The sequence below is a fragment of the Lampris incognitus genome, chromosome 12 (assembly GCF_029633865.1).
Source record: "Lampris incognitus isolate fLamInc1 chromosome 12, fLamInc1.hap2, whole genome shotgun sequence".
In the NCBI taxonomy this organism is placed as follows: Eukaryota; Metazoa; Chordata; class Actinopteri; order Lampriformes; family Lampridae; genus Lampris; species Lampris incognitus.
The window spans coordinates 55866518-56010696 of NC_079222.1; the positions used below are offsets into that span (position 1 = coordinate 55866518).

Sequence of the window (144179 nt, forward strand, 5' to 3'; positions counted from 1 at the left end):
TCTGTCTCCTATAAAAACTAGTATATGACATAATTTGTCCCCTAATGTAGACCTTAAAGATCTCCCAACGGGGCCGCTCTGGTGGCCGAGCGGAATAAACCGCCGTTCTTGCAATCCGCTCGCCATGTGGCTGGGAGGTTCATATCCCAGACTCAAAGCCAGAGCGTGCGGAGGGTAAGGCATTCATATTGGGTGTGGATCGGTGTAGTGTTCGGGGACTCGTCGTTCTCCAGCGACACCTCTGGCCCATCCAGGCGCCTGCAGCCAAGCAACCGAAAGCATTCTCCCTGCGTCTTCTTTGCGGTCTGAGGGTAATGCATGATGTGAGGCTTTAGCGTGTAAAATAGCGAGAGCAGCCGACACGAGTTTGAAGGAAGCTGGTGTTAGGACTATCTCCTTCCTGTGGAAACGTGAGCCAGGTTATTCGTCAAGAGTTCCGGCCATATGCCATTGGGTTAATCGGTGGGATAAGGGGAAAAACTAGAAGAAAAAAGGATCTCCCAAAGAAGAGATGGTGAGACACCAGATGTCCCATTCGTGGCTCAAAAAAGATCAATTTGAGCGGTCAGAAATGAGACAACTTTGTGATCAGACAAGCGTGGATTAAAACACCAGGGTTCTCCACCTACTGCTAAACCTAGTCAGAGGGGCGTGGTCTGATATGACAATAGACTTGTGAGAACATGAATGAAGAGGGTACGAGTTTATTGTCTGGGAAAAAGTAATCAATGTGGGTGTAAGCATGATAGACAGGGGAAAACACGTATACTCCCTACTACCTTTGGGGTTGGTTTAAAAAAAACGCCAGGGGTCTGGCACAGAAAATTCATGAAGAAAAGCTTTAATAACTTTAGAATTCTAGATTTAGATGGATTGCTAGGTTTAATGGAGGACTGATCTAAAGGACCCAAACAACAGTTAAAAATTGTGTGTTTTTTGTGTGGGCTGGTGGTCTTCTCTCTTGGTAGCCCGCTACCGCTAATCTCTGTACCGGACCTAGTGAATTTACTTAACATAGAAACTGAATACACCTGTGATTGGACTACGACACTTTAGAGAACCCCAGATTTAGCTACTGTAGATAGTAAACCCAGGATCAGCAGCATAGATCTCCTACCACAAGGGGAAGGTTATACACAGGTTACACCTACATCAAGTTTATTCATGGTCAACATAGTATTTGAAATGTAAAAAAACAAAAACAAAAAACGTATCACTCTACAATTCATTGTTACCGAGTGAGTCATAAAAGCATTAAAGTACACATTAAAGTACAGCTTGTTAAAAACTACATTAGACAGTATGCAGTTCAATATTGATATTACAGATTTTTAGAACAAGAATTTGTTCAGCATGTGGTCAGTCTTTAAATTCCTTTATGTAAGTGTTGGAGTTAGTTGGTGCCAGGGTGAAAGTATTTACAACTTTGTAGATAACGAGTGTACCATTATTCCATCTGTGTGCAAATATCGGTCTTTCAACTTGGAACCATCAGTATTGTGGGAGAGTTTAAGTCTGGAATACTGTAAGTCTGGAATACTGTCTTGGCTGTGTTGTCAACGCTCCAAGAGGCAATGAAAGAGACGACGTTTGGATGTAAAACCCCTAGACAAAGACAAAGGCAGTGACACTAGGGCTGACAATGAATAGTCCAAATTCGGACGTCTGCCTTGCGAAATCTTGCGAGAGCCTTGGCCGATGCACTGAATACGCTGCATGGCGGACACGAGTCCCACATCGTCACTGTCATTGGTTGAACATGAAACGAGTGAATAATTCAACAACCGCCATGTGGTAGAGATGGCAGAGAGTTCACACCAGCTCGGCCGCAGAAAGAGCGGTTTCCACTCTGAACAATCTGAAACGCCCCGTTTGGAAACAGTCGGGCTTTTGGTCAGAAAACGGAAAAACTGTGGAGCCTCGCGATAAAGTCGTATGCAAGCTATGTAAACTACAGTAAGTTACAGCTATTCTACCATTCCACCACTCGTCCTTTACATCCAGACTTAAAACTCATCTTTTTGCTTTGGCCTACAGTTAGTTGTCTTTGAGTGCTTCACAACCTGTACTGCATGGTGGGTTGGTTTCTGTCTCAGTGAATTTACCGACCACAGTTCTGCTGACCAGATAAACCCAGCCACTGAGGACGCACAAGCCAGTGCATTCTTAGTGCCGGTCCCAAGCCCGGACAAATGGGGAGGGTTGCGTCAGGAAGGGCATCCGGTGTAAAATCTTTGCCAAATCAGATATGCGGATCATAAATAAAATTTCCATACCGGATCGGTCGAGGCCCAGGTTACCAACGACCGCCACCGGTACTGTTTAACCAGCAGGGTACCGGTGGAAACTATGCTACTGTTGGGCGAAGGAGAAGGAGAGGGGGAAGGCATGTCCAGAGGCAGCTGGAGAGGAGGAAAGGTAGGCGAGTAGAGGTGAGAGTCGGAAGTTTGAATATTGTCACTATGACTGGTAAAGGGAGAGAGCTGGCTGATATGATGGAAAGAAGAAAGGTAGGCATACTGTGTGTGCAAGAGACCAGGTGGAAGGGGAGTAAGGCCAGGAGTATTGGAGGTGGGTTCAAACTCTTCTACCATGGTGCGAATGGGAGGAGAAATGAGGTAGGGGTAATTCTGAAGGAAGACTATGTCAAGAGTGTGCTGGAGGTGAAGAGAGTGTCAGACAGAGTGATGGGTATGAAGCTGGAAATTGAAGGTGTATTGCTGAATGTTATCAGCGCATATGCCCGCAAGTTGGGTGTGAGATTGAAGAGAAAGAAGAATTCTGGAGAGAGTTGGACGACGTGGTAGAGAGGGTACCCAAGGAGGAGAGAGTGGTGATTGGAGCAGACTTCAATGGACATGTTGGTGAAGGGAACAGAGGTGACGAGGAGGTGATGGGAAGGTATGGAGTCAAGGAGAGAAATGTGGAAGGACAGCTGGTGGTCGGTTTTGCGAAAAGAATGGAAATGGCTGTGGTGGATACATATTTCAAGAAGAGGGAGAAACACAGGGTGACGTACAAGAGTGGAGGAAAGTGCACACAGGTGGACTATATCTTATGTAGAAGACGCGATCTAAAAGGGATTGGAGACTCCAAGGTGGTGACAGGGTAGAACGTTGCTAGGCAGCATCGGATGGTGGTCTGTAAGGATGACTTTGGAGACCAAGAAGCGAGTGAAGGCAGAGCCGAAGATCAAATGGTGGAAGTTAAAGAAGGAAGACTGTTGTGTGGAGTTCAGGCAGGAGTTAAGACAGACACTGGGTGGTAGTGAAGAGTTGCCGGGTGGCTGGACAACCACTGCAGAAATAGTGAGGGAGACAGCTAGGAAGGTACTTGGTGTGTCATCAGGACAGAGGAAGGAAGACAAGGAGACTTGGTGGTGGAATGAGGAAGTACAGCAAGGTATACAGAGGAAGAGGTTGGCAAAGAAGAAGTGGGATAGTCAGAGAGATGAAGAAAGTAGACAGTAGTACAAGGAGATGCAGCGTAAAGCGAAGAGAGAGGTGAAAAAGGCAAAGGAAAAGGCATATGGTGAGTTGTATGACAGGTTAGACACTAAGGAAAGAGAAAAGGACTTGTACCGATCGGCTAGACATGGGACTGAGCTACAAAGGATGTGCAGCAAGTTAGGATGATCAAGGATAGAGATGGAAATGTGCTGACAAGCGAGGAGAGTGTGCTGAGAAGGTGGAAGGAGTACTTTGAGGGGCTGATGAATGAAGAAAATGAGAGAGAGAGAAGTTTGGATGATGTAGGGATAGTGAATCAGGAAGTTCAGTGGATTAGCAAGGAGGAGGTGAGGGCAGCTATGAAGAGGATGAAGAGTGGGAAGGCAGATGGTCCTGATGACATACGAGACATGGATATGTTTAGGATAGATGGCAGTGGGGTTTTTAACTAGATTGTTTAACACAATCTTGGAAAGTGAGAGGATGCCTGAGGAGTGGAGAAGAAGCATACTGGTACCGATATTCAAGAACAAGGGTGATGTGCAGAACTGTAGCAACCACAGAGGTATAAAGTTGATCAGCCACAGCATGAAGATATGGGAAAGAGTAATAGAAGCTAGGTTAAGAGGAGAGGTGATGATTAGCGAGCAGCAGTATGGTTTCATGCCACGAAAGAGCACCACAGATGTGATGTTTGCTTTGAGAATGTTGATGGAGAAGTATAGAGAAGGCCAGAAAGAGTTGCATTACGTCTTTGTAGATTTAGAGAAAGCATACGACAGGGTGCCGAGAGAGGTGTGGTATTATGAGGAAGTCGGGAGTTGCAGAGAAGTATGTAGGAGTGGTGCAGGATATGTATGAGGTAAGTGTGACAATGGTGAGGTGTGCGGTTGGAATGACAGATGGGTTCAAGGTGGAGTGGGATTACATCAAGGATCGGCTCTGAGCCCTTTCTTGTTTGCAATGGTGATGGACAGGTTGACAGATGAGATCAGGCAGGAGTCTCCATGGACGATGATGTTCTCGGATGACATTGTGATCTGTAGCGAGAGTAGGGTGCAGGTTGAGGAGAGCCTGGAGAGGTGGAGGTATGCACTGGAGAGAAGAGGAATGAAAGTCAGTAGGGGCAAGATGGAATACCTATGCGTGAATGAGAGGGAGGACAGTGGAATGGTCAGGATGCAAGGAATGGAGGTGACGAAGGCATATGAGTTTAAATACTTGGGGTCAACTGTCCAAAGTAACAGGGAGTGCAGGAGAGAGGTGAAGAAGAGAGTGCAGGCAGGGTGGAGTGGGTGGAGAAGAGTGTCAGGAGTGATTTGTGACAGAAGGGTACTAGCAAGAGTTAAATGGAAGGTTTACAAGATGGTTGTGAGACCAGCTATGTTATATGGTTTGGAGACAGTGGCACTGATGAAAAGACAGGAGGTGGAGCTGGAGGTGACAGAGTTGAAGATGCTAACGAAGAAGGACAGGATTAGGAACGATTATATTAGAGGGACCACTCAGGTTGGACGGTTTGGAGACAAAGCACGACAGACAAGATTGACATTTGTGGAGGAGAGATGCTGGGTATATTGGGAGAAGGATGCTGAATATGGAGCAGCCAGGAAAGAGGAAAAGAGGAAGGCCAAAGAGGAGGTTTATGGATGTGGTGAGGGAAGACATGCAGGTGGCTGGTGTAACAGAGGAAGACGCAGAAGACAGGAAGAAATGGAAACGGATGATCCGCTGTGGCGACCCCTAATGGGAGCAGCCAAAAGTAGTAGTAGTTGTAGCAGTTCTGCTGACCAGATTATAGAGTATAGAGTATAGATTATAGATTATAGACTAGTGTAAACTGTTCTCTTCTCTCACGTCTTTTCTCTCTGAATGATATCTTCTCCTTTCTCCTCTTCTGTGTGTGTGAATGGTATGATGTGAGTCTCCCCTATGTGCACCAGCTGTCTGTCCTCCTCCCAGGTCTCCATGGTGATGGTGGTCCCCCGCCTGGACACTGTTTGGCATCCCCCTCATCACATTTTCTCTTTAAAAATCTTACAAATCCATATTTTTTTTTATCCTGTTTCAATGTTGTATCCTTCTCTCACTAAGACGTGTGACTGTTTTTTTTAACTTGGTGATGGTGGTCACGTGGCTCGGCCCTGGGCTGTTCTGCTGACATCTGGACACTGCTTGGCATCCTCCTCAACATGTTCTTCATATAGTTTTTAATTCCATCATCATCCTCTTTCAGTGCTGTATTTTGTAAATTGTGTAAACACAACATCATGTCATGTTGTGCGCCTTGGGAGAGGTCCTCCTCTGGTGCTCTCCCTGAGCTTTCTTCCTGTTGCTTATCCCTGTTAAAGGGTTGTTAGGGAGTTGTTCCTTATCAGATGTGAGTGTGCTGTAAAGCCCCCCGAGGCACAAGTATAATTTGTGATATTGGGCTGTAAAAATAAAACTGACTTGACTAGTGACCTGAGGGCACATGACGTTTTACGGTATAGGACATTATTTTATTTGTTTATTTTGTAATGTGTAGGTAAGTAGATCTTTAGTTGAAATAAATATACCTGTACAAGTACTTATGTCTCTCGTTGTGTTGGTTTGCCCTCTTATGGACATAATGCGCAAAAATATATTCAAATGGGTTCGAACCTATGTTTTTTCAGAAGGGATAACCGAAGGTGATTTTTGGCCAATTTTGACAGCCCCAGTAAACATCACAATGTAAACACTGCCCTGGTAATGTTCTTTGTAGAATATAAAAAAGTCAGTTAAAACAACATGATTGACAAGATATTTTCTTGTTGCTCAACTAAAATACACGATCAAACTCAGTCTGGCTTGTGGTAGCTGGATTTCTGTTATGATTAGGCTGCTGCTGGGGCATATGTCCTCTCCGTCGGGGTGGGGCCAGGTATTCAAACATGGAAGTATTGTGGGCAGAGAGCATGTTCTTAAGATCAGATGGCATGGGGTCAGACCAAAAGAAATCATGATTGAGTGCATCATCGCTGTCTGTGCGCTGTGCTGGGTCTAGAACCAGCAGCTTGTCAATTAGGTCGAGGGCGTAAGGGTCTTTAACATAGGCTTTGAGCCTATCCTTGACTTTCCTCTTCTGGCCTTTAGGTAGTTCCATTTTCTGATAGAGCTCATATTTCATGTCCACACCAGGCCACACCTGAAACACAGAAATACAGGTTTTGTCCAGTTAAGAAGGGAAACAAACAGGCTGTAAATGCCTTGATGTAAATGTGTCAATAACCCTGGTGTAGAACCCCAGAAAAGTTGAATTGGTTCATCTGGACACAAGGTTTAGTGGGAGCATTTCATCACTCATCTAAGTGACTTCGTCAGTCTCAACTGACTGCAGGTGTCCCCACTCTTATGAACAATACACAATGACCAAAACGGGAGATCTAACATCGGTTTCATATGCAAACTGTCGTGTCCATTTATTACAATGGCCATGTGTCCTGCTCACATGCCCCTTTTCCACCAACAGGGATCGGGTTCAGTGCTGGTTAGCAAACCTTTTTTTGAACGGTTCAGAGCATTTCCACCAAAAATAAATTGGTTCCAACCCAAAAAGTTAGTTCCGAACCGGCACCAAAAAATAGCAGGTTCTTCAGCGCAAACCATGATGACATCAATGGGCGCATGACATTCCAGAGGAAAAGAGAGGAGAGAATTGCGAAATCGGTAGACAACAAGGGTGCGCAGTGGTCAGCTGAGGAAACTCAGTGTTTGGTTGTTATGTGGGCATCTTCCAAGTTTCAGGAAAAACGAGTAAGCTGTATGGCGAATTAGTAGAAGAGATGGCCAAGAATGGGCTCACTCGAATGCAAGAACAAATGATCAACAAGTTAACAAAACTTCAGAAAGACTACCGAGACGATAAAAAAAGAGTTGTCCAAAAGTGGTGCTGGACAACGTAATACAAAAACCCCAATTCCAGTTGTGTAAAATATGAATAAAAACAGAATACAATGATTTACAAATCCTTTTCGACGTATATTCAATTGAATACACTGCAAAGAAAATATATTTAATGTTCAAACTGATAAACTTTATTGTTTTTTGCAAATATTCACTCATTTTGAATTTGATGCCTGCAACACGTTCCAAAGAGGCTGGGACAGGGGCAACAAAAGACTGGGAAAGCTGAGGAATGCTCAAAAAACACCTGTTTGGAACATTCCACAGGTGAACAGGTTAATTGGAAACAGGTGAGTGTCATGACTGGGTATAAAAGGAGCATCCCCGAAAGGCTCAGTCGTTCACAAGCAAGGATGGGGTGAGGTTCACCACTTTGTGAACAACTGCGTGAGCAAATAGTCCCAACAGTTTAAGAACAACGTTTCTCAACGTACAATTGCAGGGAATTTAGGGATTTCCTCATCTACAGCCCATAATATCATCAAAAGATTCAGAGAATTTGGAGAAATCTCTGCACGTAAGCGGCAAGGCCGAAAACCAACACTGAATGCCCGTGACCTTCAATCCCTCAGGCGGCACTGCATTAAAAACAGACATCATTCTGTAAAGGATATTACCACGTGGGCTCAGGAACACTTGGGAAAACCATCGTCAGTTAACACAGTTCGTTGCTACATCTACAAATGCAAGTTAAAACTCTCCCATGCAAAGCGAAAGCCATATATCAACAACACCCAGAAACGGGTGCTTCTCTGGGCCCGAGCTCATCTGAGATGGACTGACGCAAAGTGGAAAACTGTGCTGTGGTCTGACGAGTTCACATTTCAAATTGTTTTTGGAAATCATGGACGTCGTGTCCTCCGGGCTAAAGAGGTAAAGGACCATCCAGATTGTTATCAGCGCAAAGTTCAAAAGCCAGCATCTGTGATGGTATGGGGGTGTGTTAGTGCCCATGGCATGGGTAGCTTGCACATCTGTGAAGGCACCATTAATGCTAAAAGGTACATACAGGTTTTGGAGCAACATATGCTGCCATCCAAGTGACGTCTTTTTCAGGGACGTCCCTGCTTATTTCAGCAAGACAATGCCAAGCCCGATTCTGCACGTGTTACAACAGCGTGGCTTCGTAGTAAAAGAGTGCGGGTACTGGACTGGACTGTCTGCAGTCCAGACCTGTCTCCCATTGAAAATGTGTGGCGCATTATGAAGCGCAAAATACGACAACAGAGACCCCGGACTGTTGAGCAACTGAAGTTGTACATCAAGCAAGAATGGGAAAGAATTCCACCTACAAAGCTTCAATAATTAGTGTCCTCAGTTCCAAAACGCTTATTGAGTGTTGTTAAAAGGAAAGGTGATGTAACACAGTGGTGAATATGCCCCTGTCCCAGCTTTTTTGGAACATGTTGCAGGCGTCAAATTCAAAATGAGTGAATATTTGAAAAAAAACAATAAAGTTCATCAGTTTGAACAATATCTTGTGTAGTGTATTTAATTGACTATAGGTCGAAAAGGATTTGCAAATCATTGTATTCTGTTTTATTTACATTTTACACAACGTCCCAACTTCATTGGAATTGGGGTTTGTAATATGATGCCATATTATTGCTAGCTAGTGGGTTTCAGTGGGATGTACAGTGCATCCGAAAATTATTCACACCCCTTCACTTTCCCCACATTTTGTTATGTTACAGCCTTATTCCAAAATGGATTAAATTCCTTTTTTTTCTCATCAATCTACAATTAATACCCCATAATGACAAAGTGAAAAAGGTTTTGTAGAAATTTTTGCAAATTTATTAAAAATAAAAAACTGAAATATTGCATGTACATAAGTATTCACACCCTTTGCTATGACACTCAAATTTGAGCTCAGGTTCATCCTGTTTCCACTGATCATCCTTGAGATGTTTCTACATCTTGATTGGAGTCCACCTCTAGTAAATTCAACTGATTGGACATGATTTGGAAAGGCACACACCTGTCTATACAAGGTCCCACTGTTGACAGTGCATGTCAGAGCAGAAACCAAGGCATGAAGTCAAAGGAATTGTCTGTGGACCTCCGAGACAGGATTGGATCGAGGCACAGATCTGGAGAAGGGTACAAAAAAATGTCTACAGCTTTGAAGGTCCCGAAGAGCACAGTGGTCTCCATCATTCATAAATGGAAGAAGTTTGGATCCACCCGGACTCTTCCTAGAGCTGGCCGCCGAGCCAAACTGAGCAATCAGGGGAGAAGGGCCTTGGTCAGGGAGGTGACCAAGAACCCGATGGTCACACTGACAGAGCTCCAGCGTTCGTCTGTGGAGATGGGAGAACCTTCAAGAAGGACAAACATCTCTGCAGCACTCCACCAATCAGGCCTTTATGGTAGAGTGGCCAGACGGAAGCCTCTGCTCAGTAAAAGGCACATGACAGCCCGCTTGGAGTTTGCCAGAAAGCACCTAAAGGACTCTCAGACCATGAGAAACAAGATTCTCTGGTCTGATGAAACCAAGATTGAACTCTTTGGCCTGAATGCTAAACGTCACGTCTGGAGGAAACCAGGAATCTCTTATCAACTTGCTAATACCATCCCTACAGTGAAGCATGGTGGTCGCAGCATCATGCTGTGGGGATGTTTTTCAGCGGTGGGAACTGGGAGACTAGTCAGGATCGAGGGAAAGCTGAATGGAGTAAAGTACAGAGAGATCCTTGATGAAAACCTGCTCCAGAGCGCTCAGGACCTCAGACTGGGGCGAAGGTTTACCTTTCAACACAACAACGACCCTAAGCACACAGCAAAGACAACGAAGGAGTGGCTTCGGGACAAGTCTGTGAATGTCCTTGAGTGGCCCAGCCAGAGCCCAGACTTGAACCCCATTGAACATCTCTGGAAAGACCTGAAAATAGCTGTGCAGCGACACTCCCCATCTAACCTTATAGAGCTTGAGAGGCTCTGCAGAGAAGAATGGGAGAAATACCCCAAATATAGGTGTACCAAGATTGTAGTTTCATACCCAAGAAGACTTGAGGCTGTAATCGCTGCCAGGGGTGCCTAAACCAAGTACTGAGTAAAGGGTGTGAATACTTATGTACATGCAATATTTCAGTTTTTTATTTTTAATAAATTTGCAAAAAATTCTACAAAACCTTTTTCGCTTTGTCATTATGGGGTATTGTATGTAGATTGATGAGAAAAAAAGTAATTTAATCCATTTTGGAATAAGGCTGTAACATAACAAAATGTGGGGAAAGTGAAAGGGTGTGAATACTTTCCGGATGCACTGTAGCTAATGTTTACATCCGGTGTGCAACACACAAAGTACCCCGTTGATGATGTACAATGGTTCCGCTAAAAACTGGTCGAAACGTGGGTCCATTCGCCACACAACACCAAGGTTCTCCGAATCCTGAACAGAACCAGTGCCAGAACCAGAGCTACTTTGGTGGAAAAGGGGCTACAGAGGACTGGGGGATAGCTGAAATCACAGCACTGTAAGATGGTGACAGATGTACTATTAGCTGGACTCCTCAGTTCAGGGATGGTCTACCTCTAAACATAGATGGCCTATTGACTCCTATTCAAACCAGTGTTCTGCCCTTTCAAGCATGTAAGTAATTAAGTAAGTAAGTAAGAAAGGGTTTATTTATATAGCATCTTTTAAAACAAAGTTACCAAGTGCTGCACAAGATACAGATACAGAAAAAATAAACAACATACACATAGTTTTTGGATAGAAAAGTAAAAATTACAGCCCCATTATAGGGATAGCGAGTTGGTAGAGATGGGTTTTGAGAAGTTTTTAAAGCTGTTTACAGACTCAGCTGATCTAAGAGGGGGGACTGTTCCAGAGGGACGGGGCCCTTACGGCAAAAGCAGTCACCCTTGGACTTACAGAGGGAGCGGGGTATAAATAAGAGACCCTGGTCAGTAGATCTGAGCAGCCTAGAGGTGGGGTAAGGATGCAAAAGTTCAGAAATGTATAAAGGGGCAGGACCATGTGTGTCCTACCACTGTTAGTTTAACGTGAGTAATTCAAGCATCTTTCCCTTTCTTTTGATCCAGCTCATGGGTTTGGCTCGCCACTCCAGGACCAACAACTGCACTCCTCTCCAACAGAAACAGGCCGGGCTGAAGAATCCAAGGATGTTGTAGAATCCCACAATCAACAGAAAACAGCAAAAGACCTGACCTTGTGCCCACAAAGCCAGGAAAATAATCACTACATAGTTCAAATACAAATAAAATTGCCACTCCACCTTTATCAACTTGTCATGTTTTTTTTGAATGGCATTTCTATGGCAATTCAACACAACACATTGCATAGCCTTAGCTGTAGCTCAAACTAGCAACAGGTAACTTTAATCACAGTATGGCTGATAAAATATCTTAACATTAGCTCACAGTAGAATTAGCCCCTATAATCACACGTTGTAACGCTGTGTATTTGGACCCAATTGCAGAGAGGAGGCAGAGGCAGTTGGTACAGTACAAAGTCTCTTTACTGGACTTCAACAAAACACATACTAACAGAAGACTACTGCCAAACAGGGCAGGCAATAATGCAAACTTGAATAAACATACAATACCAAACTAAGCTAAACACCCTCTCACACAGAGGAGGCAGATGAGGGTTCGGGATAAAAGAGCTTCCGCAGACCGACGTGAAGCCTCTCCAAGACTCGACCGAGAAAGTCTGCAAAACACACAGTTAAATAGTCCCCAGCACAGGTGCACAACATCACAGGCCAATCAAGGGGATTGGGCGTAGGTGCGCAGGAACTGGCCAGCCAATCGGAGACAGGGGAGGTGAGTGAAGCCGAGCAATCCGGGTCATTCAGGCACACGGGCGCACGTGAATTAAAGCACCAATCAGGGGATGGGAGAGCCCAGATCACAGACCATGACAGCACCCCCTTCTCAAGGGACGGATTCCAGATGTCCCAAAACCAAAGGACCCAGAGTACCCAGCAGGACAGAACGAGGGGGCCAGGGGAAGGATGAATGGGGCCAGGGATCTCAGGCGGGCGGCGCGAGGGCTGGGACCAATCGGGAGGGCGACCAGGACGCAGGAGGCAGAGCAGCTCCGGTGGAGAGGCAGATAGATGACGCTGACAGTACCGTCATGGCTGGAGGGCCGCTGGGCAAACGGACTTTGGAGGCAGTGGGACGGCCGTGGGGCAAACAGACCTCAGAGGCGGTGAGACGGCCGCTCGGGACCAGATCTCAGAGGTGGCGGGACGGCCGCTCGGGAACCAGACCTCGGAGGCGGCTGGGCGGCTGCTCGGGAAACAGACCTTGTAGGCGGCGTTGGCAGCCGCTCAGAGGCGGCGAGGCGGCCGCTCGGTAAACAGACCTTGGACACGGCGTGCTAGCCACTCGGGAAATAGACCTCGGAGGTGGCATGGCAGCCGCTCGGGAAATAGACCTCGGAGGCGGTATGGCAGCCGCTCAGGGAGCAGGCCCAGCAGCCGCTCATGGAGCAGGCTTCGGAGGTGGCCCGGCAGCCACTCGGGGGTCAGGCTTCGGAGGCGCCCCGGGGACACTGAGCAGCTGAAACTCGGGGACGCTGGGCAGCTGAGACTCGGGGATGCTGGGAAGCTGAGACTCGGAGACGCTGGGCAGCTGAGGCTAGGGGACACTGGGCAGCTGAGGTTGACAGGTTGGCTGAGATGGCCGGCTGAACAGGAACCTAAAGAAGGAGTCGGCCGATGTGGCCGGCGACTGGTAGTCAGACAGGATGTTGGCCGGCTGTTGAGGAACATGGGAATGGCGGAGACTCTGGGGACCTCCCCTGACCAGGTGGGTTCCCCAGAGTGGGTCCAGGGCTGAAGCCGGCTCGGTACCACCCCTCGATTGGTGGTTTACCGGCTAGTAGGCAGGCTGGCGGCTAGCGGGTTCAGTGCCCACAGACCGGGAGACAGGCTGTAGCTGCTTGAGAGCGGTGGTGAGGATGGTGATGGCAGCCATCATCGGCTGCTGTTGAGCCTGGACCTGCTGCAGCTGGGAGCGATCCGCTGTCAGCTGCTGAAGCATGGGGTTGATCTCTCCAACAAAACTGGAGATGGAGTGGACGCTCACCTCCAGTGACCGCAGCTTGGTGTGCCATTCACCCATAATTGCACCTTGGTTTCAAGGTGCAGTTATGGGTTCACCTGCAGGTGCACCTCCCCCCAATCAAGGAGATTGGGTGCAGGTGCGCAGCAACCGGCCAGCCAATCAGAGACAGGGGAGGTGAGTGAAGCCGAGCAATCCGGGTCATTCAGGCACACGGGCGCAGGTAAATTAAAGCACCAATCAAGGGATGGGAGAGCCCAGATCACAGACCATGACACATGTTGCCTTTACCCAATGCTGCATCACAACTGGCGTAATTCCAACAAATTAATAGAGATGGCTAACGCTAACGTGGCAAACGCTAGCGTTGTCTAATGCTTACGAGGCTAACGCTAACATGGCTAACGTTTTCACATGACGTCACCAAGGTTTAACAGTTAATTAGCTCCACATTTCCATTACAGCAAGGTGAAAATGCTACACTAGCATCTCAGTCAAACTCACCAAGACTTTTCCTTCAGCAAATAGCAGCAGGATTGTAACTATCACAGGTCTTTTTGGGGTCAGTGAATTGGTTGGGGGGATATTTTCCTGTACAATAAATGTCAGAATTCTAGAAAGCTAAGGTAAATCACCACTAGTAGGCAACCACATATTTTACTTACACGTGGCTACTAATACACGTCTGTCTGATAGCTGTCCAGGTCAGAAAAGGATGTAATGTGTCTCAACACATCCTTATCAAGTACATCAGCGTACATTTAGATAGATGTGGGTATCGTCAATAAAGTTAACTATGAAATATTTTCAAAGCCAAGTCTACCAACCACCTTCCCACAGTTTTAAATATTTTTTCACCCATCATTTCTGCTAATAGTGTCACTATTAGTTATCTCAGGTTATTTTCCCAACAACCATCTCTTATTATATGACACACAATACTCACTTTGTCCTGGTTTACCCTATTTTTTCTTCCTTTCAGAGTTAAGCGGTCACTCTATATCATCGCAGTTTACTTCCAATATTATTTCTTATATTAACCAACTATTTTGCATTTAAAGGGTTCTAGTAACCGGGGATTACATTTGGTTTCCCTGATTAACAAGTCACGGCAATCCTCCTCGAACTTAATGTTATACACTATATTTTTCTGTTTGTGCCAGGGAACCCGACCCTTGGGGTGGACCAATTTCTGGCGCAACATGTTTTGGGGTTTGAAAGCAACTGAGATGTGGTGTTAAGAAAACACATGTCTCAACTCTTCCGACACTCCTACCACATACGGTATCACCACTCGTTTTTGCTCAGGCAGTGGGTGTCCTTTTCCTCTCTTCTATCAGCTGGTGCACTGTTTGGGCGTCTTCCTGGCTTTGTCAAATGCCCAGTGAGGATAACTGCACTTACCCGGCAAATGATCACAGCAATTTGGTTATGAAAACAGTGTTAGAGCACCGGTTTTGGTTGTTATGCAACTTAACGTTATACACTATATTGCATTTATAAGGTTGGGGATACTACCTGCAGTCAGCTGAGACCGACAAAGCAGTCAGCTGAGACTGACCAAGTCACTTAGATGAGTAAAGAAACGTTCCTCCCACTACACCTTGTGTCCAGATGAATTGACACAACTTTTGTGGAAACTAGCTGTAAATGTTGGTCACACTACTGTTTCACCAGGAAAGTAATTCAAATGTGTTACATGTGTTTCCAATATAATTTTGTTGTACCTCAGCAGTGATGGATCCACAAAGTTGGCTGATAAGCGTAAGCTGGTGCTGCTCAGTGTTCCCTTGCATAATGGGACTTCTGGTCCACATCTCCGCCATGATGCAGCCTGCACCCCAAAGGTCAATTGGGGGTCCATAGTCTCGTTCACCTACCAAAAGACAGTCATAATTAGAGCATTAGTAAAGTTTTTGGTTGCAAGCCAAGATTTCTCACAAGTTAACGCTCTACACCCAACCATAGAACCACATTTTCAACCGGTGGATATTTGTTTTCAACTGTGAACTAAACTTGGACAGGCCATGAAAATGTTTCAGAAAATATATAAAAAGTAGAATCAATGCATTCAACACAGGTAAACGTAAACAACAGGGTTAAATTCAACAAAGCCTATAACAAAGCCCGGGTTAGGCATGTAAAAATCTCCAGCGTGAACCTGAAGGTTGAACGGTTATTACCTTAGCTATCACTGTACAGACAGAGTACTCTGGGTTCACAGTTTAACAGGCTTTTTGCAAACACAACATGTGGGTAAGAGTGTATGCAATAGCAAGGGAAGCCACAACTAACAACTCCTTCAGCTCAGTTAAATATCTCCGCTGCTGTGGCAGGGTGCCGCTTGAGGAACAAGGGGACAATTGTTTAGGTTTGCTGCTATTTTCCCATTTGAAAAAAAATAATTTTCCCAAATAAGCTCTGTGTTTCATACAAGGCTAAGTTGCTTACTGACTTCGTAGATTTTTACAGATTTGGTTTAAAGGGTTTTGTTCTATGAGTTAAATGCTGTCTTGTGGTAGCACTCTTATGGACTGTGAAGTACTAATTTACCCTGAAGGAGAATGCTGCTCACTGCTGGCTGGCTGAGCCACTACTGGCAAGTTACTACCAGACTCTTGACAGTTAACATCTACTTAGCAATAAGCTCCTTGTGAGTAAATTACTACTTCAAAATGAATATGTATGCTATTAAAAGATATTTAACTGACAAAAAAACAAGGTTGTTGGCTTTTCTCTCTGTAAATAAACAGACCTTACTTGAGGTGACTATTTTTACAAATGACAAATAAGCTAGTAAAGTTTTATTTATATAGCACTTCTAAAAACACAGTTACAAGGTGCTTTACACTCAATCAGAAAAATACAAGTAAATGTATAAAATAAACTGAATGAATATAAAACATGGCATAGGGAGTAACAGACCAAGCTAAAAACGAACCAAAACAGTGGAGAAGACAGTGCAGGCAGGGTGGAGTGAGTGGAGAAGAGTGTCAGGGGTGATTTGTGACAGAAGGGTACCAGCAAGAGTTAAAGGGAAGGTTACTAGATGGTAGTGAGACCAGTTATGTTATATGGTTTGGAGACAGTGGCACTGACGAAGACGGGAGGTGGAGCTAGAGGTGGCAGAGTTGAAGATGCTAAGATTTTCACTGGGAGTGACGAAGAAGGACAGGAGGTGGAGCTGGAGGTGGCAGAGTTGATGCTAAATGTTATGTTCCTCGTTAAAGGTCCAGGGCATCCCCTGGGCTTTTAGGGGAAGTAACAAAGAAAATAAAAGAGTCCCGGGGGAATAAGGAAGGTGGGAGGTGGAACCAGGTGTAAAAACAAAGATATTTATTAACAAAACCTAACCCTAGGTCAATAGACTATATACACACAAAAAAGGGGGCAACTGAAGACACTGGCTCTTAACTAACCAGGTGTAGCTAACAAGCAAACTCCGATCAGACCAAAAAGAAAAAACAGAACAATAACACAGCTTTCACCCTCCTTCTCAAGGAGTATTGATCTTTAATACAATAGCGCTCTCTCTCTCGTTCCCAACAATGGCCCACTGGCCATCTCTCTCTCTCATTCCCAACAATGGCCCACTGGCCGTCTCTCTCTCTCGTTCCCAACAATGGCCCACTGGCACTGTTGGGCATCTCGCTCCAAGGCTTATACCGAGCTGATGAGGATTGGAATCACCTGGGCTCAACCAGCAGCTCCACAGGAGAGGGAAAATTACACAGACCCATGGCACTAGGGCCATAGCACCCCCTCCCATAAGAACAAACCCTAGGTTTGCATACAAGAGGGTAATTGCACACAGAATACACAAGGCACTGGGGCCGTAACACTAAGATTTTCATTGGGAGTGATGAAGAAGGACAGGATCAGGAACGAGTGTATTAGAGGGACCACTCAGGTTGGACGGTTTGGAGACAAAGCACGACAGACAAGATTGACATGTGTGGAGGAGAGATGCTGGGTATATTGGGAGAAGGATGCTGAATATGGAGCTGCCAGGGAAGAGGAGAAGAGGAAGGCCAAAGAGGAGGTTTATGGATGTGGTGAGGGAGGACATGCAGGTGGCTGGTGTGACAGAGGAAGATGCAGAGGACAGCAAGACATGGAAACAGATGATCTGCTGTGGCGACCCCTAACGGGAGCAGCCCAAAGTAGTAGTAGTAGTGAGGAGTTTCGCCAGGGGGATGTAGCACGTGGGAGGATCACGCTATTCCCCCAAGTTCCCAATCTCCCCCACCAGAGACCCTGACCGACCAGAGGACGCGCTAGTGCAGCGATCAGGACATATACCTGCAGACATGGCCAACTGGTTCTGTAGGGACACCCAACCAAGCCGGAGGTAACACGGGGATTCAAACTTGCGATGCCCTTGTTGGTAGGCACCAGAATAGACCGCTACACTACCCGGACACCTTTCCCCCCACCTGCATTGTTGTATGACTTGCAGGATTGACTGACTTGCAGCTGGTAGCTGTCCCAGCTACCAACTTAGCCAGGCTCGCCTTAAGCCTGGCAGTTCAGCTAAACTAACTATAATGGCGCCGACCACTGAACTCACCTGCATTAAAACTGAGCTTTGATCGAAGACCTCCTACATCACCAAGCTCAACTATGCTCTCAGAATAGCTTTCATTCAGTCAGATCCAGAGGAGCTCAGAGGTCTGGTTGATGGTCTTGGTCCCTCTCCCTCAGTGGTAAAGGTAAAGAGACAGCTCTCTAGCCCTATTTGATCCTGACTCCCATCTCCCCCTGGTAAACTCATTCTCTGTTGACAGAGCTTGCTGACAATATATCACAGCCAGTTACCCCGGTGGCTGATGTCAGCAACGGAGCTACACTACTGACTTGGAAACATCCTGCAAAACCCAGCTCAGCGTGCTCACCAGCTTACATCCCCGAGACCAAGCGTTCATGAATCGATCCTGATGTCACTGTAACTTAACTAGTTGCCAAGACCGCAAGTCCCTGAAGGGGCAAACTGTGAGTGAAGTTTGAGCTGTTAAGGTCAAGTTCTAATCATTTTTTTTTTATCAGCGTTTATGTTAGCCCCCTAATGGGACCCCTAACAGGAGCAGCCGAAAGTAGTAGTAGTAGTAGTAGTTCATTTCAGCCTTTAAGCCTGTTCATGATTTGGTTTTATTCTTAAATCAATGCCAACTACATTACTCATTGTGCAATCTGGCAGAGCCTGAAAAAGTATCTTATTCTCCATATTGTATATCATATTCAACGGGCCCTGAGTTGGGCCTGTGGTGGACTGGCCTGTCCAGGGCGTTCTCCCCACCTGCTGCCTAATGACTCCAGCATCCCGCGACCCCGATTGGGATAGATGGATATTCAGGGGGAGAACACGTGTGTGTGTGTGGGTTTCCTGCGGGTGCTCCAGTTTCCTCCCATTGTCCAAAGACATGTAGGTCAGGTGAATCGGCCAGTGGCGTAACCAGGAATATTTTTTTAGGTGGGCCTGAGTGAAAATGGGTGGACCAAAATTTTCCAGCAACAATCCTTCAAACAAGACGCAAATTCGAACACATTACAGCAGTAAACACATAACACAGGTTTTTAGTACGTGACCAAGAAACAAACTAAAACTTTAATAAAAACCCACTTAAACAAATACCACGCCAGTCATTCTCGCCAGGCTCTACACAACCATTTAAATATCACTGAGGAAAACAGCCCGACTCGGTCTAAAAGATCCTGATACAACATGTAAGCTATAGGCCTATAGTACACGTTTTAGAGCACAATGTGTAGACGCCGAGGGCAAGCGTTGAAGATCGAGATTATTTCATCATAGTCCAAAGAGTCAGTAAGTTCCCTTTCAAAGGACAACAGGGATAGATTGTTGAGGCGTGCAGTTAGCATGGAAGATCTTAGACATGTTTTGATACGGCCTGTAGTGGAGAAGAGTCTTTCAACAGTACAAGAAGTCAGGGGAATGGTGATCATTGCCCTTAACAGTCCGTTAATGTTTGGGAAAACGTCAGAGTTGCAGCTGTCCAGCACTTCAATGAGGGATGGGTAACACTGACCCCTCTCCACTTTACGACGCAGTGCCTGAATGAAAACGGTCCATTCCGCGTCCTCAATAGATATCCGGTAATGATCACACGAATGCTGCAATGATTCTTTCTGGGCAAACGTAACTGATCCTGGTAAACAAGCAGCGGCTGCTCGCATGATGCCATACTGATCTTGCTGAAAGCGACTGTCCAGCTCAGTAATCTGCCTGTCCAGAATGTTAATCCATAGCTGCTTCAGGTCAGCGTTGTTCCTCACGTTTGTAGCTTTGCCCAAACTAGTGGTAACCACCGACTCATTGAATCTCGCGGGCAACTTTCTCTCCCGAGCGCCGGTGACATCCCAGCTGGAGACGTCATTCTTTTCCATCAGTTCTTCTGTTAGTTTTAACACTTTGTTGAAATCACCTTGTGAATTATCTCTAAACTGTGCAAAACTGTCTTTGAGGCCTTGAATTAGATCTATGCAGTCAGTGACAGTAAATGAGCCACTCTGTAAACCTTTTGTTGCAAAATCGCTGCTCTCGAATAATTTCCCGAATGTAACCAGCAAAAACAAAAATTTCTTCGTTCTGAATTTGTTGCAAAAGTGATTCGGCTTCAACTTTAGTGTGACCACTAGTTTCGGAAAATTGTGCTAGCGTTTCCAAGATAACGTCAAGTAACACTAAAACCTTGCTCACTGATCCTGACTTCGAGCTCCACCTTGTGTCTGTTGAGCGCTCTAACTCCAGGCATCGTCTGTTAGGATGAAGCTCTTTCTGTATTTCGAGGAATTTAGCGTGTCTGTGCGCACCTGTCATGAAACTGTATAGAGAGTTCAGTGTCTTGAAAAAAGTGCTGACGTGTCCCGACACTTTCCATGCGGTGCAAATAACTAAATTAAGACAGTGGGAATTACAGTGGACGTATACCGCGTTTGGAAAAGTGCGTTTTAAAATAACATGCACACCCCCTCTGTTCCCTGACATTACGGAAGCCCCGTCAAAGCTTAAACCCACGCACAGAGAGGGATCAAGTTCCAGTGGTTGCAGCACTTCTAAAATCTTCTCAGATATCGCGTTTGCACTCATATCACCGGTGTCTACAAATCCAATTGCTCTTTCTTTTATTGTCCCTGCATGAATGTACCTAATACACACAGCGACCAGCTCACGCTTTGACATATTCTTATATTCGTCCGCTAATATGGCACAGTAGGTGGCGGGTGATTCACACAGCTCTGCTTTTATCTTGTGCAACAGTAATGAGGCAGCAGATTCTAGCAATTCGTTCTGAATTTTTGCACTCATGAGCGTTGCATTTTTAGGCATTTGTTGAAGGTGACTTTGAATTTCTGGGTCGTATTTGGAAATTAATTTAAACAATTCTAAAAAATGTCCCTTGTTTAGTGCTTCTGCTTCCTCGCTTTCTTTGTGTCCACGTAATGACAGTTCTTGTTTTGCACAGAACATAACAATGTCCAGAACCACCTTTACGTGATCACGATTTCTTTCCACAAATGAGCGGTCCATTGCCTCAGGGTTTAGTTGGTCTAGAACAGTCCCCCGACCTTGCAGGCTTGCTCTGTAACCCTCATATTTACCAAGTGCAATACAATGGGGTTTGCTAGCCTGATGTTTCGAGCATGCCTGGCGGAGGTGCTTCCAATCTACAAACCCGCTTCGAAAAAACGTGTTTTCCATATGGGGCTCAGGGAAATGCCTACACGTTTTACAGAAAACAGCGTTCCTTGCTGAGCTGTATTCAAGCCACTTAAATTCTTCATACCACTTATTGGAAAAAGAACGTAATTTTCCTGAAATGTTGGTTGTGGGGAACACTAATTTAGGCTGCGAGGGTGGCTCATCCACAGCAGACAAATCTGACGGTGGCATGGTCAAGGGAATCGTCTCGCCGTCGTCAGAGGGGGGAGGAGAAGCTGCCTGCAACGGAGAAGCTGTAGCCTCCTCTGTCGTTCTCTCCGGCGGTATCTCACTCTCATTGGGCGGCTCAGTCGGTGCTGGAGCAGGTGTGCTTTCCTCCTCCTCCATCCGTGGCTTTTTAAAAAAGCGGAAGATTGAACATTGTTTCGCCATTCCATAAGTTATGGCAAACTGTTGGCTATTGGCTAGTTAGCAGCAGTGAAAAATACAGAGCGTGATGGTATGCGTGCTCAGATTTTCCAGTTCTACGTACGTATAAGGGGCCGGCCTACGTGCTTGTAAGCCAGCGTGATTGGCTGGGCCTGGGCTTGAAATGGGTGGTCCTGTGACAGGCCAGGCCCACCCGTGGTTATGCCCCTGGAATCGGCTGTACAAAATTGTCCCTAGGTGCGAATGTGTGTTTGTGTGTGTGTCGGCCCTGTGGTGGCCTGGTGGCCTGTCCAAGGTGTCTCCCCGCCTGCCGCCGCATGACCAGGATTTCACTCCAACCTAAAACGACCACCCACGGTTTTTAAACTCTATATTCTGTCAAGATAAATACCCAGTTGAGCTATTAATGCATTGCATATGTTAGTGTGTCTATTAGGAAACTAACTGACACCAACGCCTGTAAATACTGCAAGGCCTCAGTGGTAGTCATGGTGCGTCTGTAACGGCGTCTGTAGCCAGACATGTTGCATTAATCACACATCAAGTTTAGGCTAGTTGTCTGCACTGGAGAACACTAGTGTGTTTCTAGGACAGAGCAACGAACTTCACGCTGAAAACGATGTGACCAACACACGTTATAAATACTGACATGATGCGCACATTATGCGTGGTCATTCTGACCGCTCATGGTTGTTTTAGGTAGATCTGATCATAAGTTTTTTTTGTGCAATTGAAGTAAAACTCATTTTAATGCAAATATGGACAATTTTAGGGGCATTCATGGAGTGGCAGGTCTGTATCTTTTTTCAGTTATTAAACTTTTTGTGGATGAATAAGTAGTACTGGATGTGGATACACTGTACCTTAACATTTACAAGTGAGTAAGCTGTCGTCCAAGTAGACACCACACAACATGCTACTTGATCTTTGTAATTCAGCAAAAGCACATGTGCCAAAATGATCTGAGAAATCCAGTGTTGTCTCTTACCTAACAGCAGCTCTGGGGGTCTGTACCAGAGGGTGACCACACGGTTAGTGTAGCGGTTCCCCTGGCTGTTTTTGGCCAGACTGAATGCCCGTGCCAAACCAAAATCCGCCAGTTTCAGTACACCATCTCTGGTGATGAGCACGTTGGCTGCCTTCATGTCTCTGTGAAGGATCTGAACAAAGACAGCACTGCCATCATCAACAGCATTTATGATTGACAGCTGTTAAAGCTACATGGAGATTAACACATCAGAATTGCTCTTAAATACTTGGGCTAAAAGTCAAAGTAAAAGCATTACAATGCAAACACCCCTTAAAAAAACAATACTACTGAAGTAGAAGGTATTTCCACCTTAATCTAAAACAAAAGGGTTCCAGCACTATGTGCTTGGACCCCCAATAATAGTACTAATTCTACTACTACTACGACTAATAATAATAATAATAATAATCTGAACAAAAACGAAAGGGTTCCAGGACTATGTGCTTGAACCCCTAATACTACTAATAATAATACTAACAATAATTTGAAAAAACAAAAAACAACAACAAACAAAAAACCCAAAAACAAAAGGGTTCCAGCACTATGTGCTTGGATCCCTAATGAACAGTATAAGAACTTCTCTAGCTAATGCAGAAAACCTGACAGTCCTGCTAGTCCTACATACAATGGAAAACACACTGGGTGCTAACTGTGCATTATAGGTTCAGCGCTTCACAGTACAGCTCTGGACAGAGGAAGTAGGTAATGCCTCATGCTTTACCGTTGAACCCTGCTACTGGCTGGTAGTGCTTCTAATGCAGGATCACACATGCAGTTAAATCTTTACGTTTCATAATCTGCACAGGGCCAGTCAAGACAGTTTGAGGGTGAAACACTGGTGAAAAAACGGTTTAAGTTCGGCCAGTGTAAAACCACCATTTTTGGCCAGGTAACATTCATGACCTCTGGAGTGAGTGACTACAACATTTGCTCCACCCTCATTAAGCTTGCCAGTCTGCAGCAAAATGCATGTGCATATGTCTGTCATCATAAAAAAAATTGGAAAGGGTCTACTAGTCTACAAAGTACTGACTTAAACATAAATGTACAAGAAAACATTTAGTCATTTTTCGTGTGATTTTTTTTCCCCCTCCAAAACAGACAATTTTCCTGGCAACGGTTTTATTTACTGTTTTTAGTGTTTCATTGGCCAAAAGCTGACCAAAGCTGGCTACTGGAAATGCAGCTGTTGATGTGCTAAAACTGGGAGTTGCCCCTACCCTGACCCTTCATCACGCCAATTCAAGTGATTCTACAATCAATTAGGCTTTCATCATAATACAAGAACAGTTGTGTGCTTCAGTCAGCTGTGGGGCATCAAACCATCAGTTAGACACCCATCAGCTAGTCTAACACTAACACAGCTAGTCCTTCTGTTGTAGTTTTCATTAATAAAACAAATCTAGTGCCAGTACTCACCTTGTTCCTGTGTATGTAGTATAGTCCATTGAGTAGCATCTGCATGACCTTCTTTATCTCTGCCAAGGTGAACTTGACATTTGCATTGCTTAAAAGCCCTGCCAGGTCATGCTCACAGAAGTCAAACACCAGGTAGATGCTCCCTTTGTATCTATTAAACTGAGTGGCTGGAAGAAAGACAGAGGGAAATGAATCAAACTGGCCTACCGAGTGACTTACAGTCTCACACAGTAGAAAAAACTACAGGTAAATCCTAACAGTATCACAACAGTAAGTTCTGAATCAAGCATTACGGGTGTAAATGCCTGTGTCACTGTGTTGTTGAGACCATTCATTTTGCCTGCATAGAAATCCTCTGCAACTCCTCCTCATGCTTTCTGGATTAAAGCAGTTTAAACTGCGTAAAGATGGAAAAACTTAAACATGCAGTTAAAAGGTCTATAAATACTTCTGTGCAATGTGGGTCTCCTTCTTTTCTTATGGGTCTTAAGGATGAGGATGTGCACATCCTTGATAGGGAGGAACACTGGTTTGAACAGGGAGTAAAAGAGGCCATCTATGTGAAGAGGGAACGACCATCCCCGAACTGGGGGGGAGTATATCTGTCGCCATCTTACAATGCTGTGATTGCAACCATTCCCCAGTCCTCTGTGAATAGTTCACATGGCCATTGTAGCTCTAGTTAATGGTCAGGGAAATTTGCATATGAAACTGATCGTTGGTTTCATTCATTATGTCACTGTATTGTTTATAAGGGTGGAGATACCTGCAGTCACTGTAGGGTTTATTAGGGTGGGGACACCTGCAGTCACTGTATTGTTTATGAGGGTGGGGATACCTGCAGTCACTGTATTGTTTATGAGGCTGGGGATACCTGCAGTCACTGTATTGTTTATAAGGGTGGGACACCTGCAGTCACTGCATTGTTTATAAGGGTGAGGACACCTGCAGTCACTGTATTGTTTATGAGGGTGGGGACAGCTGCAATCACTGCATTGTTTATAAGGGTGGGGATACCTGCAGTCACTGTATTGTTGATAACGGTGGGGACACCTACAGTCACTGTATCGTTTATAAGGGTGGGGACACCTGCAGTCACTGTATTGTTTATAAGGGTGGGGACACCTGCAGTCACTTAATTGTTTTAAAGGTGGGGACACCTGCAGTCACTGTGTCGTTGATAAGGGTAGGGACACCGGCAGTCACTGTGTTGTTTATAAGGGTGGGGACACCTGCAGTCAGGTGAGACTGAAGAGGTCACTTCGACGATGATGAAACGTATCTGTCAGTAAACGTTGTGTCCAGATGAACTGATTCACCTCTCTGTGATTTCCTTACCCGGATTACTGAGTATGCATAGGCACTTCTTTTCTTAAGTTGAGCGACTACATTTCCCTGCAGTTCCAGAGTGGTACATGTATATTTGTAGTCATATTAGGGATGCACTGATCTGAATTTTTTAGTCCCAATACCAATACCAATACCTTGGCTTTGGATATTGACCGATACCGAGTACCGATCCAATAACAGTTAAATTAATAAGCTGTACAAGAGACTGGAATCAATCTTTTATGTGTAAGGCAACATCAGGCTTGACTTAGTCATTGCTTTCCAAACTTTGTGAAACCAAATTTACTAAAAAAAATAAATAAATAAAAAAGATATACATTTACTGAATTGTTATTATTAGAATTATAAATAATTGTGCACCAGAAACTTGGTAAAAAAAATCCTCAAATTTAACAGGAACAACAATTCAAGTGTAAACCTTTTAATGCAGCAACAAACTGGCGAGGAACTAAAATTCCAGTATAAAACTAGGGACTGGGTGTCCGGATAGCATAGTGGTCTATCCCGTTGCCTACCAACACGGGGATCGCCGGTTCGAATCCCCATGTTACCCTCCGGGTTGGTTGGGCATCCCTACAGGCACAATTGGCCGTGTCTATGGGTGGGAAGGTGGATGTTAGGTATGTGTCCTGATCGCCGCACTAGCGCCTCCTCTGGTCGATCAGGGAGCCTGTTCAGGGGGGAGGGGGAGCTGGGGGGAATAGCGTGATCCTCTCATGCGCTACGTCCCCCTGGTGAAACTCCTCACTGTCAGGTGAAAAGAAGCGACTGGTGACTCCACATGTATTGGAGGAGGTATGTGGTAGTCTGCAGCCCTCCCCGGATTGGCAGAGGGGGTGAAGCAGTGACCGGGACGGCTCGGAAGAGTGGGGTAATTGGCCAGATACAATTGGGGAGAATAAAGGGGAAAAAATCCAAAAAATCCACAAAAAAATAGACTCTACTTTTTTTTTTTAGATCCCTGCCAGGCGTAAGTATCTCTCGCTCTCCAGTGTTCGACCTTGGCGACAAACCACCGATTTTCCCACCTACTGGAAGAAGGGAAATAAACGTACAGACAGAAAACCAGTGTTTTCCTGCCATTATAAGACTTTTGCACAGCACCCAAGTCGATTGAACAGGAAATGTGGAAATAAAGATATTTTTGATATGCAGTGCTCAAGCTAAAATTCTAATAAAAATGTCTTGCCTGTCAAGTCTGTGGATGTGCAGGCTCCTAGGTGGACCCTCGCACAAAAGCAACCAGGTGTGACATGAAATGAAAGAGATCAGGCGATCATAACGTCAAATCCAGGATCTAAGACTTCAAATGTGTTTAACCGTCACAGTGATCACAACATGAAACGAATGAAGATGAGCGGCTGTTCTGCCGATTGACTTTGATTCATTCTAAAGCAGTAAAACGCTAAGAGAACACCACTCAGCCATGGGAATGTTTTACTGTAGCTACTGAGGTGGTTTCCAGCTGGGGCTGTGATTAATCCTACTCTTGAAATTGTATTTTATAGTGGCGTTTCAACATTGGCAACTATGGCAGCACCGCGTGGTGGTGAATAATTATTGTTGGTTCATCCAGTGTGCCTCCAGGTCTGCTGTGCTGAGACCAGCAGTGAATGACTTGCTAGCTTGGTAAATACGGTCTACTTCTTGCTTACTTTCAGGACCCGAAGACAATGTCTTGGTTTTGATACTGTTGCTGCCCAATCTACGTCCACCATAGATGTGAGGCGTGCATGCGCACGCCTGAATCAGCTCGGGCAGCGACAGAAAACAGCGTTAGTCAAGCAAGCCGGAGTGTGAATGAAGAGAGGGGGCGGCAGGAGTGGGAACACATGTTTTTCCAAGGTTTTGAATCACCACAAACACAACAACTTATTCATAGTCATATCTGTGCACAAAAACATTTCGGCTGATGGGTCCTGTAGTTTACAACATTAGCTGAAGACACACACAAACAAACACATGGACATAAACGACCAGACGTATAATCCCTTCCAGGCCACCGCCTGGCGGAGATAACACAACTGCATCACATAAGAACAAAATATAAGCATTAACTCATGATTAAGTCACAATTTGCAATGCATCTGGTTCTTCAAATCATCCCTTCTTTTGCTGGGTTGGACTCATCATGTTTCTTGGTATGGTGCTTGTGGAGGTGTTTGATTAAGGTGATTGTGTTATATTTTGCAGTACTACTGCCAGCCCCAAGAAACACTGGCTTTGCAGATATTTCAAGTAGCTGTAAAACGTGTTATCAGTTAATCATCTTAACTTTGGCCCAGATGGCCACCAGTAAAAACCAAGACAAACCCAGTGTAGGATCTAAAGCATTTATACAGCTTGAGAACAGCTGACGATGACATTAGGCAGGTCATACCAACACAATGGCATTAAAATAAGAAATGTATTCACAATGTAGTAAGACTTGCATACACAGCGTTAATGCTCACAACATGTGGTTTTGATCGTTCAGTGTTAGTTTTTTGTTTAAAAGTTTTGCCACCTATAATTTAGATTTTAACTCAATGAAAATAAGCACAAAGGTGCTTGGAGATTTACCAGTCAAGGATGGGGGTGATTTCTTTATATTCAGGTGGCCTGCCATGCCTATACAGCACCAAAAACCCTGTAAAGCAAACTTTAAGAGGTAGAATAGCTCACAAGTAATCTAAACTTCTCAATCTCAAAAATACAGAATACTAACTCAGCAAAAGCTCCTTCAAAATAAGGCATGCGGTTTTTTTAACCACAGAAAAACAGAAAGAATTAGTTGTTGTAAATTGAAGTCAGACTGAAGACTTACACCAACCTTTGGTTCGACAAATCTCAATCAGATTCACAACATTCTCATGTTTCAGAAGCTGCAGGATCTTGATCTCTCTCAGAGCTGTGATCGGAAACTGTAACAAAACAACAAACACACAAAGCAACGTAACAAAGCTGCCATACACCAACCTTTTTAAATGGTCACTAGACAAACTTTAGAGAGGCTATAGCCCAAATTCATAAAAGTTGCTGCTATCATGACACGATGCAAAATCTGCGCTGCAGCAATCTGAGCTCCATCATGAAAACAGTGCAGCAGTGGACACCCCTGCAGGGACACACTACAATATTATTAGTGTTGGCAGTCAATTAAAACCTTTTGTTAATCAAGTGTTGCATATTTCACAACCCCAAGATCATCCACGGCCATGAAATCACAAAGCATCGCCATCCTGGTTGGTCAGAAAGGCAAACAAAAGCAATGACTGTGGCAGCAGAACTCTGTACATTATCAGCAGAGGTTGTCCTCCCAGGAGGCACATGACGTAGTAATCTAACTGCTGGGTAATCCCGCTCTAACAATCACTCTCTCCCTCGTGCACTTCAGATGCTAGAACCACGATGTTTGCCATTAATCCAAATCAATTAGATGGAGACTGGGCTTCAGTTGTAGGCCACAGAAAATACAGTGCCAAACAGTTTCATAATCTGACTCCTGAGACCTGATTCCCAGGACGACACTGACACGATCACGAAAAACGTTACTTTCAGAGACATTTTGTTTATCTATGAAACTTCAATAAAGAAAGTCATGAGGTGGAGCTACACCACCTTGCCAGAGCAGGCATTTTACTGCAGCTGTGTGCTTCTATGACTTGCTTATGGGACATGCGACTCAGGAGGCAGTGTGATCCAAACAGTACTAGCAGAAAATGTGAGTCACTAATGCTATTTATGAATGGGGGTAACACCTACTGTCATGCTATATTACTGCTATGTTAACCCTGCTGACACATTTTATGAATGTGGGCCTATGAGCATCCAGTGTAACTGTATAATTCAACAATACTTTCAAAAATACGTATCCTTGTGCAGCCAAGCAAGCCTGAAATACAGGAAAGGAAGGCAGTATAACAAGTCAACAGTCACCAAAATGTGAGTTCAAGAGTCTGAAATCTGAATGGCATTCTGGAGGTACTAAAAACCCTGAGGTTTTGTCATACCATTGTTATCTCAGAACCAAGATGACACAACGAATAATGAGATTTTAGACTACACAGTACTGTGACAGGAATGTGGTTATTCTGTTGGATAATCAATCAGTATGATAGTCAAATAGTGTTCCAAAATAGTTGGATGACATCAATGACCCCTTTTTTCCTGCTAGAGGTGCTTCAAACACACTGCAGCAGTGTTGATCCTACCTGGTCGCAACATTTCAACAGCACTACACTGAACTGGAGAGTGTCTCCTACCATGGTAATGATGATAGTATTATGCAACCTGACTCCATGGTCCAGATGGATAAAATTATCTAAATTTTGTTTTAATAAAAAAATAATTTCGAATAACTTGTAAGTAGAGAAATGTTACAGATTGCAGCTTTTAATCTCATGTCAATACTGTTTCAGTTGCATTCTCAGCAGTCGCAGCAGTCAGAAGTGGCTCTTCACAGCAGGACTAGGTGCTGCCTGGCTGGGGATTTCATATTGAAATGAAAAAGAAAGTTCTTCTAGAAGCTCATCTACTGGCAATTGTGTGTTCCGGTCCTTAACTGCAACTTAATCCCTTTTCGTCACTTAAGAGACAGTAATTGGTCCCCAGTAAAATTAAGTAGGCCTAAAACCTTTTGATTTTAGTTAATGGGGATATGGCTGTCAAATGTTGGGTCATTTTTTCTTAGTGTCAAATGCAAACTACATATGGGAAAGAAAACAGAATGGTGCTTCAATCTGGAAGACTATGCGCACAGTATTATGCTATTAACTCTCAGTTATGAAAGATCTCTTACCCCTTCTTTCTCATTTTCCATCAAAACCTTCTTCAGTGCAACTTTCTTTCCAGTTTGTCTGTGCTTTGCTTTGAAAACTTCCCTGTAAGACAAACAAAGAACTGCACATTAAAACTCGTTTTTCAATTAACAACAACAACTTAGTTTTGTATAGCACCTTTCAAGGAACCCAAGGACGTTTTACACTACTACTATTACTATTACTACTACTGCTACTCAGTGGAAGCTGGTGCTTAAAATGTTTGGGGAAGGGGCGCAATTTACCTCAGCGCAGCACACCTGACAGCTGCTTTAATGTCCATACAGTTATTAAGAAGATGTAGCCTATAGATTTTATCAGGGTTTGTAGACGGTGGATGACTGACAGTCGAGACGAGGCGTCGTGGTGGGTGTGAACATGATTGACAGCCACGAGAATTGTCCAGTCACATTAGATCAAAAAACATTAAAACAATACCAATTCGCTGCCAATAAAAGTGGGAGTGTCTGTGGCGCACAGAACGGCACCCCATAGAAAAGCTGAAGAAACTGATTAAACAGCAGTCTCAGGTCACCTGCTCGTCACAAGTTTTAGGGTAACATAAGGTATCCTTTGGCCAATGCCCCTGACCCAGGCAGTATATGTATTCAGACAGAAATCAACCAAATACCATTTGGAACCAATATTTAATGGCTGCTGACAGGCCCTCACAGACTGAAAAACACTTTTATTTCATAATTATTTGCATTACACAACTAAATTATATTTAACATGTTTAAGTAGATTTTCATCTCTTCATATTTGAAGGGGGTGGCGCCCCAGTGCCCTGTACTGGCCAGCCACCACTGCTACTACTACTACTACTACTTTCGGCTGCTCCTGTTAGGGGTCGCCACAGTGGGGTCGGGTTTCTTCTTGTCTTCTGCATCTTCCTCTGTCACACCAGCCACCTGCATGTCCTCTCTCACCACATCCATAAACCTCCTCTTTGGCCTTCCTCTTTTCCTCTTCCGTGGCACCTCCATATTCAGCATCTTTCTCCCAATATACCTAGCATCTCTCCTCCACACATGTCCAAGTCATCTCAATCTTGCCTCTCTTGCTTTGTCTCCAAACCGTCCAACCTGAGCGGTCCTTCTAATATACTCGTTCCTAATCCTGTGTAACACAAACTAGGCAGAGGACTCAATAGCGTGACACAAGAGACGAGGTCAGAGTTCAAAAGTAGTCTTTACTGAAAAGCGGGTTCAGTACACAGAAAAGGCAGTCCAGTAATCCAAGCAAACAATACCAAAGGAGTAGGCGAAGGCGAGGTCCAGGGACAAAGCAAGGTGATCAAATCCAATAGTCCAAACAGATGATCCAAAAAGGTAACCATAGGCGCACTGAAAGGGGGTGAGACCAGTGGCAGAGCAAGGCAGGGTGTTGTGCGCATACTCAACCCAAATGAGGTGCTTGCTCCAGGTGGCCGGGTTCTGGAACACGAGACAGCGCAGCCCAGTCTCCAGCTCCTGGTTCAGCTGCTCCGCCTGGCCATTGGACTCGGGGTGAACCCCAGAGGAGAGACTGACTGAGACCCCGAGCAGTGAACAAAATGCCTTCCAGAACTTTGAGACGAACTGGGGTCCTCCTCGATCAGCTAGGGAATCCATGGAGGCGAAACCCATGAGACAGCACAACTTCCGCCATTCCCTGGGCAGTGGGCATCTTGGGCAGAGGGATGATGTGCACCATTTTCGAGAACCGGTCCCCTACCGTCAGAATGGTGGTGTTACCGTCCGAGGGCAGTAGGCCTGTGACAAAGTCCAGGGAGACAACAGACCAAGGACGGCGGGGCATCGGGAGCGGGCGCAGGAGACCAAGAGGAGGGCTTCAGGAGACCTTGTTCCAAGCGCACACAGGACAAGCAGTCACATATTCTCCTATCTCCTTCTCCATGGCCAGCCACCAGAACCGCTGTCGAATGACGAAGACACACCAGGGTGACAGGAGAGGCGGCAGGTGTAAGCTCAATGGATGACCTGAGAGCGAAGAGAGACAGGAACAAACAGCCGATTCAGGGGACAGCCGATTCAGGGGACAGCCAACAAGCGCTTGGTTGTGAGCAGACGCCCATCTGACCTTGCTCTCAATGCCCCAGGCGACGGCCCCAACCACACAGGAAGCAGACAGGATGCTGGCTGGAGACCCAAGGAGCAGGGTCAGGGCAAAACAAACGAGACAGGGCATCCGCTTTGGCGTTTTTGGAACCAGGACTGTAGGACAGGGTAAAATTAAATCGGGTAAAGAAAGAGCCCACCTGGCCTGTCTGGAGTTGAGTTGCTTGGCTGTCTGGATGTACTCCAAGTTCTTATGGTCAGTCCACACCAAGAATGGGTGCTCCGCCCCCTCCAACCAGTGGTGCCACTCCTTCAAGGCCACCCAATTACGATGTGGGGAACAGGGAGTTTCCTGTTCCCCACATCGTAATTCAATAGCATAGTCAGAGACCCGACACTTATCCTGACGCAGGGCCATTAATGCCCTCGCTGCCTCTCGACCAGTGGTCTGATGGTCCAACATCTGGCGAAGGGTCCAGACGAACAGCTTTGATGACGCGCAGACTGGGGGATCTCCTGGCTCACTTGGCCATAGCCCAGGCTTCTGCTCTGCCAGTGAGATGAGAAATGATGTAAGCCACCTTGGCGTGCTCCGTGGGGAACAAAGATGCCTGGAGCTCAAAATGTAGTTCACACTGGGCCAGGAAGGACTTGCAGTTGTTAGAGTCACCGGAAAACCACTTGGGTGTGGAGAGGTGGACCACCGGAGCTGGCGTCGTTCTCGTGGGAGCTGGAGCTGGGGCTGGATCTGGAGCAGGCACTGGGTCAGGAGCGAGGACAGGTTCTGGAGCTGGGTTAGCAGGATTAGGAGCGAGAGTGTCCATGTGTGCAGCAGCCTGCTGAAACCGGGCAGTCGCCTCCTGAAACTGGGTTACCATGTAGCCTACCTGGGTGTCGAAGGTTTTCTGGAAAGCCTCATGGTGTGCTGCCATCTCCTTCACCCCTGCACAAATAGCAGCGAGTTGCTTCTCCTGTTGGTGGATTCACTCTCCTTGGGCCTGGAGTACAGCGCGCAATGTATTGGCTGAGTCCATAGTATGGCCAGGTCGTACTGTAACACACACTAGGCAGAAGACTCAACAGTACAACACAAGAGACGAGGTCAGAGTTCAAAAGTAGTCTTTACTGAAAAGCGGGTTCGGTACACAGAAAAGGCAGTCCAGTAATCCAAGCAAACAATACCAAAGGAGTAGGCGAAGGCAAAGTCCAGGGACAAAGCAAGGTGATCAAATCCAATCGTCCAAAGAGATGATCCAAAAGGTTAGGCAAAAGCGAGGTCCAGGGGCAGAGCAAAAATATACACAAGAAACACAAACACTATAGAAAGGCTGGCACAAGTTGACACTAGGCACAAAACGAACTGGCACAGAGAGAGGGGAACACAGAGACTAAATACACTGGAGGTAACAAGGCACAGATGAATCCAATCAGGGCGGGGAAAGTAATCATGCAGGAGGACACAGACACTGGGGCAGGAATTAAAGTTACTGAAAGGAGAGGAGAGGTGAGACCTTCAAAATAAAAGACCCGACAATAGACAGACATGACATAAAGAAAACAAAACCTAAGGCACAGAGCAGGGTGTGTCATCCTGTCCCTCTTCATCACTCCCAATGAAAATCTTACCATCTTCAACTCTGCCACCTCCAGCTCCACCTCCTGTCTTTTCGTCAGTGGCACTGTCTCAAAACCACATAACATAGCTGGTCTCACAACCATCTTGTAAACCTTCCCTTTAACTTTTGCTGGTACCCTTCTATCGCAAAGCACTCCCGACACTCTTCTCCACCCACTCCACCCTGCCTGCACTCTCTTCTTCACCTCTCTCCTGCACTCCCCGTTACTTTGGACAGTTGACCCCAAGTATTTAAACTCATATGCCTTTGTCACCTCTACTCCTTGCGTCCTCACCATTTCACTGTCCTCCCTCTCATTCACGAATATGTATTCCGTCTTGCTCCTACTGGCTTTCATTCCTCTTCTCTCCAGTGCATACCTCCACCTTTCCAGGCTCTCCTCAACCTGCACCCTACTCTCACTACAGATCACAATGTCATCCGCAAACATCATAGTCCACGGAGACTCCTGCCTGATCTCGTCTGTCAACCTGTCCATCACCATTGCAAACAAGAAAGGGCTCAGAGCCGATCCTTGATGTAATCCCACCTCCAACTTGAACCCATCTGTCACTCCAACTGCACACTTCACCACTGTCACACTTCCCTCATATATATCCTGCACCACTCCTACATACTTCTCCGCAACTCCTGACTTCCTCATACAATATCACAACTCCTTTCTCGACACCCTGTCAAATGCTTTCTCTACTACTAGGCGGTGGAGGGTTTTAGCATTCCCATAGTGCCCTGCCCCCAACGAGTCATAGACCAGAACCTGTGGATAGAGCACTTGGGGCACCAACACCTGCAGGAGGTTATTCCCTCGTCCGAGACACTTGCCACCTCCGGTATGCCAACCTGTCGTGGAGCTTTGAGAGTGGTAGGCCTTTACCTTAGGCCCCAGCGCCCGAGGTAAAGGCCTCTGGAAAACACCTCTGTCCGCTCGGGGCACTGCCCCGTCTCCAGCCAGCCCCTCACCAGTGCCAAGGTCACGTCTGCCTCCTGCTGCTGCCTCAGTTGCTGTGTGGTCAACAGGAACCACCTCTCCTCGTTTGCTGGCAGTGTCGATGGCCGCCGCCCTCGGCGTCATCTGGCCTCATTCCTCTTGCTGCTGGCAGTAGCAGCACTCCAATGCCACAAGGGGCTCTGTGCCTGCTGTGCTGCAGCTGCTTGGCAACTGGCTCATTGGTCAATGGGTCAGTTCTTCCCCTGGCCAGACTGGAGCACCACGGTCTTCGTGCCAAGGGTGATGGTTGCCTTGGATACGTTAGGACAGGCTCCCCAGCGGTCAGTAGGTCAAGGCCAATTATGCATGGGTCTTCGATGTTGGTGAGCCAGAACTCGAGCGCCAGCTCCACGTCTCCAGCCCGGACTCGCAGTGACTTCTGTCCTTTCATGCCAGCCTTTTCTCCTCCCGTTGTCATCAGCTTGGTGTTGGTTGGTGACCATGCCACCGACAGTAGGGCCAGTGGTGCCCGGGAGGATGCAAGGTCGCACCAGGGAAATGGTAGACCCCATGTCTACCAGGGTCAACCATCGTTTTGGCAGTTCAGATACAGTCCTTTGGTGTAACTTAGGTGGCCAACCAACGTGCATCGGCCTTTAAGGGGGGCTGGAGACTGGAATGGCAGTCCACTCACTAGGCTACTCCGCCATCGTTTCCTGCTGGCTGGGTGACTGTGGCTTATGTGACCAGCATCATCACCCCGTAACAGCGGTCAGTTGGCCGGGGTGGATGTCGCCTGGATGTTGGAGGCTATCGCCGAGACTGCTGTGGTGGAGGCCGAACTTGGTAGACCTCTTCTACCTCTTCCTTTTAGTCGGCCAACCTAACATGCAGTCGGAGAGCAAGGACCTTATGCTGGCTAGACCACGTGAAGAGTACCATCTCAGCCCATTCAGCCTCGCAGAGAGCCTCGCTGAGCGATTTCTAAAATCGCCTCTCCAGCTCCATGATCAGGGCTTGAAGGTCCGACTGCTCTGCTGGGACTAGGTCGAGGAGCACCTGCAAAGCCTTTCGTCCCTCCAACACCAGGGCAAGTGAATGACAGCTTCTTCATTGCCCCATCTGCTGTGTCATGCTACTAGTTGGACTTGTGACTTGTGTTGTACTTGAGTAGCTTGGCTAGTGTTCTATGCACAACTGCGGGGTGTGACAGACTGGGCGTGGGGAACAGTGGTGGTGGTTTGTTAGCAGCAGCCCTCCTGGTTGCTAGGGGGTAGTCGATGGCGGTGGGCAGCAGGCGCTCCCCTGTATTGGCACTTCTGGCCTCTAGTGGGCGGTGGGTCCACGGTGCACTGGAGCCATCATGGTGGGCTGGTCACCTTCCATCCCTGGCATGCTCCGACTTTTGCCATGCCAGGTTTTCCAAGAGCCAACAGGGTCGCTCAATGTCTTGCTCCAATCTCTGGATGTCCCACTCCATTCTTCAGTCCAATCCCACTTCTGAAACCAATGTGGCGAGCTAGCATGGAAGAAGGAGTCGAGAGGAAGAGATCACTGTTCAATGGCAATTCCCGCGCCCCATACACCACACAATCCCAGAAGTGTTCTTATATTTGCCTTTTGAACAGACTACAACACAATGATTTTCCCCCTGAGGTAAGAACTGTCGATGTTAGTCTAAGTCACGATCCTACAGTCAGACAGTCAGTAAAAGGTCTTCTATTTAGTCCGAGTCAAACCCCAAACAAACTACTCATCCCAACATGAACCAAACATCTGAACACGCAAAAATATAACACAATCAACAACAATCCCAACTCGAACATTAACAGTCCCATGACCCCCTGCACTCCCCAGCACAGAACCGTCGACGGTCAGAGCGGCCGCCTCCTCTGGTCGCTACAATAATAATGTAGTTAGCACACAAGCATTTTCCAATAAAAGAAAGGACCACTGACTTTTTTGGCTACTGACTCATGGTAAGATTTTCTGATAGGGTAGAAAAGATCAATAGATATGACTATACAATTGCTCCATGGCAAAAAAAACTTTGACGAGTTAGGACAAACTGACAGATTACAGGGGATCTAATGAGAGGCATACAGTTAGGTCCATAAGTATTTGGACAGTGTCACAACTTTCGTAAATTTGCCCCTGTACACCACCACAGTGGATTTGAAACGAAGTAACCAATATGTGATTGGAGTGTGGACTTTCAGCTTTAATTTAAGGGTTTGGACAAAAATATTGCATTAACCGTTCAGGAATTACAGCCGGTTTTATATATGGTCACCCCATTTTCAGAGGATCAAAAGTAATTGGACACTTGACAAAAAAGTCGTTTCATGGGCAAGTAAGACCTTTTCCATCATTATTCCATGACAAATTAAGCAGATAAAAGGTCTGAAGTTCATTCGAAGTATTTACATTTGCATTTGGTAGCTGTTCATCGGAACTCTCAGCATGAAGTCCATAGAGGTGTCAATACAAGTGATGGAGGCCATCATTAGGCTCAAAAAGCAACGGAAATCTATCAGATGGATAGTAAATACTTCAGGAGTGTCCAAATCAATATTATTGTACATTCTTAAAAAGAAAAAAATGCACTGGCAAGCTCAGCAAACACCAAAAGACCACGGAACACATCTACAGTGGATGATCACAGAATTCTTCCCTAGTGAAGACAAACACATTCACAACATCTATTGAAGTCAAAAACACTCTTGAGAGGTAGGGGTATCATTGTCCAAGTCTACAATCAAGAGATGCCTGCATGAAAATAAATACAGAGGGTTTAAGGTGAAAACCACTGGTATCACTTAAGAACAGGAAGGCCAGATTAGACTGTGTTTAAAAACATCTAAAAACCTACCCAGTTCTGGAACAAGGTTCTTTGGACAGATTGTGCAATGATTAACTTGTACCAGAAGAATGGGAAGAGGAGAAGTGTGGGGAACAAAAGGAACAGCTCATGATTCTCAGCACACCATATCATCTGTCAAACATGGTGGAGGTGGTGTTATGAAATGGCATGTACTATGGTTGCCAATGGAACTTGGTCACTGGTGTTTATTGATGCTGTGACTACTGACAGAAGTAGCAGGATGGATTGTGATATTTATGAGGATATACCATTTGCTCAGATTTAGCCAACTGTCACAAAACTGAGAGGACGGTGCTTCACACTGCAAATGGATAATGACACAAAACAAGCTGACAAAGCAACCCAAGAGTCTCTCAAGGCAGAAAAATGGAATATTCATCAGTGACCAAGTCAGTCACCTGACCTCAACCCAACTGAGCATGCGTTTCACTTGCTGAAGATTAAACTAATGGCCAAAAGACCCACAAACAACCAGCAACTGACGGCAGCTGCTGTTAAGTCTTGGCAGAGCATTTCAAAGGAGGAAAACTCAGAATTTGAAGCTGTCAATGGGTTCCAGACTTCATACAGTCATTGACTGCAAAGGATTTTCCTGCAAATATTGTTATAATCAAACATGTTTGTTTGTCCAATTACTTTTGAGCCTCTGAAAATGGGGTGACCAATGTACGTATATTCATAGCTGTAATTCTTGAACATTTAATGCCATATTTTTATCCAACTCCTTGAATTAAAGCTGAAAGTCTACTCTTCAATCACATCTCAAAATACTTCATGTCAAATCCACTGTGGTGGTGTACAGGGGCAATATTACAAATATTGTGTAACTGTCCAAATACTTATGGACCTAACTGTAGCTGCGCTGCTTGAAGGCTTTTCCTGAATGAAGTGATACTTTGCATTAGTTAATTTAATATTTCAGGAAACCTGTGTATAACCTTACCATTTTAGGAAAAACAACAGAAAATATACAAATTGGGACGACAATAACTTTTTTCACACTTTTTTTCCCCTAAGCTTCCAGATGTGTCCTCACACCTTCTTGTGTTGGGGGGGATTTTAACTGTTGGTTGGGTCCTTTACATCAGTCCTCCAGTACTCCTAGCAATCCATTTAAATCTTCTGAAGTTATTAAAGCTTTTCTTCAGAAACTTTCTGTTACAGACTCCTGGCGTTTTTGCATCATGTGGTTGTGCATCATGTGGTATGCTGTGTGGTACCAAATCAACTTTGCATGTGGTATGTGTTATACTGCATATTACCATAAGAATAGTGTTACTGGAGGGGTGCTGGTGAGCAGTAACATGTGAGGACGTCTTTATATTGGGCTCCTGATTAGGGCGAACTTTTCATTAATATTATAACTCACAACCCTGTACTTGTATATCGATCATTTAGAAGACGCGATGGGCAAAAACAAATTCAGCAGTGACCATGTCGCTAAAGCCTCGGGCTCTGTGAAGGCCCCGGATGAGGAGTCTACAGATCTATCTGGGGTAATGGCTGCCATCGCGAGCAGTGAGAGCCAAGATCTTGGCACGGATAAATTCATTCACAGAAGATCTGAATGCAAAAATAGACTCTATAAAGGACAGCATGACGAAACAAGAGACCTGTCTGAAAGATGTGGAGGACGGCCTGAACACATACTCAGACAAGACGACGAATATGGAGGAGATCGGTCAACTAAAATCTGAAGTCACTATGCTACGCCAGAAGGTAACTGATCTGGAGGGACGACAACACCGGTGTAATGCACGCATTGTCAGGATAAAAGAGAGATTCGAAAACAGTGGAGGCCAGCAGCCTGCTATTACCATCGCTAAGCCACTGCAGGAGTTACTAGGCCTCAGATTCACCCCGACCCTAGACCGGGTTCACCACAGCCTGCGGCACTCGCCCAACGAAGGAGAACCCCCCCCAGGATAATCGTGGTGAAGTTTCACTATTTCTCAGAGAGAGAGGAGGTTTTCTGCAAAGCTGCCCGTTCAGCTCCGTTGACCCTGCATGGCAAGAGAGTGAGCATCTTCCCGGATTACACCGGTGGCGAAAAAGAGATCGGCCTTCTCCAAAGCTAAGCGGCTACTCCAAAGCTGCCAGGGCATCAAGTTTGAGATCCTGTTCCCGGCGGTGCTACGTATCACCTCATCGTTCGGCCAAGAAAAGCGGTTCGAAGACCCATCTAAGGTGATGGATTACATCAGGAAGAATCTAAAGCCTCAGGACAATGTACAGTAAAATGACATTACATTACATTACATTAGTCATTTGATAAACTCGAATATATTTGTGGCTAACTGGTATTGACGGCTAGTTGATATTAGCTGCTAAGTGCCAACAACTAGCAGAAGTAACTAGCTAAGGCACCAAGATGACAGGGTAACGTTACAGTTTAACTTTATCTATTTACTCTAACTTTTGTAATTTGAGACTCACAGATAATGTTGCCTTTTTCATTGAATACGAATGTTTAATACCTGCTGCCCATTTACAAAGCTATTTTTCTGTTTTATTATTATCGAGTGTGTGCATGTATATATTTGTATATATGTGTACGGATGCTAATTATTATGAGACCTGTAACAGTACTTTGGTGACTTGCCAGAGACTGCTACGGTGACACCCAGGTCAATGTCACTTATCTACAAAGGAACTGTATTATAACTGCTGTTATATGGGTGTTTGATATATTTTATTTTATTTTTTTCCAATATGGGTGTTGATATATATTTCTTAAGTATATAAATACCCTTTAATTAAATATAATCTTAATAAGACCACTGTTCGCCCTGGTTAGGGCTTGTTAGGGAATTTTATATGGTTATTTGCCATGTTATACTAGAAATGGGAGATGTGATCTCTAGGGAATTAGTAGATCAGCCTGGGTTCTCAAGGCTCTGTTTTTGCTTTGTAGCTAGTTTTGTTTTTTCTCTTTTCATTTTTAGACAAAATGTCTGAAGCTCAAAATACAGGTTATCTTCGTTTTTTTGAGCTGGGATATAAAGGGAATTCACAATCCAGTGTAGTAGGGTTTTTGTATATTTCAAATCTATGAGAGCTGATTTCATGTTCTTACAGGAAACTCACCTTCGGTCAAGTGAACACGCAAAACTAAAGAAAGCTTGGATAGGACAAATTTTCTGTTCCAGGAATGAGAATAGAACGCGGGGCACGGCAATCTTGATCAGGAAGGGTATCCCATTCGTTCCACTGCAGACTATTTCTGACCCCAGTATGTGATAGTGATGGGTAACCCGTATGGTACACGTGTGGCACTAGCAAATGTATATGGACCAAATTGGGATGACTCACTTTTTTTCTCTAGTTTCATAACAACCCTCCCAGACCTAAATAATTACCAATTGATATTGGGGGGAAATTTTAATAGTGTATTACATCCATATTCAGACAGATCAAACACAAGACCTAATAGTAAAATCTCAAAGGCAGGTGCTGTTATCCACTCATTTATGGAATCCTACTCTCTTTTCGATCCCTGGAGAAGAAACAACCCAACTACTAAACAATACCCCTTTTTTCCCCCAGTGCACCATTCTTTTTAAAAATTTATTTGATTTTTCCCTTTTTTCTCCCAATTTAGTGGCCAATCGATCCCTATTTTAATTCAAACACCCACCCTCGTACTGCATGCGTTCGCCAAGTGCATCTCTCCGGCCGGCAGTCTCGAAGGAGACCGCCTTCCCACTTTCGTGACAAGGCGACTCCAGGCTGAACCACTGTTTTTTTCCGACACACCAGAGACGCATTCACGTGACGAACACAAGCCAACTCCACCCCCCTCCCGAAGACAGCGTTTGATTGCTGCTTCATCGCGTCCGGCCATAGTCGGATCTGACGAGACTGGGGCGCGAACCCCAGTCCCCAGTGGGCAACTGCATCGACACAAAGCCGATGCTTAGACCGCTACACCACCGTGGACCCCCCCCCCAGTGCACCATTCTTACTCAAGGATTGATTTTTTTCTCCTGGATAGTAGGGTCCTTCCTATGGGTAGGGGGAGCCAATATAATAGTATTGTTATTTCGGATCATAGTCCTGTACAGCTACATATAGGCTTCCTAGACTGCCCTAAACCCCAATGCACCTGGCGATTTGATCCTCTTATTACTGTTCAAAGACTCCTTTAAAAATGTTCTCTCCCAGCAGATAGATATCTTTATGGAACTCAACCACACTCCGGACATGCCACTAACCATTGTTTGGGAGGCTCTCAAAGCCTACCTTAGAGGCCAAATATTCTCATACACAGCACATGAGAGAAAGAAACATAAACAACGTCTAACAGAACTGTCCCATAGTATAGCGGAAGTGGATCGTTCATATGCTGATTCCCCAACATCTGAGCTTTAAAAGAAAAAAATATTCTTAAAAACAGAATTCGACAATCTCTCCATTAAACAAACAGAACAATTATTCTTTAAATCAAAACAGACATTTTATGAACATGGATAGAAAGCTGGAAAACTCTTAGCCCATCAGGTTAGACAGTCCACAGCCGCTAACACTTCCTGAAATTTGCACAGCAGCTGGGGTAAAGACTACCAACCCAGACACCATCAATAACCAGTTTAAACAATTATACATTACCCTTTATAGTGCAAACCTGCCCAGCGACTTGTCGCATATTTTCACTTTTTTAGACGGTCTGACCACACCAAAAATTGCCCTTGAGAGCACAGACAGACAAAGAGCTATCAACAGAGGAAGTGATACAAGTAATTAAATCCACGCAGAGCAACAAAGCACTGGGTCCGGATGGTTTCGCAATTGAAATGTATAAAGAATTTGCTACCAAGCTGGCACCGATACTTAGCCTGTTGTATCAGGAAATTTTTAACCAACAGAAATTACTGCGAACTATGATGCAGGTAATCATATCAGTGTTACTTAAAAAAGACAAAGTTCCCCTACTGTGTGGCTCCTACTGCCCTGTAAGCTTGTTGAAATGCATCTACAAAATCCTTACAAAAATCTTGGCCACTCGTATTGAAACTGTAGTCCCAACGGTTGTTAACCCTGATCAAACTGGCTTTATACCAGGCAGGCAGTCATTCTATAACATGCGCCGCCTATTCAATGTACTGTACACACCACATTCTGTAGAACAGACAGAAGTAGTGATTTCTTTAGACGCTGAGAAGGCATTTGACCGCATCGAATGGCAGTATCTATTCGCTGTTCTAGAAAGGTTTGGATTTGGTTCATCATTCCTAGCATGGGTTAAAATATGATATTGCTCACCGACAGCCGCAGTGCGGACAGATAATATTATGTCTGATTATTTTTCGCTCCATAGGGGCTGCAGACAGGGCTACAGCCTTTCTCCTTACCTGTTCAATTTGGCAATTGAGCCACTCGCTATAGCTCTTAGGGCAGAGGATGGCATTAAAGGTATCTCATGAGGCGGTAAATTGCATAAGGTATCACTTTATGCAGATGACCAGTTGTTATATATATCCAACCCAATAGAATCTATACCAAGACTATTACTTACCCTGGATAACTTTGGTCGCCTGTCAGGTTATAAGATGAACTATTCAAAGAGCTTGCTTTTTCCGATTAACGACACTGATAGAGACTACTCTAGCTTTCCATTTAAACTTGAACACAATGTATTTACATATTTAGGAATCAAAGTCACCCATACAATGGAAAGGTTATATAATCATAACTTTAAAACACTAATAGAACGAACAAAACAAGATTTTAAAAAGTGGTCAACGCTTACCAATTTCATTAGCGGGCTACATTAATATAGTTAAAATGACAGTCTTACCCAGATTTCTCTATCTTTTTCAAATGATTCCCATATTCATACCTAAGACAACTTTTCAACAATTAGCTAGATTAATTTCATCATTCATCTGGAACAATTCAAACCCCAGGATGAACTTTATTTGTTACTACTGGGCTGCGAACATTGTAAAACTTTTACATTGAGCATTTACATATAAGAATGAACAGGGTACAGATTGGGTTCACATGGAACTCTTATCCTATCTTTTACCGATATTCACCTCTCTACTACCACATAATTGTAACATACAAATAAAAAACCCAGTGGTTAAAGCTTCACTTAGGATATGGCTACAGTTTAGGAGGCATTTTGGATTAAAGCATGCTAGCGGGCTTTGTCCAGTAGCAAATAATCAACTCTTCTTGTCATCTGTGTTAGATAACGCATTTAAACATTGGCATAGAAATGGACTGGTGTTTTTCTGTGATCTATTTAAAGACGGAACATTAACCTCATTTGAAACACTTACCAAAAACCATAACTTGCCCAGATCCCATTTTTTCAGATACCTTCAAATCCGTAGTTCTGCCAAGAAAGTGTTTCCCTGTTTCTGTATCTGCCACCAGGAGCCAATTAGATGTTATTCTAGAGATGGATCCCTTTGGGAAGAAATGGGTCTCTATAATTTACACACTGATACAGGGATTAAAACAGATGTCCTGGGACAAAACAAAAACTACATAGGAGAGAGATTTGGGTGTAGAGCTTTCTGAAGAGGCATGGTGGGACAGCTTAACTCGTATACACACTTCCTCATTGTGTATACGACCAACATGGTTTAATTCAATTTAAGATGCTTCACCGTCTTCACTATTCAGGGGACAAGCTTGCCAGAATCTTTCCCACCACAGACTGGGTGTCCGAGGTGCAGCCATAGTCCAGCCTCAGTGGGACACATGTTCTGGGCATGCCCCTCTCTCAACAGTTATTGGGGACATACTATACTTCTATCTTTGGCATACCACCTCCTAACTGTAATGTCACAACTTTGCAGGCAAATGCATTTGCTTCATTGCTGGCTCACAGACTTATTCTTTTTAACTGGAAGTTGAATAAAGCTCCGTAATTTTTGCAGTGGTTAAGTGAGGTGCTGTCCTTTCTACCTTTAGAAAAGCTCCGATATAAAATATGGAAAACCTGCAAAAACTTTACTTTGACCTGGAGTCCTTTCCTAGACTTTATTGAAGGTTTCCCCTGCGCCATGAACTATAGCAAAATGTATAATAATGTTATCACAGTCAGAGGGAACAAAATGGATTTTTCCCCTTTTTTTCTCCCCAATTATATCCAGCTAATTACCCTATTTTCCGAGCCATCCAGGACGCTGCTCCACTCCCTCTGCAGACTACCACATTCTTCCTCTGATACATGTGGAGTCGCCAGCCGCTTCTTTTCAACTGAAGTTTGCTAGGAGGATGTAGGGCATGGGAGGATCACAGTATTCCCCCCCGTTCCCCCTCCCCCCCGAACAGGTGCCCTGACTATCCAGAGGAGGAGCTAGTGCAGTGACCAGGACATATACCCACATTCGGCTTCCCAGCCACAGACTCGGCCAATTGTGTCTGTAGGGACACCTACCAAGCCGGAGGTAATACGGGATTCGAACCGGAGATCCTCATGTTGGTAGGCAATAGAATAGACCGCTATGCTACCCGGATGCCCGAGAGAGAACAAAACGTTGTCTTATCATTGTTCAAACTGATCTTGACTATGGATGTATTCTGAAAAACAGAAGTAGGTCGGCCATGTTTATGATAATGGCCAATCAAAACGCGGATTGTGACCAGAAATACCTGTCTTTATGAGTATAACTTATACCGATAGTTATATACATCTCTATTTTTAAACTGAATTGTAGTGCTCGATTATATTTACTGTAATTTCTATCTTTATTTATACTACTATAGTAACTTGATTCCTGTGGAACAGGCCTGCAGGATGGGGTGTAAGGTAGGGGGTTACGGGTGTTTGCGGTTTGGAAGACAATGAAATAACTGAAAATGCCCTGTGTATGACCTTTTTTCTATTTTTGTTCAACATATTGCTGCATTTTCTTTAATAAAGTTTTGTAAAAAAAAAACAAATTGGACATCCCTGGAAGTATATGGAGTCGAAAAATCCATGTACTTCCAAGTGATTGTTGCAGATGACAATCAATAAATTCAACCATTTTGTATATACTGTACTGTACACTGTACTGTACTGGTACACTGTCATGTCCATCTACCTCAGGCATGTATGTAAGTAACCTGGTAACATCTATTTCAGCATCTCTGATATATATATCTGCACCACTGAACTTTATCACCTCTTATTTCACCTGTATAAGTCAATCCTTGTGTATATATGTGAAGCTTGTTGTGTTGTAGTGTTGTTTTTCTATGTTAAGTACACTGAGAGAGCTACGACACCAGAGTCACATTCCATGTAGTGCAAACCTACATGGCCAATACACATGATTCTGGTTCTGACGATATGGCGGACTTAACCAGAGAATAGTTAAAAACAGGACAGGTTATGCCTTGCAATCAGTGTGTTATCCTGGCCAAACAGCTCACAAACCACATAGTGCTAACTTTTAACTACATACCGCTAACTTCGCCACACACTGCTAACTTTGCCGTAGCCTGGGCTAAATTTGGAGGTTTGCGGGCCGGGTTCGGGTGGTTAATAAATGCATAGTTTAGCGGGTTGGGCGAGGCGGGTCTGCTCTGATAACGGGTCGGTGGGTGCGGGTTTTATAAAACCCTGACCCACATCACTACTGCCTACAGTAAGCTTATGTGACCCCCATAGCATTAGCCTAGCCAGCAAACTGTCATCCCCGGTTTACATGAGCCAGAAGAACCAACATCCAGGACATGATTGCAGATCAGGAAGGTCTTACTCACCCGAATGTCCCCTGGCCGATTTTGGCGAGCTTTTCATATTTGGAGAACTCGTCACAGAAAGGAAACTCAACCCCGTCGTAGTATTTCGACATGATGGCGGCCTCCCGGTCTGGCCTACATAGAGACACTTCAGGAGACTTCACTCGGATTTAACACATTGATATGATGCCACCAATGTAAACAATGAACTGCAATCACAATGATATAATAACACGATAATAAACCAATAATACCCATACTTTTCAGCCCCGACAGCGTTGCTGGCCTTGTCCCGTTGCATTTCCGTCTACTTGAGGCTCCTGCGTCACTACTGCGTGATAATGATGATGATGACGAAGGGTACAGTCGTCTTCGCGCATAGGGAGGGGAAGTGTTAGTCGCCCACTCTCCCAAACTATGCTACACCCAATATGAAAATTAAAATATCAAATGGTAAATTAATTATGTTTTACTCTACTACTGGGGATGATTATAGATGACATTTTCAACCAACATTAAAATAAAAATAAAAAATGGTAAATTGCGTTTTTACTCCACTACTAGAGATGGACACAAATACGTAAAACAGGATCTTTTTTCCCGATTACAAATACTTGCTCATCAAATGTATCAAAATAAAATACAAAATACTGATATGAGAAAATGTATTTAATTAAAATACAAGTAATTTGAAAATACAAAAACATTCTGTACAAATTGATATATTTTAGGCAGTGGGTATATGCCTACCTCATGATGATAATGTGTCTGTAGCGACAGAAAATGAATTGATTTATTGTTGCTCTGCACTTTACTACCCTGAGAGCAGGATAAGCGGTTTGGATAATGGATGGATGGATGGATGGATGAATGGATGGGTGGATGGATGGATGAATGGATGGACGGGTGGATGGATGGATGAATGGACTGATAGTTATTATATAGCCCGAGCCATTTTCCGGTCCAGAGGGTGGCAGTAATACACCTGAATAGTTGTTCGCTAACCACCATTAAGCTACAGATGAAGAAGAACAGGAACAGGAACAACAACAACAACGGCGACCTAAGTAATATCTGTTGGAAATGGTAAGTCATTATTCCTTGAATTTTTAATGAAGCCGTAATGGCAGCTAATGCATAAAAATAGACACAACCACTTCCATAAATCCCTCGATGTGAAGGTTAATGCTGAGCTGCCACGATCTATGTCGGAAACCCGTTAGGGTGCTTAATTTTATCTGCTAGCCCGTCCAGGTAGTTTGCTGGACCGTGGAAAAGATGGTTTCATATGTATAACTCGTCACATATTCACATCCAACATCTACAGCCGACGTTAGTGTTCTGATCTGTTATTCCCACCTATATGCTTATTTAGGTGTTATTAATTATAAATGATTAGGCACACCGTTATTACACAATGCCTAACGTGGCTTGCTTTATTCCACCGTATTGCAAGACTACCTGAATAATATTCCTCGCGCTTCTCTCCACGTCAACAGGTGATGTCACATACATACGGGTGCCCTTACATGCCAAACCGGTACATGACATCCCTCCTTTTCTGGGAAATAAACTTCAGGTTAATTTCAATTCAAAAATATGAACCCATATAATGACAGTATCAAAACATTCCTAACCAAAACACATACCACACATTCTGTATGCTTTCACCTTAATTAGAACCATGGATTAATTCTCCATTAACACATATTCACTTATGAACAGTCCGTAAACATATAAGACCTTTTAACATGTTAATTTCACATTTGCATCATCAAACAACAATCGTCACTGAACTTGACCCAACAGTTTTTTTTACATTTCTCCAGTCTATGTCATATCATAATCTGCCAGCCTCGATGGCAAGCGTCTCTCTCTTGGAGGCCTGTCTGCCCCCGGCCGGGGTGTCATTGCTGGTGGTGCTCCGCTCTGCGTTTGGAGCACCCAGTATCTCTCTGTTTGATGTGCAGTCCTCGGCATCCTGTGATGCTTCTGCTCCCTACGGCAGGTGTCTCCTGAGTACTGGTGTATCGCTTCACGAATGTTGTGTTCCGTGTGTATCTGGCTCCGGTTGGAGATTCGACAACAACTTGGTTTCCTGATTTGCTCACCACCTTGTGTGGCGTTGTGTTGAATAGTGTTGTCAGTTTATCAGTCTTTTCTTGTCTCACCAGGACCGTGTCACCGACATTGACATCCGAGTACCTGGCGTGACGCCGTTCGTCTGCATAGATCTTTGATTGTCCTTTCTGTTCTGCATCTCTGTCTCTTACCTCCAGCTCAGCGTGTGCTGCTGTGATGCTTGGCAGCTTCCCCCTCATCTTTCTTTTGAAGAGCAACTCCGCGGGACTCTTCCCTGTGGTCACGTGATCGATGCTCCGGTATACTGTCACATACCTTCTGAGTTCTCGCTTCCAATTGAGTCCATCTGAAACAGCGATGCGAATCCTCTTCATCAGCGAGGCGTTTTGACGTTCTACCTCGCCGTTCGCCTGCGCCCATCGTGGCGTTGTTTTCACATGCTTGATTCCGTTGGTGTCACAGTACTCACTGAACTCCTCTGATTTGAACTGAGGACCCTGGTCCGACCTCAGTGTGACGGGAAGTCCATGTCGACTGAAGATTGTCTCTAGACTGTCTATCACTTTTGACGTGGTTGTGGACTTTAACGCGTCATACTCATAGTAGCGGCTGTAGTAATCAACTACAACTAGAATCGAGTCACCTGTCGGCAGGGGTCCGAGTAAGTCAATGGCAATATCTTGCCAGGGCCCCTCTGGTAACTCTGTTGGTCTTAACGGTTCCGGTGCGTCTGGCCGAGCAACAACTTGACATGACCTACAATGTCTCTCGGCTGCTCTGTCCATTGTTGGCCACCAGACTTTGCTCCTGAGGTGCTGTTTAGTTCCGACAATTCCTAAGTGTCCTTCGTGTGCTAGTGAGAGAGCGCGTGCCCGCGGTACTTGTGGCAGCACAATACGCGTTCCACGTAGAACCAACTGTCCTATTACACATAACTCACTAGTCACCGCGGCATATGCTGCGCACTTCTCAAAGTGTCCACTCTCAATAGCTTTACGCACCTCGATCAGCTCCTCGTTGTGGGCTGATGCCTCCTACACCTCGCGGGTTGTCAGTGCTCTGGGTGTGGCACTCACTGCAACGAATCTCACGTACTCGTCGGATCGGTGTGCATGTTTCTGTTTCAGTGCGCTGTTCCCCAGCAGACGTGATAGTGGGTCTGCTATGTTCTTTTTGCCCGAGATATGTACTACTTTAAAATCATAAGGCTGTAACCTTAGGACCCATCGCTCTATACGAGCGCATGGTTTCGAGCGTGGGCTGTAGATGGATTCAAGAGGTTTGTGGTCTGTAACCAAGTCAAATCGTCTACCATAGATGTATGGGTGTAACCTTTCACACGCCCATACCAGACCTAAGGCCTCTTTCTCTGTCTGAGAATACCTGCGTTCACAGTCGGTTAGACCACGACTGACATAACAAATGGGAACATTTTCTCCATTCTGGGTCTGTACTAACACTGCTCCTAATCCCACTGGACTAGCATCTGCAATGATTTTGGTCGGTGCATCTTTGTTAAAGTAGGCTAGTGTCCCTGCTTTGGCTAAGCCCTCTTTCAGCGCCTCAAACGCTTGTTTCTGTTCTGGACCGAATTCAAACGGAGTGTCCTTTCTTGACAGGCGTCGCAGCGGCTCTGACACTGTTGCAAACTGTGGAATGAATCTGCTGCTGTAACTTACGAGCCCGAGGAAGCTTCTCACCTCCGATGCGTTTTCCGGCTCTCTCGCCTCGCTCACGGCTCTTACTCTCTCCTCTGTAGGACCGATTCCTTTTTCAGACAGCAGGATTCCCATGAAAATCAGTCGATCCATGTTGAACTGACACTTGGCAGGGTTTAGCGTCAGTCCGCACTCCTCCAGTCTCCTCATGACTGTGTGTAGTCGCTCGTTGTGTGTCTCCTCATCCTTAGCGTGGACTATGACATCATCTGAGATGTTCTCCACACCTTCTATACCAGCCAGTGCAGCGGCGATTTCATGCTGGTACTGTTCGCTGGTGGAAGACACGCCGAAGATGAGTCTCTTGTATCTGTAGACTCCGTTGTGGATGGCGAATGTGGTGATTCCGCGTGATTCTGGGGTCATTTCAAGTTGGTGGTAGCCCCACTTTAAGTCCAGTTTACTAGACACCACCGATCCATTCATCCTTTGTAGTAGCTCATCCACAGTGGGTATTGGATACCTCTCTCTGATGATGGCAAGGTTTGCCTGTCGCATGTCTAAACACAGTCTTATTTCTGAGTTTGCCTTGGGCACGAGGACCACTGGATTTACCCATGGTGTTGGTCCATCGACCGGTTCTATTATGTCTAGATCTAGGAGCTCTTTTATCTTGGCCTCCACAGGCGCCCGTAGGTTGAAGGGTATACGCCTTAGTGGCTGTGCTACTGGTGTCACCTCTGGGTCTATGTGTAGCGTTATCTGTTTTGTTTTCAGCTTCCCTACCCCCTGAAATATAGTCGGGTACTGCTGCTGAAGTGGTTGGTTCATGTCTCTGACGGCTGATATGTTGGCACCTATTTTCAGTACACCTAGTTTCATGGCCAACTCTTTTCCTAGTAGTGGTTCTCCATCACCTCTGATTACTATGAATTCTGCTTGTTCACAGCGTTCTCCTATTTTTACTTTGCATGTGAACGCCCCTTTAATGGGTAGAGGTTGGTTAGATGAATAGGAAAATAGTTTCCTTCCTCTCTGACTTTAAACCCTCCCAGGTCTTTTCGTCTATCACATTGCAAGTAGCCCCGGAGTCGACAAGCATCTTCAAGCTAACTCCTCCCACATTTATGTTGAGCCTATCTGACTTGTTTGTATCACTCAATACAGAGGCATAATCATGTTCTTCTATCTCTATTTTATGCACTTTTTCCTTTCCTGTTGCACCTTTTGTTTTGCATTGCTTTGCGAAATGGTCTCTACCATTGCATTTGCGACACGTTTGGCCGCGCGCGGGACAATTGGGGTCTTTCCCAAAGTGGTCTGAATGTCCACATCTAAAACACGTTTTGTCCATTTTGTCCGTTGTTCCTCTATCCGCGCCCGGTCTCCCTTGTCCTCTTTTCTGATATTTCCCTCCTTTCTGTGAGACACGACTCACAGTCGCCTCTGCTTTCCCCTCCCTCACAGACATCTCCGCCATTTGTTCTTCAATTTGTTCACACTGTGCCGCCAGCTCGAGAGCGCAAGCAAGCACCAAACCACGCGCCTCCTCGAGGAGTCTACGGCGAATATAACTTGACGTGCATTTGCTTACAATTGCATCTCTAATCTGATCGTCTGTGTCTCCACTGAAACCGCAGTCTTTTGCCGCACGTCTCAAGCGTGTAGCGAATTGTTGTACTGTCTCCCCCTGATTCTGGGAGATTTTCTGAAATGTCTGGCGGGCGAATGCAGCATTTACCTGAGGCACGAAATAGCTGTTCAAAGCTGCAACAGCGGCATCATAATCAGTCACCTCTCCGGTGCCGTCCAAAGTTGAAACGATGTCCTGTGTGTCTGGACCTGCGTGATGCAGAAGACGTGCTGCTCTCCGGCGCTGCTTCACTGCATCCTCGGTGTTATCCTCGATGATCAGACCTTTCCCATCAGCAAACAGTTCAAATGACATTAGCCATCTTGTCCACCGCGGCCCCAAAGTCGCCGGGTCGGAGTAGCAATCAAACGTCGGTACGCATGCTGTCTTTTCCATGCTGCCGCGCTAGCTAGCTAGCTACAACTGTTAGCTACACTTCAGATCTAACTAAACGTTACGAACCTTATCTCATCACTTAGCTTAGGCTCGGTACATCACTCGTCGCCATTGTTCTGATCTGTTATTCCCACCTATATGCTTATTTAGGTTTCATTAATTATAAATGATTAGGCACACCGTTATTACACAATGCCTAACGTAGCTTGCTTTATTCCACCGTATTGCAAGACTGCCCGAACAATATTCCTCGCGGGTGCCCTTACATGCCAAACCGGTACATGACAGTTCGCCTCTTCAGACCGTAGTAAAGACGGTTTCATATTGATAATTCATCACATATTCACATCCAACATCTACAGCCGCCGTTAGCCTCTTCCTGACCGTAGTAAAGACGGTTTCATATTGATAATTCATCACATAACTCATCACATATTCACAGCCAACATCTTCGGCTGACGTAAGCCTCTTCAGACCGTAGTAAAGACGGTTTTATATTGATAATTCATCACATATTCACATCCAACATCTACAGCGCCGTTAGCGTCTTCTGACCGTAGTAAAGATGGTTTCATAGTGATAATTCATCAGATAATTCATCACATATTCACATCCAACATCTTCGGCCGACGTAAGCCACTTCAGATCGTAGTAGACGGTTTTATATTGATAACTGATCACATATTCACATCCAACATCTACAGCCGCCGTTAGCCTCTTCAGACCGTAGTAAAGATGGTTTTGTAGAGGAGCTCAAGCAGGAGTCGTGACAACTTTCTCTTTCGGCTACACAACGTGCACCATTTTTTCCTTCCACCATTACAACAAAAAACCCGCGCAGCGGAAGTGTGTCACTGTAAACCCGAACCGAGGAAACAGCAGCTGTAAACTAACGTTCGTACTACCTCAATAAGGGGAATTATGTAGCCCCATAACCACTACACACGTCCCCCCAGGATTCGCCTTAATACGAAAAGTCAGTGTGGCGAGGGGGGCGGATCTCTCTGCCCCAACGGCTCCGCTGAACAGGAGCTGGGGGCTGGTTAACCGCAGGCAAAGCAGCAGAGTCCCCATAGCTGGACCGGGGAAAGGGAGGGGCTGGGGAAGCAGGGAGCGGCTCGCCGGGGGAGGGGGGCAGAGCCGGGGGGGCGCCCCCGCCGTGGGGGCAGGGCAAGACCAACAAGGCGGTCTAAGTCCAGATGAGCAGGCTTGAGGCGGTCCACAGAAACCCGCTCCAGCCTGCTGCCAACCTCCACCACAAAGTGCTTATCTCCAGTGTCCCGTACCCGAAATGGGCCGTCGTAGGGTGGCTGCAGGGGACCGCGGTGCGCGTCGTGACGGATGAAAACATACTCCGTCGACCGCAGCTCCGTGGGGACATAGGACTGAGAGCCGCCATAATGAGAAGTGGGAACCGGTGCAAAAGCCCTGGCTTCCTCCTGCAGCGCAGTCCGTTGGCATCTGGCAGACCAGGGAGCTGTGGCGGTGGGAAGGAAATCCCCCGGGCCCCGAAGTGGCTGTCCGTAGACCAGTTCGGCGGATGAGGACTGGAGGTCCTCCTTGGGAGCCGTCCTGAGTCCAAGCATGACCCAAGGCAGTTTGTCGACCCAGCGGTCGTCCTTGAGGGTAGCCCGCAATGCGGCCTTCATCGAGCGATGGAACCTCTCGACCAATCCATTCGCCTGAGGGTGATATGCTGTGGTGCGATAGAGCCTCACCCCTAAACCCGCGGTGATCTCTTCCCAGAGCGCTGACGTGAATTGCGGCCCTCTGTCCGAGGAGAGGTCAGATGGGGTGCCAAAGCGGGCGACCCAGGTTCCGATGAACGCTCGGGCAACCTCAGGCGCTGTCGTGGACGAAAGCGGGACGGCCTCTGGCCATCGCGTGGTCCTGTCGACCATGGTGAGCAGGTATGTGAAACCCCGGGAGGAGGGTAGGGGGCCTACCAGGTCCACATTCACGTGGTCGAACCTCCTCTCAGATACCGTGAAAGGTATCAGGGGCGCTTTGACGTGCCGGAGCACTTTGGAGCGTTGGCACTCCACACAGGTGTCAGCCCAGTCCCTCACATCCTTTTTGAGTCCATGCCAGACAAACTTTGCCGCCAACAACCTCTGTGAAGGCTTTCTGCCAGGGTGAGACAGCCCATGGACTGCGTCGAAGACCCGTCGCCTCCAAGCAGTCGGAACGACTGGTCGGGGCTGACCCGTAGAGACGTCGCACAGAAGCGTGGCGCCGGCGTCGTCGAAAGCCACATCCTCCAACTGCAGCCCTGTGTCGGCGGTCCTGCGTGCCTGCACTCCTGGGTCGGCGGCCTGGTCAGCCGCCATCTGGCTGTAGTCGAGTCCCAAATGGGCGGCACCAGCGATGGCTCAGGAGAGACAGTCAGCGACCGGGTTGGACTTCCCAGCGACATGCCTCACGTTGGTGGTAAACTCTGAGATGTAGGCCAACTGTCGCTGCTGGCGGGCTGATCACGGCTCTGCCACCTTGGCCATCGCGAACACCAGCGGTTTGTGATCGACGAAAGCCGTGAACTGACGGCCCCCCAGTAGGAAACGAAAGTGCCTAACAGCGAGGAAAAGGCCAAGCAGCTCACGATCAAAGGTGCTGTATTTGCGCTCTCTCAGGTTCAACTGCTGGCTGAAGAAGGCAAGCGGCTGCCGCTCACCCACTGCTCGTAAACCGCGCCGACAGCGTAGTCCGAAGCATCCGTCGTGATGGCAATGGGCGCTCCAGACACAGGGTGTGCCAGCATCGCCGCGTCAGCCAGGGCGGCCTTCACATCCTTAAAAGCCGTGTCCCTCTCTGCAGACCAGTCCACAGCGTGTTTGGGGGCTGTGCCCTTCAGAGCCTCATATAGGGGGCGGAGGAGATCGGCAGCCCGGGGGATAAACCGGTGGTAGAAGGACACCATGCCAATGAACTCCCGGAGGGACTGGGCCGTGTGTGGGCGTGGAAAGTCTGCGACGGCCTCCACCTTAGATGGAAGGGGGGCCGCCCCGTCCTTGGTGACCCGGTGGCAGGAAGTCGATGGTGCTCAGACCAAACTGGCATTTGGCCGGGTTAACTATCAACCCGTGCAGGCTGAGTCTCTCGAAAAGGGCTTTGAGGTGGGACAAGTGCTCGGACACGGAGGTGCTAGCGACCAGGATGTCATCCAGGTACACAAAGAGGAAAGGCAGGTCCTGCAACACTGAGTCCATGAGGCGTTGGAAGGACTGCGCGGCGTTCTTAAGCCCAAACGGCATGCGCAGGAACTCGAACAGTCCGAACGGAGTTGTCACAGCCGTTTTGGGGACATCAGCGGGATGGACGGGTCACTGGTGGTATCCACGGACGAGGTCCACCTTGGAAAAGATCACTTTCCCAGCCAGGTGGGCAGAGAAATCTTGGATATGAGGGACCGGGTAGCGGTCCGGTGTTGTTGCGTCATTGAGCCGACGGTAGTCACCACATGGACGCCACCCACCGCCAGGCTTAGGCACTATGTGGAGGGGTGAAGCCCTCCGGCTGCTGGAGCGACGGATGATGCCGAGGCGCTCCATGTTCTCAAACTCTGCCTTGGCGACAGAGAGCTTGGTCGGGTCGAGGCGCCGAGCTCGGGCGTGCACCGGCGGGCCGGTGGTGACGATGTGGTGCTCAACCCCACGTTTGGTCGTAGATGACGAGAATGTGGGCTGAGTGAGGTCAGGGAACTCGGAGAGAAGATGGAGAAACACGTCCTCATTGGAGAGCATGCTGGACAGCCTGCCGGAGCCTGTATCGCTGAGTGCACATGCGTGTGAAGCGAAGGTGACGGCGTCAATCAGGCGTCGATTCCTGACGTCCACCAGCAGCCCATGAGCACAAAGAAAATCTGCACCGAGGAGGGGAAATGCCACGTCGGCGGTGACAAAATCCCAGCTGAACCGCTGTCCGTTAAAACACATGTCAATGTGCCTCGTGCCGTACGTACGGATAGAGCTGCCGTTAGCAGCTTCCATGGGAGGGCCGTGAGCGCCCGACAGGGCGTCCACACTCGATGCAGGTACGACACTCCTCTGCGCCCCAGTGTCGCATAGGAAACGCCGCCCCGAGATGGAGTCTCGCAGGAAAAGTAGCCTGTTGTCCTCCACGCCGACGCCCATGGCCACTAGTGAGCGCCGGCCTTGGCATTTCCCGACGAGCTGAAATTGCACGGGGAGGTGCACTTTTTCGCCTTGGCCCCGAACGTTGCATGGTAAAAGCACAGGCCGGGCTCCTGTCGCCGACCGGGGGTTGCCGCGGCGACCACCATGGAGTCACCAGGTGGTGGTGTGTGGGGGTGGGCAGGGGTGAGCGCGGACGCGCAGTGCTGCTGTTGGCTGGCCAGGAAGAACTTGTCAGCTTCTTCAGCTAGCTTGCGGCATCAGTAATGCTGGTGTTAGCCAAAGCAGTCCGCACCTGAGCAGGCAGTTGTCGCAGAAATAGTTGTACAAAGAGGAAATCAGGTGTGTGCGCCGGTCCCAGCGGATTCAGCATTTTATCCATGAGCTCGGATGGCTTGCTGTCACCCAAGCCTTGCAGAGAAAAGAGGCGGTGGGCCCTCTCGGCGTCGGAAAGTTCAAAAATCTTCAAGAGGTGGTCTTTGAGCCCCTTGTATTTGTCTGCCGCCGGAGGATTTGTAAGGAGACTCACCACTCTAGTTGGAGTCGAACACCCGAGCGCCGATACCACGTAGTAGTATTTAGTAGCATCATCCGTTATTTTGCGGATAGCAAACTACGCTTCCGCCTGGGCGAACCATGTCGTTGCCGATGACTCCCAGAACTCTGGTAATTTGAGAGAAACCGCGTTGATTTCGTCAACCATGTTCGTTCGAAAGATTGTCTCTGATAACTACCAAGAGACAAACGTCGGGGTCACCAGTGTAGAGGAGCTCAAGCAGGAGTCGTGACAACTTTCTCTTTCGGCTACACAACGTGCACCATTTCTTCCTTCCACCATTACAACAACAAAAAACCCGCGCAGCGGAAGTGTGTCACTGTAAACCCGAATCGAGGAAACAGCAGCTGTAAACTAACGTTCCTACTAGCTCAATAAGGGGAATTATGTAGCCCCATAACCACTACAGTTTCATATTGATAATTTATCAGATAATTCATCAGATATTCACGTCCAACATCTACAGCTGCCGTTAGCCTCTTCAGACCGTAGTAAAGACGGTTTTATATTGATAACTCATTACATATTCACATCCAACAGCTTTAGTCGCCGTCTTAAGACCGTGGTAAAGATGGTATAATATTGATAATTCCTCACACGTTTACATCCAACATCCTCAGGCGACGTTAGCTTCTTCAGACCGTAGTAAAGATGGTTTACTATTGATAATTCATCAGATATTTCATCACATATTCACATCCAACATCTTCAGCCACCCTTAGCCTCTTCAGACCGTAGTAAAGATGGTTTTGTAGAGCCGAAGGAACGGAGAAGACCGTAGGTTCACACTTTAGCCGTGTAGGCAACTTTCTTTAATCAACGGTAAATCAGAGAGACAACAAAACCACAGCTTGACTCAGCGGAGGCGGCAAGAATAATCAGAAAACTGGCTGAACAACCATAACTGAACCCTGCGTTAACCTGCCAGGGCAACCCTGACTTAACCCTTAGTTCCTGGGGTGAATTCTATCCCCAATACGTGTCCACCACATGAGCCCCCCTAGAATTCGCCGTAGTAATCGAAGTCAGGCAGGCGGCTCCGGGTAACAGGGGCCGGAGTGTCTCTGGGAGGCATTGACGCGGGCCTGTGGCGGTCGGCCTGAGGAGCAGAAGAGGCAACGCGGGCCTCCACGGGGGGAGGAGGCGGAGCCGGGGGACGACTGCGACGAGGAGGTTGGGCTAACTCCAACGGCTGCGTCAAGTCCAGGTGTGCGGGTTTAACTCGGTCCACTGAAACATGTTCGGCCGTGCCCCCAAAATCCACCACCAGGTGCTTAGTTCCCCGTTCCAGGACACGGAAGGGGCCGTCATAAGGGGGTTGCAGAGGGGGGCGGTGTGCGTCCTGATGGATGAACCCGTAGTCCGCTGACTGCAGACCTGGGGGCACCTGGGACACCGGAGCGCCATGTTGGGCGGTAGGGACGGGTGTGAAAGCTCTGACTCCGTCCAGCAAGGAGGCTCGTTGGTCCACAGCTGACCAGGGACGCGTTGCGTTGGGCATGAAATCGCCTGGGACTCGCAGCGGCGTGCCGTACACCAGCTCCGCAGAGGAGGCTTGTAAGTCTTCCTTCGGGGCGGTCCGCAGGCCCAGCATGACCCATGGGAGCTTGTCGACCCAGTTGCAGTCCTTGAGAGTAGCCCGAAGCGCAGCCTTCATGGACCGGTGGAAGCGCTCACATAGGCCGTTCGCCTTAGGGTGGTAGGCGGTAGTGCGGTGAAGCTTGACGCCCAGAGCCTCACCCACAGCAGTCGGAAGGCGTACCAAAACGTGAGACCCACGACCCAATAAAAGCCTGGGCCACATCAGCAGACGTCGTGGATGTCAGGGGAACAGCTTCAGGCCAGCGCGTAGTCCTGTCCACCACAGTGAAGAGGTAGGCTAACCCATGGGAGGGGGGTAGGGGACCAACCAGGTCGACGTGGACATGGTCAAATCGTCTCTGCGGCACTGCGAAGCGTTCCAGGGGCGCCTTAATGTGGCGGTGTATCTTAGCCCGCTGACAGGCAACACACGAGTCGGCCCACGCTTTCACGTCTCTCTTAAGTCCCTCCCACACAAACTTAGCAGAGGTCAGGCGCATGGATGGCTTACCGCCTGGATGAGAGAGGCCGTGCACAGCTTCAAACACGGGGCATCTCCAGCTGTCCGGGACGATGGGCCTGGGCTGTCCTGTGGAGACGTCACACAGGCGGGTGACACCTGTGTCGCTGAAAGGAACGTCCTGCAGGCGGAGCCCCGTGTCGGAGGTCCGGAGACGGAGGATGCTCGGGTCCGTGGCCTGGTCAGCGGCCATCTGTGCATAGTCCAGGCCTAGGTGGACCGCTCCAATCACTGCCCTAAAGAGGCAGTCAACTACCTGGTTAGACTTACCAGCGACGTGCTGGATGTCGGTAGTGGATTCCGAAATGTAGGAGAGTTGTCGCTGCTGGCGAGCGGACCATGGCTCGGCCGTCTTGGACATGGCAAACGTGAGGGGCTTGTGGTCCACGTACGCAGTAAACTCGCGGCCCTCTAGCAGGAACCGGAAATGCCGGACGGCGAGCCAGAGACCGAGGAGTTCCCTGTCAAAAGTACTATACTTGCGCTCTCGGGGTGTAAGCTGGCGACTGAAAAAGGCCAAAGGCTGCCAAGCCCCCCCCCACCCACTGCTCGTGAACCGCACCAACAGCATAGTCCGATGCATCCGTGGTTATGGAAATAGGCGCTGTAGGTGACGGATGCGCTAGCAGGGTAGCCTGGGAGAGCGCAGCTTTAGTCTTGGTGAATGCACGGTCCCGCTCTGCTGTCCAGTCGACCGCCTGGTTGGGGGACTTGCCTTTCAGCGCCTCGTACAGTGGCCGGATGATAAAGGCGGCTCGGGGAATGAAGCGGTGGTAGAATGTCACCATCCCGATGAACTCCCTGAGCGCACGAGCTGTTTGGGGGCGCGGAAAGGCCGCCACCGCTTCCACCTTTGAGGGCAGGGGGACCGCCCCGTCCCCAGTGATGCGGTGCCCGAGGAAATCAATGGCCGTCAGCCCGAACCGGCACTTCGCCGGGTTGACGATCAACCCATGCTGGCTGAGGCGTGTGAAGAGGGCGTGAAGATGGGACAGGTGTTCTTCCTCGGAGGCGCTGGCGATGAGTATGTCGTCCAAATAGACGAAGATGAAAGGAAGGCCACAGAGCACTGAATCCATCAGCCGCTGAAAGGACTGGGCCGCGTTTTTGAGTCCAAATGGCATTCGTAGGAATTCAAATAGGCCGAATGGGGTAGTCACCGCTGTCTTGGGGATGTCCGAGGGGTGCACGGGAACTTGATGATAACCACGGACCAGGTCGACTTTTGAGAAGACGCGTTTGCCAGACAGGTTTGCAGAAAAGTCCTGGATATGCGGGACAGGATAGCGGTCGGGCGTGGTGGCGTCATTTAGTCGGCGGTAGTCCCCGCATGGGCGCCAACCTCCATCAGGCTTAGTGACGATGTGGAGTGGGGACGCCCACGGGCTGTCAGAGCGGCGGATGATCCCCATGTGTTCCAGGTGCTCGAACTCAGACTTGGCAATGGCGAGTTTGGCGGGATCGAGACGCCTGGCTCTGGCGTAGACCGGGGGCCCCTTCGTAGCAATGTGATGCTCCACCCCATGCTTAGCGCTGGGTGCAGAGAAGGTAGGCTGGGTGAGGTCAGGGAACTCAGCGAGGAGGCGGCTGAACTTGTCTGCCTCTGAGAGAGAGTTGGCTAGACCTGCATAGGCCGCTTCCCCCCGCGTACATGCGAAGGAGGAGAAGGTTAAGGCGTCGACCAGACGGCTGTTCTGAATGTCCACTAGCAAACCGTAAGCGCACAAAAACTCAGCTCCGAGGAGGGGAAGCGTTACATTGGCCATGGCGAACTCCCACGTGAAACGTTGTCCACCAAAACACAGTTCTACAGACCGCACGCCGTAGGTGTGGATAGGGCTGCCGTCAGCCGTCGCCAACTGGGGGCCCCGCTCCCCGCCCATGATGTCGACGTCAGTAGCAGGGAGCACGCTTCTCTGTGCGCCCGTGTCACAGAGAAATCGCCGACCAGAGATGGTGTCGAGGATGAAGAGTAGCCTGCTCGTATCGCCAACACTCATGGCCACTACTGAGTGTTGGCCCTCTCGTTTCCCGTCGGCCTGTAGTTGCAGGGGGAACGGCACCGTTTAGCTTTCGCACCAAATCGAGCGTGGTACATACAGAGTCCAGACGGCTTGTACCGGTCTGACGCTGTGGCGCCACCGTCGGGCCACGCCCGCGATGTCGGCGGGGGGCCAGTGAAGGTAGGAGCCAGCACCTCGGCATGGGAGGAACGTTGTGTAGCGACGAAGAATCGGTCAGCCTCCTTTGCCAGCTCACGGGGATCAGTGATGGTGGAGTTAGCGAGCGCAGTTTGGACGTGGGGCGGCATGTTGCGCAGAAACAGCTCCATAAACAGGAAACATGGCTTTTCTTGACCCAGTAGGTTTAACATCCTGCTCATTAGCTCCGATGGTTTGCCATCTCCCAAGCCCTGAATTGCGAAGAGGCGACGTGCTCTCTCCGTTGTTCACAGTTCAAAAGTTTCAAGGAGATTTTTAAGTGCGGCGTATTTACCATCGGCCGGTGGGTTGGTTATGAAACCGCTTATCCTGGAAGCCGTAGCGCACCACAGCGCTGCCACTACGTAGTAGCACCTGGTCTCGTCTGCTGTTATGTCTCTGAGCGCGAACTGTGCCTCAGCCTGCGCGAACCATGTAGCCGCGGAAGACTCCCAAAACTCCGGCAGTTTAATTGCAACGGCGTTCGTAGCCATAATGTGTGTGGTTTCAGAAAACTTATCCGAAAACCGACGTCGGGGTCACCAGTGTAAAGCCGAAGGAACGGAGAAGACCGTAGGTTCACACTGTAGCCGTGTAGGCAACTTTCTTTAATCAACGGTAAATCAGAGAGACAACAAAACCACAGCTCGACTGAGCGGAGGCGGCAAGAATAACCAGAAAACTGGCTGAACAACCATAACTTAACCCTGCGTTAACCTGCCAGGGCAACCCTGACTTAACCCTTAGTTCCTGGGGTGAATTCTACCCCCAATACGTGTCCACCACAGTTTCATATTGATAATTCAGTAGATAATTCCTCACACGTACACAGCCAACATCTTCAGCCGACGTTAGTCTCGTCAGATTGTAGTAAAGATGGTTTCATAGTGAAATTCATTAGATATTCACAGCCAACATCTACAGCCGCCGTTAGCCTCTTCAGACCGTAGTAAAGATGGTTTCATATTGATAACTCATCACATATTCACATCCAGCATCTTTAGCCGCCGTCTTAAGACCGTGGTAAAGATGGTATAATATTGTACCGAATTCGGGGGACAACGCAACCACAGGAACTACCGCGGCCGGGAAGCGAACCCGTATCGCCCGCACCGCAGGAGACATCGCTAACCGCTCGACTAAAGGGTCAGACCCGCGAGCCAGCGGCCAGCGTGTCTTCTTATCCATGCACGTTACACTACCCCCCTCCTTCGGGAAGCGCGTCCCCGCGCTTAAGCATTTCAGCTCCTTCACGCGTCAGGGCGCATACGCTTCCGATGGTCTTACGGTCGCTCCATCCCACTTCTGACACCAATGTAGCGAATTCGGGGGACAACGCAACCACAGGAACTGCCGCGGCCGGGAAGCGAACCCGTATCGCCCGCACCGCAGGAGGCATCGCTAACCGCTCGACTAAAGGGTCAGACCCGCGAGCCAGCGGCCAGCGTGTCTTCTTATCCATGCACGTTACACTACCCCCCTCCTTCGGGAAGCGCGTCCCCGCGCTTAAGCATTTCAGCTCCTTCACGCGTCAGGGCGCATACGCTTCCGATGGCCTTACGGTCGCTCCATCCCACTTCTGACACCAATGTAGCGAATTCGGGGGACAACGCAACCACAGGAACTGCCGCGGCCGGGAAGCGAACCTGTATCGCCCGCACCGCAGGAGGCATCGCTAACCGCTCGACTAAAGGGTCAGACCCGCGTGCCAGCGGCCAGCCTGTCTACTTATCCATACACTTTACAATATTGATAATTCATCACACGTTTACATCCAACATCCTCAGCCGACGTCAGCGTCTTCAGACCGTAGTAAAGATGGTTTCATATTGATAATTCATCAGATAATTCATCACATATTCACATCCAACATCTACAGCCGCCGTTAGCCTCTTCAGAGCATAGTAAAGACGGTTTTATATTGATAACTCATTACATATTCACATCCAACATCTACAGCCGCCGTTAGCCTCTTCAGACCATAGTAAAAACGGTTTTATATTTATAACTCATCACATATTCACATCCAGCATCTTCAGCCGCCGTCTTAAGACCGTGGTAAAGATGGTTTCATATTGATAATTCATCAGATAATTCGCCACATTCACGTCCAACAACAAGTGTAAATGTGTTAATTAGAAAGTCATCTGGAGGAAAAAATACCCAACTTCTCCTCTAGATTTGTTGGTGTCAAGTCTTCGGTATTAAGATATATGTTGAAAGCTCTGATGACTACCACTCGCAGCAAGAAGCTGTGCTACTGCGCTGAATTGATAAGATGTGGCTTCAACACAAACAGCTCAGCTGCGAGACTGTGAGACGTTAGCCCCAATAGTTTACCCTTTCTCCAAGTCTCCATGTTCTCTTACTACAATGTTGACTAACTTGACCTGTTCAGTAATTGTATGCATGGTTTTGTGTGCTTAAATCATCTTAGTAAGTTTGTCTTATCAGAACGTCTTTGTTTTTAGGCTACTCTGACGGATCAAGCAGTTGGTATGAGTCTGGTGGGCTTCAGCCTCCTGTTGTTCATATACTACTCTGTCTGGGTCATTGTCCTGGTAGGTGTCATTTGTTTTACCACAATTCTAGCCTGAGAGAAACCTTTACATCTGTTGAACCACCATTAAGGCTGATTCAGAAAGCTGAGAAATCAGGAATCAGGAACAACTTATTGTCATTTCTTTCATGTACTTGCGTACACAAAAGAAACAAAATTTTGTTTCCCCCAGCCCACAGCAGTGCAACACACAAGATAAAAACACACATCCAAAACTTCCAAAAACAACAACACACAAACAGTTAACAACATAGTCCACTCAGTGCAACACAGTCCAAAAAATCCCCGTCCAGAGAGCGAACGCCAGCCAGGATGACTGTCAGAACTCCTGGTCTGCATGGGCTAGCAGTTAGCTTGGGCTAGCAGTTAGCTTATCCTGTCCCACTTCGGGTGCAGCTCCAGGCAGGGCCATGGTCCCCGGGCCTACCGGATACAGCAGACCAGGCTCCCTCAGCTGATCCAACACCATCTCACTGCACTCCACACAATGACACTAAAACACAGTCAACGCTAGGCAAGGCCGCCGCCAGACCGCCCTCAGTGTTACCGGAATTGCCAGTCTGCATAGGCTAGCAGTTAGCTTAGCCTGCCCTGCTTCCGCATCCTGTCAGACCGCCCTCAGTGCTTCCTTTTCATGCGCAGCTCCAGGCAACGCCATGGTCTTTGGGCCCACCGGATGCGGCAGACCAAGCTGTCCCAGCCGATCCAATGCTAGCTCTCCCAGCCATTTAACGGGAAAAAAATCTTAACATCAAAATAAAAACTTCACAAATGACACAAACTGGACAAAGACACTGCATAGTCAGTACTGGGTGAAGCCGCTGCAAACGTGAGTTTGCGCCGCCATCTCCCTATTTCTGCAAAGGAACGGTGTATCTGTCACCATGTAACCATGCTCATGGTTTACGGACAGTAGTACAACCTAAATGTGCTGTTTCTGCAGAGGAGCAGTATATCTGTCACCATGTCACCATACACATGGTTTACGGACAGTAGTACAACCTGTATGTGCTCTGTAATTAGTGCTCTGTAATTATTAAAGGCCCATTCCAGTTAAAAACAGGATTTCCCGGGCGTCCGGGTAGCGTAGTGGTCTATCTGTTGCCTATCAACACGGGGATCGCCGGTTCAAATCCCCGTGTTACCTCCGGCTTGGTCGGGCATCCTTACAGACACAATTGGCCGTGTCTGTGGGTGGGACGTTGGATATGCAGGGTCCGAAATTAACATTCGCCACCCGCCAAATGTGAGTAGATTTTCTGATTGGCGAGTAGATCTCAGAAGCCTACCCGCCACATGGCGAGTAACAAAAAAGTGAAATCCAACCACTTAATCCCCCCATCGCTCTCGCTCTCTCTCTCTCTCTCCTTAACAACAGCAATAACATAGCAACAACAATAACAGAAATTAACCAACCAAAGAGCATTAGAACAATAACATAACAACAACAATAACAGAATCTAATCAATCAAAGTGCATTAGAATGTTGCTAGACGCTACTGGCGGGTAACATTACACACACACTCGAGAGGAACAACGACAGCAGCACCCGTCAAACTCGGTACTAGCCTACTCTATTATTCTAACTAATGTTAGCGAGCAACACCAGTTACGTGGCGATATTTAGAAGGCGCAAAACCACCATCAAAAAGACAACCATGCCCCGAAGAGGAGGAAGAAGCCACCATCACCACCAAACCGAACAAAAGAAAGTTTAGTGAAAAGTGGAGGTATAACGATAAAGGAGCTGCGAGAGGCTGGCTGGAGTATAATGTACAGACCGTGATAATGAGTTGCTCCATTTGTCGCCAGGATGCCAAAAACCGTAGCAATTCATTTGTCATCGGTAACAAGACTATGAAGGCAGAAAACATCAAGGAACATGAGACCTCCAGAGGTCACATTACCTGTATGAATGCCTCTCGGGCTCAATCGGAGCCTGTCCTCGCAACATCCTCCATAAAGGCGCTAATAGCCATGTCCGAGCAGACCAGCATGAGAATGCAGAACATGTTTAGGACTGTGCATTCCATTTGCAAGAAGTCGAGACCACTCTCTGACTTCGAATGGATGTGCGAGTAAGTGAATTTAGTTGCCATCTCAAAATATCCTTATACAGCGTAAACAAAGTGCTGGCTGTTGCTTATGTTAGCCAGCTAGCACTAGTATGTGACACCTAGCTTGCACTAACGTTAGCTGTGTGCTAGCCTCAACACCATGAAACAGGTTAAAACTGACTGGCGGTCCAAGGGTCCGCGGTGGTGTAGCGGTCTAGGCATCGGCTTTGTGTCGATGCAGTTGCCCACGGGGCACCGGAGTTCACGCCCCAGTCTCGCCGGATCCGACTATGTCCGAACTCGGCGAAGCAGCAATAATTGGCAGCGCTGTCTTTGGGAGGGGGGCGGAGTCGGCTTGTGTTTGTCTCTGCAACTCCTGACTTCCTCATACAATACCACACCTCCTCTCTTGGCACCCTGTCGTATGCTTTCTCTAAATCTACAAAGATACAATGTAACTCCCTCTGGCCTTCTCTATACTTCTCAATCAACATTCTCAAAGCAAACATTGCATCTGTGGTGCTCTTTCGTGGCATGAAACCATACTGATGCTCGCTAATCGTCACCTCTCCTCTTAACCTAGCTTCTACTACTCTTTCCCATACCTTCATGCTGTGGCTGATCAACTTTATACCTCTGTAGTTGCTACAGTTCTGCACATCGCCCTTGTTCCCGAAAATCAGTACCAGTATGCTTCTTCTCCACTCCTCGGGCATCCTCTCACTTTCCAAGATTTTGTTAAACAATCTAGTTAAAAACCCCACTGCCATCTCTCCTAAACATCTCCATACCTCCACAGGTATGTCATCAGGACCAACTACCTTTCCAGTCTTCATCCTCTTCATAGCTGCCCTCACTTCCTCCTTGCTAATCCACCACACTTCCTGATTCACTATCCCTATATCATCCAACCATCAGCCCCTCAAAGTACTCCTTTCACCTTCTCAGCACACTCTCCTCGCTTGTCAGCACATTTCTATCTCTATCCTTGATCACCCTAACTTGCTGCACATCCTTTGCAGCTCTGTCCCTTTTTCTAGTCCTTTTCTCCTTCCTTAGTGTCTAACCTGTCATACAACTCACCATACACCTTTTATGTTCTTTGCCTTTGCCACCTCTGTCTTCGCTTCACGCTGCATCTCCTTGTACTCCTGTCTACTTTCTTCATCTCTCTGACTATCCCACTTCTTCTTTGCAACCTCTTCCTCTTTATAATTTGCTGTACTTCCTCATTCCACCACCAAGTCTCCTTGTCTTCCCTCCTCTGTCCTGATGACGCACCAAGTACTTTCCTAGCTGTCTCCCTCACTATTTCTGCAGTGGTTGCCCAGCCATCCGGCAACTCTTCACTACCACCCAGTGCCTGTCTTAACTCCTGCCTGAACTCCACACAACAGTCTTCCTTCTCCAACTTCCACCATTCGAACTTCAGCTCTGCCTTCACTCGCTTCCTCTTCTTGGTCTCCAAAGTCATCCTACAGACCACCATCCGATGCTGTCTAGCTACATTCTCCCCTGTCACGACCTTGCAGTCTCCAATCCCTTTCAGTTCGCGCCTTTTACATAAGATATAGTCCACCTGTGTGCACTTTCCTCCACTCTTGTACGTCACCCTGTGTTCCTCCCTCTTCTTGAAGTATGTATTCACCACAGCCATTTCCATCCTTTTCACAAAATCCACCACCATCTGTCCTTCCACATTTCTCTCCTTGACACCATACCTACCCATCACCTCCTCATCACCTCTGTTCCCTTCACCAACATGTCCATTCAAGTTCGCTCCAATCACCACTCTCTCCTCCTTGGGTACCCTCTCCACCACATCATCCAACTCACTCCAGAATTCTTCTTTTTCGTCCATCTCACACCCAACTTGCGGAGCATATGCGCTGATAACATTCAGCAATACATCCTCGTTTTCCGGCTTCATACTCATCACTCTGTCTGACACTCTCTTCATCTCCAGCACACTTTTGAAATACTGTTCTTTCGGAATTATCCCTACCCCATTTCTCCTCCCATTTGCACCATGGTAGAAGAGTTTGAACCCACTTCCAATACTCCTGGCCTTACTCCCCTTCTAACTGGTCTCTTGCACACACAGTATGCCTACCTTTCTTCTTTCCATCATATCAGCCAGCTCTCTCCCTTTACCCTCTCCCTTTACCAGTCATAGTGCCAACATTCAAAGTTCCGACTCTCACCTCCACACTCCTACCTTTCCTCCTCTCTAGCTGCCTCAGGAGATGCCTTCCCCCTCTCCTTCTCCTTCGCACAACAGTAGCATAGTTTCCACCGGCACCCTGCTGTTTAGCAGTACCGGTGGCGGTCGTTGGTAACCTGGGCCTTGACCGAGCCGGTATAAAAATCTTATTTATGATCCGCATATCTGATTTGGCAAAGATTTTACGTCGGATGCACTTCCTGACACAACCCTCCCCATTTGTCCGGGCTTGGGACCGGTACTAAGAATGCACTGGCTTGTGCATCCTCAGTGGCTAGGTTAGGGGAGTCCCTCTGCATAGAAAATAAAAACAATAATAAAACTACTACAGATCTGCACTCAATTGAGTGTTTGCCGTTTATCTCCCCTTTTCCGGTGCTCAGACTTGTCCATTAAAAACAAAGCAGTGTTGAGTCCTAACTTATTTGTTCTTCTCAAAATGCTACTTGCAAACTCCTTCCATACTGGGTAATTAAACCCAGTCAAATATTTCTGTGCAATTTGACAATGAAAAGTTGCCACTCTACTTTGTCCATCCATCCATTATCTTAACCGCTTATCCTGCTCTCAGGGTCATGGGGATGCTGGAGCCTATTCCAGCAGTAATTGGGTTGCAGGTAGGGAGACACCCTGGACAGGCTGCCAGGCCATCACAGGGCCCACACACACACACACACACACACACACACACACACATTCATTCCTAGGGACAATTTAGTACGGCCAATTCACCTGACCTACATGTCTTTGGACTGTTGGAGGAAACTGGAGCCCCCGTATGAAACCCACGCAGACATGGGGAGAACATGCAAACTCCACACAGAGGACGACCCAGGATGACCCACCAAGGTTGGACTACCCCGGGGCTTGAACCCAGGACCTTGACCTTCTTGCTGTGAGGTGACCACACTAACCACTGCGCCACCGTGCCGCCACTCTACTTTATTTTAATTTTAATTTTATTACTTTATTGATCCCTGTGAGGAAATTCTTCCTCTGCATTTAACCCATCCTAGCTGTGTAGCTAGGAGCAGTGGGCAGCTGCTGTGCAGCGCCCGGGGTGGTTCGTCTTGCCATGCCTCTCCAGTTCGTGCCATGCCTCTCCAGTTCTCCATGCCACTCCAGTTCATCCATGCCACTCCAGGGGCACAGACAGGAGTATAAACCCTAAAATGCATGTCTTTTTGATGGTGGGGGAGACTGGCGCACCCGGAGAAAACCCATGCTGACATGGGATGAACATGCAAACTCAACACAGAAAGGACCTGGGATGACCCCCCCAAGGTTGGACAACCCCGGGGTTCTAACCTAGGACCTTCTTGCTGTGAGGCAACAGCACTAACCACTGCGCCACCGTGCCGTACTTGCTATGTGTACCAGGCCTTGCCCCCCCCTTGATACATAAAGCACACTTTGAGGTTCCCAATGCATCTTATCCCCAAAAAAATCTATTAACACTGCTTGTAATCGAGAGAGAGAGAGAAACAGACAGACAGACAGACAGACAGACAGACAGACAGACAGAGAGAATTTTTAATTTTAAAACAAGTCTTTATTTAAGAAAATGTATTAACGAAAAAAGGATGACATCTTTTTAACAATATAAACAATATTTGACAACTTACAAATACGTAACATGCATCATACAAATGCGTAAGCTGCATTTATTAACATTCCCAACAATCATTCAACAACAGCTCAAAACATAAAACAAGGGGCGCTAGTGAGCAAGATATGGAGTAAGACGTCTTTTTCGGAGCTCCTGCAGAACTTGACATTTAAACGGCTTTGTTCATTTAAAAACCAATAAATCTCACTAAAACAACCTTAAACATACTAAAACTTAGATTAAGTCAAGAATACTGACCGAATGGTGACAAACCTCTGTAAATATAGATATAACCTGGCGAGGCCTGCAACCCCTCCGACGCACAGTACTTCAAGCAGCCCAAAATCAAGCCTCGCCTACCTGGACTGAAGCTACAGGTATTCAATTGAATTCAAAACTTTATTGCAGCCTCAGGGTCCATAACAGACAAAGACAAATAGGTAAAAGACAATCCCTAGACAATACACAGAGTAAACACAATAAAATTACATAAATAGAACAAGTCAGTGTGTTAAAAGAAGGCAGCAATACCAGTGGTCCCACAGCCGGGATTGGTAGCATGTGGCACTGAATCTTATATTAGTCAGACTGTTGATGATTACATTATCATAGTCATTAATGTGGCAAATACATTTATACATAAGATTTCTTAGAAGAGCCGGAAAGGTACTGACTCCTGCAGCCACAAACATTTCACTTGCACTACTCCATCTAGGTCTTTTTAGCAGTATTCTCATGGCATCATTATAAGCCACTTGAAGCCTCTGTAACCTTGCTTTTTTATAGTTTGACCACAGGTGTGCAGTATAGAGTGTTGTACAATATGCTCTGAACAGAGACATCTTCACACAAACTGAACACATACCAAACTTGCGTGTTTGCTTGGCATTGCCTATAAATATCATCATCGTCTGTCATATGTTCAGTAATATAGTGCCCAAGATATTTCACCAGATTACCACCAGATTATTATCAGACAATTTAAAATAAGGACATTTTAGATGATTGACCTCTTTGGTTCTGCTGATCATGACAACATGACAACACTCTTACTAGCACTGTATATGATATCATGCTCCACACCATACACAGAACATATATCAAGGAGCTGCTGGAGACCAGCACTATAGGGACTAAGAATGACAAGGTCATCTGCATACATAATATGGTTCACCAAGGTATTGCCAGTCATGCACCCAGTGTTACAGGCTTTCAGCTGCTTGGAAAAATCATCAATATATAAATTGTAGAGAGCCCCTGCGCGGCTCATAATAGTGCCAGCCAAGCGCCCCTTCAGGCCAGAGCTCCGGATTGTACATTTCTCCAACCTCATTGCATTCAGCAGATATTTTAAATGAGCCAAATCTACTGTGTACAGAGCCAATCTTTTGACAGATAACATCACGGCCAAGTTTATCTTTAAGATACCCAGACAGAGTGTCAGTGTCTAGGTCTGGTGTGAACTTGGTGGCAAAAACACTCACCAGCTTCGTCTCTATCACCTTGATATTACTCCCAGCTCCGGTACCAACAACATTAACGGATTTCTTTTTCTTGAGTGTTTCTTGAGTGAATAGCAACTTTCGCGGGGTGACGTTTCATGACTTGACTCCACATTGAGGTGCCTGGCAGAGACGTTAATCCACCAGGACCCTCTGCTACCTCAGCCTTCTCCACTTCCAGAGTGGAGACCACTGCTGAAGCTCCCTCCTCTGCCTGTGACCGCCGAAGCAATCAAGTCAGATATTCTATCATCCCCGAGGGAAGATATATCTAAAATAATAAGGGAAGAACTGAAGACTGCATTAGCTGAAGACTTTAATGCCCTGAAAAGTGAATTGCAAGCCGAAAGATCAGAAATCGCTGATAACATAAACACAATCCAATCTGAAATCAATCAAAGGTGGACTTTAAGGACATGGCGGAAGGACTATCGACATGGTCTGATGAAGTGGCTTCGCTAAAAACTGCCATAACCTGCCTTCAAAGCTGTGAAGTTTTGAAATAAAAACTCAAATATCATGAAGCTGCGTTCTGGAATCTTTAGTGAAACTTTGGCATAACGACAATGGTACATCTGCTAGTGCATCTTCTATCCATGGCTACTAACACTGTTTTCCCACCCCACTACTTACGGGCTTAACATGAACCAAGAGTGTCTCACATATACAACACTTAACCTAGAGCATCTCCTTGTGACCAGAATAAACATTAAAACTAACATCAGAAACATGACTAAACATGTTACAAAGCATGGACATTACAAACCCTCCTTTCCTTACATTTTGTTTTTTTAACAATAACTATTAACCAGTCCAACTCAAACTTTCTTTTGCATTATACCTTTAAGTCAGTTCACTTTAGTCAGTGAGGTATGATGGCGATCTTCTGTTTACCCTGACTGGGTATCTCTGAACAGGTGACTGTGGCCCAGGGGGGTTAGGGGCTAAGGGCTCTGGGATTTGTTCAGGGTGGATTTTGGTCCAGTCCATGCCTTTCAAACCACATTGCTGAGAGTGGTGATTTTCAGCCACCGGGAGGATCTTGAAGTGGGATGAGTTTCTGGTGATGACATGTTCATTGAGTTTGGCTGTCACCATGGAGTCTTTGATGGCGATGACCCTGTATGGGCGGGGATTGTAAGCAGGGCATAGCTTCCCTTCCTTCTTTTGACGACACAGGACCCTGTCGCCTACTTTCACGGCCAAAGGAGCAGCATGGTGCATCCTGTCAGCATTGTGTTTCATCCTGTTCTTTGCCACTGCATCTGCTTGTCATAGCTTTGCATCAGCCTGAGACCGTAGCCCTACCCAGTGGAAACCAGGGGACAGACCGCGGGTTATCATTGCCAAATTACACTATGATGGGGACGCTGCGGAGATCCTGAGAAGAGCCAGGGACAGAGCTCCACTCAGTCACAACGGGAGACGGATAGCCATATTCCCCGACTACACCACCAGCATCGCCAAAGCCAGAGTTGCATTCACAGACATGAGGAAGATGTTACAAGGACGACAAGGAGTCCGCTACAGTCTTCTGTTCCCTGCTAGACTGTGAATATCATACAAAAATTAAGAGAAGGAGTTTCTGGGTCCCATAAAGGCCTTGGAATATGTACAGAAGAAAGCCATCCCTGAGATGGAGCAGTAACGGAACACATTTGTCCTGCCCGTATTAAAAGCAACAATATTTTGTGACTTTATCAACGAATGCCATAAAGACTTAAGGGTTTAAACCATGCGTCATCCACCTGGTTCGAATCCTTCTCTCTTTACTGAACCCATTGTTAGACGTCTAAATGCACCAGGTGTTGTAATCCAGAGAAACATAGTGAGTAGTTTTTAGTTTTTATATACTGTTTTGCTTATTTGTTTTGAATGTCAGAGGTTCTGCAGTACCCTGAATAACAGCTGATATCTTTTATAGTTTGGCACACATAAGTACAGACAAATTCTATCTAGACTGTACTTTTTGCTGCTTGTTAATTTTGCAACCCAGGACCAAGTCTCTCCACCCCACCTCACATGACAGTGAGTTTCAGTTCGAACTGTTCTATTGTTTTACTAGTTCTGATCCCACTGTTCCCCCGGGATCCTGCATTAAGAATAAGGACAGTGAGACCACCACAATATTTCTTTATCCAGGTTTTTAAATGGCCTTTTCTAAAAACGAGAATGTATAGTACTGCTGTATTGAGAAGATTTTGTGTAATCCACTCCTTTTTATTTATTTATTTATTTTATCCAATACCCTTTCTCATGCCACAAAAACATACTAGTTATATACATTACCATCATCAAGGGATCAAAATATGAATTATAAACTGTAATTATAGTAATAATTATAAATTGTAATTATAGGATCACTTAAAATTATAAGCTATACTGTTAAAGGTCTTCATAGCCCTGTTAAGAGAAAGACATTTCTAAACCAATTGAAACAAGCGAATTGTCAAGACAGCATTTCTACAGGAAACCTGTCTTTCTGATGGTGAACATGATGAGCTTAAAAAGTCCTGGGCAGACAAAGTATACCATTCTTCATACCAGTCAGGGAGGAAAAGGGGAGTATCTATCCTAATACATAGACAAATCAATTTCACACCAACTATTCTGTCTTCAGCACATGAGTTCTGTGCAGTGCCTAGACAGATAGCTAACATGAACGAGGGACAAAGCTTTCCACTGGAGTTGTTTAATCACTCGTTGCAATTTTGTAAAACTGAAACACACAAAGCACAATGTGAACACATTAAAATAAGAATATTAAACAATTGGGACCTCAATTAACATGTTTCTTTTACAGGTACCCTCACCAGGATCAACATTCACAAAGGTAAGTACAATCCAAATTTCAACATAACAAACTTTTCCTATGTAACAATAAACTATAGCTCTATTAATAGAGAACTTCCTTCCAGTTTCAAATAATGTTGGGTAAGTATATGGTAGGTAAACTACAGAGCACACTAAACAGAACAATGAATGTGATGCACAGCTATCAGCAAGTGAAGTCAGGCTACCATGCACGAGGCTAGGCTAACGGTATATAGCTAACACACACACACACAACAACCGACATAACGTTAAACACTCATAGAAACCCATGACTTAATTTTTCCCATAACACACATTCATTTCTAACTTAAACACGAAATAGCACCATACTTACTGATAGATCTACTCTACGGGACACAAAAACAACTGTAGAGCACATCTATTAACGTTAGTTTTCTGTTTTCAGGCAAACTCATACTGAAAGGAAATGCCGTTATGACAACATGGGCTGGCACCGCATCACTTCCTTGCAGGAGCAACAATCCTTCCGCCAGTTGGTGGCACTGTAGTTTCAAAATACTAATAACAGAAATGACAGGAGTCAGCACACTCCCCACTTGGTATCTAAATAGCACTTTTACACCTTTTCTTTTCGTATGAGTAAAACCACATCACTGATCGGCCTAAGGTACTCCTTTACTATCCCTTGGCTAACAGTCTTCACTGAGACCTTACGGACCTTACTATCAGAGCTTGGAAAGGACTTAACTAGAAGTCCAAGGGGCCATTCGTTACGTTTGGAGTGAATGTCCTTCATCAGAATAACATCACCCTCTTGTAGGTTAGGCATTTCCTTGGTCCACTTTCTGCGCAACTGAAGAGTTGCCAAGTACTCCTGTTTCCACCTTTTCCAGAAGGAGTCTGCTAAACTCTGGACCTGGCGCCACTGTACTTTGCACAAGTGATCCAATTCAAAGTCGCCTGGAGGAGTGGGTGTTCCTTTCACCTTCTGTGTTAGAAGAGCGGCAGGAGAGAGTCTTTCGGGTATCTCTGCATCATATGAGATTGGAACCAGAGGTCTGGAGTTCATGATGGCCATAACTTCGGCCATTAAGGTAGTTAGGACTTCATGGGTGAGTTTAATAGCTCCATCCTTCACCAGCAGAGCATCCAGGGTGCGTCTGGCCACACCTATCAATCTTTCCCATGCACCTCCCATGTGCAAGGAATGGGGAGCATTAAATATCCATGTGCACCCATGGTCTTGCAAGTAGCTTTTGATCTCTGGATCATTGTCTCAGTGCCACAGGAAACGGAGGAAATTGCGATGGTCCTCCCTGACTTTAAAGCCATAGAACATCTGTTCTACATCGGCGGTGACGGCAATCTGTTCTCTTCTGAACCTCAGTAGGACTCCCACAAGAGTGTTGTTGAGGTTTGGTCCGCTGAGAAGCATGTTGTTCAAGGACGTTCCCTTATATTCAGCGCTGGAATCGAAAACCACTCTTATTTTACCTGGTTTCTGGGGGTGGTAAACACCAAAGGTAGGTAAGTACCAACACTCTTGCTCTGGCAGCAGGGAAGGAGCTGGCTCTGCCTGGTGGTTGTCAATGACCTTCTGCATAAAGTCAAAGAAATGGCCTTTCATTTCAGGTCTCCTTCTAAACGAGCGTTGGAGAGAGGTAAGCCGCTGGGATGCCTGTTGTCTATTATTCGGAAGAGGCTTGCGAGGTGAACGAAAAGGCAGCGATGCTACCCAATGGTTTTCATTGTCCAGGTACACTTCGTTTTCCATGATTCTGAGAAAGTTTTATCATCTACTGACAGGGCTGGTTTGTCATCATCAGGCGTTTTCTGGAATACATGTTCACCTAGATCATCCAGTCTTGGCTCTGGAAAAACCTCCTGAGTGTGAGGATGAGTTAGAAGGCGTTGCTAGGCTGGAGTATCAAGTCTCTCCTTGACGGGGATAATGTTGGTGCACGGCTTAAGAAAGGAAGAGCGTCTATTTTGAAGGACATGTGTCTTGTAGACGTTGACTCTCTCAGTCTTGTGTGCACCATCTAAACACAGCTCCCCAACTATGACCCAGCCAAGGTCAAGGCGTTGGGCAAAAGGAGCGTTGTGTGGCCCATTTAGCTGTTCACGTACCTTATGCAAGCTCAAAATGTCTCTACCTAGCAGGAGGACGATAGGAGCGCTGGTGTCAAGAGGAGGGATCTTATCAGCTACAGGGCCGAGGTGAGGGAAATAGTGAGCAAACTCAGGTGTTGGTATCTCTGATCTGTCATCAGGTAAGTTGTTGCATTCTAACAGCGTAGGGAGGGTAACCTTGGTTTCCCCGTCGAGTGATTGTATAACAACCTTGCTAGCCTTCCTCCCTGCTGTCTCAACTGTAACTGAGCACGTTTTCAGGGTGTAAGGGGATGCATTACCTTTAATGTCTAGGAGATCAAAGAATTCCGATTTCACCAGGGACCGGTTGCTTTGGTCATCAATCACTGCATAAACTCTGCGGGATTTGTTCGGACGATCGGCATGGTATACTTTGACTAAGCAGATTTTAGAACAAGATCTGGGTTTAGTGTCTCCACCACATATTTCAGTGCAAATGGAAGTGACTACAGAGGATGCAGCTTCTTCACCCTCCCCACGATGCTCATCCTCAGATGTCTGTTCGATCTGCTTACTAACTGACCAAGGGGCCGGACCAGGATGCATTGCTGAAATGTGTTTGTCGCCGTCACATTCTTTACATTGAAGCGTTGCCTGGCAATCTTTTGCTATGTGTTTGGTGCTGTCACAACAGCGAAAGCAGATAGAGTTCTCTTTTAAGTATGTTTTCCTTTCATCGATGTGTTTCCATCGAAAACCACGGCATTTTGACAGCGGATGTGGTTTTTTATGTAACGGGCATTGCTTGTTTGGCTCATCCCTGACTGAAGCCTTGCTATTTTGTGAGCCTGTAGCCGAGGCTGTGACCTCTGTTTTCCTAACTGACACAGCTGTTTTGCTGGCCCATTTCGATGCTCTTTCTCTCTGAGCATAGTTTGCAGTAGTAGAAAGACTTAATGCAAAACTGGGGTCGTTTCTAGCTTTAGCCTGCGAGCATATGAAGTCCACAAAAAAGCTAAATGGTGGGAAGGGAACATGATTGTCTTCCTTATACTTAGATCCCTGACTGATCCAGCGTTCCCTCAAAAAGACAGGGAGCTTTTCGACTGTTGGGATGACACCCCTTGCTGTGTCGAGATAGGCGAGCCCTGGTAGAAGTCCCCCTGATTTGGCTGCATCTAGCTCTCTTAACAAGTCTCCTAGTTCTCTGAGCTGGAGAGTGTCTTTATTAGAGATGTCTGGGAAAGACTCTAATCTCTTTAGTAGAGCATCTTCTATTACCTCTGGGCTCCCATAAGCCTCTTCTAATCGCTCCTATATCATTAAAACTCCTGCTCTTGGGTTTGTTACATGCACTGACCTCATTCTCTTGGCTTGAGCTGATTACTTGGGCCCGAGCTACTTGATGAGGAGATTGAGCTCTTCCTGGTCATTCAGATTCAGGTGCTTTGTGGCTGACAGGAAAGATGATTTCCATGCCCAGAAATTCTCTGGACGATCATCAAAGGTGAGGAGCCCAGAGCTCACTATCTCTTTCCTTATAAAATACTGGGCAAGGTCAGGAGTTTGGGGCACAGGTGAGTATTTATCCAGGGCCTGAACAGACCTATGCTGAGCTGCAGGTGAGTGTTCACCATAGTGGGCCTGGACAGGGGGGTACTGAGATGTGAGTAAGAACTTGCTATGCTGGCCCTGATCAGGAGGAAGCTGAGAGGCAGGCAGGTGCTCGCCACATTGGATCTGAACAGGGGCGCGCTGAACCGCAGGTAAATATTTTTGATGCTGCGCCTGTACAGAGGTAATCTCGGGCTGAGCTGAGGGTACATACTTATTGTACTGGCCTCTATCAGGAAGAGGCTGAGCTGTAGGTAAGTATTGTTTATACTGAACCTGTACAGAGGTGGGCTGAGCTGAATCTATATATTACTGCTTTGTGACAAGTACATTTGAGGCAGCAAGAGCTAGGTTGCGCTCATCTTCTCTGGGTTTATGATCAACTATGCCTTCACAAATGTTTTGCATTGTATTAACAACACTGTCAATAAGTGGTGGGGGCGGGGCTTTTAATATTTTACCCTGCACAACTGGCTGCAACAACATAACATTGTAAAGCTCCTGTTGAGCATGTTGTTCAAACGACTGAGTGTTTATATAGTCTCTGGTGCGTTGGAATGGGCCATCTTGTGTTAGGTCTTGTAACTCAACATGAGAGTCTTTTACCCAAAACTCAGCTGCGGCTGCCTCTTCATAAACAGCTGCCTCTATTAATGCTGCTGTGGCTTCCTTCTGCTGCCTTAAAACATGAAGATCTGCTTCGATCTTGGCCTTTTGCGTCATCATTGCTGCCTCCTTCTCTGCACAGGATACCTTTATCTTAGCTGCCTCTGCTTTGGCTTTAGCCCTTGTGGCAGCTGCACTGTGGTATGACCGTGACGTTGAAGAGGATTGCGGGAGCTGGAGACTGATGGTCGAGACCTTGTATGCAGGCTCATCTGAGATGGACGTTCATCAGTAGTTGCGGCTTGAGTTGACCTACGAGTTGCTTCTGAGGGAGGAAACCCCGCCTGCAGGTCTGGTGGAAGTTAACTAGCGTTGCCGGGAACCTGAGACGCCAGCTGTGGTTGAGAGAAGCGTTCCTTGTTGTTGCTGCGGGCCCCGGAGTCCATCTGTAGGTGAGCCTGGCATTCGTCGTTTTTGTTGCTGAGGGCCCCAGATTCCGTGTGCGGGTGAGACAGAACGTCGTCGTTGTTGGGGTTCAGGGGCTCCGTCTGCAGTTGAGACTGGCATTCATCATTGCTGCACCGTTGCTGCTCAAGGTGGCTCATCTTCACAGCATTACGTGATGGAATGCAGAGTGCTGATTACAGTTATTTTGCAGTCTTCTCTGGGTGGTTATCATTTTACTATTCTGTCCTCGGCACATGAGTTCTGTGCAGTGCCTAGACAGATGGCTAACACGAACGAGGCACAAAGCTTTCCCCTGGAGTAGTTTAATCACTCGTTGCAATTTTGTAAAACTGAAACACACAAAGCACAATGTGAACACATTAAAATAAGAATATTAAACAATTGGGACCTCAATTAACATGTTTCTTTTACAGGTACCCTCACCAGGATCAACATTCACAAAGGTAAGTACAATCCAAATTTCAACATAACGAACTTTTCCTATGTAACAATAAAGTATAGCTCTATTACTAGAGAACTTCCTTCCAGTTTCAAATAATGTTGGGTAAGTATATGGTAGGTAAACTACAGAGCACACTAAACAGAACAATGAATGTGATGCACAGCTATCAGCAAGTGAAGTCAGGCTACCATGCACGAGGCTAGGCTAACGGTATATAGCTAACACACAAACACACAACAACCGACGTAATGTTAAACACTCATAGAACCCCATGACTTAACTTTTCCCATAACACACATTCATTTCTAACTTAAACACGAAATAACACCATACTTACTGATAGATCTACTCTACGGGACACAAAAACAACTGTAGAGCACATCCATTAACGTTAGTTTTCTGTTTTCAGGCGAACTCATACTGAAAGGAAATGCCGTTATGACAACATGGGCTGGCGCCGCATCACTTCCTTGCAGGAGCAATAACCCTTCCGCCAGTAGATGGCACTATAGTTTCAAAATACTAATAACAGAAATGATAGGAGTCAGCACACCAACATTAATAACTAAAGACAATGAGGGGAGATATATTTTGGTTAATGGATTAATTGATGGTGCTGAAGTATCCTTTATAAATTTATATGCACTGAATGAAGATGAACGTGGATTTATAAAAAAAAAATCTTCAACAATATAATACAGTATACCTCTTGTCTTTTAATGATGGGGGGGGGGGGGGATTTAAACTGTGTTTTGTCACAACGCATTGATAAACAACCTGTATCAGAAGCTCCCCTCCCCAAAATGAGCAAAATGCTTAAACACCAAAGTCTTGAATTGGGCCTTGTGGATGTCTGGAGAAGTAAATTTCCAAGAAACAGGGACTTTACATACTATTCATGTAGACATGCGTCCTATACTAGGATTGATTACTTTTTCACTCCTAAGTCAGAGTTGCAGAGTAGTGGACATAGAAATATTACCCACTACTATTGCTGGCCATTCACCTATCGTACTTTTGTGGGATGTAGGTCATAGACCAACCTCAAAACAACGGAGACTTAATGCGTCCCTCCTTAATGATAAAGAATTTACCACATTTATCATGACAGAGCTTAATAACTATGTAGAGAATAACACCTCGCCAGAAAATCACCCTTTATATTGTGGGACTGTGCGACCCCTGATGTACGCTTGTACATCAGGGGTCGCATCATTTCATTTACATGCACTAAGAAAAGGAAAAATGATGCCAAACAGAGGGAATTGGAGGATAAAATAAGGAATTTAGAAAAACAACATAAACGAACCGCCTCACCTAGTCTCGGTAAAACTCATAATGCAACCCATTAGAGAACTTAACAGCTTGTTATCAGAGAAGATTGAGGGACGCTTAAGATTCACTAACTAGCAATATTACGAATATGGTAACAAAGCAACTAGATAATTGGCATTTTGATTGAAAAAACAGCAATCATCTAACATAGTGCATAGAATAAAATCCAAGAACTCCAAATTCCACACTAAACCAGATGAGATGGCAGAATCTTTCACAGAGTTTTACAAAATCCCTATATAATAACTCAGACACTCGCACTGAGGATACACAACTTGAAACATTTCTAAAAGACGGAAAAATTACAGAATTAACAGAATCGATGGCTAAGGAATTAGATGAACCAATTGAGGAAAGGGAAATTAAGCAGGTGATCTCTACTCTGAAAAATAATAAAAGTCCAGGACCAGATGGATTTATTAATGAGTTTTACAAACCTTTAAAGATATGTTATCTCCCTTGTTATTAAAAGCGTACCATCATGCATTTGTGTTAAAAGTTATGGCCCCCTCCTAGAGAGAAGTGACCATAGTGGTAATACGTAAAGACTCTACTGAATGCCAATCCTTAGGCCAATATCACTATTGAATGGAGGCTTGCGCATTTTAACAGCAATTTTGGCTAGATTGGGTCAGTAAAATTATCACCCAAATCATCCATCCCGATCAGACTGGACGATACTACAGAGATAATATCAGAAGATTACTTAACGTAATGTTAAAATAATAATAATAATAATCAAAAAAAATAATCAAAAAGATGAGGAAAAAGAAGTGATAATTATATCATTAGATGACCAAAAGGCCTTTGATCGTGTGTCATGGCAATACTTATTTCAAACACTAAAATGGTTTAAATTTGGCCCTAACTTCATAAACTGGATATGAACACTTTATTCAGATCCACAGGCTGCTGTCAAGGTTAATGGATATAGATCAAAGAGATTTATATTAGAATGCGGATGTAGACAGGGCTGCTCTCTTTCGTCCCTCCTGTTTGCTGTTAGCATTGAACCGTTAGCTGATTAGAGATGATAACAACATAAAAGGAATTGAAATAAACAAAGAAGAGCATAAATTATCCCTTTATGAAGATGATGTGCTACTATATTTAACAGACCCAACAACAACAATACCACACCTAAAGAAACTTATTTCCCAATATGGATATTATTTAGGATACAAAATCAATGTGGGAAAAAATGAAGTCATGGATATTAATGGCAGAACACCACAAAGTATAAAACTCCAGAGTGGGTTTAAATAGTGGAAAGATGGTATTAAGTATCTTGGAATATACATCCCCAATTCAGTACAAAACCTTTATGATGCCAATTATAAGAAAATAATTTGGTGTCTCCCCACCTGCCACCCAATGACTGCTGGAATAGGCTCCAGCATCACCACAACCCTGAGAGCAGGATAAGCAGCACAGATAATGGATGGATGGATGGATAGCAATGATTTAGACCGATGGTCTATACTCCCTCTGTCCCTACTAGGCCATATTGAAAGCATACGTATGGATGTTTTGCCCAGGCTGCTTTATTTATTTCAGATGTTACCAATTGAAGTCCCAAAATCTACTTTTGATAATCTGGATAAATTGATTTCTCAGTTCATATGGCAAAGAAAACACCCAAGAATTAGGCTTAAAACGTTACGGCTATCTGAGCCAGATGGGGGGCTTAAACTTCCTAACTTAAAATGTTACTTTGGAGCCAGACAGATGAAGCCCTTGCTAATGTGGATCCAGGATAGTACATATACATGCTGGCTTAATATTGAAAAAAGCATGTGTTCAGAGCTTCTACACATTCCGCCATTTTTGGATACCCCTATAAAAGAAATGGGACAATGGACCTTAAAAATATGGGAAACAATACAATCAGCATATGGACTACCTAAAACAATCTCGCCACTAACAAGCATTGGATATATGAAGACCTTTGTGCCTAACAATTTAGATACAGGGTTTAAAAAATGGGCAAAACATGGCTTAATTAAATTGTATCAGATATTGAACAAGAGCAGTCTTAAGACATTTGAACAGTTAAAAAATGAATTCAATCTCCCTAGAGCAGACTTCTTCAGATATTTGCAACTGACATTTCCTTACTACACACAAAGAATGGGAAAAACTCATAAATTCTACCCCAGTAGAAAAATATCTCATTGAATTACAAACGGGAGATGGAGAGAGGAGAATAGTTTGTAAACTATATCAAATCTTTTTGTCTATGAACCAAGATAGCTCTTTAAATATAAAGCAGAGATGGGAATCATAATTAGACATGAGTATAACACAGGATATCTGGAAGGAAATATGTACAGAAGCAAACCTAGTACATGGAGGGAATGAATTTAAATGTGAAGTAATCACTTGATATATTCGAACACCAGAGATAGTGTCAAAGATGGGCCCAACACACACCAGTTCATGTTGGAGAAACTGTGGAGCACAAATTGGAAATTATCTACTCATATATTTTCGTAATGTGTGTGTGTGTGTGTGTGTGGTGTTAGTGTGTGTGTGTGTGTGTGTTAGTGTAGATAGCGGGACCGAAAACTAAAGCACTTATGATCCTAATTCTTTTTGGAGGTGGTAGGTATTGTCTCAGAGAGTAAAATTAAAATTATGCATAATTATGCATAAATATGCAAAATATGTATTTTTCTAAAAATGGCTAAAAAACACTGTTCTCGGCATTTCAGATGATTCTGAGCATCTTTGATTTTTTTCATCTATATAAAAAAAAATTCTGAGACTTAGAAATGTTTTGGCATTATGCACAATACTAGAAGAACCCCGCTACAATGTAGCGGTTTGGTTATCCACCCATCTAAACTCCCTCCTCTTCATCCTGCCAGCTAACCGCCTTCCCCCTGCCCCTAAACCCCCCCCCACTCCAACTCCCTCCCCTAAACCACTTTTCTCGGCATTTCAGATGATTCTGAGCATTTGGGGGGAGGGAGTTGGAGTGGGGGGGGGGTTAGGGGCAGGGGGAAGGCGGTTAGCTGGCAGGATGAAGAGGAGGGAGATTTAGACGGGTGGATAATCAAACCGCTACATTGTAGCGGGGTTCTTCTAGTACTCACATATTTTGGTTATGCCCTAAGTTACATGTCTTTTGGAAAGAGGTATTTAATGCTCTTAAAGAAGTGTTCCAGCAGAATATCCCACAAGATCCTATGGCGGCACTACTGGGACTAATGCTTGATGGTTTAGAGGGAAGGTCTAAGAAATATCTCCCAGGAATACTACTTACAGCAGCCCTGAAGTGTATTGCGATTAAATGGATGAAATCAGACCCCATCCCCCCTCCCCCGCATATAACTTATGGATCAGAAAGATGTGGAATGTGTACCATATGGAGCAAATAACATATTTATTAAGGCTCCAAAAACTAAGCGATGGGGCCCTGTCATGGCTCTACTAAGACAGTGAGGTTTTTTCTCTTTTCTTTTTTATTCTCTCTTCTCAATTTCCACTCTCATTTGTTGTTTCTCTGGTTTATAACATATCCCTTGTTTATGTGGCTATTACTTTACTTTGGAGTGGATCTTTTTCATTGATTGTCTACTTAGTATTTGAAAGTCATTGTGAAGAATGTATAGATACAGCAGGAAAAAGAAAAATGTCGTATGAAAATATATTGTAATATTGTTTAAAACTAAATAAAAATTAAGTTAAAAAAACGTAAAAGAAAAAAAAAACAAAAAAGTGAAAACAGGTAAGACCCCTTTTATCCGAGCTCTGCAGCGGAAACCAGCTCATCCTCTATGGTTGAACACAGCACCTTTATAACGCCACATGGTGTGAATGTGTCCAGATCCTTCATCCCTCTGTAATAATTGAAATCTACCCTTATCCTGGCCTGGACTATCCTGCTAAACAACAGTTCAACATCATTTCTACACACTACACACTTCTTTCTCTCCGACTCACATAAATAGCCATTTTTGCCTGCCCTGCAATGAAGTTCAAGAGTTGGCATTTAAATTTCACACGTTGGCTATATTTGAAATCAAAAATAAAATTCTGTTTGCAAAAACTTTCCCCAGGTGGTCTAAATAAAGTTCTAATAGCAGAAACGGGTGTAAGCCTCACACATTCTAAAAAACAATGAAAAACTGTTTCTCTCTGGGCACAATAGGGGCAGTTGTCATTCACATTGGGGTCTAACACAGAAGCAAACGCGTTGACCACCACTATGTCATGCAAGACCCTCCACTGCAGACCACCAGCTTTTTTAATTAACGATGGTTTGTATAAAGCCCTGCAGACTGGCCTCACATTCTCTCCCAAGCCCAGCTGGGCTCTCCAGGGTGTATCAGTATGACCACTCAGTTTTTCTTTATTCAAGATTTTTATCAGAATCAGAATCAGAATACTGTATTTATGCCCGAGGGTAAATTGAATTCTATTACAGATACGCTCTAATAACTAAAAACTAACAAGACACAAGATAAGAAAATAGAAACAGAAACAAACAGAAATAAAAGATAAATAAGAAATAGAAATAAGAACAAAATATATCAACAAGCATGGTGCACATAACACCCTATCTTTACTGCACTACCGCAGCACACAACAAGCAGCACAAACAAAGCTCAACAGGGCCAATCCAATGACCATTAACTCAGAATATTCGACAGTCTTGAGTCTGAGAGAGGAGTTGTAAAGTTTGATGGCCACAGGCAGGAAATTACCTCCTGTGATGCTCTGTGGTGCTTTTCGGCAGAATGAGTCTATTACTAAAAGTACTCCTGTGCCCAACCAGCATGTCATGGAGTGGGTGGGAGACATTGTCCATGATGACACGTAATTTCAACAGCATCCTCCTCTCAGAAACCACCACCAGATAATACAGTTCCACCCCCACAACGTCACCGGCCTTGCGAATCAGTTTATTGAGCCTGTTCGCATCCGCTACCCTCAGCCCCCTGCCCCAACACACAACAGCAAACAGGAGAGCACTGGCAGCCACAGACTCATACCACATCCTGAGCATTGTCTGGCAGATGTTGAAGGACCTCAGTGTCCTCAAAAAGTAGAGACGGCTCTGTCCCTTCTTGTAGAGGGCATCAGTGTTCTTAGCCCAGTCCAGTTTATTGTCTATATACACCACCAAGTACTTGTAGTATTCCACAGTATCCACACTGACCCCCTGGATGGAGACAGGGGTAACTGGTGTCATGTCCCTCCTCAGGTCAACAACCAGCTCCTTTGTCTTAGTCACATTGAGCTGCAGATTGTTCTGCTCACACCACGTGACAGTTTCTCACCACAGCCCTGTACTCAGCCTCCTCACCATTACTGATGCATCCGACTAGCAGAGTCATCAGAGCACTTCTGAAGATGGCAGGACTCTGTGTGGTAGTTGAAGTCCGTGGTGTAGAGGGTGAAAAGGGAGGGAGACAGGACTCTCCCCTGTGGAGCCCCAGTGTTGTTGACAACTCTGTCTGATACACAGTGTTGCAAGCGCACATTCTGTGGTCTACCAGTAAGGTAGACAGCAATTCAGGACACAAGGGGGGCATCTACCTGCATTGCTGTCAGCTTCTCACCCAGTAGAGCTGGCTGGATGGTGTTGAAGGCACTGGAAAAGTCCAAGAACATGACTCTCACAGGGCTTGCTGGCTTATCCAGGTGGAGATAGGCACGGTTAAGCAGGAAAATGATGGCATCCTCAACTCCCAGTCGGGGTTGATAGGCGAACTGGAGGGGGTCTAAGTGTGGCTTGACCGTGGGCCGAAGCTGCTCCAGGATGAGTCTTTCCAGAGTCTTCATGATGTGTGAAGTCAATGCTACCGGTCTGTAGTCCTTGGAGTTCCTGGGATGCGACGTTTTAGGCACAGGAACGAGGCAGGATGTTTTCCACAGCACGGGGACCCTTTGAAGTCTAAGGCTCATGTTGAAGACATGGTGAAGCACTCCACATACGTAACTGAGGGGCACAGGCTTTGAGCACCCTGGGGCTAACACCATTCGGGCCTGCCTCTTTGCTTGCGTGAAGTCTCAACAACTGTCTTCTGACATGGTCAACAGTGAAGCACACTGTAGGTGTTGCAGGTAGGGGGAGGGGGGGTCGTCAGGATGGAGAGAGCCATTAGTCCAGGAACCCGGGGGGGGGGAGTAGGGCCCCCACTGGAGGCTGGGGGGATGTAAGGAGGAAGAGGGGGAGGGAGGGGCAGTGAAGTTGACGATTGGTGAGGGCAGGCAACAGATGAGACCGGGGGGGACGGGGAGGGGTCATTGTGTCAAATCTGTTAAAAAACATATTAAGTCCATTGGCCCTGTCCAAGCTGCCCTCTTCTGCTCTGCTGCCATTTGGCCTGAAACCAGTGATGGTCTTCATACCACTCCAGATCTCTCTCATGTTGTTCTGTTGGAGTTTTTGCTCCAACTTCCTCCTGTAGTTATCTTTACCCTCCCTGATTCTCACTTTAGGGTCCCGTTGTATTTTTCTCAACTCCTCCTTATTGCCAGCTCTAAAGGCCCTCTTCTTTTCATTCAGGGTGGCTTTGATGTCTTTCGTTACCTATGGCTTATTATTTGAATAACAATGGACAGTCTTTTCAGGGACAATGCAGTTCACACAGAAGTTTATATAGTCAGTGACACACCCTGTGATCCCATCCAGGTCATCCCCATGATCTCACAGAGAGCCTGCCAGTCTGTTACCTCAAAACAGCCCTGGAGTTTCACGCAGAACTCCTCACTGTTTTCCTCATTGTTTTTGTAGTCACAGGCTGCTGTTTTACAAGGGGCACATAGCAGGGGTTCAGATATACTAGGTTGCGATCTGACTTAGCCTTCTCCCCTCCCTTTTTTTACCATCATATAATATGATGGTAAAAACAAAATTACCACCATATTATACAGACGTCAATTGCTTCCGGGTAGACCATCATATTACTATATTACCATCATATTATATGATGGTAAAAAAAATTACCATCATATTATACAGACGTCAATTGCTTCCGGGACGCTCTTTGCCACTGCTTGGCTGTTGTCGGCTGGATTCGCTGTTGTTTTCTTTTTTGTCTTCGTCGCCTTTTGTATGTGTGTTGTTTAAATCAGAGAGTACCGCTTGCGTCGTGTGTGGCTGCCGCTTCTCCCACCATCTTGTCTTTCCCCTCTCTGTCCCCGTTTGTTCGGCGATGCGTGCTAGCCGCCCTAACTAGCTAACTGGCTAACCACCACTTGGCTAACGTTAGCTTTACGTGAGCTCTGACCTCCTGGCTCGCCACGCTAGTTTGCGGATCTGGCTCCGTCCCCCAACCCCTGCTGGATTATTTATTTTATTTTCCCTCGGCAGTGGACACTATCCTTCTTTGGACCATTATCAACTTGGACTAGCATAATCTGGACATCACCGTCCCTGGCGGCGGCACTCCCCTTCCTATGGTGAGTAGCTAGCGTCATCCCATCCGTGCTCTGCGCCATCCCTCTTACGTTTCCAGCGTTATTAAGCCACCCGTCTCATGGAACCAACTCTCTGCTGCCCTCTTCTGTTTTTACTTACGTCCGCCCCCCCCCCCTTATTACGACTACAGAGAATACCCTGGTTTCCCTTTTTATTTTCTCCCCTGATTAGCTTCCCTCCTCCTCCCTTACACTACTCTCCTGATGAACTCCTGTCCCTCAACAAAAACTACCGGCTATCCTCTGTTGCACGCACCTCCGCTCTGTCTGCTGGCATCCTCCGCTGCCGCCGTTATCTTCATCGCGGCCCCAGACACTCCCGCCATCTACATCCTCCACTAACCCCGATACGATATCCCACATCCAAACCGTATGCTCCCACCGCCCCCCCCTCCACTGCACCCCCCCACTACTAACCTGGACAACCTCAGACCTCTCCAGCATGCCCCCACTACGTTGCCCTCTCATTCCATCAACCTTGCCCTCCTTAACACCCGATCACTAAATAACAAACCCCTTATCCTACATGAAACAATCACTGATAATTAATTTGACTTTCTCCTGCTCACTGAAACCTGGCAACAACCTGGCGACTTTTTCTCCCTCAACGAATCACCCCCCCCCCGGTTTTGGCTACATCTGCAGGCCGATACACAACATCCATCCATCCCCATTTCCTCTGTCAGACCATAATCTCATCCAGTTGGGGATACCTATTCCATCCCCAACTCCTCGGCCACACCTCCTCAAAGAAATAACATTCCGCAATACTAAATCTATCGACCCCCTCCAACTCTCCGATCTGCTCTCCTCTGCTCTCCCCCTGGAACCAGCCTCTACCTTACCTGATGATCTCACCAATCACCTCAACGCCACCCTGTCTGCCTCCCTCAACACACTGGCCCCTCTCAAAACAAAAGCAGTCTCCTTGAACACCTCTGCACCCTGGTTCACACCTGAGCTCCGCACAATGACACAGACTGTCCGCCAACTGGAACGACTTGCCAAGAAAACATCTCTCATTGTACATCAAGAAGCCCACAACCTCCATCTCTCTACCTACAAAGATGCCCTCACCGCCGCCAAGTCTGCCTATTTTTCCACTATCATTAATGATTCCAACCACAACCCCCGCACCCTCTTCGCCACTGTAAACAACCTCCTCAAGACCCGTGCCGATGCCCTCTCCAACTCTACATTGCTTCAGAAACATGTGCCAGAGTTTCCAAAACTGGACCAGACGGTGTCTGATTTCTTGCGTCCTAGCCGACTGCCGTAAAAAGAAAAAGTATGTCATTATACCCAGGTGTCCTGGCATGTGGTATGTAGAGCTGCAGCGCTTCCACACCAAATAAGTCAAAATAGCGGGCAAACTATATGACTGACATAGGTGGTCCCAATAGTAAAGTTGTTGAGCACATTGAGATGCATGGGTCGACCACCGCATTGATCTGACTTATGCTGTGGGAGTTATGGCCCTTTAAGCATGACCCTTTGTTATAGCGCCACCATGTGGCTGACATGGCTGATTTGTAGTGCCAGAGTAGAGGGGGGCCGTATGAATCCACCTACCAAATTTGGTTGGTCTAGGACTTATGGTTGCTGAGCCTCAGACACTTTTAGCTGAGAAACCGCGCCCAAACTAATACAAGTCAAAATGGCGGGCAAACTATGTGGCTGACATATGTGGTCCCAATAACAAAGTTGTAGAGCACATTCAGATGCATCGGTCTGTGCAGTTTTGTGTTGATCTGACTTATGGTGTGGGAATTACGCATGACCCTTTGTTATAGCGCCACCATCTGGTTGACATAGGTGATTTGTGGTGCCTGAGTAGTGGGGGGCCATAGCAATCCACGTACCAAAGTTGGTTGGTCTAGGACTTACGGTTGCTGAGCCTCACACACTTTTAGCGGAGAAAAATAATAATAATCCTAACAAATACAATAGGGTTCCACCAGCTTCGCTGCTTGGACCCCTAAAAAACAAAAAAAGAAAAAAAAATGTATGGACAATTGGTAATACACCAAATCAGCATGACAATCTGCCCCCAAACGCCGCCTGCACCCCGCGAGGCTACAGTCCAAGGTGTATGCACCCACACATTGTTATATTTGCACGCATACCCACCAACATAAACGCATGCCTAATGTACCTATATATACATTATATGTATATGCATGCAAATGCATATCTCAGAACAGTACACCATTGTCTAAACCAAATCACACATCCACTGCTCTAGTCCAATGGGATAGTTTCAAAGTGAGACATAAGAGGCTGCCAGTGTTTGTAACATTTTTCAACTGAGCCCCGGACAGCAAATTTGATCTTTTCCAATTTCAGAAATGACATTAAGTCCCGTAGCCAGGACATGTTTGAGGGGGGTGAGCGATTTTTCCATAGGAGGAGAATACGGTGACGGGCAATTAAAGAGGCAAAGGAGATTACATTCATTTGTTTAGCAGTAATTTTAACTCCCTCCTCAGGGACACCAAAGATAGCAATTTGATGCGATGGGTCCAGATTCAATTCCAAAAACTCCGTTATAAGGTTAAAGAAGGACCTCCAGTATTCCGTCAAACTCGGGCATGACCAGAACCAGACCGGTCGCCTCCTCTTTACGTGTGTATGGACACGCTTCTGCAAGTCACTTATACGTGTTCATTGACACGTATCTCACAGATGCCGCTAGGGGCGCCCTGTAGCCTACTAGGTCTGTCATGACCATGGTCATGACGCAATAGAATGTCAAAAATATTGAACAAAGATGGCGGAGCGATGCGAAGCGAAGCGAATGTTCTTAATATGTCAGTCGTAGCTAAATTTGCTATTTTCAAATTATTTTTTTGACTCATATTAACGTTATGTGCGAGTGGATACTATATTTAAATTGAATAAATGTGAGCTAAATAAACGAAGTGTCAATGCAATCTCAATAAATTAGTCCCCACAATTTTGCATGCGATTTACCGAAAAACAATCGGAGTCTGGTAATGATGAGTTTGTAATCCGGTAAAATGGTGCACAAATCTAGCTATGGGGCAACAGCCAATTCTATAAAAAGGATGTCTAAATTAACATTTTACTTCAATATGTGTTAGATGTAACATTACCTTGTGTGGTGGAGAAATTGTGGTGAATCCCGACCGATACAGCTCTGCCTAGACCTAGAAGACAGGATTGCGCCCCCAGTGGCCAGAAGACGGGATTGCGGCCCCAGTGGCAACTAATACGTGTCCATATACACGTATTTCGCTCTCGCAAAAACGTGTCCTCTGACACGTACGTATTGTGATGTAGTGTAGACCAGAACATATGAGCCAAGTCTGCTGGTGCTTGAGAGCATCTGTCACAAACATCAGAGAGGTTTGGGTAAATTTTTGATAATTTTGCTTTGCTAAAATTGATCCTATGAAGGACTTTGAATTGAATGAGGCAAAGCCTCGCACAAGAGGAGGATGAGTGTATTGCATGTACTGCATTGTCCCACCAATCATCGGACAGAGTGATACCTAGTTCAGTCTCCCGGCTTGTCTTGATCTTATGCAGGGCAGGGGAAGTCGTTGCTGATAAAAGATTGTATATAAAAGAAATATGGCCTTTTGACAAGTCAGTAACTGCAAGAAGATGGTCAATGCCTGAGGCCGGCGGAGCCTGTGGAAATGCTGGAGTGCTGGATTTGGCAAAGTTGCGAATTTGAAAATACCTAAACAGATCAGAATGTTCAAGTTTGAATGTGGAACGTAATTGTGCAAAGCTAGCAAACAGGCTATCAACATAAAGATCACCCAGGCAGGATAGGCCTTGTCTGTGCCAGACGGCAAATCTTGAATAAGTCTTGACTGATTGAAAGAGTTGATTGTTGCAGATAGGTGTAGCTAGGGGCAGAGAAGTCCAGCTGAACTGTTGCCTAATTTGTTGCCAGATTTTCAAAGTGGTAATTACTATGAGGTTAGAGGAGTGCTGTTTAGGCTTAAATGGAAGACTGTTACACCACGGCTTTTAGGGGTGAGGAATGACAAGAGTTAGCTTCTAACTGAATCCAATTATCATCAGTGTCTGAGATCCGGAGTGCAATTTTATGCATGTTAGCGGCCAAGTAATATAATTGAACATTTGGTAGACCAAGTTCCCCCTGTAACCTCCCTCTCTGCAGCAAAGATTTACGAATTCATGGGATTTTACCCCCTCCCCACATATAAAATTTGAAATTATTGAATCCAATTGACGAAAGAAATGTTTGGGTAAAAAAATAGGTGGGCATTGAAATAAGTATAAGTATCTGGGGAGCACGTTCATTTTAATGGATTGTACTCTACCTGCTAGGGAGAGGGGCAGGCTGTTCCATCTCTGCAGATCAGTTTTCACCTTTGCTGTTAGAGCCGTAAGATTTTCCTCACATAGAGAGTGGATGGAAGTTGTAATATTTATTCCTAAGTATTTAAGCCTGGTGCTAGATAATCTGAAGGGAATATTAGACTGGGGTATTTCCTGGGCCAATTGATTAATAGGAAAACATTCAGTTTTCTGTATATTTAGTTTGTACCCAGAGAAGTTACTAAAGGATTGGAGAGTGGCTAAAATATGCGGAATGGAACTTCTTGGGTCAGAAACGTAAAGGAGTAGGTCATCTGCATACAAGGATACTTTGTGCTCGGCATCACCTCTTTTGATACCTGAAAACAATTTATCACTCTTAAGAGCAATCGATAGAGGTTCAATAACAATGGCAAAAAGGAGGGGGGGAAATCGGGCATCCTTAGCGTGTCCCGCGTGAGAGGGGAAAGAATTGTGATCGCTGATTGTTGGTACATACGCAGGCCTGTGGGGAAGCATACAGTAAGCATGTCCAGGATGTGAATTTCTCTTCGAACCCAAATTGCTTTAATGTGAAGAACAGATGGCTCTACTCAACTCGATCAAAAGCTTTTTCTGCAGCGAGAGATATAACCACCTCAGGATTAGACAGAGGAGCTGGGGAGTGAATGATGTTAAGAAGTCTCCGTATGTTTGCGAAGGATTGACGATTTTTAATAAATCCTGTTTGGTCAATTGAAATTATAGAGGGCAAAATAGTCTTGGTTCTAGCTGCAAGGATGTTAGCAAGTAACTTTTCGTCAACATTAAGAAGTGAAATAGGTCGATAAGAAGAGCATAAATTGGGATCTTTGTCCTTTTTAAGGATCAGTGAAATAAAGGCTTGGGTAAGTGTTTGCGGTAGTGTGCCTTTTTGGAGAGAGTCCTCGAACATCTCCAACAGCAGAGGTGCCAACTGATTGGAAAACTTCTTATAAAATTCAGCAGGATGGCCGTCCAGTCCCGGGGATTTCCCACTTTGCATTGACTTGATAGCCTCCATTATTTCATTTAGATTTAGAGGTGTCTGCAGGTTTTTGTGTTGTTCCGGCGTTAATTTAGTAATATTGAGCCCATTAAAGAAATTTAACATGTCAGTGTCATCAGGTGAGTCAGATTTGTATAGATCAGAATAATAGGCTCTGAAATTCTCATTAATTTCAGAGGGGTTAGATGTCAGTGAACCTGAGTTATTGGTTATTTGAGAAATTTGCTGTGAGGCCATCCTCCCCTTCAACTGATGTGCGAGAAGGCGCCCTGCCTTATCCCCGTGTTCGTACAATGAGCCCCGAGCTTTAAGCAGCATCTTCTCTGCATCCTTTGTGGACAAAAGATTGGATTCAGTTTGGAGAGCAAGTCTCTCCTTGAACAGTTCAGGAGATGGTGAAATGGAACATCGGCGGTCTAGATCAGCTATTGCCTCTGTAAGCTCACGTTGTCGTCTCTTTCGTACCTTGTTATGGTGAGCGGTATATGAAATTATCTCACCCCTAAGGAATGCCTTAAGGTTTTCCCACAGTAAAGATGGACTGGTATCATCAGTTTTGTTAGTCTCCACAAAGAGGTCAATAGACTGGGTGATAAGATTACAAAATTTAGCGTCAGACAGAAACGTGGAATCCAATCTCCAGTAGTGACTCTCTATGATGGTTTTCAAGGCTCAAGTCCAGTATCACAGGGGAGTGGTCAGAAGTAACTATAGAGGAGTATTCAACTGAGGTTACTGCGGGAAGAAGCGTCTTATCTATAAAAAAAATAATCTATACGGGAGTAAGAATTATGGACATGTGAATAAAAAGAATAGTGCCTATCAGTTGGATGAGAGAATCTCCATGGGTCGACACAGCCGCACTGATCCATAAAGGTAGCCAGCACTTGCGACATCTTGAAAGGTGTAACTGTTCTCGAGCTAGATCTGTCTAGACTGGGATCCATCACACAATTAAGGTCTCCTTCAAATATTAGCTTGTAAGTGTGTAAATCGGGAAGCGACGATATAAGTTTCTTCATAAAATCTACATCATCCCAATTTGGGGCGTACACAGAAACAAGAACAACCGGAGTTTGATAAAGGGAGCCAGTTACTATAATATATCGCCCGTTAGAGTCACAGATGATGTTAGAGGGAATAAAATTTACATTTTTATTAATCAAGATGGCTGCGCCTCTCATTTTAAGGTTGAATGTAGAGTGAAAATGTGACCTATCCAGGGTCTTCTAAGTCGTTGGTGGTCTATTGTACGCAAGTGGGTTTCTTGTAAGAATGTGATGTCTGTTTTTAAATGTTTCAAGTGAGAAAATACTCTAGCACGCTTCACAGGTCCATTCAGGCCCCCTACGTTCCACGAGATAATTTTGATGGAGGCTCTTACTCTCACCGAACTGCTTGGGTTGTCATAACAATCTCTGAAAGTCAAATGATAATGGGATACGGTGACTTGGTTCAGTTGAAAAGTCATCAGGCATACGTGCAAACCCAGTAAGGTACTGCAGCAAGAAGAGTGACAGACACATGCCAATCCGAATGCAAAAAACAGGTAATGGGCAAAAAAAAAAGGAAAAAAATAACAAAAAAACCCAAAACAAAACAAAACAAACACAAGCAAAGCAAAAAACATACCCCCCCCCATACCAGCCCGCCCTCCCCCCCTGAACCTATGCTCATCTTCCCACCTATGATGAGTTGCAGGCAAAACTATTTATTAACTTCCGGAATAACTAAATGAAAGCACTATCCTTCTTATTCCTCTATCCTTAAAACAGAGAGCACTACTGATCTTGCATATGTACTGTACACACACATCAACAGATTTAGAAATAAAACAGGAACAGAGCAGAGTAGCACAAAAATGCCAGAAAAAAATAACCTAGTATATGTATATGTATGCACGTCCACATCTACATACCCATACATACATATGCACATGCAACTATATACACACACACGCACACACACACGTATGCACACGCTTAATCGCACACGCAAACACACACAAACTCCTCACCATTACCTTGAAGGGTCAAAGCCGTTTAAGAAGCAGGTTCTGATTTTGAGATGACTGCAGTTTGAAAAAAGAAAAGTCCGAAGTAGACTTCTATGTTCAGTGGGTGGCGTAGTTGTCCGAAGAGACACCGTTTTTTGTGTACTTGGTTTGAGGAAGCCGATATCATGGCGATCGCGGCAGTGGTGGAAAAAGTCCAATCGTAGTGTGCGGAATTAATGTTTAGTCCACATGTCCATATTCCAATGGCAGAGGTCCACAATCCAAAATCAAACGTTACTGTTATAACGAGGAACTTTCGTCGGGTTGAAATAATCACATTTCAAAAAAAGGGCCGAGGTGCACGCTAGCCAAATCAGCCACCCACCATGACACCTAGGATTATTTAATTGTTTATATAACTGATGCCTGGCCCGGACCGAATAGGAAAGCCTCAGCAGTATTTCAGGAGCCGTGTACGTTGCGAGCTTGTTTACCCAGATCAGTTCGCCAGGTGTTGGTTGTAGACCATTTCAGCCTCTTCTGCGGTGTGAAACTTGTGCGCCACGTCCTGGTTTGTTAGTGTAAGTACAGCTGGATGGCGGAGTGTGAACTTAATACCTCTCTTGTAGAGTTTGGACTTGATTGTGAGGAATGTGGCGCGCTTCTTGGCCAGCTCGCTGCTCATGTCTGGAAAAATAAAGATCCTTTGACCCTGATATACAAGTTGCCCTCGTTTTCTCGCCAGGGCGAGTACCTGGTCCCTCTGTTTGTAGCGTAGATTTTTTTTAAATTTATTTATAGTTTTTCCCCTTATCCCACCCGATTAACCCAATGTCATATGGTCGGAATTCTCGTCGAATAACTCCCCTGGCTCACGTTTCCACTGGAAGGAGATAGTTGTAACAACAGCTTCCTTCAAACTCGTGTCGGCTGCTCTCGCTATTTTACACACTGAAGCCACGCATGGATTGCAAAACATTTAGGCCGCGAAGGAGACGTAGGGGGAATGCTTTCGGTTGCTTGGCTGCAGGCGCCCGGATGGGCCAGAGGGGTCGCTGGAGAACGACGAGTCCCCGAACACTACACCGATCTACACCCACTAATCCCTCTGTTAAGGGTGGTCTAATGAATGCCTTACCCCGTGGACGCTCTGGCCGTGACCGGTTACGGCGAGTCTGGGATACGAACCTCCCAGCCTCATGACGAACAGATTGCAAGAACGGCGGTTTATTCCGCTCGGCCATCAGAGCAGCTTTAATTCTTTATTAAGGTTTATTAGTCTTGTTTTTCTTTCTTTTCATGTGCACAGAAAGATATAATTTTCCCCCTGACGACTGCTTTTAAAGTATTGTGATGGCCACACCTGTGGCCTCACAACTGATCTAAATTGCAGAGGGTGCTGTTGCCGCCCAGGGGCTCGCTGGGAGGCTTGGGCAAAAGAATCCAGCCAAGCTCAGTCAGATGTGTTTTGTTCCACGCCAAAGTGTTGACATTAAACCTCACAGTAACCAGCCCAGGAAAATGATCAATGTCAAGGTAAATGGAGAAGACCTCAGAGCCCTGATTGATACTGGCAGTACTCAGACTCTCATACACAGAAAATATGTGCCAGCTAATGCCATCTGCACCCTTGAGGCTATCCCCATTTGCTGTGTACATGGTGATGAGAAGCCTTACCCTACTGCTGACCTTTATGTTGAAGTACAAGGACAGGCTTATCTGTTAAATGTTGGAGTTGCAGACAACTTGCCTTTTCCAGTGATTTTGGGTGATGACCTGCCTGTACTTTTTGACCTGTTGAACCCAGTGCAGAGCTGTAATGTTGCAGTCACCAGAGCACAAGCTAAGCATGTGGATGCAGATTCCCTAGCCCTCAGTGCCTTGCCCTTCTATGGTGTTGAGCTTGACACACAGCCCGGGAAGTGTCAGAAGCCCCGTAGCCGAAGGAGGCAAGAGAAATTCAAACACACTGTTGTACAACCATCAGCTGAGGCTGCTCCAGACATGCCCTTAGGTTTTCAAATACCTGACAACATAATCCAAATGCAGAAAAACGATCCAACTTTGTCCACCTTTTTGCAGAGAGCTAAGGAGGGGGAGCCAGAGACTGAGCCTGATGGCGTGAGGGAGGAGTACTTCCTTCAGAATGGTGAGCAACTAGTGGTCTCGCAGGCAGCCCGAGATGTGATGCTTACCTTGGGCCACTCGATTCCCTGGGCTGGCCACCTAGGGAAACACAAGACCACTGGTCGCATTAGGTCCCATTTCCACTGGCCAGGCTTGAGGTTAGATGTTGCCCAGTTCTGCAGGAGTTGCCCTCAGTGCCAAAAGACATCAATTCGAGGCCCCACCAGAGCTCCCCTCCAGCCACTCCCGATCATCACTACTCCCTTTGAACGCCTGGGGATGGACATTGTTGGTCCTGTGGAAAAAAGCAAATCAGGAAACTGCCACATGATGGTCATTACAGACTATGGCACCAAATATCCTGAAGTTTTCCCACTGAAATCTGTTAAAGCAAAAGTTATGGCTTTTTCCCTGGTTCAGTTCTTTTCAAGAGTGGGTTTCCTCGTGAAATCTTAACAGACCAGGGCACTAACTTCATGTCTAACCTTTTGAAACAGGTTTACCAGCTTCTGGGCATAAAGAGGGTGCGCACCTCCCCATATCACCCGCAGACGGATGGATTGACGGAGCGTTTCAACCAAACCCTCCAACAAATGCTCCGTAAGTTTGTGAATGAGACTGGATCTGACTGGGATCAGTGGCTCCCTTACCTTCTCTTTGCCTACAGGGAGGTACCCCAAACCTCCACAGGCTTCTCCCCTTTTGAACTTCTTTATGGTCATGAGGTGAGGGGCCCTCTGGCCTTACTACGGGAGACCTGGGAGGGGGATCACAGGAGGGAGGGACCTGTTAATGCCATTTCTTATGTTGTACAGATGAGAGAGAAACTACAGAGGATGAGTCAATTGGCTGAGGCACACATGGCGGAGGCCCAGCAGCACCAGAAGACCTGGTATGACCAGTCAGCCCAACAGAGAAGCTTTGACCCAGGTCAAAAGGTCCTGGTCATGCTGCCAACGAGTGACAGCAAGCTGCTGGCAAAGTGACAGGGGCCTTTTGAGGTCCAGAAGAAGCTTGGGCCCACCACCTATCAAGTCTCCAACCCAGGGCATCAGCAGTCTAGTCGTGTGCTTCATGTGATCCTCCTCAAAGAGTGGGTTCCAAGGGTTGAGGAGGGAGCCACAGTGCTGCTGATCCAGGCTGTGAAGGAGGAAGAGGAGGTAGATGATCAGTACCTACCTGCACAGATATCCTCTGACCTGGATGTGGGCCACCTTCTTGAAGACCAGCAGACTCAGGTGAAGACTTTGATTGATCCAGAAATATTCCAAGAGTACCTGATGCAACTGTGAGACGGATGAGTTACAGGATACCAGAACGCCTCCTGGTGTCGCTGAAGAAGGAAGTGGACCTCATGTTGTCCTTAGGAATTATTCAGTCTTCAGAAAGTGAGTGGTGTAATCCTGTGGTTTTGGTCCCAAAGAAGGATGGAACAATCCAATTCTGTATCGACTTCAGGTATCTGAACTCCATCTCAAAGTTTGATTCGTATCCCACTCCACGGATTGATGACCTCTTAGAGCACCTGGGGAAAGCAAAATACCTGACTACGATTGACCTCTGCAAGGGCTACTGGCAAGTGCCTCTGACCGAGCAGTCTCGGGAGCTGACAGCCTTCCGGACTCCCTGGGGGCTCTTCCAGTTTACTGTCTTGCCGTTCGGGTTGCATGGGGCCCCTGCAACTTTTCAAAGACTGATGGACCAGGTACTTTGTGGGCTTTCTGATTTTGCATGTGCCTATCTTGATGATATTGTGATTTACAGCGCCACCTGGGAGGAGCACTTGGGACACCTGAAGAAAGTCCTGGAACGCCTGCAGTCGGCAGGCCTGACAATCAATCCAGCAAAGTGTGTCCTCGCCAGAAGGGAAACTGAGTATCTTGGCTTTACCATTGGAGGTGGGTTGATAAAACCACAAGTTCATATAGTCCATGCAATTTAATCCTGCCCTCTCCCACAAACTAGAAAGCAGCTCAGATCTTTCCTAGGGATGGCTGGCTTCTACCATCGGTTCTTACCAAACTTCTCGAGCCAGTTCGGTCGGTCAGCAGAGTAGCTCCTCTGCTGACCGACCGAACTGGCTCGAGATGCCCCAACCATGTCCAGTGGACAGCTGAAGCAGTGGCAGCTTTCAAGGACATGCAGGGATCACTGAGTAAGAACCCTATTCTTCATAGTCCAGATTTTGACAAACATTTCATATTGCAAACTGATGCATCTGAGAGGGGTGTTGGAGCTGTGCTTCTACAGGGACCAGAAGAGGACCGCCATCCTGTGGCCTACGTCAGTCGGAAGCTATCCCCCAGGGAGGTCCGCTATTCAATAGTGGAGAAAGAAGCCCTGGCGGTCAAGTGGGCCTTGGACTCCTTTAAGTATTACCTTCTGGGGAGAGAGTTTACCTTGGAGACTGACCACAAGGCCCTACAATGGCTGGAGAGGATGAAAGACACCACTGGACGAATCACCCGGTGGTATCTTGCCATGCAACCATTCCGGTATACAGTGCATCATATCCCTGGCAAAGATAACACCACTGCGGACTATCTCTCTCGCTGTTCCAGCGAAGACTCCGAAGGGGGGGGGGGAGTGTGTGATGGCCACACCTGTGGCCTTACAGCTGATCTAAATTGCAGAGGGTGCTGTTGCTGCCGAGGGGCGTCCTGTGAGGCTTGGGCAAAAGGATCCGCCCCTGGAAGCACAGCCCTTTTATGGAGGAAGTGGCCAATTGGGTCAAACCAAGTGTCGGCCACATCATGGGGGGATTTGGGGATTTAGTTTAGAGTTTAGTAATGTTTTGGGTTGTATTAGTTTATTGATTTATTTTGTTAGGTTATAAGTTGAATGTATTTATACTGGTTATCTGATTGCCCTGTTTTCTTTTGTTTGTAATTTAGTCAGTAGTGTTTAGTGTTTGTATGTCGCCCCTCCTTGCGTGTAGTTGGTCTGATCAGCCACTATATATGTGTCCCTTTGTGTCTAGATAGGGAGGTCTGTTTTGTCTCTTCTTGGGCAGTCATTCTGTTAGTTTGTTTCAGTTAACTCACTTTATACTGAGTTTATTGCTTGATTTAAGTTCTGTTAGTTTGACCTCTTTTTTTGGGCCTAGACTTTTGTTCTATCTTTTGTAAAGTACTTTTTTTTTGCATTTTTGGGTAAATAAAACCCTTTTTTTCTGGAAAACACCTGTGTTCCTCATCCTTGCCGGCTCGGTCTTCTACAGTATCCCATACTATAGCCGAATCGACCTCTCTCTTATTATTCTCTTCTAGAAACATTTTTATTTCCTCTCTCATTTGAGTCTTAAATTGTGGGTTGTTTAGGACACTTGTATTTAGCCTCCACAATGTTCTGATACATATAGTGCAAGAGAGAGGTGCATGATCAGATAAGTCAATACTTCCAATATCGCAACTATGCATTCTATGGCGGTCTCTCTTTAACACAAAAAAATAATCTATCCTTGTGTATACATCATGGTGGCATAAATAAAAAGTATAATCATGGCCTGATGGATAAAAATCTCTCCAAAGATCTAATATGCCCAGTTCTGCCATTAGAACATTAATTTTCCTATGTAATAATGTAGCGGATGAGTTTTTTGATGAATCTAGTTTTGGGTTGAGACGTATGTTCCAGTCTCCACCGCATATGACAATTCCTGTGGCCCCTTTCATCAAATCAAATGTTTTTCTGTAAAAAGCAAAATCACTTCCAGGTGGGACATAAATGCTACCCAGTGTTATGATAGTGTCATCTATTTCCCTGAGACTAATATATACCTCCCTTCCTTGTCCGAGACCTCTGAAAGTTGTTCCAATGGTACTTTTTGTGATATTATAATTGCTACGCCTCTTCTATGACCTGATTTATTATTTTTTAATAATACACCCTCGAAAACCCCCATTCTTTTTAGTTTTTCATGTTCTGATGAAGTGAGATGTGTCTCTTGCAGGAGCACTATCTGTGCCTTTTCCCTTTTCATTTTTGACAGTATTTGACTTCTCTTAGCTGGGTTTAAAATCCCATTCACATTAAATGAAATAACTTTAAGGACTTGCTTATTCATATCTGTGAATGTTCTCATAGTCTCCTACATCGATTACCACAAATAAACCTCTCTCGATGTCTCTGCTGGCATTAGATTTGTACAACAAAAATATCTCTCCCAAGGAGCAAACATAAAACAAGAACCAAGTCATAACAACTTTTAACAAAACGCCACCGAAACAGTTATGAACGGTTGTTTCCGATGTTGAGGCTCATTTCAAAAGACCCTTACGGGACTTTGTAAAGTCAAAGCCCCCATAAGGGAATGTCCCACGTTGCAACAGAGGTGGGGCCCTAAGGTGTGGCCGCATGCTAGCCAATGTCCAAATAAAGTTATAAATAATAGTGAGATTATAGAGAGAAAAGAAAAAACAAAAACAAAACAAAACAAATTGTGAACAGTTCGCCAATTAACAAGTCCCTACTCTTTTAATTAGTTAGAAAATAGAACTGTAGGATTTATATGTAGCTATATAAATAACCATGGTGAGGCACAGCACTCAGAAATCAGATCAAACTTATCTGCATTTGGGCCAAAACTGTAGACCATCAGTCTCCTGTTGTGGGGGATCGCCTTCTGAATTTCTGGAGATTTTCTTTATATTGAGAGCGAAGGTTTTTCTTGGGCTGTGTGGTTTTATTGTGGGAGGGAAATGTATGGTGAGAAAAACGTTCTGTTAGTGGGATGTGTGAATAAACTATGTGTGGTGTCCCGTGGTTTGCATGTTTAACTATGTGTGAGTGTTCTTAGCCTATGTGTGGTGCGGTATGTAAATGACCAGGAGGTGTTGAAATAATGTGCGTGCACCTGGCAAGAAAGTCCAGTCCGTGATCCAAGAGGGGTTGTCCGAGGAAGTCCGGGTCCGAGATCCGGGAAATCGAGTCCGAAAGGAGGGGTCCAGATAGAGGGACAAGGGGGAGATCGCAGGAGAGGTCCGGGGGAAAACGTGAAGGTCGCTGGGGACGAGGGAGACGCGGGGAGCCGTGGAAGTCGCGGAGGGAGAGTCTTGGGAGGAAACAGACAGGAAGATAAGACACTGGGGAATAAACAGAATTCAAGGAACGCTGGAGGGCTTGTCAGAACTTTACCGCAGGGTTCAGTACGTCGAAGCACGGAGTGGTGTTCTGGGAGACTTCTTGTAGAGGGCTGCCTGATTGCCACAGGTGTGCCTGATGGATGATGGCAAACACCTGGTGCAGTGCAGCTCTCGTCTCCTCAGAGCGCGAGCCGAGCGCTCGGATGTTTCCGGCACGTCCGAGCTGGGGGAGTGGCTTGAACGTGCCGGGGAGGCAGCTCGGGGCGGTGTAACCACAACATAATGCCCGGTGTGCCCGCTCAGTTCCAAGGTCTCTGTCACGGGGAAGGTCCAGCGCACTTTTAAATAAGTTGTCTATAAAGCCAACCATATCGGTGCCCTCTTTATCTTCGGGTATTCCGTAAACCCTTAAATTATCTCTCCACGCTCGGCCCTCCTGGTCTATCAGCCTGGCTTCCAGGTTAGCCTGGCGCTGTATTAGCCGCTTGATTAGCGTTGATGTGGCTTGAAGCACAGACTCCATGGTCTTCATGTGTGTATATCTTATACTGTGTTTGCTGTGTTTGTCTGTGTCTGTCTTGCATTGTTTGGTGAAGCCACAGCCCTCATTTCATTTTTAACATGTGCCTGCACATTGTTTTTAATGACAATACAATTGAATTGAATTGAATTAATTCTGCCCTCTGCCTCGTCCAGTCTGTCGTTTGTTCTCTTTACTTCTTGTTTAATGTCGGAGAGCTATGCCTTGTTGTCTCTTCTGAACTCCCGGAGTTCCTTGAGAATACATCGCAGGCTAACTTCGGGGCCGTCTTCTCTTCGCCATGTGGCGGAGATGAGTTTGGGGAGCTACTTCGACTGCCTCATCTCACTTCGGGATCGTTTTCCATCACGTTCATCGTTGTCCTACGTCTGGTATTACCCCTTTTCTTCATTGTTCGACAAAAACTTCACAAGGTTAACAGAAATAAAGTTGTTGTGGTTATTTCTCAAAACCGTCGGGGAGCTCGAAAATTAGGCTGCCATTCTCTCGGTGGCAGAACCGGAAACTGACAGAGGAGGCTTTCTGTTGTACTTCTGTAAAAGTTGACCAGCAGCTGAGAAGGGAGACCGGCTTGTTTAAGTTTCCTGAGGAAGAAAAGCCTCTGTTGTGCTTTCTTGACCAGGTGGGAGGTGTTGAATGATCATGTGAGTTCTTTGGCTGTGTAGATTCCCAGGAATTTGATGTTATCCACAATATGCACCTCTTCACCGTTTCTGTGCAGTGGGGGTGGGGTGGTCTTCCTGGATCTCCTAAAGTCCACAATGATATCCTTTGTTTTACATTACATTACAGTCATTTAGCCGACGCTATTATCCAAAGTGACTTACAATAAGTGCATTTAACGTAGGAAATCAGGAGAACTACCAGTCATCAGAGGTCATAAGTGCACCATGTTTTACTGGTGTTCAGGACCAGGTTATTTTCTGAACACCACCCAGCCAGATGTTGGACCTCCTCTCTGTAGTGTGTCTCCTCGTTGTTGGTTATGAGTCCCACTATAGTAGTGGTGTCATCAGCAAACTTCACTATAGTGTTGGAGGAGTGGATGGGGGTACAATCATGGGTAAAAGGGTGAAGCAGGCTGGACTGAGCACACAGCCCTGAAGCACACCTGTGTTCAGGATGAGGGTTGAAGATGTATGGTTACCTATCCTGACATTTTGTGGTCTGTGAGTGAGGAAGTCCATAATCCATGAACAGAGTGAAGTGGTTAATCCTAGGTTGCTGGGTTTGTGTACCAGTTTATGGGGGATTATCGTATTAAAAGCAGAGCTGAAGTCAATAAAAAGCATCCTGACATATGTGTTTGGATGTTGCAGGTGAGACAGGGCTGTATGAAGTGTAATTGAGACTGCAGTGTCTTCATAAGCTTCAACTGTTCCAGAATTCAGCTGCCCGTATCATTACCAGAACTCCTTCCATCGATCATATCACTCCTGTTCTTCAGCAACTCCACTGGCTTCCTGTTTTATACCATATTGGCTTCAAGATCCTGCTCCTCACCTTTAAGGCCCTTAATAACCTAGCTCCTTCATATCTTTCCGAACTCCATATCTGCACGCCCTCCCGCACTCTCAGATCCTCTTCTGCTCTCCAACTCACTACACCATCGTCCCGCTTGACGGACTAGAGCCTGAAAGGGGAATAGAGCCTTCAGTCGTTCTGCCCCCCACCTATAGAACTCTCTCCCACAAGAAATTCGCAACATTGACTCTCTTTCAGCCTTCAAATCCCATCTCAAAACGCACCTTTTCAAACTGGCATATTCAGTCTGATCCACGCTTCATTGAGTTTCGTGCAGATGTTGATTTTATACTTATCAGTTGTGTTAACTTTTTATTGTCTACCCTGCTTTGTTTTGATTTTGCACTGTCTGATGCAGTGCTGCTTGTTTTTGTTTTTGTTTTTGTTTTTTTTACTGTGTCCTTGAATGTTTGAAAGACGCCCACAAATAAAGTGCATTATTATTATTATTATTATTATTGTTATTATTAATATTGGAGTGAGTTGGGTTAATATTGGAGTGAATGGGTGAACGGTTGGGTTAATATTGGAGTGAATGGGTGAACGGTTGGGTTAATATTGGAGTGAATGGGTGAACGATTGGGTTAATATTGGAGTGAATGGGTGAACGGTTGGGTTAATATTGGTGTGAATGGGTGAACGGTTGGGTTAATATTGGAGTGAATGGGTGAACGGTTGGGTTAATATTGGAGTGAATGGGTGAACGATTTGGTTAATATTGGAGTGAATGGGTGAACGGTTGGGTTAATATTGGTGTGAATGGGTGAACGGTTGGGTTAATATTGGAGTGAATGGGTGAACGGTTGGGTTAATATTGGAGTGAATGGGTGAACGAAGCAGTTGCTCTGAGCATCAGATATTGCCGCGGTTGGGTTTAGATGGAAGCTATTTGAAAGCCCGGTCCGTCGAGAGAGGGAGACTGCAGTCTGGACTGCATGTACCACCTGGTGGTTGTTGGTGTGCACTGCAGCTAGTAATGACGCTCCCTCAAAGTCTCCCCTTCATTTGGTTCAACGAACGCGTGGCCTATCCATCGCGGTAGTTGAGCCAGATGAACAGAGTGACTTCTGTAAAATGAATGATTTATGAAATTAATAAAATGGAAAATATTGTAGTGACCAGGGGAAGTGGTTGCCCTGTCGGCAGTTCTGCACTGGGGGGGGGGGGGGCGCAATGGCTGATGGGACTGTTAACGTTCATGTTAAAATTGTGTTTTAGTGATGTTGTGTTCGCGTTGTGGTTGTTGTTGTGTTGTTTGTTTGGGGGTTCGACTCGGACTAAGCAGAAGAGCGTTTACTGACTGACTTCAGGGCCATGATGCAGACTAATGTTGTGACTTCGGGGGGGGGCTCATTGTGTTGGGGTTCAGGCTGGTGTGTAAATAAAAGAGCATTCCCGGGGTCGGGCGGTGTATGGGGCACGGGAGTTGTGATTAAAAGGAGATATCTGCCTCTCGGCTCATTTTAATATTAAACTACACCTAACGCCACAGAAATATATATATGTTATAAAGAGAGTGATGATTTAATGTTTAGAACTCATTGTGTATTTAAAAGATTTCATGATATCTTCTTCTCTTCCAGCCCTTCATGGACACTGCTCACGTGCTCCACAAGTATTTCATTCCTCGAGAGTACTCAGTCATTCTGCCTGGCATTGCAGCAGTCATACTGCTGCTTTTTATAGGTGAGTACATAGCTACACAACACAAAAATAGCAACACATACACAACATTATTATCATTAATAATAACAACATTATTATTAATAATAATAAGGTTGTTATTATTACTCACTCTTTACAAGGGGTACAAATGCTGTAAGTCGGTGTGTTTGACCAAACTCCACACCTGTGTAAAGATAATGCCAGACATTAAATATACTTCAAGACTCATGAGAAATCCCTGAACACTGAAACCAAAGTGTGTACAGTGGGGCATCTGGGAAGTGTAGCGGTCTATTCTGTTGCCTACCAACACGGGGATCGCTGGTTCGAATCCCCGTGTTACCTCCGGCTTGGTCGGGCGTCCCTACAGACACAACTGGCTGTGTCTGCAGGTGGGAAGCCGAATGTGGGTATGTGTCCTGGTCGCTGCACTAGCGCCTCCTCTGGTCGGACGGGGCACCTGTTCAGGGGGGAGGGGGAACTGGGGGGAATAGCGTGATCCTCCCACGCGCTACGTCCCCCTAGTGAAACTTCTCACTGTCAGGTGAAAAGAAGCGGCTTGTGACTCCACATGTATGGGAGGAGGCATGTGGTAGTCTGCAGCCCTCCCCGGAGCAGCGACCGGGCCGACTCGGAAGAGTGGGGTAATTGGCCACATACAATTCGGGAGAAAAAGGGGTGGAAAAATCATAATTAATAGTGATGCTATTTCACCTGGACCCACTCACACCAGTGTCAGTTTCTCAAAGCTTTTAAAATAAGTGAATGTTGTGCTCAGTTATATTTACATATATATTTACATGTTGTGCTGTTATATTCATATATATATTTACATGTTGTGGCCAGTTATATTTACCTATATATATGTACATGTGCGGTTATATATATGTATGTGTGTGTGTGTGTGTGTATATGTATATATATATGTATATTTACATGTTGTGTTCAGTTATATTTACATATATATTTACATGTGCTGTTATATTTATATATATATATATATATTTACACGTGCTCAGTTATATTTACATATATATGTACATATTGTGCTGTTATATTTATATATATATTTACGTGTTGTGCTCGGTTATATTTACACATATGTTTACATGTTGTGCTCAGTTATATTTACATATATATGTACATGTTGTGCTCAGTTATATTTACATATATATTTACATGTGCTCAGTTATATTTACATAGTATATGTTTACATGTTGTGCTCAGTTATATTTACATATATATGTACATATTGTGCTCAGTTACATTTTGCCATCCAGTTTGTAACAAAGAAGGACACTGAAAAAATGTACCTTCCACTGTCATACATATAAAAGTATAATAAGTTACAGTTATTTAGCTTAATAATAAATGCATTTCATATATTTATAGGAGCCTTCACTGGAGTTGTCATCTGGAAGAAACACAAGCCAAAGAAAGCTGACTGAACCATGTGAAGGACACTGCTATGTGAGCTGGACTGTGTCAGTGCTGCTTTACCTTCTCTACACGTCTTCGCCATGGTACCATCCTTATTCCAAGACTTCTACGGGAAGAGCAAAAGCAGTATCTCTTTCCTCTATCAAAGATTCACCAACACCTGGAATTTAATGATAAAAGACAACATTTCCTCAAAAAGCAAATTCATCATGACTTAAAATGTGCACACTTTAAAACAATACTGTCAGAATTGTTTATAGTGGGACAGCTTAGCATAAAAATTGTGCATTTTGTGATAAAAGAACCAAACTTGGCACAAATGTAGCTTAATATATTTAGAAAACATTTGGATATGAAGCCACTGAAAATTCACCCCGTAGTTGCCATGGCAGGCATGGATGTTATTAGACCGCTTTTAGCGGGGCTGTGGCCTCCCTAAATTTCACATCAGCCATTATGACAAGACAGAGGAGAATGTTACCTTTCCAGAGATACTAATATTATTGTTCTAGTCCAAACAGAACCAGAGATATACCATTTTACATATCGGATGGCACCAACGCATGTTGAAAAAACTAAGTTCCCAGTCCCTTCTGAGACATTATTCATCTATATACTATGTATAGACATCTATACCTAAACGCTCCTCTTCTGTTGTGCAGTGTTTAGAACAAGTTATTGCAGGAAACAATACACAATTCAGTACTTCAACAGTGTTTATTGTTGTTTAATTGTTTTTTATTTACAAAAGTAACTGCTTATCAACTGGCTCTTGATCTCAAACGTCTCAATCTCACTTGAAAAGTGAACTGTGTGAACACTCCCCTTCACAAGCACACAGGGCAGTGCATTCAAGCGCTGCTTTTTTTGCACTTGCAGCGCTTCACACAGCCATTCTTGCACCTGCATGATACCAGTTCATGGCAGGTGTGGGAGGCCTCGGGTAGTTGTGTCCAATATGGCTCCAACATTCCTTCCTGGTTCCTGGTCCAGCCCCAGTTGTCTGCTGAAGGCAACTCTGGTGCAGGTAACAGCATCTGGCCCCACACATATCCTCCCTGATAGACTGCCGTCTTCACATGTTGCCCCAGGGCTGCCTTTGTTGGTGGTATCAGCTGAACGTTGTTCTTCTTTGCAAACATCTTCTTTCGTGCTTTATTGATGTCCATGCACTTGCTCGTCCTGTCATACAGGAGTATGACACATCTTTCTGTGCTCCTCATGACCTCTGCACCTGGTGCAGAGGACGGCGTCAGGAGAGCATCTGTCAGGGCGGGCAAAACGATCCATACTGCCCAAGCAATTTTCTTACCGTGTGCGGCAAAGCTGGATGCAGTGTCACAGCCAGTGAGAGCATGAAACATTGGTAACGTTGATCAGGGGAATAACGTTTTGAAATGTGAATAATGTCTCAGAAGTGACTGGGAACTTAGTTTTTTCAACATGCGTTGGTGACATCCGATATGTAAAATGGTATATCTCTGGTTCTGTTTGGACTAGAACAATAATACTGGTATCTCCGGAAAGGTAACATTCCCCTCTGTCTTGTCATAATGGCTGATATGAAATTTAGGGAGGCCACAGCCCTGCTAAAACCGATCTAATAAGGTCCATGCCTGCCATGGGCACTACGGAGTTAATTTTCAGTGGCTCCATATCCAAATTTCTTCTAAATATATTAAGCTACATTTGTACCAAGTTTGGTGCTTTTATCACAAAATGCACAATCCTTATGAATATTGGAGCTGAACTGCCCACTATTAGGGATGTGGAGCGAGTTAGCTGTGGGTAACATTGAGCTCAGTCATTGTACTCAGAAGTCAGATTCCCAGCTAGTAGATAGAAAATTAAAGGTTTGCCTCAGAAGTTAAGCACATGGTTCATTTACAACTGTTAACTATCTAGTAGCCCAGGAATCAGCCCCCCCGCAGAGAGGCATTAGTGTATGTCAGTATCCAGTATGTCAATATATCAGAACTGGAACATGCAGAGATAGTAGGGGTGCTTTATAATACGCCTGTCTGCATGGTAAATGTAATGTCATGTTAGCAACACGATTGTTTGTACATATGATGACAGTTGGGAATCCACTTCTGTAATGCTATTATTACTCACTCATTATATAATGATAATAACGATCTGTAATGTTATTATTACTCACTCACTATATTATAACGTTTTGTAATGTTGTTATTACTCACTGATTATATAATGACAATAACGTTTTGTAATGACATTATTACTCATTCATGTACCTTCTTCCTGCTCCCAGCGGGTTGTTTGCCTGCAGTCTGTTGTACAGAAGATGGCAGAACATGGAATAAATGGAGTAGGGCAGGACGAGTTCTTTAAATAAAAATATTTATATTTGAGTTACCTTGTGCTTCCAGTAATTCTTTTTTAGCTCAGTGTATTTACATGTGTATACATGTATGTATCTGTGTATACATCAACATACATGTATTATCTGTGTATACATGAATATAGGTAGTGAATGACACAGGCAGTGAATGTGACAGAGGTGTACAGATATTTCAGACAGAAACAGAGGTAGTGAATGTGAGACAGGTGTATAGATATTTCAGACAGAAACATAGCTAGTGAATGTGAGACAGGTGTACAGATATTTCAGACAGGAGTACAGATATTTCAGACAGAAACAAAACTGGTGAACGTGAGACAGGTGCACAGATATTTCAGACAGAAACAGAGGTAGTGAATGTGAGACAGGTGTACAGACATGTCAGACGATAAACAAAACTAGTAAATATGAGACAGGTGCACAAATATTTCAGACGAGAAACAAAACTAGTGAATGTGAGACAGGTGTACAGATATTTCAAACAGAAACAAAACTAGTGAATGTGAGACAGGTGCACAGATATTTCAGACAGAAACAGAGGTAGTGAACGTGAGACAGGTGTAGAGATATTTCAGACAGGAACAGACGTAATGAATGTGAGACAGCTGTACAGATATTTCAGACAAAATCTGGTAGTCAATGTGAGACAGGTGTAGATATTTCAGACAGAAACAGAGGTAGTGAAAGTGAGACAGGTGTACAGATATTTCAAACAGAAACAGAGGTAGTGAATGTGAGACAGATGTATAGATATTTCAGACAGAAACAGAGGTAGTGAATGTGAGACAGGTGTACAAATATTTCAGACAGAAACAGAGGGAGTGTATGTGAGACAGGTGTATAGATATTTCAGACAGAAACATAGCTAGTGAATGTGAGACAGGTGTACAGATATTTCAGACAGCAGTACAGATATTTCAGACAGAAACAAAACTGGTGAACGTGAGACAGGTGCACAGATATTTCAGACAGAAACAGAGGTAGTGAATGTGAGACAGGTGTACAGACATGTCAGACGATAAACAAAACTAGTAAATATGAGACAGGTGCACAAATATTTCAGACGAGAAACAAAACTAGTGAATGTGAGACAGGTGTACAGATATTTCAAACAGAAACAAAACTAGTGAATGTGAGACAGGTGCACAGTTATTTCAGACAGAAACAGAGGTAATGAATGTGAGACAGGTGTACAGATATTCAGACAGAAACAAAACTAGTGAATGTGAGATAGGTGCACAGATATTTCAGACAAAATCTGGTAGTCAATGTGAGACAGGTGTAGATATTTCAGACAGAAGCAGAGGTAGTGAATGTGAGACAGGTGCACAGATATTTCAGACAGAAACAGAGGTAGTGAATGTGAGACAGGTGTACAGATATTTCAAACAGAAACAGAGGTAGTGAATGTGAGACAGGTGTATAGATATTTCAGCCAGAAACATACCTAGTGAATGTGAGACAGGTGTACAGATATTTCAGACAGAAACAAAACTAGTGAATGTGAGACAGGTACACAGATATTTCAGACAGAAACAGAGGTAGTGAATGTGAGACAGGTGTACAGATATTTCGGACGGAAACAGATGTAGTGAATGTGAGACAGGTGTACAGATATTTCAGACAGGAACAGACGTATTGTATATGAGACAGGTGTACAGATACTTCAGACAAAATCTGGTAGTCAATGTGAGACAGGTGTAGATATTTCAGACAGAAGCAGAGGTAGTGAATGTGAGACAGGTGCACAGTTATTTCAGACAGAAACAGAGGTAGTGAATGTGAGACAGGTGTACAGATATTTCAAACAGAAACAGAGATAGTGAATGTGAGACAGGTGTATAGATATTTCAGACAGAAACATAGCTAGTGAATGTGAGACAGGTGTACAGATATTTCAGATGGAAACATAGCTAGTGAATGTGAGACAGGTGTACAGATATTTCAGACAGAAACAAAACTAGTGAATGTGAGACAGGTGTACAGACATTTCAGACAAAAACTAGTGAATGTGAGACAGGTGTACAGATATTTCAAACAGAAACAGAGTTGGGAATGTGAGACAGGTGTTCAGATATTTCAGAAAGAAAAAGAAGTAGTGAACGTGAGACAGGTGTACAGATATTTCAAACAGAAACAGAAGTAGTCAACATGAGACAGGTGTACAGATATTTCAGAGAGAAACAGCTAGTGAATGTGAGACAGGTGTACAGATATTTCAGAGAGAAATAGAGGTAGTGAATGTGAGACAGTATATGAAGTCAACAGAGCAAATAGTCTATATGACTGCATATGAAGTCAAAAGTTAGTAGTCTATGTGACTTTATGACGTCAACAGAGTTAATAGTCTATGTGACTGTATGACGTCAACAGAGTTAATAGTCTATGTGACTGCATGAAGTCAACAGAGTTAATAGTCTACAGGTGCATATGAAAAAAAATAGAATATTGGGGAAAAGTTCATTATTTTCCGTAATTTAATTCAAAAAGATGAAATTTTGATATATTCTAGATACATTACAAATAAAGTGAAATATGTCAAGCCTTTTTGTTTTAATTTTGATGTTTAAGGCTTACAGCTCATGAAAATAAAAAATCCAGTATGTCAATATATTAGAATATCATATAAGACCAATCAAAAAAGGATTTATAATACAGAAAGGTCGACCTTCTGAAAAGTACGTTCATTTATGCACTCAATACTTGGTCAGGGCTCCTTTTGCATGAATTACTGCATCAATGCGGAGTGGCATGGAGGCAATCAGCATGTGGCACTGCTGAGGTGGTATGGAAGCCTAGGTTGCTTTGATAGCGGCCTTCAGCTCGTCTGCATTGTTGGGTCTATGTGAATGTATATGAAGTCAACAGAGTTAATAGTCTGTATGAGTGTATATAAAGTCAACAGAGCAAATAGTCTATATGACTGCATATGAAGTCAAAAGTTAGTAGTCTATGTGACTGTGTGACATCAACAGAGTTAATTGTCTACGTGAGTGTCCATGAAGTCAACAGAGTTAATAGTCTATGTGACTTTATGACGTCAACAGAGGTAATAGTCTATGTGACTGTATGACGTCAACAGAGTTAATAGTCTATGTGACTGTATGAAGTCAACAGAGTTAATAGTCTACAGGTGCATATGAAAAAAATTAGAATATTGGGGAAAAGTTCATTATTTTCCGTAATTTAATTCAAAAAGATGAAATTTTGATCTATTCTAGATACATTACAAATAAAGTGAAATATGTCAAGCCTTTTTGTTTTAATTTTGATGTTTAAGGCTTACAGCTCATGAAAATAAAAAATCCAGTATGTCAATATATTAGAATATCATATAAGACCAATCAAAAAAGGATTTATAATACAGAAAGGTCGACCTTCTGAAAAGTACGTTCATTTATGCACTCAATACTTGGTCAGGGCTCCTTTTGCATGAATTACTGCATCAATGCAGAGTGGCATGGAGGCAATCAGCATGTGGCACTGCTGAGGTGTTATGGAAGCCTAGGTTGCTTTGATAGCGGCCTTCAGCTCGTCTGCATTGTTGGGTCTATGTGAATGTATATGAAGTCAACAGAGTTAATAGTCTGTATGAGTGTATATAAAGTCAACAGAGCAAATAGTCTATATGACTGAATATGACGTCAACAGAGTTAATAGTCTCTGTGACTGTATGACGTCAACAGAGTTAATAGTCTACGTGAGTGTATTTGAAGTCAACAGAGTTAATAGTCTATGTGACTGTATTTGAAGTCAACGGAGTTAAGTATATGTGAGTGTATATGAAGTCAACAGAGTTAATAGTCTATGTGACTGTATGAATTCAACAGATTTAATAGTCTATGTGAGTGTACATGAAGTCAACAGAGTTAATAGTCTATGTGAGTGTATGACGTCAACAGAGTTAATAGCCTATAGGAGTGTATATGAAGTTAACAGAGTTAATAGCCTATAGGAGTGTATGACGTCAACAGAGTTAATAGCCTATAGGAGTGTATATGAAGTTAACAGAGTTAATAGTCTATGTGACTGTATAAATTCAACAGAGTTAATAGCCTATGTGAGTGTTCATGAAGTCAACAGAGTTAATAGTCTATGTGAGTGCATTTGAAGTCAACAGAGTTAATAGTCTGTGTATATGAAGTCAATAGAATTAATAGTTTATGTGAGTGCAAAACGAATACATATGAACTCAACTGTGTTAATCGTCTATGTGAGTGTATATGAAGTCAACAGAGTTAATAGTCTGTGAGTGTATATGGAGTCATCAGAGCTAATATTCTATGTGAGTGCATATGAAGTCAACAGAGTTAATAGTCTATGTGACTTTATGATGCGAAAAGAGTTAATAGTCTATGTGAGTGCATATGAAGTCGACAGAGTTAATAGTCTGAGTGTATATGAAGTCAACAGAGTTCATAGTGTAAGTGAGTGTATATTAAGTCAACAGCTACAAGTCTATGTGACTGTATGAAGTCAACAGTTAATAGTCTATGTAAGTGCATATGAAGTCAACAGTTAATAGTCTATGTGAGTGCATATGAAGTCAACAGTTAATAGTCTATGTGAGTGCATTTGAAGTCAACAGAGTTAATAGTCTATGTGAGTGCATATGAATGCAAAGGAAGTCAACAGAGTTAATAGTCTATGTGAGTGCATTTGAAGTCAACAGAGTTAATAGTCTGTGTATATGAAGTCAATAGAATAGTTTATGTGAGTGCAAAATGAATGCATATGAACTCAACAGAGTTAATAGTCTATGTCAGTGTATCTGAAGTCAACAGATTTAATAGTCTATGTGAGTGTATATGAAGTCAACAGTTAATAGTTTATGTGAGTGTATATGAAGTCAACACAGTTAATAATCTATGTGAGTGTATATGAAGTCAACTGTTAATAGTCTATCTGAGTGTATATGAAGTCAACAGAGTTAATAGTCTATGTGAGTGTATATGAAGTCAACAGTTAATAGTCTATGTGTGTGTATATGAAGTCAACACAGTTAATAATCTATGTGAGTGTATATGAAGTCAACTGTTAATAGTCTATCTGAGTGTATATGAAGCCAACAGTTACAAGTCTGTGTGACTGTATGAAGTCAACAGTTAACAGTCTATTTGAGCGCATAAGAAGTCAACAGTTAATAGTCTGTGTGAGTGAATATGAAGTCAACAGAGTTAATAGTCTGTGAGTGTGTATGGAGTCATCAGAGTTAATAGTCTGAGTGTATATGAAGTCAGCAGAGTTAATAGTCTGTGAGTGTGTACAAAGTCAGCAGAGTTAATAGTCTATGAGAGTGTATTTGAAGTCAGCAACGTTAATATTCTATGTGACTTTATGATGTGAAAAGAGTTAATAGTCTATGTGAGTGTATATGAAGTCAGCAGACTTAATAGTCTGTGAGTGTATATGAAGTCAACAGTTACAAGTCTATGTGACTGTATGAAGTCAACAGTTAATAGTCTATGTGAGTGCATATGAAGTCAACAGTTAATAGTCTATGTGAGTGCATTTGAAGTCAACAGAGTTAATAGTCTGTGTATATGAAGTCAATAGAGTTAATAGTCTATGTGAGTGCATATGAATGCAAAGGAAGTCAACAGAGTTAATAGTCTATGTGAGTGCATTTGAATTCAACAAAGTTAATAGTCTGTGTGAGTGTATATGAAGTCAACAGAGTTAATAGTTATGTGAGTGTATATGAAGTCAACTGAGTTAATAGTCCATGTGACTTTATGATATCAACAGAGATAATGGTCTATGGTGAGTGCATATGAAGTCAACAGACTTAATAGTCTGAGTGTATATGACGTCAACAGAGTAAATAGTCTCTGAGTGTGTACAAAGTCAGCAGAGTTAATAGTCTATGTGAGGGTATTTGAAGTCAGCAAAGTTAATAGTCTATGTGAGTGTATAGGATGTCAAGAGAGTTAATAGTCTGCCTGAGTGCATTTGAAGTCAGCAGAGTTAATAGTCTATGTGAGTGTATATGAAGTCAACTGTTAATAGTCTATCTGAGTGTATATGAAGTCAACAGAGTTAATAGTCTATGTGAGTGTATATGAAGTCAACAGTTACAAGTCTATGTGACTGTATGAAGTCAACAGTTAATAGTCTATGTGAGTGCATATGAAGTCAACAGTTAATAGTCTATGTGAGTGCATTTGAAGTCAACAGAGTTAATAGTCTGTGTATATGAAGTCAATACAGTTAATAGTCTATGTGAGTGCATATGAATGCAAAGGAAGTCAACAGAGTTAATAGTCTATGTGAGTGCATTTGAATTCAACAAAGTTAATAGTCTGTGTGAGTGTATATGAAGTCAACAGAGTTAATAGTTATGTGAGTGTATATGAAGTCAACTGAGTTAATAGTCTATGTGACTTTACGATATCAACAGAGATAATGGTCTATGGTGAGTGCATATGAAGTCAACAGACTTAATAGTCTGAGTGTATATGACGTCAACAGAGTAAATAGTCTCTGAGTGTGTACAAAGTCAGCAGAGTTAATAGTCTATGTGAGGGTATTTGAAGTCAGCAAAGTTAATAGTCTATGTGAGTGTATAGGATGTCAACAGAGTTAATAGTCTGCCTGAGTGCATTTGAAGTCAGCAGAGTTAATAGTCTATGTGAGTGTATATGAAGTCAACTGTTAATAGTCTATCTGAGTGTACATGAAGTCAACAGAGTTAATAGTCTCTGTGAGTGTATATGAAGTCAACAGTTAATAGTCTATGTGAGTGTACATGAGGTCAACAGAGTTAATAGTCTATGTGACTTTATGATATCAACAGAGATAATGGTCTATGGTGAGTGCATATGAAGTCAACAGAGTTAATAGTCTGAGTGTATATGACGTCAACAGAGTAAATAGTCTCTGAGTGTGTACAAAGTCAGCAGAGTTAATAGTCTATGTGAGGGTATTTGAAGTCAGCAAAGTTAATAGTCTATGTGAGTGTATAGGATGTCAACAGAGTTATTAGTCTGCCTGAGTGCATTTGAAGTCAGCAGAGTTAATAGTCTATGTGAGTGTATATGAAGTCAACTGTTAATAGTCTATCTGAGTGTATATGAAGTCAACAGAGTTAATAGTCTATGTGAGTGTATATGAAGTCAACAGTTAATAGTCTATGTGAGTGTACATGAAGTCAACCGTTAATAGTCTACCTGAGTGTATAGGTAGTCAACAGAGTTAATAGTCTATGTGAGTGTATATGAAGTCAACAGTTACAAGTCTATGTGACTGTATGAAGTCAACAGTTAATAGTCTGTGTGAGTGCATATGAAGTTTACAGTTAATAGTCTATGTGAGTGCATTTGAAGTCAACCGAGTTAATAGTCTGTGTATATGAAGTCAATAGAGTTAATAGTCTATGTGAGTGCATATGAATGCAAAGGAAGTCAACAGAGTTAATAGTCTATGTGAGTGCATTTGAAGTCAACAGAGCTAATAGTCTGTGTATATGAAGTCAATACAATAGTTTATGTGAGTGCAAAATGAATGCATATGAACTCAACTGAGTTACTAGTCTATGTCAGTGTATCTGAAGTCAACAGAGTTAATAGTATATGTGAGTGTATGACGTCAACAGAGTTAATAGCCTATAGGAGTGTATATGAAGTTAACAGAGTTAATAGTCTATGTGACTGTATAAATTCAACAGAGTTAATAGCCTATGTGAGTGTTCATGAAGTCAACAGAGTTAATAGTCTATGTGAGTGCATTTGAAGTCAACAGAGTTAATAGTCTGTGTATATGAAGTCAATAGAATTAATAGTTTATGTGAGTGCAAAACGAATACATATGAACTCAACTGTGTTAATCGTCTATGTGAGTGTATATGAAGTCAACAGAGCTAATATTCTATGTGAGTGCATATGAAGTCAACAGAGTTAATAGTCTATGTGACTTTATGACGCGAAAAGAGTTAATAGTCTATGTGAGTGCATATGAAGTCGACAGAGTTAATAGTCGGAGTGTATATGAAGTCAACAGAGTTCATAGTGTACGTGAGTGTATATGAAGTCAACTGTTAATAGTCTATCTGAGTGTATATGAAGTCAACAGAGTTAATAGTCTATGTGAGTGCATATGAAGTCAACAGTTAATAGTCTATGTGAGTGCATTTGAAGTCAACAGAGTTAATAGTCTATGTGAGTGCATATGAATGCAAAGGAAGTCAACAGAGTTAATAGTCTATGTGAGTGCATTTGAAGTCAACAGAGTTAATAGTCTGTGTATATGAAGTCAATACAATAGTTTATGTGAGTGCAAAATGAATGCATATGAACTCAACTGAGTTAATAGTCTATGTCAGTGTATCTGAAGTCAACAGATTTAATAGTCTATGTGAGTGTATATGAAGTCAACAGTTAATAGTTTATGTGAGTGTATATGAAGTCAACACAGTTAATAATCTATGTGAGTGTATATGAAGTCAACTGTTAATAGTCTATCTGAGTGTATATGAAGTCAACAGAGTTAATAGTCTATGTGAGTGTATATGAAGTCAACAGTTAATAGTCTATGTGTGTGTATATGAAGTCAACACAGTTAATAATCTATGTGAGAGTATATGAAGTCAACTGTTAATAGTCTATCTGAGTGTATATGAAGCCAACAGTTACAAGTCTATGTGACTGTATGAAGTCAACAGTTAACAGTCTATTTGAGCGCATAAGAAGTCAACAGTTAATAGTCTGTGTGAGTGAATATGAAGTCAACAGAGTTAATAGTCTGTGAGTGTGTATGGAGTCATCAGAGTTAATAGTCTGAGTGTATATGAAGTCAGCAGAGTTAATAGTCTATGAGTGTGTACAAAGTCAGCAGAGTTAATAGTCTATGAGAGTGTATTTGAAGTCAGCAACGTTAATATTCTATGTGACTTTATGATGTGAAAAGAGTTAATAGTCTATGTGAGTGTATATGAAGTCAGCAGACTTAATAGTCTGTGAGTGTAAATAAAATCAACAGTTAATAGTCTATGTCAGTGCATATGAAATCAACTGTTAATAGTCTACCTGAGTGTATAGGAAGTCAACAGAGTTAATAGTCTATGTGAGTGTATATGAAGTCAACAGTTACAAGTCTATGTGACTGTATAAAGTCAACAGTTAATAGTCTATGTGAGTGCATATGAAGTCAACAGTTAATAGTCTATGTGAGTACATTTGAAGTCAACATAGTTAATAGTCTGTGTATATGAAGTCAATAGAGTTAATAGTCTATGTGAGTGCATATGAATGCAAAGGAAGTCAACAGAGTTAATAGTCTATGTGAGTGCATTTGAATTCAACAAAGTTAATAGTCTGTGTGAGTGTATATAAAGTCAACAGAGTTAATAGTTATGTGAGTGTATATGAAGTCAACTGAGTTAATAGTCTATGTGACTTTATGATATCAACAGAGATAATGGTCTATGGTGAGTGCATATGAAGTCAACAGACTTAATAGTCTGAGTGTATATGACGTCAACAGAGTAAATAGTCTCTGAGTGTGTACAAAGTCAGCAGAGTTAATAGTCTATGTGAGGGTATTTGAAGTCAGCAAAGTTAATAGTCTATGTGAGTGTATAGGATGTCAACAGAGTTAATAGTCTGCCTGAGTGCATTTGAAGTCAGCAGAGTTAATAGTCTATGTGAGTGTATATGAAGTCAACTGTTAATAGTCTATCTGAGTGTACATGAAGTCAACAGAGTTAATAGTCTATGTGAGTGTATATGAAGTCAACAGTTACAAGTCTATGTGACTGTATGAAGTCAACAGTTAATAGTCTATGTGAGTGCATATGAAGTCAACAGTTAATAGTCTATGTGAGTGCATTTGAAGTCAACAGAGTTAATAGTCGGTGTATATGAAGTCAATACAGTTAATAGTCTATGTGAGTGCATATGAATGCAAAGGAAGTCAACAGAGTTAATAGTCTATGTGAGTGCATTTGAATTCAACAAAGTTAATAGTCTGTGTGAGTGTATATGAAGTCAACAGAGTTAATAGTTATGTGAGTGTATATGAAGTCAACTGAGTTAATAGTCTATGTGACTTTATGATATCAACAGAGATAATGGTCTATGGTGAGTGCATATGAAGTCAACAGACTTAATAGTCTGAGTGTATATGACGTCAACAGAGTAAATAGTCTCTGAGTGTGTACAAAGTCAGCAGAGTTAATAGTCTATGTGAGGGTATTTGAAGTCAGCAAAGTTAATAGTCTATTTGAGTGTATAGGATGTCAACAGAGTTAATAGTCTGCCTGAGTGCATTTGAAGTCAGCAGAGTTAATAGTCTATGTGAGTGTATATGAAGTCAACTGTTAATAGTCTATCTGAGTGTATATGAAGTCAACAGAGTTAATAGTCTATGTGAGTGTATATGAAGTCAACAGTTAATAGTCTATGTGAGTGTACATGAGGTCAACAGAGTTAATAGTCTATGTGACTTTATGATATCAACAGAGATAATGGTCTATGGTGAGTGCATATGAAGTCAACAGAGTTAATAGTCTGAGTGTATATGATGTCAACAGAGTAAATAGTCTCTGAGTGTGTACAAAGTCAGCAGAGTTAATAGTCTATGTGAGGGTATTTGAAGTCAGCAAAGTTAATAGTCTAGGTGCGTGTATAGGATGTCAACAGAGTTAATAGTCTGCCTGAGTGCATTTGAAGTCAGCAGAGTTAATAGTCTATGTGAGTGTATATGAAGTCAACTGTTAATAGTCTATCTGAGTGTATATGAAGTCAACAGAGTTAATAGTCTATGTGAGTGTATATGAAGTCAACAGTTAATAGTCTATGTGAGTGTACATGAAGTCAACCGTTAATAGTCTACCTGAGTGTATAGGTAGTCAACAGAGTTAATAGTCTATGTGAGTGTATATGAAGTCAACAGTTACAAGTCTATGTGACTGTATGAAGTCAACAGTTAATAGTCTGTGTGAGTGCATATGAAGTTTACAGTTAATAGTCTATGTGAGTGCATTTGAAGTCAACCGAGTTAATAGTCTGTGTATATGAAGTCAACAGAGTTAATAGTCTATGTGAGTGCATATGAATGCAAAGGAAGTCAACAGAGTTAATAGTCTATGTGAGTGCATTTGAAGTCAACAGAGTTAATAGTCCGTGTATATGAAGTCAATACAATAGTTTATGTGAGTGCAAAATGAATGCATATGAACTCAACTGAGTTAATAGTCTATGTCAGTGTATCTGAAGTCAACAGATTTAATAGTCTATGTGAGTGTATATGAAGTCAACAGTTAATAGTTTATGTGAGTGTATATGAAGTCAACACAGTTAATAATCTATGTGAGTGTATATGAAGTCAACTGTTAATAGTCTATCTGAGTGTATATGAAGTCAACAGAGTTAATAGTCTATGTGAGTGTATATGAAGTCAACAGTTAATAGTCTATGTGTGTGTATATGAAGTCAACACAGTTAATAATCTATGTGAGTGTATATGAAGTCAACTGTTAATAGTCTATCTGAGTGTATATGAAGCCAACAGTTACAAGTCTATGTGACTGTATGAAGTCAACAGTTAACAGTCTATTTGAGCGCATAAGAAGTCAACAGTTAATAGTCTGTGTGAGTGAATATGAAGTCAACAGAGTTAATAGTCTGTGAGTGTGCATGGAGTCATCAGAGTTAATAGTCTGAGTGTATATGAAGTCAGCAGAGTTAATAGTCTGTGAGTGTGTACAAAGTCAGCAGAGTTAATAGTCTATGAGAGTGTATTTGAAGTCAGCAACGTTAATATTCTATGTGACTTTATGATGTGAAAAGAGTTAATAGTCTATGTGAGTGTATATGAAGTCAGCAGACTTAATAGTCTGTGAGTGTAAATAAAATCAACAGTTAATAGTCTATGTCAGTGCATATGAAATCAACTGTTAATAGTCTACCTGAGTGTATAGGAAGTCAACAGAGTTAATAGTCTATGTGAGTGTATATGAAGTCAACAGTTACAAGTCTATGTGACTGTATAAAGTCAACAGTTAATAGTCTATGTGAGTGCATATGAAGTCAACAGTTAATAGTCTATGTGAGTGCATTTGAAGTCAACAGAGTTAATAGTCTGTGTATATGAAGTCAATAGAGTTAATAGTCTATGTGAGTGCATATGAATGCAAAGGAAGTCAACAGAGTTAATAGTCTATGTGAGTGCATTTGAATTCAACAAAGTTAATAGTCTGTGTGAGTGTATATGAAGTCAACAGAGTAAATAGTCTCTGAGTGTATATGAAGTCAACTGAGTTAATAGTCTATGTGACTTTATGATATCAACAGAGATAATGGTCTATGGTGAGTGCATATGAAGTCAACAGACTTAATAGTCTGAGTGTATATGACGTCAACAGAGTAAATAGTCTCTGAGTGTGTACAAAGTCAGCAGAGTTAATAGTCTTTGTGAGGGTATTTGAAGTCAGCAGAGTTAATAGTCTATGTGAGTGTATATGAAGTCAACTGTTAATAGTCTATCTGAGTGTATATGAAGTCAACAGAGTTAATAGTCTATGTGAGTGTATATGAAGTCAACAGTTACAAGTCTATGTGACTGTATGAAGTCAACAGTTAATAGTCTATGTGAGTGCATATGAAGTCAACAGTTAATAGTCTATGTGAGTGCATTTGAAGTCAACAGAGTTAATAGTCGGTGTATATGAAGTCAATACAGTTAATAGTCTATGTGAGTGCATATGAATGCAAAGGAAGTCAACAGAGTTAATAGTCTATGTGAGTGCATTTGAATTCAACAAAGTTAATAGTCTGTGTGAGTGTATATGAAGTCAACAGAGTTAATAGTTATGTGAGTGTATATGAAGTCAACTGAGTTAATAGTCTATGTGACTTTATGATATCAACAGAGATAATGGTCTATGGTGAGTGCATATGAAGTCAACAGACTTAATAGTCTGAGTGTATATGACGTCAACAGAGTAAATAGTCTCTGAGTGTGTACAAAGTCAGCAGAGTTAATAGTCTATGTGAGGGTATTTGAAGTCAGCAAAGTTAATAGTCTATTTGAGTGTATAGGATGTCAACAGAGTTAATAGTCTGCCTGAGTGCATTTGAAGTCAGCAGAGTTAATAGTCTATGTGAGTGTATATGAAGTCAACTGTTAATAGTCTATGTGAGTGTACATGAGGTCAACAGAGTTAATAGTCTATGTGACTTTATGATATCAACAGAGATAATGGTCTATGGTGAGTGCATATGAAGTCAACAGAGTTAATAGTCTGAGTGTATATGATGTCAACAGAGTAAATAGTCTCTGAGTGTGTACAAAGTCAGCAGAGTTAATAGTCTATGTGAGGGTATTTGAAGTCAGCAAAGTTAATAGTCTAGGTGCGTGTATAGGATGTCAACAGAGTTAATAGTCTGCCTGAGTGCATTTGAAGTCAGCAGAGTTAATAGTCTATGTGAGTGTATATGAAGTCAACTGTTAATAGTCTATCTGAGTGTATATGAAGTCAACAGAGTTAATAGTCTATGTGAGTGTATATGAAGTCAACAGTTAATAGTCTATGTGTGTGTATATGAAGTCAACACAGTTAATAATCTATGTGAGTGTATATGAAGTCAACTGTTAATAGTCTATCTGAGTGTATATGAAGCCAACAGTTACAAGTCTATGTGACTGTATGAAGTCAACAGTTAACAGTCTATTTGAGCGCATAAGAAGTCAACAGTTAATAGTCTGTGTGAGTGAATATGAAGTCAACAGAGTTAATAGTCTGTGAGTGTGTATGGAGTCATCAGAGTTAATAGTCTGAGTGTATATGAAGTCAGCAGAGTTAATAGTCTATGAGTGTGTACAAAGTCAGCAGAGTTAATAGTCTATGAGAGTGTATTTGAAGTCAGCAACGTTAATATTCTATGTGACTTTATGATGTGAAAAGAGTTAATAGTCTATGTGAGTGTATATGAAGTCAGCAGACTTAATGGTCTGTGAGTGTAAATAAAATCAACAGTTAATAGTCTATGTCAGTGCATATGAAATCAACTGTTAATAGTCTACCTGAGTGTATAGGAAGTCAACAGAGTTAATAGTCTATGTGAGTGTATATGAAGTCAACAGTTACAAGTCTATGTGACTGTATAAAGTCAACAGTTAATAGTCTATGTGAGTGCATATGAAGTCAACAGTTAATAGTCTATGTGAGTACATTTGAAGTCAACATAGTTAATAGTCTGTGTATATGAAGTCAATAGAGTTAATAGTCTATGTGAGTGCATATGAATGCAAAGGAAGTCAACAGAGTTAATAGTCTATGTGAGTGCATTTGAATTCAACAAAGTTAATAGTCTGTGTGAGTGTATATAAAGTCAACAGAGTTAATAGTTATGTGAGTGTATATGAAGTCAACTGAGTTAATAGTCTATGTGACTTTATGATATCAACAGAGATAATGGTCTATGGTGAGTGCATATGAAGTCAACAGACTTAATAGTCTGAGTGTATATGACGTCAACAGAGTAAATAGTCTCTGAGTGTGTACAAAGTCAGCAGAGTTAATAGTCTATGTGAGGGTATTTGAAGTCAGCAAAGTTAATAGTCTATGTGAGTGTATAGGATGTCAACAGAGTTAATAGTCTGCCTGAGTGCATTTGAAGTCAGCAGAGTTAATAGTCTATGTGAGTGTATATGAAGTCAACTGTTAATAGTCTATCTGAGTGTACATGAAGTCAACAGAGTTAATAGTCTATGTGAGTGTATATGAAGTCAACAGTTACAAGTCTATGTGACTGTATGAAGTCAACAGTTAATAGTCTATGTGAGTGCATATGAAGTCAACAGTTAATAGTCTATGTGAGTGCATTTGAAGTCAACAGAGTTAATAGTCGGTGTATATGAAGTCAATACAGTTAATAGTCTATGTGAGTGCATATGAATGCAAAGGAAGTCAACAGAGTTAATAGTCTATGTGAGTGCATTTGAATTCAACAAAGTTAATAGTCTGTGTGAGTGTATATGAAGTCAACAGAGTTAATAGTTATGTGAGTGTATATGAAGTCAACTGAGTTAATAGTCTATGTGACTTTATGATATCAACAGAGATAATGGTCTATGGTGAGTGCATATGAAGTCAACAGACTTAATAGTCTGAGTGTATATGACGTCAACAGAGTAAATAGTCTCTGAGTGTGTACAAAGTCAGCAGAGTTAATAGTCTATGTGAGGGTATTTGAAGTCAGCAAAGTTAATAGTCTATTTGAGTGTATAGGATGTCAACAGAGTTAATAGTCTGCCTGAGTGCATTTGAAGTCAGCAGAGTTAATAGTCTATGTGAGTGTATATGAAGTCAACTGTTAATAGTCTATCTGAGTGTATATGAAGTCAACAGAGTTAATAGTCTATGTGAGTGTATATGAAGTCAACAGTTAATAGTCTATGTGAGTGTACATGAGGTCAACAGAGTTAATAGTCTATGTGACTTTATGATATCAACAGAGATAATGGTCTATGGTGAGTGCATATGAAGTCAACAGAGTTAATAGTCTGAGTGTATATGATGTCAACAGAGTAAATAGTCTCTGAGTGTGTACAAAGTCAGCAGAGTTAATAGTCTATGTGAGGGTATTTGAAGTCAGCAAAGTTAATAGTCTAGGTGCGTGTATAGGATGTCAACAGAGTTAATAGTCTGCCTGAGTGCATTTGAAGTCAGCAGAGTTAATAGTCTATGTGAGTGTATATGAAGTCAACTGTTAATAGTCTATCTGAGTGTATATGAAGTCAACAGAGTTAATAGTCTATGTGAGTGTATATGAAGTCAACAGTTAATAGTCTATGTGAGTGTACATGAAGTCAACCGTTAATAGTCTACCTGAGTGTATAGGTAGTCAACAGAGTTAATAGTCTATGTGAGTGTATATGAAGTCAACAGTTACAAGTCTATGTGACTGTATGAAGTCAACAGTTAATAGTCTGTGTGAGTGCATATGAAGTTTACAGTTAATAGTCTATGTGAGTGCATTTGAAGTCAACCGAGTTAATAGTCTGTGTATATGAAGTCAACAGAGTTAATAGTCTATGTGAGTGCATATGAATGCAAAGGAAGTCAACAGTTAATAGTCTATGTGAGTGCATTTGAAGTCAACAGAGTTAATAGTCCGTGTATATGAAGTCAATACAATAGTTTATGTGAGTGCAAAATGAATGCATATGAACTCAACTGAGTTAATAGTCTATATCAGTGTATCTGAAGTCAACAGATTTAATAGTCTATGTGAGTGTATATGAAGTCAACAGTTAATAGTTTATGTGAGTGTATATGAAGTCAACACAGTTAATAATCTATGTGAGTGTATATGAAGTCAACTGTTAATAGTCTATCTGAGTGTATATGAAGTCAACAGAGTTAATAGTCTATGTGAGTGTATATGAAGTCAACAGTTAATAGTCTATGTGTGTGTATATGAAGTCAACACAGTTAATAATCTATGTGAGTGTATATGAAGTCAACTGTTAATAGTCTATCTGAGTGTATATGAAGCCAACAGTTACAAGTCTATGTGACTGTATGAAGTCAACAGTTAACAGTCTATTTGAGCGCATAAGAAGTCAACAGTTAATAGTCTGTGTGAGTGAATATGAAGTCAACAGAGTTAATAGTCTGTGAGTGTGCATGGAGTCATCAGAGTTAATAGTCTGAGTGTATATGAAGTCAGCAGAGTTAATAGTCTGTGAGTGTGTACAAAGTCAGCAGAGTTAATAGTCTATGAGAGTGTATTTGAAGTCAGCAACGTTAATATTCTATGTGACTTTATGATGTGAAAAGAGTTAATAGTCTATGTGAGTGTATATGAAGTCAGCAGACTTAATAGTCTGTGAGTGTAAATAAAATCAACAGTTAATAGTCTATGTCAGTGCATATGAAATCAACTGTTAATAGTCTACCTGAGTGTATAGGAAGTCAACAGAGTTAATAGTCTATGTGAGTGTATATGAAGTCAACAGTTACAAGTCTATGTGACTGTATAAAGTCAACAGTTAATAGTCTATGTGAGTGCATATGAAGTCAACAGTTAATAGTCTATGTGAGTGCATTTGAAGTCAACAGAGTTAATAGTCTGTGTATATGAAGTCAATAGAGTTAATAGTCTATGTGAGTGCATATGAATGCAAAGGAAGTCAACAGAGTTAATAGTCTATGTGAGTGCATTTGAATTCAACAAAGTTAATAGTCTGTGTGAGTGTATATGAAGTCAACAGAGTAAATAGTCTCTGAGTGTATATGAAGTCAACTGAGTTAATAGTCTATGTGACTTTATGATATCAACAGAGATAATGGTCTATGGTGAGTGCATATGAAGTCAACAGACTTAATAGTCTGAGTGTATATGACGTCAACAGAGTAAATAGTCTCTGAGTGTGTACAAAGTCAGCAGAGTTAATAGTCTTTGTGAGGGTATTTGAAGTCAGCAGAGTTAATAGTCTATGTGAGTGTATATGAAGTCAACTGTTAATAGTCTATCTGAGTGTATATGAAGTCAACAGAGTTAATAGTCTATGTGAGTGTATATGAAGTCAACAGTTACAAGTCTATGTGACTGTATGAAGTCAACAGTTAATAGTCTATGTGAGTGCATATGAAGTCAACAGTTAATAGTCTATGTGAGTGCATTTGAAGTCAACAGAGTTAATAGTCGGTGTATATGAAGTCAATACAGTTAATAGTCTATGTGAGTGCATATGAATGCAAAGGAAGTCAACAGAGTTAATAGTCTATGTGAGTGCATTTGAATTCAACAAAGTTAATAGTCTGTGTGAGTGTATATGAAGTCAACAGAGTTAATAGTTATGTGAGTGTATATGAAGTCAACTGAGTTAATAGTCTATGTGACTTTATGATATCAACAGAGATAATGGTCTATGGTGAGTGCATATGAAGTCAACAGACTTAATAGTCTGAGTGTATATGACGTCAACAGAGTAAATAGTCTCTGAGTGTGTACAAAGTCAGCAGAGTTAATAGTCTATGTGAGGGTATTTGAAGTCAGCAAAGTTAATAGTCTATTTGAGTGTATAGGATGTCAACAGAGTTAATAGTCTGCCTGAGTGCATTTGAAGTCAGCAGAGTTAATAGTCTATGTGAGTGTATATGAAGTCAACTGTTAATAGTCTATCTGAGTGTATATGAAGTCAACAGAGTTAATAGTCTATGTGAGTGTATATGAAGTCAACAGTTAATAGTCTATGTGAGTGTACATGAGGTCAACAGAGTTAATAGTCTATGTGACTTTATGATATCAACAGAGATAATGGTCTATGGTGAGTGCATATGAAGTCAACAGAGTTAATAGTCTGAGTGTATATGATGTCAACAGAGTAAATAGTCTCTGAGTGTGTACAAAGTCAGCAGAGTTAATAGTCTATGTGAGGGTATTTGAAGTCAGCAAAGTTAATAGTCTAGGTGCGTGTATAGGATGTCAACAGAGTTAATAGTCTGCCTGAGTGCATTTGAAGTCAGCAGAGTTAATAGTCTATGTGAGTGTATATGAAGTCAACTGTTAATAGTCTATCTGAGTGTATATGAAGTCAACAGAGTTAATAGTCTATGTGAGTGTATATGAAGTCAACAGTTAATAGTCTATGTGAGTGTACATGAAGTCAACCGTTAATAGTCTACCTGAGTGTATAGGTAGTCAACAGAGTTAATAGTCTATGTGAGTGTATATGAAGTCAACAGTTACAAGTCTATGTGACTGTATGAAGTCAACAGTTAATAGTCTGTGTGAGTGCATATGAAGTTTACAGTTAATAGTCTATGTGAGTGCATTTGAAGTCAACCGAGTTAATAGTCTGTGTATATGAAGTCAACAGAGTTAATAGTCTATGTGAGTGCATATGAATGCAAAGGAAGTCAACAGAGTTAATAGTCTATGTGAGTGCATTTGAAGTCAACAGAGTTAATAGTCCGTGTATATGAAGTCAATACAATAGTTTATGTGAGTGCAAAATGAATGCATATGAACTCAACTGAGTTAATAGTCTATGTCAGTGTATCTGAAGTCAACAGATTTAATAGTCTATGTGAGTGTATATGAAGTCAACAGTTAATAGTTTATGTGAGTGTATATGAAGTCAACACAGTTAATAATCTATGTGAGTGTATATGAAGTCAACTGTTAATAGTCTATCTGAGTGTATATGAAGTCAACAGAGTTAATAGTCTATGTGAGTGTATATGAAGTCAACAGTTAATAGTCTATGTGTGTGTATATGAAGTCAACACAGTTAATAATCTATGTGAGTGTATATGAAGTCAACTGTTAATAGTCTATCTGAGTGTATATGAAGCCAACAGTTACAAGTCTATGTGACTGTATGAAGTCAACAGTTAACAGTCTATTTGAGCGCATAAGAAGTCAACAGTTAATAGTCTGTGTGAGTGAATATGAAGTCAACAGAGTTAATAGTCTGTGAGTGTGTATGGAGTCATCAGAGTTAATAGTCTGAGTGTATATGAAGTCAGCAGATTTAATAGTCTGTGAGTGTGTACAAAGTCAGCAGAGTTAATAGTCTATGAGAGTGTATTTGAAGTCAGCAACGTTAATATTCTATGTGACTTTATGATGTGAAAAGAGTTAATAGTCTATGTGAGTGTATATGAAGTCAGCAGACTTAATAGTCTGTGAGTGTAAATAAAATCAACAGTTAATAGTCTATGTCAGTGCATATGAAATCAACTGTTAATAGTCTACCTGAGTGTATAGGAAGTCAACAGAGTTAATAGTCTATGTGAGTGTATATGAAGTCAACAGTTACAAGTCTATGTGACTGTATAAAGTCAACAGTTAATAGTCTATGTGAGTGCATATGAAGTCAACAGTTAATAGTCTATGTGAGTGCATTTGAAGTCAACAGAGTTAATAGTCTGTGTATATGAAGTCAATAGAGTTAATAGTCTATGTGAGTGCATATGAATGCAAAGGAAGTCAACAGAGTTAATAGTCTATGTGAGTGCATTTGAATTCAACAAAGTTAATAGTCTGTGTGAGTGTATATGAAGTCAACAGAGTTAATAGTTATGTGAGTGTATATGAAGTCAACTGAGTTAATAGTCTATGTGACTTTATGATATCAACAGAGATAATGGTCTATGGTGAGTGCATATGAAGTCAACAGACTTAATAGTCTGAGTGTATATGACGTCAACAGAGTAAATAGTCTCTGAGTGTGTACAAAGTCAGCAGAGTTAATAGTCTTTGTGAGGGTATTTGAAGTCAGCAGAGTTAATAGTCTATGTGAGTGTATATGAAGTCAACTGTTAATAGTCTATCTGAGTGTATATGAAGTCAACAGAGTTAATAGTCTATGTGAGTGTATATGAAGTCAACAGTTACAAGTCTATGTGACTGTATGAAGTCAACAGTTAATAGTCTATGTGAGTGCATATGAAGTCAACAGTTAATAGTCTATGTGAGTGCATTTGAAGTCAACAGAGTTAATAGTCTGTGTATATGAAGTCAATACAGTTAATAGTCTATGTGAGTGCATATGAATGCAAAGGAAGTCAACAGAGTTAATAGTCTATGTGAGTGCATTTGAATTCAACAAAGTTAATAGTCTGTGTGAGTGTATATGAAGTCAACAGAGTTAATAGTTATGTGAGTGTATATGAAGTCAACTGAGTTAATAGTCTATGTGACTTTACGATATCAACAGAGATAATGGTCTATGGTGAGTGCATATGAAGTCAACAGACTTAATAGTCTGAGTGTATATGACGTCAACAGAGTAAATAGTCTCTGAGGGTATACAAAGTCAGCAGAGTTAATAGTCTATGTGAGGGTATTTGAAGTCACCAAAGTTAATAGTCTATGTGAGTGTATAGGATGTCAACAGAGTTAATAGTCTGCCTGAGTGCATTTGAAGTCAGCAGAGTTAATAGTCTATGTGAGTGTATATGAAGTCAACTGTTAATAGTCTATCTGAGTGTACATGAAGTCAACAGAGTTAATAGTCCATGTGAGTGTATATGAAGTCAACAGTTAATAGTCTATGTGAGTGTATATGAAGTCAACTGAGTTAATAGTCTATGTGACTTTATGATATCAACAGAGATAATGGTCTATGGTGAGTGCATATGAAGTCAACAGACTTAATAGTCTGAGTGTATATGACGTCAACAGAGTAAATAGTCTCTGAGTGTGTACAAAGTCAGCAGAGTTAATAGTCTATGTGAGGGTATTTGAAGTCAGCAAAGTTAATAGTCTATGTGAGTGTATAGGATGTCAACAGAGTTAATAGTCTGCCTGAGTGCATTTGAAGTCAGCAGAGTTAATAGTCTATGTGAGTGTATATGAAGTCAACTGTTAATAGTCTATCTGAGTGTATATGAAGTCAACAGAGTTAATAGTCTATGTGAGTGTATATGAAGTCAACAGTTACAAGTCTATGTGACTGTATGAAGTCAACAGTTAATAGTCTATGTGAGTGCATATGAAGTCAACAGTTAATAGTCTATGTGAGTGCATTTGAAGTCAACAGAGTTAATAGTCTGTGTATATGAAGCCAATACAGTTAATAGTCTATGTGAGTGTATATGAAGTCAACTGTTAATAGTCTATCTGAGTGTATATGAAGTCAACAGAGTTAATAGTCTATGTGAGTGTATATGAAGTCAACAATTAATAGTCTATGTGAGTGTACATGAGGTCAACAGAGTTAATAATCTATGTGACTTTATGATATCAACAGAGATAATGGTCTATGGTGAGTGCATATGAAGTCAACAGACTTAATAGTCTGAGTGTATATGACGTCAACAGAGTAAATAGTCTCTGAGTGTGTACAAAGTCAGCAGAGTTAATAGTCTATGTGAGGGTATTTGAAGTCAGCAAAGTTAATAGTCTATTTGAGTGTATAGGATGTCAACAGAGTTAATAGTCTGCCTGAGTGCATTTGAAGTCAGCAGAGTTAATAGTCTATGTGAGTGTATATGAACTCAACTGTTAATAGTCTATCTGAGTGTATATGAAGTCAACAGAGTTAATAGTCTATGTGAGTGTATATGAAGTCAACAGTTAATAGTCTATGTGAGTGTACATGAGGTCAACAGAGTTAATAGTCTATGTGACTTTATGATATCAACAGAGATAATGGTCTATGGTGAGTGCATATGAAGTCAACAGAGTTAATAGTCTGAGTGTATATGATGTCAACAGAGTAAATAGTCTCTGAGTGTGTACAAAGTCAGCAGAGTTAATAGTCTATGTGAGGGTATTTGAAGTCAGCAAAGTTAATAGTCTAGGTGCGTGTATAGGATGTCAACAGAGTTAATAGTCTGCCTGAGTGCATTTGAAGTCAGCAGAGTTAATAGTCTATGTGAGTGTATATGAAGTCAACTGTTAATAGTCTATCTGAGTGTATATGAAGTCAACAGAGTTAATAGTCTATGTGAGTGTATATGAAGTCAACAGTTAATAGTCTATGTGAGTGTACATGAAGTCAACCGTTAATAGTCTACCTGAGTGTATAGGTAGTCAACAGAGTTAATAGTCTATGTGAGTGTATATGAAGTCAACAGTTACAAGTCTATGTGACTGTATGAAGTCAACAGTTAATAGTCTGTGTGAGTGCATATGAAGTTTACAGTTAATAGTCTATGTGAGTGCATTTGAAGTCAACCGAGTTAATAGTCTGTGTATATGAAGTCAACAGAGTTAATAGTCTATGTGAGTGCATATGAATGCAAAGGAAGTCAACAGAGTTAATAGTCTATGTGAGTGCATTTGAAGTCAACAGAGTTAATAGTCCGTGTATATGAAGTCAATACAATAGTTTATGTGAGTGCAAAATGAATGCATATGAACTCAACTGAGTTAATAGTCTATGTCAGTGTATCTGAAGTCAACAGATTTAATAGTCTATGTGAGTGTATATGAAGTCAACAGTTAATAGTTTATGTGAGTGTATATGAAGTCAACACAGTTAATAATCTATGTGAGTGTATATGAAGTCAACTGTTAATAGTCTATCTGAGTGTATATGAAGTCAACAGAGTTAATAGTCTATGTGAGTGTATATGAAGTCAACAGTTAATAGTCTATGTGTGTGTATATGAAGTCAACACAGTTAATAATCTATGTGAGTGTATATGAAGTCAACTGTTAATAGTCTATCTGAGTGTATATGAAGCCAACAGTTACAAGTCTATGTGACTGTATGAAGTCAACAGTTAACAGTCTATTTGAGCGCATAAGAAGTCAACAGTTAATAGTCTGTGTGAGTGAATATGAAGTCAACAGAGTTAATAGTCTGTGAGTGTGTATGGAGTCATCAGAGTTAATAGTCTGAGTGTATATGAAGTCAGCAGAGTTAATAGTCTGTGAGTGTGTACAAAGTCAGCAGAGTTAATAGTCTATGAGAGTGTATTTGAAGTCAGCAACGTTAATATTCTATGTGACTTTATGATGTGAAAAGAGTTAATAGTCTATGTGAGTGTATATGAAGTCAGCAGACTTAATAGTCTGTGAGTGTAAATAAAATCAACAGTTAATATTCTATGTCAGTGCATATGAAATCAACTGTTAATAGTCTACCTGAGTGTATAGGAAGTCAACAGAGTTAATAGTCTATGTGAGTGTATATGAAGTCAACAGTTACAAGTCTATGTGACTGTATAAAGTCAACAGTTAATAGTCTATGTGAGTGCATATGAAGTCAACAGTTAATAGTCTATGTGAGTGCATTTGAAGTCAACAGAGTTAATAGTCTGTGTATATGAAGTCAATAGAGTTAATAGTCTATGTGAGTGCATATGAATGCAAAGGAAGTCAACAGAGTTAATAGTCTATGTGAGTGCATTTGAATTCAACAAAGTTAATAGTCTGTGTGAGTGTATATGAAGTCAACAGAGTTAATAGTTATGTGAGTGTATATGAAGTCAACTGAGTTAATAGTCTATGTGACTTTATGATATCAACAGAGATAATGGTCTATGGTGAGTGCATATGAAGTCAACAGACTTAATAGTCTGAGTGTATATGACGTCAACAGAGTAAATAGTCTCTGAGTGTGTACAAAGTCAGCAGAGTTAATAGTCTTTGTGAGGGTATTTGAAGTCAGCAGAGTTAATAGTCTATGTGAGTGTATATGAAGTCAACTGTTAATAGTCTATCTGAGTGTATATGAAGTCAACAGAGTTAATAGTCTATGTGAGTGTATATGAAGTCAACAGTTACAAGTCTATGTGACTGTATGAAGTCAACAGTTAATAGTCTATGTGAGTGCATATGAAGTCAACAGTTAATAGTCTATGTGAGTGCATTTGAAGTCAACAGAGTTAATAGTCTGTGTATATGAAGTCAATACAGTTAATAGTCTATGTGAGTGCATATGAATGCAAAGGAAGTCAACAGAGTTAATAGTCTATGTGAGTGCATTTGAATTCAACAAAGTTAATAGTCTGTGTGAGTGTATATGAAGTCAACAGAGTTAATAGTTATGTGAGTGTATATGAAGTCAACTGAGTTAATAGTCTATGTGACTTTACGATATCAACAGAGATAATGGTCTATGGTGAGTGCATATGAAGTCAACAGACTTAATAGTCTGAGTGTATATGACGTCAACAGAGTAAATAGTCTCTGAGTGTGTACAAAGTCAGCAGAGTTAATAGTCTATGTGAGGGTATTTGAAGTCAGCAAAGTTAATAGTCTATGTGAGTGTATAGGATGTCAACAGAGTTAATAGTCTGCCTGAGTGCATTTGAAGTCAGCAGAGTTAATAGTCTATGTGAGTGTATATGAAGTCAACTGTTAATAGTCTATCTGAGTGTACATGAAGTCAACAGAGTTAATAGTCCATGTGAGTGTATATGAAGTCAACAGTTAATAGTCTATGTGAGTGTATATGAAGTCAACTGAGTTAATAGTCTATGTGACTTTATGATATCAACAGAGATAATGGTCTATGGTGAGTGCATATGAAGTCAACAGATTTAATAGTCTGAGTGTATATGACGTCAACAGAGTAAATAGTCTCTGAGTGTGTACAAAGTCAGCAGAGTTAATAGTCTATGTGAGGGTATTTGAAGTCAGCAAAGTTAATAGTCTATGTGAGTGTATAGGATGTCAACAGAGTTAATAGTCTGCCTGAGTGCATTTGAAGTCAGCAGAGTTAATAGTCTATGTGAGTGTATATGAAGTCAACTGTTAATAGTCTATCTGAGTGTATATGAAGTCAACAGAGTTAATAGTCTATGTGAGTGTATATGAAGTCAACAGTTACAAGTCTATGTGACTGTATGAAGTCAACAGTTAATAGTCTATGTGAGTGCATATGAAGTCAACAGTTAATAGTCTATGTGAGTGCATTTGAAGTCAACAGAGTTAATAGTCTGTGTATATGAAGTCAATACAGTTAATAGTCTATGTGAGTGTATATGAAGTCAACTGTTAATAGTCTATCTGAGTGTATATGAAGTCAACAGAGTTAATAGTCTATGTGAGTGTATATGAAGTCAACAATTAATAGTCTATGTGAGTGTACATGAGGTCAACAGAGTTAATAATCTATGTGACTTTATGATATCAACAGAGATAATGGTCTATGGTGAGTGCATATGAAGTCAACAGAGTTAATAGTCTGAGTGTATATGACGTCAACAGAGTAAATAGTCTCTGAGTGTGTACAAAGTCAGCAGAGTTAATATTCTATGTGAGGGTATTTGAAGTCAGCAAAGTTAATAGTCTATGTGAGTGTATAGGATGTCAACAGAGTTATTAGTCTGCCTGAGTGCATTTGAATTCAGCAGAGTTAATAGTCTATGTGAGTGTATATGAAGTCAACTGTTAATAGTCTATCTGAGTGTATATGAAGTCAACAGAGTTAATAGTCTATGTGAGTGTATATGAAGTCAACAGTTAATAGTCTATGTGTGTGTATATGAAGTCAACACAGTTAATAATCTATGTGAGTGTATATGAAGTCAACTGTTAATAGTCTATCTGAGTGTATATGAAGCCAACAGTTACAAGTCTATGTGACTGTATGAAGTCAACAGTTAACAGTCTATTTGAGCGCATAAGAAGTCAACAGTTAATAGTCTGTGTGAGTGAATATGAAGTCAACAGAGTTAATAGTCTGTGAGTGTGTATGGAGTCATCAGAGTTAATAGTCTGAGTGTATATGAAGTCAGCAGAGTTAATAGTCTGTGAGTGTGTACAAAGTCAGCAGAGTTAATAGTCTATGAGAGTGTATTTGAAGTCAGCAACGTTAATATTCTATGTGACTTTATGATGTGAAAAGAGTTAATAGTCTATGTGAGTGTATATGAAGTCAGCAGACTTAATAGTCTGTGAGTGTATATGAAGTCAACAATTACAAGTCTATGTGACTGTATGAAGTCAACAGTTAATAGTCTATGTGAGTGCATATGAAGTCAACAGTTAATAGTCTATGTGAGTGCATTTGAAGTCAACAGAGTTAATAGTCTGTGTATATGAAGTCAATAGAGTTAATAGTCTATGTGAGTGCATATGAATGCAAAGGAAGTCAACAGGGTTAATAGTCTATGTGAGTGCATTTGAATTCAACAAAGTTAATAGTCTGTGTGAGTGTATATGAAGTCAACAGAGTTAATAGTTATGTGAGTGTATATGAAGTCAACTGAGTTAATAGTCCATGTGACTTTATGATATCAACAGAGATAATGGTCTATGGTGAGTGCATATGAAGTCAACAGACTTAATAGTCTGAGTGTATATGACGTCAACAGAGTAAATAGTCTCTGAGTGTGTACAAAGTCAGCAGAGTTAATAGTCTATGTGAGGGTATTTGAAGTCAGCAAAGTTAATAGTCTATGTGAGTGTATAGGATGTCAAGAGAGTTAATAGTCTGCCTGAGTGCATTTGAAGTCAGCAGAGTTAATAGTCTATGTGAGTGTATATGAAGTCAACTGTTAATAGTCTATCTGAGTGTATATGAAGTCAACAGAGTTAATAGTCTATGTGAGTGTATATGAAGTCAACAGTTACAAGTCTATGTGACTGTATGAAGTCAACAGTTAATAGTCTATGTGAGTGCATATGAAGTCAACAGTTAATAGTCTATGTGAGTGCATTTGAAGTCAACAGAGTTAATAGTCGGTGTATATGAAGTCAATACAGTTAATAGTCTATGTGAGTGCATATGAATGCAAAGGAAGTCAACAGAGTTAATAGTCTATGTGAGTGCATTTGAATTCAACAAAGTTAATAGTCTGTGTGAGTGTATATGAAGTCAACAGAGTTAATAGTTATGTGAGTGTATATGAAGTCAACTGAGTTAATAGTCTATGTGACTTTATGATATCAACAGAGATAATGGTCTATGGTGAGTGCATATGAAGTCAACAGACTTAATAGTCTGAGTGTATATGACGTCAACAGAGTAAATAGTCTCTGAGTGTGTACAAAGTCAGCAGAGTTAATAGTCTATGTGAGGGTATTTGAAGTCAGCAAAGTTAATAGTCTATTTGAGTGTATAGGATGTCAACAGAGTTAATAGTCTGCCTGAGTGCATTTGAAGTCAGCAGAGTTAATAGTCTATGTGAGTGTATATGAAGTCAACTGTTAATAGTCTATCTGAGTGTATATGAAGTCAACAGAGTTAATAGTCTATGTGAGTGTATATGAAGTCAACAGTTAATAGTCTATGTGAGTGTACATGAGGTCAACAGAGTTAATAGTCTATGTGACTTTATGATATCAACAGAGATAATGGTCTATGGTGAGTGCATATGAAGTCAACAGAGTTAATAGTCTGAGTGTATATGATGTCAACAGAGTAAATAGTCTCTGAGTGTGTACAAAGTCAGCAGAGTTAATAGTCTATGTGAGGGTATTTGAAGTCAGCAAAGTTAATAGTCTAGGTGCGTGTATAGGATGTCAACAGAGTTAATAGTCTGCCTGAGTGCATTTGAAGTCAGCAGAGTTAATAGTCTATGTGAGTGTATATGAAGTCAACTGTTAATAGTCTATCTGAGTGTATATGAAGTCAACAGAGTTAATAGTCTATGTGAGTGTATATGAAGTCAACAGTTAATAGTCTATGTGAGTGTACATGAAGTCAACCGTTAATAGTCTACCTGAGTGTATAGGTAGTCAACAGAGTTAATAGTCTATGTGAGTGTATATGAAGTCAACAGTTACAAGTCTATGTGACTGTATGAAGTCAACAGTTAATAGTCTGTGTGAGTGCATATGAAGTTTACAGTTAATAGTCTATGTGAGTGCATTTGAAGTCAACCGAGTTAATAGTCTGTGTATATGAAGTCAACAGAGTTAATAGTCTATGTGAGTGCATATGAATGCAAAGGAAGTCAACAGAGTTAATAGTCTATGTGAGTGCATTTGAAGTCAACAGAGTTAATAGTCCGTGTATATGAAGTCAATACAATAGTTTATGTGAGTGCAAAATGAATGCATATGAACTCAACTGAGTTAATAGTCTATGTCAGTGTATCTGAAGTCAACAGATTTAATAGTCTATGTGAGTGTATATGAAGTCAACAGTTAATAGTTTATGTGAGTGTATATGAAGTCAACACAGTTAATAATCTATGTGAGTGTATATGAAGTCAACTGTTAATAGTCTATCTGAGTGTATATGAAGTCAACAGAGTTAATAGTCTATGTGAGTGTATATGAAGTCAACAGTTAATAGTCTATGTGTGTGTATATGAAGTCAACACAGTTAATAATCTATGTGAGTGTATATGAAGTCAACTGTTAATAGTCTATCTGAGTGTATATGAAGCCAACAGTTACAAGTCTATGTGACTGTATGAAGTCAACAGTTAACAGTCTATTTGAGCGCATAAGAAGTCAACAGTTAATAGTCTGTGTGAGTGAATATGAAGTCAACAGAGTTAATAGTCTGTGAGTGTGTATGGAGTCATCAGAGTTAATAGTCTGAGTGTATATGAAGTCAGCAGAGTTAATAGTCTGTGAGTGTGTACAAAGTCAGCAGAGTTAATAGTCTATGAGAGTGTATTTGAAGTCAGCAACGTTAATATTCTATGTGACTTTATGATGTGAAAAGAGTTAATAGTCTATGTGAGTGTATATGAAGTCAGCAGACTTAATAGTCTGTGAGTGTAAATAAAATCAACAGTTAATAGTCTATGTCAGTGCATATGAAATCAACTGTTAATAGTCTACCTGAGTGTATAGGAAGTCAACAGAGTTAATAGTCTATGTGAGTGTATATGAAGTCAACAGTTACAAGTCTATGTGACTGTATAAAGTCAACAGTTAATAGTCTATGTGAGTGCATATGAAGTCAACAGTTAATAGTCTATGTGAGTGCATTTGAAGTCAACAGAGTTAATAGTCTGTGTATATGAAGTCAATAGAGTTAATAGTCTATGTGAGTGCATATGAATGCAAAGGAAGTCAACAGAGTTAATAGTCTATGTGAGTGCATTTGAATTCAACAAAGTTAATAGTCTGTGTGAGTGTATATGAAGTCAACAGAGTTAATAGTTATGTGAGTGTATATGAAGTCAACTGAGTTAATAGTCTATGTGACTTTATGATATCAACAGAGATAATGGTCTATGGTGAGTGCATATGAAGTCAACAGACTTAATAGTCTGAGTGTATATGACGTCAACAGAGTAAATAGTCTCTGAGTGTGTACAAAGTCAGCAGAGTTAATAGTCTTTGTGAGGGTATTTGAAGTCAGCAGAGTTAATAGTCTATGTGAGTGTATATGAAGTCAACTGTTAATAGTCTATCTGAGTGTATATGAAGTCAACAGAGTTAATAGTCTATGTGAGTGTATATGAAGTCAACAGTTACAAGTCTATGTGACTGTATGAAGTCAACAGTTAATAGTCTATGTGAGTGCATATGAAGTCAACAGTTAATAGTCTATGTGAGTGCATTTGAAGTCAACAGAGTTAATAGTCTGTGTATATGAAGTCAATACAGTTAATAGTCTATGTGAGTGCATATGAATGCAAAGGAAGTCAACAGAGTTAATAGTCTATGTGAGTGCATTTGAATTCAACAAAGTTAATAGTCTGTGTGAGTGTATATGAAGTCAACAGAGTTAATAGTTATGTGAGTGTATATGAAGTCAACTGAGTTAATAGTCTATGTGACTTTACGATATCAACAGAGATAATGGTCTATGGTGAGTGCATATGAAGTCAACAGACTTAATAGTCTGAGTGTATATGACGTCAACAGAGTAAATAGTCTCTGAGTGTGTACAAAGTCAGCAGAGTTAATAGTCTATGTGAGGGTATTTGAAGTCAGCAAAGTTAATAGTCTATGTGAGTGTATAGGATGTCAACAGAGTTAATAGTCTGCCTGAGTGCATTTGAAGTCAGCAGAGTTAATAGTCTATGTGAGTGTATATGAAGTCAACTGTTAATAGTCTATCTGAGTGTACATGAAGTCAACAGAGTTAATAGTCCATGTGAGTGTATATGAAGTCAACAGTTAATAGTCTATGTGAGTGTATATGAAGTCAACTGAGTTAATAGTCTATGTGACTTTATGATATCAACAGAGATAATGGTCTATGGTGAGTGCATATGAAGTCAACAGACTTAATAGTCTGAGTGTATATGACGTCAACAGAGTAAATAGTCTCTGAGTGTGTACAAAGTCAGCAGAGTTAATAGTCTATGTGAGGGTATTTGAAGTCAGCAAAGATAATAGTCTATGTGAGTGTATAGGATGTCAACAGAGTTAATAGTCTGCCTGAGTGCATTTGAAGTCAGCAGAGTTAATAGTCTATGTGAGTGTATATGAAGTCAACTGTTAATAGTCTATCTGAGTGTATATGAAGTCAACAGAGTTAATAGTCTATGTGAGTGTATATGAAGTCAACAGTTACAAGTCTATGTGACTGTATGAAGTCAACAGTTAATAGTCTATGTGAGTGCATATGAAGTCAACAGTTAATAGTCTATGTGAGTGCATTTGAAGTCAACAGAGTTAATAGTCTGTGTATATGAAGTCAATACAGTTAATAGTCTATGTGAGTGTATATGAAGTCAACTGTTAATAGTCTATCTGAGTGTATATGAAGTCAACAGAGTTAATAGTCTATGTGAGTGTATATGAAGTCAACAATTAATAGTCTATGTGAGTGTACATGAGGTCAACAGAGTTAATAATCTATGTGACTTTATGATATCAACAGAGATAATGGTCTATGGTGAGTGCATATGAAGTCAACAGACTTAATAGTCTGAGTGTATATGACGTCAACAGAGTAAATAGTCTCTGAGTGTGTACAAAGTCAGCAGAGTTAATATTCTATGTGAGGGTATTTGAAGTCAGCAAAGTTAATAGTCTATGTGAGTGTATAGGATGTCAACAGAGTTATTAGTCTGCCTGAGTGCATTTGAAGTCAGCAGAGTTAATAGTCTATGTGAGTGTATATGAAGTCAACTGTTAATAGTCTATCTGAGTGTATATGAAGTCAACAGAGTTAATAGTCTATGTGAGTGTATATGAAGTCAACAGTTAATAGTCTATGTGTGTGTATATGAAGTCAACACAGTTAATAATCTATGTGAGTGTATATGAAGTCAACTGTTAATAGTCTATCTGAGTGTATATGAAGCCAACAGTTACAAGTCTATGTGACTGTATGAAGTCAACAGTTAACAGTCTATTTGAGCGCATAAGAAGTCAACAGTTAATAGTCTGTGTGAGTGAATATGAAGTCAACAGAGTTAATAGTCTGTGAGTGTGTATGGAGTCATCAGAGTTAATAGTCTGAGTGTATATGAAGTCAGCAGAGTTAATAGTCTGTGAGTGTGTACAAAGTCAGCAGAGTTAATAGTCTATGAGAGTGTATTTGAAGTCAGCAACGTTAATATTCTATGTGACTTTATGATGTGAAAAGAGTTAATAGTCTATGTGAGTGTATATGAAGTCAGCAGACTTAATAGTCTGTGAGTGTATATGAAGTCAACAATTACAAGTCTATGTGACTGTATGAAGTCAACAGTTAATAGTCTATGTGAGTGCATATGAAGTCAACAGTTAATAGTCTATGTGAGTGCATTTGAAGTCAACAGAGTTAATAGTCTGTGTATATGAAGTCAATAGAGTTAATAGTCTATGTGAGTGCATATGAATGCAAAGGAAGTCAACAGGGTTAATAGTCTATGTGAGTGCATTTGAATTCAACAAAGTTAATAGTCTGTGTGAGTGTATATGAAGTCAACAGAGTTAATAGTTATGTGAGTGTATATGAAGTCAACTGAGTTAATAGTCCATGTGACTTTATGATATCAACAGAGATAATGGTCTATGGTGAGTGCATATGAAGTCAACAGACTTAATAGTCTGAGTGTATATGACGTCAACAGAGTAAATAGTCTCTGAGTGTGTACAAAGTCAGCAGAGTTAATAGTCTATGTGAGGGTATTTGAAGTCAGCAAAGTTAATAGTCTATGTGAGTGTATAGGATGTCAAGAGAGTTAATAGTCTGCCTGAGTGCATTTGAAGTCAGCAGAGTTAATAGTCTATGTGAGTGTATATGAAGTCAACTGTTAATAGTCTATCTGAGTGTATATGAAGTCAACAGAGTTAATAGTCTATGTGAGTGTATATGAAGTCAACAGTTACAAGTCTATGTGACTGTATGAAGTCAACAGTTAATAGTCTATGTAAGTGCATATGAAGTCAACAGTTAATAGTCTATGTGAGTGCATTTGAAGTCAACAGAGTTAATAGTCTGTGTATATGAAGTCAATACAGTTAATAGTCTATGTGAGTGCATATGAATGCAAAGGAAGTCAACAGAGTTAATAGTCTATGTGAGTGCATTTGAATTCAACAAAGTTAATAGTCTGTGTGAGTGTATATGAAGTCAACAGAGTTAATAGTTATGTGAGTGTATATGAAGTCAACTGAGTTAATAGTCTATGTGACTTTACGATATCAACAGAGATAATGGTCTATGGTGAGTGCATATGAAGTCAACAGACTTAATAGTCTGAGTGTATATGACGTCAACAGAGTAAATAGTCTCTGAGTGTGTACAAAGTCAGCAGAGTTAATAGTCTATGTGAGGGTATTTGAAGTCAGCAAAGTTAATAGTCTATGTGAGTGTATAGGATGTCAACAGAGTTAATAGTCTGCCTGAGTGCATTTGAAGTCAGCAGAGTTAATAGTCTATGTGAGTGTATATGAAGTCAACTGTTAATAGTCTATCTGAGTGTACATGAAGTCAACAGAATTAATAGTCTATGTGAGTGTATATGAAGTCAACAGTTAATAGTCTATGTGAGTGTATATGAAGTCAACTGAGTTAATAGTCTATGTGACTTTATGATATCAACAGAGATAATGGTCTATGGTGAGTGCATATGAAGTCAACAGACTTAATAGTCTGAGTGTATATGACGTCAACAGAGTAAATAGTCTCTGAGTGTGTACAAAGTCAGCAGAGTTAATAGTCTATGTGAGGGTATTTGAAGTCAGCAAAGTTAATAGTCTATGTGAGTGTATAGGATGTCAACAGAGTTAATAGTCTGCCTGAGTGCATTTGAAGTCAGCAGAGTTAATAGTCTATGTGAGTGTATATGAAGTCAACTGTTAATAGTCTATCTGAGTGTATATGAAGTCAACAGAGTTAATAGTCTATGTGAGTGTATATGAAGTCAACAGTTACAAGTCTATGTGACTGTATGAAGTCAACAGTTAATAGTCTATGTGAGTGCATATGAAGTCAACAGTTAATAGTCTATGTGAGTGCATTTGAAGTCAACAGAGTTAATAGTCTGTGTATATGAAGTCAATACAGTTAATAGTCTATGTGAGTGCATATGAATGCAAAGGAAGTCAACAGAGTTAATAGTCTATGTGAGTGCATTTGAATTCAACAAAGTTAATAGTCTGTGTGAGTGTATATGAAGTCAACAGAGTTAATAGTTATGTGAGTGTATATGAAGTCAACTGAGTTAATAGTCTATGTGACTTTATGATATCAACAGAGATAATGGTCTATGGTGAGTGCATATGAAGTCAACAGACTTAATAGTCTGAGTGTATATGACGTCAACAGAGTAAATAGTCTCTGAGTGTGTACAAAGTCAGCAGAGTTAATAGTCTATGTGAGGGTATTTGAAGTCAGCAAAGTTAATAGTCTATTTGAGTGTATAGGATGTCAACAGAGTTAATAGTCTGCCTGAGTGCATTTGAAGTCAGCAGAGTTAATAGTCTATGTGAGTGTATATGAAGTCAACTGTTATTAGTCTATCTGAGTGTATATGAAGTCAACAGAGTTAATAGTCTATGTGAG

At 43.2% G+C, this 144179-nt stretch overlaps 2 protein-coding genes across 3 annotated transcripts; one reads left to right on the forward strand and one right to left on the reverse strand.

The window, feature by feature from the left end:
- Positions 1–698: 698 nt before the first annotated feature.
- Positions 699–46646, reverse strand: LOC130121777 (cyclin-dependent kinase 9). Of its 2 annotated transcripts, none has more exons than XM_056290663.1 (8): positions 46584–46646; positions 46345–46458; positions 30108–30189; positions 28140–28230; positions 23978–24144; positions 22517–22688; positions 15146–15294; positions 699–6618 (listed from the first exon to the last, which is right to left on the reverse strand). In XM_056290663.1, the coding sequence occupies exons 1-8, from the start codon at positions 46622–46624 to the stop codon at positions 6253–6255; spliced, it is 1182 nt and encodes a 393-aa protein (XP_056146638.1). In that variant the 5' UTR covers positions 46625–46646; the 3' UTR covers positions 699–6252. The 2 variants fall into 2 exon arrangements, with proteins under 2 accessions (XP_056146638.1, XP_056146640.1); XM_056290665.1 differs by lacking the exon at positions 46584–46646 and adding an exon at positions 43963–44052 and having other exon boundaries at positions 46345–46420.
- A 709-nt stretch (positions 46647–47355) lies between these two features.
- dpm2 (dolichyl-phosphate mannosyltransferase subunit 2, regulatory) lies at positions 47356–107862 on the forward strand. The gene is made up of 4 exons (XM_056291090.1): positions 47356–47409; positions 63552–63641; positions 106024–106126; positions 107498–107862. The coding sequence occupies exons 1-4, from the start codon at positions 47407–47409 to the stop codon at positions 107551–107553; spliced, it is 252 nt and encodes an 83-aa protein (XP_056147065.1). The 5' UTR covers positions 47356–47406; the 3' UTR covers positions 107554–107862.
- Positions 107863–144179: the final 36317 nt, after the last annotated feature.

Coding starts and splice junctions, on each gene's coding strand:
- LOC130121777 (XM_056290663.1), bottom strand. CDS start 46,624: ATGCAACGGGACAAGGCCAGCAACGCTGTCGGGGCTGAAAA. Junction 30,190..46,344: donor ATCGGCCAGGGGACATTCGG/GTGAGTAAGACC, acceptor TTTGTCTTACAG/GGAAGTTTTCAAAGCAAAGC. Junction 15,295..22,516: donor ACCCCCAGAGCTGCTGTTAG/GTAAGAGACAAC, acceptor GTCTTTTGGTAG/GTGAACGAGACTATGGACCC.
- dpm2 (XM_056291090.1), top strand. Junction 63,642..106,023: donor CTGTCTGGGTCATTGTCCTG/GTAGGTGTCATT, acceptor CTTCTCTTCCAG/CCCTTCATGGACACTGCTCA. Junction 106,127..107,497: donor CATACTGCTGCTTTTTATAG/GTGAGTACATAG, acceptor ATATATTTATAG/GAGCCTTCACTGGAGTTGTC.